At 39.3% G+C, this 144,179-nt stretch overlaps 4 protein-coding genes across 14 annotated transcripts; 1 reads left to right on the forward strand and 3 right to left on the reverse strand.

Moving 5' to 3' along the window:
• Nucleotides 1–10,980: 10,980 nt before the first annotated feature.
• On the reverse strand, nt 10,981–48,890 carry UTP18 (UTP18 small subunit processome component). 2 transcript variants are annotated; one of them, XM_068531473.1, is made up of 14 exons: nt 48,477–48,889; nt 46,728–46,840; nt 44,143–44,241; nt 42,010–42,077; nt 37,716–37,804; nt 36,275–36,400; nt 35,632–35,806; nt 30,590–30,690; nt 30,212–30,302; nt 27,362–27,485; nt 18,602–18,776; nt 13,717–13,859; nt 12,346–12,384; nt 10,981–11,136 (listed from the first exon to the last, which is right to left on the reverse strand). In XM_068531473.1, the coding sequence occupies exons 1-13, from the start codon at nt 48,807–48,809 to the stop codon at nt 12,360–12,362; spliced, it is 1,662 nt and encodes a 553-aa protein (XP_068387574.1). In that variant the 5' UTR covers nt 48,810–48,889; the 3' UTR covers nt 10,981–11,136; nt 12,346–12,359. The 2 variants fall into 2 exon arrangements, with proteins under 2 accessions (XP_068387574.1, XP_068387575.1); XM_068531474.1 differs by lacking the exon at nt 12,346–12,384 and having other exon boundaries at nt 48,477–48,890.
• A 347-nt stretch (nt 48,891–49,237) lies between these two features.
• On the forward strand, nt 49,238–115,745 carry MBTD1 (mbt domain containing 1). 9 transcript variants are annotated; one of them, XM_068531344.1, is made up of 17 exons: nt 49,238–49,327; nt 50,239–50,302; nt 77,380–77,581; nt 81,987–82,126; nt 83,400–83,514; nt 84,087–84,172; nt 94,460–94,577; nt 96,971–97,105; nt 97,383–97,471; nt 97,681–97,915; nt 98,523–98,578; nt 98,915–99,019; nt 103,162–103,309; nt 104,297–104,379; nt 104,784–105,018; nt 105,513–105,590; nt 114,611–115,745. In XM_068531344.1, exons 3-17 carry the CDS (start codon nt 77,428–77,430, stop codon nt 114,727–114,729), a joined length of 1,896 nt encoding a protein of 631 aa, XP_068387445.1. In that variant the 5' UTR covers nt 49,238–49,327; nt 50,239–50,302; nt 77,380–77,427; the 3' UTR covers nt 114,730–115,745. The 9 variants fall into 9 exon arrangements, with proteins under 9 accessions (XP_068387445.1, XP_068387446.1, XP_068387444.1 ...); XM_068531343.1 differs by lacking the exon at nt 49,238–49,327 and adding an exon at nt 49,390–49,615; XM_068531345.1 differs by lacking the exon at nt 50,239–50,302 and having other exon boundaries at nt 49,282–49,327.
• Nucleotides 115,746–121,118: 5,373 nt separating this feature from the next.
• On the reverse strand, nt 121,119–124,684 carry LOC137754372 (nucleoside diphosphate kinase B). The gene is made up of 5 exons (XM_068529982.1): nt 124,576–124,684; nt 124,165–124,294; nt 123,098–123,199; nt 122,198–122,310; nt 121,119–121,374 (listed from the first exon to the last, which is right to left on the reverse strand). The coding sequence occupies exons 2-5, from the start codon at nt 124,288–124,290 to the stop codon at nt 121,257–121,259; spliced, it is 459 nt and encodes a 152-aa protein (XP_068386083.1). The 5' UTR covers nt 124,291–124,294; nt 124,576–124,684; the 3' UTR covers nt 121,119–121,256.
• A 3,915-nt stretch (nt 124,685–128,599) lies between these two features.
• NME1 (NME/NM23 nucleoside diphosphate kinase 1) lies at nt 128,600–141,842 on the reverse strand. 2 transcript variants are annotated; one of them, XM_068529983.1, is made up of 5 exons: nt 141,738–141,842; nt 133,686–133,815; nt 130,561–130,662; nt 129,397–129,509; nt 128,600–128,906 (listed from the first exon to the last, which is right to left on the reverse strand). In XM_068529983.1, the coding sequence occupies exons 2-5, from the start codon at nt 133,809–133,811 to the stop codon at nt 128,789–128,791; spliced, it is 459 nt and encodes a 152-aa protein (XP_068386084.1). In that variant the 5' UTR covers nt 133,812–133,815; nt 141,738–141,842; the 3' UTR covers nt 128,600–128,788. The 2 variants fall into 2 exon arrangements, with proteins under 2 accessions (XP_068386084.1, XP_068386085.1); XM_068529984.1 differs by lacking the exon at nt 141,738–141,842 and adding an exon at nt 139,457–139,520.
• Nucleotides 141,843–144,179: the final 2,337 nt, after the last annotated feature.

Genomic DNA, 144,179 nt, shown 5'->3' on the forward strand with positions numbered 1-144,179 from the left:
ACACAGGGGTGATGGGAGTATAAACTGATAAGTGTTTTGTAAAGCAATTTAGCCATATCTATCCATATTTCAAATTCTGGTCCCATGTGCTTTACAGGGTCAGAAGAAAACGAAATAACAAATGTGACTACAGATGGATAAGTGTGAAAGACTATAGAAACACAAGGTAAAGACAAACTCAGGCTGATCAAGCACCTCATAAATGTCAGGGAGAGTGCTATATTAAGTCCTTTATACATATCATCTCACTGAACCCTTTATAATCTCTGTCAGATAATTATCATTTCAGATGTGGCAACAAAGGCTCAGAGAGGTTTAGTAACCTACCCAGAGTTATCTAGCCAACAAGTAAAAGAGCTTTCACTTCAGAAATTACTACTCCAGAGGTAAGAGAATAGGGAAGCACTAGCATCTACCCTGACAATTCGTTGGACATCAAAGAAGAATGAAACCCAGTGCTTTCATTGAACAAAGTGGAATATTCTTGCTGATATATAAAAGCAAGAAGCCCAGAGGCCTTGGATGAGAAATAATCTTTTGTAGAAAGAGTAACAGTGTAAAAACACATTAGTATCTTTTCAGCAATATCATATTACAATACTTGTTATAAGAATTAAATGATTCTGGGCTTCCCTGGTGGCGCAGTGGTTGGGAGTCCGCCTGCCAATGCAGGGGACACGGGTTCGAGCCCTGGTCTGGGAAGATCCCACATGCCGCGGAGCAACTAAGCCCATGCGCCACAACTACTGAGCCTGTGCTCTAGAGGCCGCGAGCCACAACTACTGAGCCCATGTGCCACAACTACTGAAGCACGCGCACCTAGAGCCCGTGCTCCCGACAGAGAAGCCACCGCAACGAGGAGCCTGCACACTGCAACGAAGAGTAGCCCCAGTTCACCGCAACTAGAGAAAGCCCGCGCGCAGCAACAAGGACCCAACGCAGCCAAAAATAAAAATAAATAAAATAAAATAAATTTATTTTTAAAAACAAATGTTTTTAAAAAGAAAGAATTAAATGATTCTGCAGTTTTCAAATGCATAAACATATGATAGGTCTTATTTCAAGTTGGAGGGACTCGAAGTAATTCCACTCAGTAGACATCTAGGTGAACACCCAGCTGAAGGCTCAGTGCTCACACCGCATGGATGAACCCACCAGCCTCACAGCCTCTGAGTGCCCTTCCTGGTCCCTCCGGAGAGAGACCTGCATCCCAGAGCCTCTGAGCGACAGGCAGAAGTTTGGCCCTTGGGTTTCCAGAGAAAGCACCAGGCAGAATTTTGATAAGAGGAGGAGCAGCAGGAAGGAGAGAGAATTCACAGACATGAAAGTCAGGCAGGTCCCCAAGGGAAATACCACTCATTCCAGAGGCCACTCTGAGAACAGAAGGAGCCCTGGACTCAGAGTCAGGACACCTGGGGTCCTGACTGTCATTTACTGGATTTGTGACCTCAGACCAAGTCATTTAACATTTCTGAAACTCAGCCTTCCCAGGGGCATAAAAGGGTTAATAATAACTGCCCTGCCTACCTCCCCAGGCTGATGAGACAATAATAACAGCTGGCATTTACTGAATGCTTGCCATATGCCAGGCAACAGGCCACACGTTTTATATGCTGCAGTACTTCTTAATTCTCCATCAAGCCTCTGGAGTGGCCTCTATTATTGACCCTCTTTTACAGGTGAAGAAACTGAGACTTGGAGAGTGTAAATAATTTGCCCAAGTTAGGGCTGACAGTCTAAAGCAAGTAGATTGACTCTGGGTTCTATGCTCTTAACTGTGATGCTGTACTGCCCCCTGGAGTACATACAGCATAACTAAAAGGACCCTGTGTCCTTACAACTGTACAACAGGAAGACACACAGTAGGTACCAAATGCCATCTATAATGCAATGTCTCCCCAAGCAAAGCAGAAGGGATGCTTCAAGGACACCTCCAAGTGAAGACTGAGGAATGTAGGGAGATTCAGGAATATGTCCTTCAAACCCTCAAGACAAGACAGACTTGGAAATAGCAGGAGGGGGCGTTGTATCCTCTCCTACCCCACCCCCTTCCCTGTGAGACAGCCAGAGGTGCTCCCTGCACAAAAGAGAGGTCCTGGGAGTTTCCAAGGTTGCACAGGACAGTCTGCTTTTTGCAGAGGAGACAAGAGGAGCCTTCTGAGAGCACAGACTCAAGGTCTTCCGGTGAAAAGAGACAGCGAGCCCCGATGAGCATCCCCAAGGAGAGTGAAGAGCATGGGGTACTGTAGTAGAAACAGCATTAAAGTACAAGTCAGGACACTTGGGTTGGAGTATCAAAACTTGGATCCTAAGTCTAGCTCCAACATTGACAAGTTGTGTGCCCTTGGATAAATCACTCCACTGTCAAGACCAGATGACCTCTAAGGTCCCTACCAAACTTGATTCCTACAGCCCTATCTTCTCTGCTCTGCCTGGGCCATGGGGCCCTTGGATGGAGGAAGGGACTCATTACTTATGAAGTTCTTTTTATGGGCAATGTACTGTCAGAGTCTTTTAAAAATAGTAATAGCATTGGGCTTCCCTGGTGGCGCAGTGGTTGAGAGTCCGCCTGCCAATGCAGGGGACATGGGTTCGAGCCCTGGTCTGGGAAGATCCCACATGCCGCGGAGCAACTGGGCCCGTGAGCCACAACTACTGAGCCTGCGCGTCTGGAGCCTGTGCTCCGCAACAAGAGAGGCCGCGATAGTGAGAGGCCCGCGCACCGCGATGAAGAGTGGCCCCCGCTTGCCGCAACTAGAGAAAGCCCTCACACAGAAACGAAGACCCAACACAGCCAAAAATAAATAAATAAATAAATAAAAATTAAAAAAAAAAAAAATAGTAATAGCATTAATATGACATATATCAAGAATTTACTCCGTGCTTGACCCAGTGCTAAACTGCCTTATGTTATGATAAGAAAAGTTATCCAAAACTTGGAAATAAGACAAAATGATTTCACCATCCCTTTATTAGGGCATTGTCTAAGAAAAAAGAGAAGCTGTAGCATTCTCTCTCCCCAAACTGAGAGGAGGAATGAGGTGGATGGGCAGATCCATCAAAGAGGAGAGAAAGGTCCACTGGAGACCCAGGATCTTCAGGGAGAACCCAGGGTTCCAAATAAAGAGAAGCAGTCAGAGAATGCACAGGGAGTCTTCCCAATAGGATGAGAGATTCCATACAGCATGGTAGAGGCCAAGGCCTTAGGGAGAAATGGGGTGCGGTGACATGGTAGGACCGGGCTAACTCCTACTCACTCTTCCAAACTCAATTTAAACCTGGCTTCCTCAGGGAGCCTTCCAGGACCCTTCGGACCAGGTCGAGCTTCCCTGCTCCATGATCCCAAAGCACTCTGCCCTTCCCTTCCAGTTAACACTTGTTGAACTTGCAATTACCTGTCTAATGTGTGATTTTCCCTTCGTGAGAGGAAGGCCTGTATCTGTCCATGACTGCTGGGAATCCAGCATGAACGACATAGTACCTGACATACACAGGAGCTCACCTGATATTCAGTGCGTGGATGGATGAATGGATGATCTGAAAATTCAGGTGAAGGCAACAGGAAGAGGGAGCAAGAGTCTGAGGTAGAACAGAGGCATATAAATATAACAGTATTTCATCTTCTGAGAATTTGATTTCCTTTCACAAGTCCATACATGCTTTCTGAAGGGAGGCAGGACCTACAAAGAGGGAATTCTGTCACATTCAGCTGTCTGTGAGATAATGCATTTGCCCACTGCTGGCTGACTCAAAGTTTCACAGTTTATTTTCAACTCATTACCTATTTTTAAAACTATTGACTTGAGCTTTGCCTCTGGCTATCGGCAGTTCATCTCTCCTTATGCCTCAGCATTCTCTTTTAAGCTCATTTTTACAACTTAACCTCCAAAATAGTCCCAATTCCAAGTATACTGACCTGCTGTCTGTATAAACCATCAAAATACCTCAGAAGTTTCATTTCTATATTCATGTTATACCTCCAAGATGGCTTCTCACATCAGAAAGTGGCACAAAAATCCTTGGTAAAACCTTGCATCTTGATTTGAGATGCAGAAAATGTGCTTTTAGTCATTATCGGTCCATATTTACCCCTTGTTCTCTCTGTAATCAAGTCAGATTTTCTTGAACTCATAAAATTACATATCTAATATATGAAGCAAGCACTGAACTAGATGCTGGAGATACAGAGATTAATAAAATACTAGCAGGACAGAAATATATTAACAAATGCATGTCAAGGACGGGTTGAGGGGAGGAGGAAGACTGCTTTCCCTGAGGGACTAGTATTAACTTCTCTTATGGACAATGTGGATCATAGAACTTTGTTGATTTTTTTCTTAATGGAATCAGAATGATAGCATAGGCAAAGTAAGATAATAATAGGTATCGTTTTCCCTCATTAGGTTATGAACAATAATATCCAGTGGTGAAATTTTATCACTGTTTAGCTGTCAAAGAGAAAGAAGGGAAGAGGAATGCTCATCCCCGTCAGTGGAAATGTCATTGGCATAGCCTTTCTGGAGAGCAGTTTTTATCAAACTTTTACATCAAAAATTTTAAAGTCTTTATCTAGCAATTCTATTTCCAGGTATCTCCCCTGGAGAAATACATATGTGTACAAAGAGCCTTTATAAGACAGTTCATTGCAGCATTGTTTAGTTTACAATAGTAAAAGACAGAAAACTACCCATATGTTCCTCAGTCAGAGATACAATGCAGTAGTTACAAAGGAGGTAAATCCATATGCACTGCCACATCGGCTGGGTAAGTGAAAATAAGTGCAAATAGTGAGTTGGAGAATACTGCAACTTGGGCCCATTGTTGTTAAAAAAATAAAACAAAAAATTTAAAAACATGCATGCATGTATCTGCGGCGAGCACTGTTGGTTTTCTCCCAACAGTCATTCCCTCTTCCCCTCCCTCCTTGCAAACAGAATGCCCAGAATTTTTTCAAGCAACAGGCAGATAGCAATGTGCTATCTGGGGCAACAGGTCTCACTGCCAGCCCCTGGGATGAAGCATTATTGGTTTTATAGAAAAATCGGTCCTCTTAGACAGTGATTGGTCTAGAGGTGGGCTTGTGACCCTATTCTGCCAAGGAACCGTGAGGGAAAGTCTGCAGGGAGACTTCTATCAAAGACTTTCTCCTTTGATCAAAAAGAAAAGCCCTTGGCGCGGATGTGGAGAAAAGGGCACCCTTGTACACTGTTGGTGGGAATGTAAATTGGTGTTGCCTCTATGGAAAACAGTATGGAGGAGCCTCAAAAAATGGAAAATAGAACTAACATGTATGATCCAGCAATATCACTTCTGGGAACATATCCAAAGGTAACAAAAACACTGACTCAAAAAGATATCTGTGTGTTTACGGCAGCATTATTTACAATAGCCAAGACATGGAAACAACCTACGTGTCCACTAATGGGTGAATGGATAAAGAAGTTGTGGTATACACATATATATATATACACACAAATACACACACACACACACACACATATACACATACAAGAGAATGTTGTTCCACCATAATAAAATGAGGAAATCCTACCACTTGCAATAAAATGGACCTTGAAGGCATTATGCTAAGTCAAATAAGTCAGACGAAGACAAATATTATATGATCTCACTTATATAGGGAATCTAAAAATAATAATAAACAAACTCACAGTAAAAGAGATCAGACTGTGGTTACCAGAAGTGGGGGTGGGAGGAGAGAGGGAATTGGAGGAAGGTGGGCAAAAGATACAAACTTCCAGTTGTAAGATCCATAAGTACTAGGGTGTACTGTACATAATGTACAACACGATGACTATAGTGAACACTGCTGTGTGTGGCATATAGGAAAGATGTTAAGAGAGTAAATCCCTCTGCCACCTCCATCTATGTTATCTACTATTAATGGAATTTTGTGCAAATCCCTTTGGGTATATTGATAAACAAATTAATATGCAAGTCATTTGGGGGGGGATCTATATACTAGCTACAAGTTTTCTATGCAGTAAACATGGTTTTTATATAAATTGTAAATTTATCCAACTAATTTGTTGAAATAATTCCAATGAATTGGAACTGCTAGGACTAAGGATATCCAAAATTTATAGTTTGAGTCCAAACTAGATTCCCCCCTACTATATAGATGGGACCTCATCAATCTTGCCCCATGTTTATGTGGGTCTGTTTCCTAAAGCTGTACAAATGTTAGATTTTTAATCTTTGGTAATATGATATTACAAAGAAATTGCTTTTCTTCTTATTGTTCAGCTCAGTCATCTTCATATATACTTAATCCTTACTAGTCACTTGTATTATTTCATTTTCTTCTGTTTTTTGTTTTTTCATTTCCCTTGGTACATCAGTGTCTTTGTTACTGGTTTCTAAGAACTCAGTTATGACTGAGGATGGTAACCATTTGTCATGCAATGCAAATGAAATACCATATTTTATTGCCATCAACTTACTATGGTGATTTGTATTTTGGTTGTATATTAAAATATAATCATGTTGTGTTTTATAAAAAAAGAGTAAACCCCAAGAGTTCTCATCACAAAAATTTTTTTCCTTTATTCTTTTCTTCTTTCTTTTCTTTTTATTGTACTATGTGAGATGAATGTTAGCTGAACCTATCATGGTGATCATTTCACAATATATGTAAGTTAAACCATCATGGCTGTATGCCTTAAATATAGAGTGACGTATGTCAATTACTTTTCAATAAAACTGGAAAAAAGAAAAAGAAAAGCCCTGCCAGGGAAGAGACTATTTTCTCCCTGTTCCCTTCCTTCCAGCTTGGAATGCTCTTGGGTTGTGCGAGGATGTGAGACTTCAGGTACAGCAGCAATTTTGCAGCCATGAGAAACAGGCAGAGAGAACCACAGACACACTGACCAAAGATAGGGCATTGCTGAGCCACCAAATGGATTCTGAAGCCAGCCTGCCACCTCTAGAGTTCATAAACATTAAATGTCCTTATGATTTAAGCCACTATTTGTCAGGTTTTCTTGCATCTGAACATATAATTGACTCAATACCCGCCCCCCAAAAAACTACTAGCAAAATATACATCAAACTGTTAATAGAGGTTCCGTTGGATAGGAAGGGAAAGAGGACTTTCACTTTTTCTTGAAATATATTTTTCCCAAAAAATATATATGAGTATTGCTTAGGTCAAAAATTGAAAAAAAAATACAGTTCAACTTTAGTAACCACATATGGCCTACATATTTGGGTTCTAATTTCCCCCATCTTATTCATTTTCCCAGGCTCTGATTCACTTATATTTTCCCTCTTTACTGTGTTTTGGAAAGCCACTTCAAATCTTCTGTTGAGAGACTGTATTAAAAAAAAAAATGCAACAAAGGGTATAGGTACTATAATAGAAGTCCATCTCAGTCTTGTTAGATGTGCAGAGTTTGAAAGGCAGAAAAAGTAAAGGCAATGAGGAAGCATCAGCAAGAACAAAGGCACGTAGGAGAAAAACAGCTAAGTTTATTCAGGGAAATCTCAAGTAGCTCAAGATTTCTGAAGTGGTGAGAGCTGGAGAGAGGGAAAGAGGCTGAAATAAAGGGTCTTTCTAGGAGCATAGGAGTTTGAATGTCAGCTTGAACCTGACTGTGGTCATGATGATTCTAATGATGGCAGCTAACATTCACTGAGACCACGTTCTGGACCAGGTGCTGTTCTGAATCTAATAACTAGTCCTAAAAAGCAAGTCAACTTTTATGCCCTTTCCGTAGATGGGGAAACTAAACAGTTTGGGAGAGAAGAGCTGTTGAAGGATTTTAAGCAAGAGTAGCATGTTGAGATTCATATTTTTAAAATACATCTCTATACATACTTAAATATTTAGAGATGAAATGATACATCTTGGCTTTGCTTCAAAATAACCAGAGTTTGTGGGTGGGGATATAGATAAAATTCCCAGGAGCTGATCATTGTTGAAGCTGGGTGATGCATAGAAGAGGGTGTATTATACTAATCTCTCTTCTTTTGTATACATTTGAAGTTTTCCATAATAAACGTTTTAAAAAAATCTCTGGCTGCAATGTGGAGATCCAACTGAAAGTGTGAAGTTAGGGTATTAACAGGTGAGAGCTGATGAGAGTTGGTGAAGTGGCAGTAGGATACAAAAAATAAAAGACATTTTGAGAGAAACTAGTCTTTGTGGTGGGGGAAGGAGTAGCGAAAAACCTCAGGTTTAAAGTCAGTCTTAGGTACGTAGCTTAAGTGACGCAGTTAATGCAGCAGCTGTTAACATAATAGGGAATACAAAAACAGGTCTGGGAAACAGTGAAAGGAAGGGTGTGGAAATGTGTTCAGCTTTGGATATGTCAAATTTGGTATGGCAGTGTGTTGGGCATCTAAATCAGTGGCCCTTTCATAGAAAATCCTTGAGTATGTACCTTCAATTCAATCAAATCTATTTATTTATAAATTACCTAAATGATCTATAGTATATGTTATGTAACAAAGATACTTTTTGCATGACATGGAAGTTCTAGCATTTCCTACCCACAACCTAATGGGCTGTATTTCATACTGTTAAGAGTATGGACACACTACCCTTTGAGGACCGCTGATGGTTTTAGGACTGGAATGTTCAACCTCTCTGAACCTCAATTTACTTCCATGTTTATAGAAAATACTACTTTCCTTACAGAGGAACAATGAAAATGTCATGAGATATACATATATACCGATGTGAGCACAAGTATGGTGCCAGGGGCTGCAAAATGCTGTTTACACTTCATTCTTCCTTCTCCCCACACCTCTTGCCCCAGTCTCCATTTCCTCCAGATTAGAACAGAATAGCCAATGCTTTTTGCTTCTTGTGTGAGGAATCTGGAGATGCATTTAAGTGGACTCCCGAGTAGCTTGAGAGCTGATTACAGGTGTGAGCAAGCACTTCATTTCATAGGCATTTGCTTGCTTCCATCCCATCCCCAAGGTGAAGTGCAGAAATGCTGGTCACAAACCCCCCAGCTGGTCACTTCACTCTGCACAGGCTTAGAAAGGGTTATATACCCTCACCAGAAACACACCACACTTAACATCTAGTAAAGCAAGAGACTTCTCACAACTGAAGAAATTTTTCAAGAGGCTAATAATTCTTCAGTTCATTGAATATTAGCAGGGATTGGGCGAGAGATGAGTTGAATACACTAAAGGTCAATTCATTACTCCAAATAAATCCCATGTGGCTCTAGATGACAAAATATCATCTCACAGCTTGAGAGTCCCCCCTAAAACAGATATAAGCCACATTCATGCTATCTTAGCAACTGCCAATAGAGAAGTGGGTAAATAAGTTCATGACTGTGGCTCTTATCTCCCTGAAGAGTTACCTTGGCACTGGTTACAAGAAGGATTTGAGCTTGACTCAAATCCTCTAATCCCCATCAAGAGAGTAAAAAAATTAGAACTGGGAATTCTTTATTATGCCCCTAGTAGAGTATAAATATGACCTAGAGATGTTAACAAAGTAGAATTAAAATTTAAACTCTGGGGGCTTCCCTGGTGGCGCAGTGGTTGAGAATCCGCCTGCCAAAGCAGGAGACATGGGTTCAAGGCCTGGTCCGGGAAGATCCCACATGCTGCGGAGCAACTAAGCCTGTGCGCCACAACTACTGAGTCTGCGCTCTAGAGCCCGCAAACCACAACTACTGAGCCCACGTGCCACAACTACTGAAGCCCGTGCTCCGCAACAAGACAAGCCACCGCAAGGAAGAGTAGCCCCCACTCGCCACAACTAGAGAAAGCCTGCGCACAGCAACGAATACCCAATGCAGCCAAAAATAAATAAATAAAATAAAATAAATTTAAACTCTGCTTCCATTATTTTTTTCTAGAACGATAAATTCCTGTAAGTCTTTCACACTCTGAAAACCATATGCAAAATAAGCACACATAACGCTTAGCGTCCATTTCTGAAACAATGATTGAGCTGAAGCTAAAGGTAAGGTGATGACAAAAAGCTACAAAAGCCTTGCCTTCAATTACTCACATAATTTAATGCTGCCCTCTAGCAACTCGAAAGAGAAATAATATTAATAAGCCTACTGGATCTAGGACTCTGAAATTTTTAGCCTTAGTATTATTTACGACAGAAGATGCTGAAAAAGGAGGCCACGTAGGAAGGGTCTCCACAATTGTACAGCAATAGCCCATCTTAATAGAAAATGTTCTTTTAGAAAGATGCTGGGATATGTTAACACAATCCAGCAGGCTGCTCGAGGTCATCACCCGTAGACCTGGAAGGACCTTGAAGACACTGAAGATACCCTGCACTGGCCTGTTGTTTGTACAGTTAAGTGGGATCTATTACTTCTCTGGGCAGAGCCAGAACCATTTTTTGTCATTGGATTAACTTCCTTTTCTAACCTGCCATTTCTTTTCCACATTTTAGAAAGGAGGTGGGGTGAAATACATAATATAATGTCAGTTTTTCCTAAGAAACATAGGGACTTAAGCAAGGCTATATTATGATTAAAGAATTAATCAACTGACAAACTTGGAACCTCAATTAAACTTTTAAGTTGGCATCATGAACATTTCCAGGAAGGGGAGTGGCTAGTAATTAGTAGGACAAGCATACCAGGTTTTCATATGCCCCCCTCCCCACAAAGTAACAGTGACAATCATTTGAAGTACTAAGCCCAGAAAAGTCTTTTTGCTTCCACAACTACCTTTCTAGGAAAACCTGAAGGTTCAAAATTTATACCATTAGATCCCATGGTTCTCATAAATGTGGATTGACCTCCATGGCTCATCAGAACCTCTGTTAGCTGATACCCAGAAACACAGAGAGATCTATGCTGGGAAAGGGGGAAATACTAATCAGGGTTAACTGTGAAACAGGAGACTAACTGCCTGTATTATTTTTGGCTACAGACAGGTGTTTCCAATCTCTCATGTTGGGTTTTAAAATGCACCCAAATTAGCATGTGTGTAGGTGGAGAGGGAAGAACCACATACACTTAGTTACAAACAAGAGTTACTATGGGTTTATTAAAACATTTCTGGTAACTTAAATAAGCACAGCTGGCTCAATTTATCATTATCCTTATATTATCACTCATTCTGGAAAGTTTCTGAGAAGATTTATCAGGACGGGTTTCTCTTGTGGCTCAACTGGATCTGAGGAAAGAACAGAAGAAATTATATACTTGATTTACAGTCACTGGTCACCAACAAACAACATGCACTGGCAGTGCTGTTCTGGCAGGCAAGGCAGCTGGACTGCTTTCTCCTCCTGGCTAACGTTTTGCTCAAAATTCCGCCACCTTCAAAAATTCTTTCCCCTAATTAAGTCTATATGTACTCCCAGAGTCTCTCCTCAACATTTATGAATCTCAGAGAAGACCAAATTAGTCAATTGTGATGAACAGGCCGGTTGCAGCTCCACCTCAGAACCACCACCATATCTCAGGTGAAAAATCAAGCCATGGGAAGAGAAGCATGTCCTACTGTTTTAAATACCAAGCAGCAATTAGAGGAAGGCACAAATCTTGTACCTGGAAGTCAAAAGGTACAAACATCCAGTTATAAGATAAATAAGTACTACGGATGGGATGTACAACATGATAAATATAACGAACACCACAGTGTGTTATACAGGAAAGTGGTTAAGAGAGTAAACCCTAGGACTTCTCACCACACAGAAAAACGTTTTTCTCTGTTTCTTTAATTTTTATCTAGACGAGATGACAGATGTTCACTAAACTTATTGTGGTCATCATTTCATGACGTATGTGAGTCAAATCATTATGCTGTACACTTGAAACTTATACAGTGCTGTATGCCAAATATATCTCAATGAAACTGGAAGAAAAAGAAATACATATATGGCGTATATGTGTACATATATGCATATGCCAAATATATATACTATATATGGCAGCAAAACTAATGACCAACCATTAACTAGCTACAAGGCAAGCCACTTATAATCTCTCAAGAAACATACAAAATAAAAGGCTTTGAGCTTACGGAAGCTATAATTATATGTGGAGATACTTATGTCTCTCAGTTAAGTCTCTTCTCCTTTGTGGATTAAATTATTCAGTAATTATAATTTTGATGACCATTATGGACACAATATTAAAGATCTGCCCTCAGAAGAACAGAGCCAGACTGTTGTGATTTGGGATAAAAAATTCCCAAGGAAGGTTCAAGTCCAACTAGGCTCTTCCTGATCTATATCCATCCCACTCCCTTAACTGAAGACAGAGCAACCCAGAGGCAAAGAAACAAAAATCAGTTAATATGGTCCCTCTGCCAATTGACAGCAATGGGTGTAACCTTAAAACTTTGTAGGATGAAAAAAAAAGTGAAAGATTTTCTTACTTCAAATAATCTCTTTAAAAGTCTGAGTAATGATGCAACCTGAAAAAGTAAAAGACAAATCATCAAAACAATTTTGTGATTACCCAGGATATTGTCAATCAGATCACAGAATGGCACTTAGGAAGACTTCAGGTGCGGAAATGTAATCACAATCACTCTCAATAGGCAGCTAGGTTACTCCTCAAGCTGACATTCTGAAGTATCCTAATGCTAATACCTCAGATTTTAGATAAAAGCCATCAGCTTGCTCCAAAGCATTACATCAGGGTCTATGAAATACCTGATCAGCCACATCCAACAGAAATGCTGTCAGTCCAACCCACATGCTAGAAACAGTCTCACTAGAGACCAATGCTCTGGTGAAAACTCTAATGGGCTTTGGGGCTTAAGAAAAGAAAAAAATCAGTTATAATAGACCAAAGCTTTGGAAGAGAATTCCTAAGTGCAGTAAGAATCTGCATCCTTTTATAAAATCCAAACTGAAAGAACCACTCCAAAAATGACCTGAAATGATAATGATGGAATTATCAATTTTCCCAGTACCACCCAACCATTTTCCTTTCAAAGTAAGTAAAACTATAAGCCATATTATTGTTTGCTATGTTCTCTTTTCAAAACCAACTTGTAGTCCTCCTCTTCTTCACCCCAGATTTCAGTTTCTTTGAAAGCAGGCCTTCCCTGAAGCATACAAACATAAACACAGGGTTCTATGCAACATTCACTGCCAACACATGGGAGCAAGGAAAGGCGGCTATTTTTAAGTCACAAGTTTTCCCCCAGAGCTACCTTGTCACCTGTATCTTCTAGCAACAATGTAATTAGGTTTTATTTGTTCTTGCTTTATACCCAAGTAGGTTGAGCATAGAAAAGAACCTGGACAGAGCACAGACTTTTGGTATCTTTGTAGTTAACATCCTTATTTACAGCTTACAGCTGCAGGAAAAGAAATACCTCTTAAAAAAAAAAAAATCACTTAAATCTAGTGGAATAAATAGAGCATTGTCAAGTCAACAAAGGCTAATCTAAACATAAGGCACCAAGAAAGTGGCAGTATTATTAAAGTGGCAACTTTTCCTCAATTTGACATTTTCAAAATATAGCTTCCCCCTCTCCTCCAAAAATTCCCCAAGTAAATTTTCTGCTAGAAAAATCTTATGGTAGAAAAATGCACATTTTTTTTTAGATATGACGATGGGAGTCGACTATAAACACTCTATAATTTATCAGTTAATAATTCATAATTATAATTAATAAATTACAGATCTAATAAATTATACATAATTATAGACTTGAGAATGTAACAACTTTATCTTCACATTTTCAAAAGAAGCTGAGACTTCTTTCTGACTTCTAAACATAAATAATACCTACCTATACAGCAGGGCCTTGCCCTTTTCATTCCCCAAGGCAAAATAACCACTTCTGGGAGAAAAATCCATAGTATGAACAAGAGAAATATTCTTCTTTTTAACAACTGGGAAGTTTGAAAATACTGTACAGGAAGGAAGGTGGACCTGCAGGAAATAATAAAAAGCTTTAAACTACAACAACTGGGAGCTCATCTTTCTTAAATTTTGGTCTTCATTCTGTCATTTTGCTGGAACAAAAAGTTCATTTTGATTGTAGCACACATCAAGTACAGTTCTCTTAATACGGCAAAGTGTTCCAAAATTAAAATTTGATTCTCAATGAGGTATTAACTGAGAAGGAAGGGAAGGAAGAGAAGAAAGTGCTTTCTTGATGCTGCATTAAAATGCAGCATCTAGCATGGTGCCTGGGAGGGTCAAATGAATAAGTGAATGAATAAAGTGAAAAGTCAACAGTAGAGCCCATTAATGCTCTAACTTAATAACCACAGTAAAGGATACTAAAATTTAATCACAAGGAACAGTTACTTCAAACATTATGAAGAGTTTGAATCCAAGACAAAGTCATATCAAATCTTCCAATATCATAAAACTCCCTTTTTTTCACTTTTATTTCTCAATTTTGTGGTATATTCTTTGTCTTTTGCAATCTCTCCTTGAGGAGGGCTAAACCATGAAAACCTAGTTCATCAAGTGAAACTGTGTTCTGATTGAGAAAGAGCCGAAAGCTCACCTCAAGGCCAGGTCTCTTTCTCCAGGAAAGTCTACTTGGGGGAAAACAGGCCCAAATCCAAGCTAGGCAAGACAAGTCCTTGTCCAATTTGTGGATAAATAAAACCTAAGCACAGAAGCCGTTACCTTCAGCAGACCAGGATTTTAACAAACTCTCATTTTCACACATTCTCTAGCTCTTCCAAGAAATACACCACCTTCATACTCACATACAGAATTATCATTCAGCTATTAATCATGGTAGTCTATCATCCTTCACACTTTTAGATGAGACTTTAAACCACCCAATCAAGGTGATTTTCATAGACAAGTACCAGGTAAAACCCACTGTTAGATACACCTGTCTATTACACTGGTTTCAGTCAGTCACTAGGCCCTACTCCCCCGATAAATGCCTATTGACCATTTTTTGTCAAGAAAGTAAAGTTTACAGTGAATCTCCAAGCCATTTTCAATTATTTTCAACTTCTCTGGGAAGCAGGCTCTGTCTGCACAGCCTGGAATCAATGCAGAGGCATTAGAAGTGGTCTTGACCCATTAAAGCTAAGAAGTTCACAAAAATTGGGGCACAAGACACAAAGCAATTTTTTAAAGTTCATTTTTACCAGAAGGTAGCTGTGTATTTTTCTAGCTAAATAAACAGAACAATTCTGTTACCAAAATTATCAGAAATACTGCAGTAAATACAAACACGAAGTTTATGATGTAAATGGAGTCTCTTTAGATGTGGTGCCTTGTGCAACAAATAACCTACACAACCGTACACAGCGGCCATGGCTTCACACGACAAGCTGATGTGTTCTTCCTGATGGAGGATAAATACCAACTTATGGACAATTTAATTTTAAATTTTATCTCCCCTACTGACTTGGATATCAGGGGCAAAAAACATGTTTATGCCCTCCTAAAAGACTCAACTGTAACTATTCCCCAGCGTTTTTAGTACATCTTCCCTCAGACCAATGACCCCCACCTGGTTAGAACTAAGCTGTGCTCTAACCTCTCTTTATGACCCCTGTATTAAAAGCTGTAATTGAACTAATAAGAAAAAGTCCCATAAAAACCCAACTTCTTTAATTCAGGAAGTTCCCTTTATCTCCAACATAATTTCTGTATTACACTTAAGGGTGCAGATACCAAAATTCAACAAATAAAAGGTCTCTCATCCTTAATTTAATGGATAAGGAGTTCCACAACTTCTACAACATCCAAGATTGTAGATGTAATAACAATTTAACTTCTGAGTCTCTTACTGGTGCAATGGCTTAGATTTATATTCACTGCTTTGTGCTGGAATAACAGAACTGTTTGGATCATTATAAGAGATTGCATTTAATGACACTACCAATGTTTCATCACTGAGGCATTCTGAAGCTATGCCTGGCTTCTTTCCATTAGATATTATGGTTGACTACCATTTAAAAAATGGGAGTTGGCTGTTACTAATGAACTCCTTGTGTGATTTTGCCACAATAAAACACCATAAATGCTGCCATGATCACTGAAGCAAACTAGGCAGAACCAACTACTAGGCATCTTGCAGAATACATTATGTCAACAGAGATAGATCCCATGGTTTTCTAAAACAACTTACTACCATTAAAATGATAAAAGGTTAATATGTACTAGTCCACCACTACCATTACAGAAGCGGAGATTTTAAAGCTGACTTGAATTAGGATCCTCTCATTTATCAAATGATTCATTCAAGAGGCAATAAAACGCAATGCTATATTTTCCAAACACTTTTTCCAGCAGAACTCTTTCTTCCCTCAAAGAAAATCTTATGCAGAATGCCAATACATACCACGAGTAATACTGAAGTTGCTCTATATAATACAGGGAGGAGCTTAGCCTCCTACTTGCCCTACTTACCATCTGAAGTCCTATACACATTCTAGGGCTCTGAGGAATTTAGTTAGAAAACCATTAAAATGTTAGAAAGAATATGGAATCTAGCATCACAGTTCACTGCCCTTTACTAGCTGTTGACTTTGGGTGAGCCAATCCTCTGAGGACTGTTATTTGGCTCAAAATATTTTTGTAGAATTCTTTATAAATCTTTGTAAACTATACACTATTAAACAAAGCTGATGAAGTGTGCAAGGTTTATTTGCTGAGTAAGCAAGATAAAAATAAGAATCTCTGTAAAGTGCTTATGGTACACACATAACAATAGCACAGTGTAATGCGGCCATTCAAAGTTCTATGCCATCTGTATACCTGGCCCACAGCAAGTAACTGTTGAATGAATGAAGAAATTGGTTCTGCCTGAAGGGTAGGAAACTTCACACAGATGGAGTGACATTTAAGCTGAACTCTGAGGTTGGGCAGAAAAGAGTCAACACTGGCCTGAGGCTGCTATCCTTAGAAAGGCCCGCTTGCAAGTGGCTCTTAGATGGTATCTGGGAACTTGACTGGCATACAGGTCCCTACACACATGGGAAACTTTCCCTAAATGATAAGGACAGCTCACTGTGCCTAAATGATTTGTCTAATGTGGTTTATGCTGAACACTTGCCTTTACTTCTGGGAGCCTTGACTTTGGGTACCTCCTGGGCAGAGGGTACCTAACATCATCAACCCCCAATAAAAACCTTGGGCACTGAGTCTCTAATGAGCTTCTCTGGCAGAAAACACTTAACACATGTTGTCACAACTTGCTGTTGGAGGAATTAAATGTGTCCTATGTGACTTGCACTGGGAGAGGACTTGTATTAAACGTGCCCTATGTGTCTTGCACTGGGAGAGGACTTGTATTAAACGTGTCCTATGTGACCTGCACTGGGAGAGGACTTGTATTAAATGTGTCCTATGTAACTTGCACTAGCAGACGACTCTTGGAAGCCTGTGCCTGTTTCTTCCAGGCTTCACCCCATGCACCTTTTCCTTTTGCTGATTTTGCTTTGCACCCTTTCCCTGTAATTATTCTTAGCCATGAGTATGACCATATTCTGAGTCCTATGAGTCCTTTTATTTACTATTCTATTCACCAAACCTGGCGGAAGTCCTGGGGACCCCTGGCACAGAGCTATCTTCACAAGTAACTATCCAGCTATTTAAATTGCAATCATTTTACACAATTTATTTTCAAAACTTAAGAACTGCCTCCACTCCCTTATGACACCAGGCCTTAAAAATGTAGATGAAGAAAGAAAACTAGGGATTTCCCCGGTGGCGCAGTGGTTAAGAATCCGCCTGCTGGGCTTCCCTGGTGGCGCAGTGGTTGAGAGTCTGCCTGCCAATGCAGGGGACGTGGGTTCGAGTCCTGGTCTGGGAAGATCCCACATGCCGCAGAGCAACTAGGCCCGTGAGCCACAATTACTGAGCCTGCGCGTCTGGAGCCTGTGCTCCGCAACAAGAGAGGCCGCGATAATGAGAGGCCCGCGCACCGCGATGAAGAGTGGCCCCCACTTGCCGCAACTAGAGAAAGCCCTCGCACAGAAACGAAGACCCAACACAGCCATAAATAAATAAATAAACAAACAAACAAACAAACCCAAAGTTTTTTTTAAAAAAAAGAATCCGCCAGCCAATGCAGGGGACACGGGTTCGAACCCTGGTCCGGGAAGGTCCCACATGCCATGGAGCAACTAAGCCCGTGCGCCACAACGTCTGAGGCTGTGCTCTAGAGCTCACGAGCCACAACTACTGAGCCTGTGTGCCATAACTACTGAAGCCCGCACACCTAGAGTCTGTGCTCCACAACAAGAGACGCCACCTCAATGAAAAGCCTGCGCACCGCAACTAGAGAAAGACCGTGCACAGCAACGAGGACCCAACACAGCCAGAAATAAATGAATGAATAAATAAATTAATTAATTTTAAAAAAAAAACTACAGAGGAATGAAGTGTTTGCTTTAAACATATTCCTTCATGTATATGCTGAAAGAAACTTCTGAAAATGAAGACTACCACTTAAGAAACGCTAGGAACGGACAGCATGGCTTTCCCAAAAGAACTGACATAATACAAATCTGGTGGCTACTGTTAGTCATTTCTATAATCACACCCCAAAGCTACAATATAAGGAATTTCTACATCAAAAGAGGCTACTCTTTTTAAAATAATCCAACACTTTCCTATTATCTTTCCATGTTTTCAACTTTAAATTTTAAAATTATCAATGCTAAAAGGAAAGGGTAAAGAAATATTACCAATCTGACTGCTTCTTTCATTTTTTCTGAAGCAATTGCCAAGATTTCTGTAGTAGGATTGAAGGTCAGAGAAGTAACACCTGTAACCAAGTTCATTATAGCTTTTATTGGCTTTGGGTTTGCTTCTTGGAGACAAGAATCTTGATTGTATATGTTTACCACTCCACAATTAGAACTGCAAAGAGAAGAAGGAATACAACAGATTAAAAACAAGCAAAAGAGTTTTCACAACCTAAGTGAATAAAGATTTAACCCCCCAAACTGATATTTACAGGAATCGTATTGTGTTACACAGGGACCATGGGCTGGAGAGTTCATCCCAAGGCAAAAGCTAGACACAGTCTATCAGTTCTACTGTAGTCTTACTGAACTCTCCTTAACTCCGGCAGCTTTTTAATTACTAGCCTAGCTAGAAAATCCTACACAGCGTGAAATCTTCATTATTCATTCCTTCAATAAATATTTACTGAATTTCAACTCTATGCCAGGCACTGTTTAAGTGCCTGGGATGCAAAGGTGAACAAAAGAGACTAAGACTGCCACTCTCATGGTATTGATGGCCAACCTAACATCCTAATATGCGAATGAGAGCTGTCCTTCCCCTATTTAAATAGGTCTCCTCCTTTCCTTTTTTATTCTATTCTATTTATGAGAACTTCCAAAACAGTGCTGAACAACAGCTGTAACAGCAAGCATATTAATCTTTTGCTCTACCAGGAATATCTACAGTCAAGAGTTATGGAAATGATCATCCACTCCAAGTTTACTGAAACATTTACCAGCGATGAATTATACCCAATATTCATAAAAAGTAAATCTTAATGGCTTTAACAGAATCATCCACAGACAAGAACTTTCAGTAAACTTCTTTGCCCTCAGTGTTCAGACAACCTAATGTTATGGGCATCATTTATAAGGAATAAGAATAAGGTACTTGTAATTCATAGATACTTAATTCAAACTTAATTAGCAAATGCAACATCAACCTGAAAGATGCAAGAAATTAAGCCGCAAACAAGGGCGACACACATGTATTCCACTAAGTGTTCTCTCATTCCTATACTCAAACATTCTCACTTAAACTTACTGCCTACAGTGAACCAGGCACAGAGCATAAACAAGACAAATTCAGCTCACATACAAGATTCCATAGCTTGAAATTATAGCCAACACACAAATAGTATGTTAGATTTAGTGCTTTAAAGTCTTCAAACTGCTTACATATACGGTTTCATATACACTAAGAACGCCTTAATTTAAGGACAGCTAACTCTATATAGTCCATATTAACTACTCAGGAGAAACAATATATATCCTGGGTTTATATAATTTTGTTATGGACTGAACATCTGTGTCCCACTAAAATTCTTATGTTGAAATCTTAGTCCGAAATGTAATGGTATTAGGAGATGAGCCTTTGGGAGGTAATTAGGTCATGAATGGGATTAGGGACTTTATAAAAGTGAGCCCAGAGGCTCTCTCACTCTCTTTTCACCCTGTGAGGTCACAGCAAGAAGCCAGCCTATTGCAACCTGGGAAGAAGGCCCTCACCAAAGACCCAAGCATGCTGGCAACCTGATTTCAGACTTCCAGTCTCCAGAAATATAAGAAATAAGTTTCTGTTGATTATAAGGCACCAGTCTTCGGCACTTTGTTACAACAACCTAAGACAAAATTTATATTTTCCTTATTTATATTTTTGACTTGGATCAAAATATCTATTTACTGTACTTATTTTATACTAAATCTCTTTTCTTGCTGAAAACTAATTTATGCCTAAATCCATCTTAATTAAAGACGAAAAGTTATAATCCACATAGCTCTCTTCTAAATATCAATTTTAGATCAAATCTTATCATCATGAACATCAGAGTACCCTTAAATATAGCCTATGTTGCTTAGATGTGTGGAGCAAAAATGGTACGAGTTAATCATTTTGATACATGGAAACTTACAGTGGTATTTGTGCTAAAATATATTGATAAATGATTCTAATATGCTACTGAGAGTGGTTATTTATTGAATGATATCTATGTAACCAGCAATAGGCAAACCGTCACGGGAACACAGAGTATCAGAAGGAGTTTAACCCCAGAAAAAATACGCCTGCAAAAAATACCCAGAAATACAGGAGAACGTAAGCTGAGCTCTTTACGTGATCTAGACCCTCAAAGAAGGGAAACATCAACATGAGGTGAAGTTGCTCCAGTGAGCTTTGTGGAAAAGGTAGGTAAGACGTGAGATGGAGAAGGGAGATAGTAGGTTAAAAAAACAAAGAACAACAACAACTAAAACCGGGTATCCTAAGTGGAAGAACAGGACCAAAGGGAGAAAGGAGCTCACCCTGAACTCCAAACTAAAGCAACAGACATGACTGTTATCTTTCCACCCTCAACCACAGCTGACTGGACTAGAAGCAGGTTCTTGAATCAAGAAGCCAATCCATTAGCAGATCAGCAACCACGAAGTGTCCTGGTACACAAAAATCTTCCCCAACAGGAATGATGGCAATTAACCACATCAACCTACCTCTAGTGTCTCTCTCATCTCATTTCCCCCCATGGACCATCAGGGTCTTTAATTCCACTCACTTCTAACTGCTTGTGGAACAGCCCCGTGACACGCCTATCTCTGGCACGCCTCCCTCCTCCACCCTCATCCTATGGACAACTCCACTCTTCTGGCTGTCTTGGCCTGGAGCCTGATAATGTCACTGCTTCTCTCCCATCCCAATTTTCTAAGCAGTTATGACATATGTTACAAGCATTGTTTACCAATCTCCCTAGTCCCATTCCCACCCTTACTACTTAATGCCTGGATTATTGCAATGACCTCAAGGCTCATCTACCTGCACCTCTATTCCCCTTCTAAAGGCTGTCATGCAAATTATCTACTCAAACTCTAAAATGCAAATATCATCATGATTCTCCTCTGCTTAAAAACCCTTAACGGTTTCTCTTTCCACTTAATATAATGTCCATATTCTTCGACACAGCATAAAAGACCTTTCTACAAGTTATCCCGACTGCTTACCTTTGTAGCCTAACCCCCCTTAAGAGTCATCCCATCCAGACTTCTCTCAGAACACAAACCTGAATTTTCTCATCCTTTCCACTATCTGCAATGCCTTTCTCTGAACCCCACCTGGCCTTCAAAATGGCCAGCTAAAGTGCCAATATCCCCCAAAACCTTTTCCAGACAGACGTTCAACAATAACAGCCTTCACCATTCCTAACATTCTTAAAACACTGTATCTCAACTGCAGCCCTTAAGACGTCTCGCCTTGTAAATAGAGATACATGTATGCGTGTCTTCACACAAGATCATAAACTATGAGAAGGTGGTGATGCATAGTTCCATCTCACAATCCCCAGCTCAATGCTCAATAAACGTTTTTATGAATGAGGAAACTGAAGCAAAAACGTATCCTTGAATAAAACAGGTTTTCCTTGCATTATAAAGCATACATGTCCTGAACAATCTCTAGATGAAGCAAAATGAAACCCATTTTATATGTTCCACGAGAGCACTATAACTAAAGAACTATTAATTCCAGGCCCTAAATCATAACAAATTTCATACTTTTCTATAGCCCTGAATTAGTTAGTATTCTTTTAAAATAAAATAAAAAATACTTGGGGGGGGGACAGTGTGGAAAGAACACAGAACTGGAAACTAGACAACATGAGTTCCAGATCCAGCTCTGCCAGTAACTAGTCTGATGAGTAACAACACTTAAATTACCTAACTCTTAGACCTCAGTTTCCTTATCAATAAAATGACTGGATTAGGACTGGCACTACTCAGTATACCTTTCTGTGATTACGGAAATACTCTATAGCTGTGCTGCTCAATATGATAGCCACTAGACACATGTGGCTACTGAATACATAAAATGTGGCCAGTGTCATCAAGGAACTAGATTTTTTAAAATTTTAATTAATTTAAAATTAAATAGCGCATGTGGCTAGAAGTTACTGTGATGGACGTGCAGAATTAGACCAAGACACCAGCAAGAAATTAAAAACATATACAAACAAATGGAAAGATAACAGAAAAGGGACAATCATCATCAGAATAAACTAATACTGAAAATATCTTAGATACAAAGATGAAAGAGAAACTTTTTGTTAGCTTTAAGTTACAGAAGACTAGTTTCCACATTCTCCCCATCCAGGTAGATTACTGAAATCACAAAAATCCTGCAGCAAAGTTTTAAGCTAAGGGTTTAAAACCCAGATTTAAGTAGGAAAAATAGCAATCCAAGGTATATTTAGACATTTTAAGAGATAAAAGATACAGCTATATAAAAGCTGAAGCACAGAATGTTTGAAGCTGATTTTCCAAAGGGATTATATAGATGGCACAAAAGGATTCATTCTCAAGACAAACTGGACTAAACGTTCTTTATTTCTTGTAAGACTCCTTAATTTGCAAAACTCCTAGTGACTGTACCATTTTATATTTAAACACATCAACGCACAGAGATGTACCTTTAAAAAGGTAGTAGAACTCAACCATAAAAAACAATGTTGCCATTTGCAACAACATGGATGGACTTGGAGGACATTAAGCTAAGTGAAGTAAGTCAGAGAGAGACAAATACTGTATGACACTTATATGTGGAATCTAAAAAATACAACAAACTCGTAAATTTAACAAAAAAGAAACAGACACAGATATAGAGAACAAACTAGTGGTTACCAGTGGGGTGAGGGAAGCGGCTAGGAGCAATATAGGGGTAGGGGTTTAAGAGGTACAAACTATTATGTATAAAATAAGCTACAAGGATATATTGTACAACACAGGAAATATAGCCGATATTCTAATAACTATAAATGGAGTATAAACTTTAAAACTGTGAATCACTATACTGTACATCTGTAACTTACATAATATTGCACATCAACTATACTTCAATAAAATAAAACAATCCAGACAAAACTATAATTCAAAAAGATACATGCACCCCTATGCTATGAGCAGCTCTATATACAATAAGCAAGACACAGAAGCAACCTAAATGTCCGTCGACAGATGAATGGATACGGATGTGGTATATATTTATATTCAATGAAATATTACAGCCATAAAAAAGAATAAAATAATGCCATTTGCAGCTACATGGATGGGCCCAGAGATTATCATATTAAGTAAAGTATGTCAGAAAGAGAAAGACAAATACCGTATTATATCACTTATATATGTGGAATCTAAAATATGACACAGATGGACATATCTACAAAACAGAAACAGACTCGCAGACATAGAGAACAGACCTGTGGCTGGGGGGGTGGGGAGGGGTGGGAGTGTGGGACTAGCAGAGGCAAACTATTAGATACAGGATGGATAAACAACAAGGTCCTTCCTACTGCATAGCAAAGGGAGCTACAGTCAATATCCTTGGATAAACCATAATGGGAAAGAATATGAAAAAGAATATATATGTATAACTGAGTCAGTTTACTGTACAGCAGAAATTAACACACCACTGTAGACCAACTGTATTTCAATAAAATTTTTAAAAAGAAAACAAACAAAAAAAATTTTTAAAGGTTAAAAGCTCAGGCTTTGGAGCCAGACTATTTGTAATCTTGGGTCTGCCACTTACTATCTGACCCTAACCAAGTTACTTAACTCACAGTGCCTCAGCTTCCCCACCTGTAAAGCAGGGATCATAGTACCAATATCATGGAGTAGGAAATGAGAATTAAGTTAGATTATATATGAAAAAATATCTATACATATATTTACATACACACATACATACATACGTAGCTTATATATATATATATATATATATATACACACACAATACACATATACAGCTATATATAAAAACAGTGCTTGGCAGATACTAAGTGCTGAAAAAATTTGCTATTAATATTATAAATCTTTTTATTGTAATTATTATTCAGAGCACAGTTTGAAACTATTTAGATGGAAACCAGTAAAAAGACAATCTTAATTTGTGTATTTTTAAGAAGGTAATGAAGACTAAAGTCAACAAGTATCTAACCACCTGATAGAACTTTGATTAGAAAATATAAAAACAGGTATTTTTATGGCTTTAACCAACAGTTCTCAAAATACAAAGAGCCCAAAGTGGTTTATAGGTTGCACACCCCCAGTCAAGGCAGGAGCCCAAGCCAGTGATGTTCCATGACTGCAGCACAAGACGCTCCTAACTTCTTCACTGTAAAGCAGAGAAAATAAAGCAACAGCAACAAGATAAAGGGGATTCTCCAAGTCACCTTATGGGGCCACCTGTATTTAGTGAGCTATCTTCTGAAGTCTGTATTCAAAGAGCTGTCACATGCAAAGGAGAGAATATGCCAGGTCTCAACTCCTTCCCATTCTTTAATATACAGTGCTTTGTAATACATAGCCAGCGTTCAAATATTTCTTTTTTTTTTTACTGACTGGCTTCTAGACTAGATAGGAAGTCACAAAACACACTACTGCATACACAGAAGATGCAGCAAAGGTACAACTTAACTAAGATTCTACCCAGCAGGGTGAGAAGGGCACTGCACCTGGAAAAGTAAGACTGCAGGCTTCAAGATCCCTCCTTATCAATGATTTCAGTTGTGTCTTACAGAACGCTTCAGAGCATCAGCCCCCCCCCCCACCTATCAGGAAGGGTTAGTCCCTAATGATTTCCCAAGTATGTCCTAACACTGATGTTGTACAAATTAATGTGAAAGCTTTCTAAAAATATGCAGCAATCCTTATATTAACCAAAGCCATAAAAAAAGATACTGTAAACTAAAAGACCTCTCTATTTACAACATTCTTAGTTTCCCTATTTCCCTATCAGAGCAAAGCTGTAAATCAAAAGCATCCACTTTATGCCAGGACACTGAGAAGAGTTAATAGACACTATCAGATGAATTTTGAGATCAAGGGAGGAGTTAATTCCCAGCAGCAAAGGCCAGGATAGAGAAATTTCACACCAGTACATGGAGAGGGGAAAGAGAGGGAGGTGGGAGGAAGGGAAGGAGCAGTCAGCCAACCAGTCAAGTGAGTTCAGTTTCTCCTACCTCTGCCCTGATTCCACCACCAACTCTTCCCCGACTGTCTGATAACATGGGAAATTCCTCTAACAAGGGTTAAGGCCTTTCTTTCCAGGTTTAACAATAAAAACCTAATAATGGTCTTTGACCAAGCACATCAGAATTCAATTACACTGAAAAGCAATTAAAATCAAATAAGTTTAAACGACTAATATTAGATTCTTTCCTCTTTGGGCCCTTCAAAGGGGATTAATAAAAAGTGATACAAAAAAGAGAGGCAAGGACTAGAAAAAGATTAACTTCACAGATTTGAGTGAAGGTTATGTTTGTGCAGTTATTCTTGTCCCACATGAAGGCAAACGCAGGTCTGCTTAAAATTATTTATAATTAATTTAAATACCAGTCTTCATTCTAAAGGAGCTTTAGTCTCAGAAGACCTGCTAATCATGAACTGCTGCCATAGTGCACAGTGCTCTAGCAATGCTGGGCTCAGGCTACCCTACTGCCTATGGCAGACCCACGTGATGTCAGCCTGGCCTCCAAGCTCCACAGCCTGGTTCCACTTTCCTTTCTTCCCAGGACCCAAGGTAGCTGCTGACCAATTTCCAAATGGTGGTAGGGATATTTATAAGCAGTTTCCCCAATTTTAACCTTTGAAGGAGGTAGTGAAGTGAAGAAAAAGTGGTGAGTATGCTATGACAGCAAGACCCACTGGACCTCCCACCAAGGGAGAATTTGAAATCTCTTTATGGATCAATTGTGTTTAGTCTAAGAAAGTCATAAAGATTGACTTCTGGAAGTTCTAAAATTACAGGTGCTGATTAGTGATTTGGTACGTAAAATCGTTTAGAATTACAGGTAAGTATCCAATACCCCCTCCTCCCACCCTGCATCTTTAAAATCAAGTAGGACAATAAAGCCATCTTTTCCCCAGTGTAATAACCATTTTTTTCAGCAATGACACGATAACATGTTCTAGATAATATTTTCAAAGTCTCTATAATACTAACAACAGTGTTCCCAAAAAACATGTTTTTGGTTTATACCACCTAGCTAGCTAAAGGCAAAAATGCTTTAAGTATCTTTAAGACTTAAATCAAACAAATATTTCAAACGTAAGAAAACATACCATAACATAATAAGGTAGTCCAGTATTTTCTTTGCTAAAGAGCTGAAAAACTGCCATTAATATTATTAAACACAAATATTAACAAATATTATTAAGACAATAAAATGTAAGACCTGGGTTTATCAATTTCATATTACTAGTTTATAAACAGAACTACTAGGCACCATCTAGTATATTCAATTCTTTTTTTTTTTTTCTTTTTATAAATTTATTTATTTTATTTTTGGCTATGTTGGGTCTTCGTTGCTGCGCATGGGCTTTCTCTGGTTGCGGCGCATGGGCTTTCTCTGGTTGCGGCAAGCGGGAGCTACTCTTTGTTGCAGTGTGCGGGCTTCTCCTTGCGGTGTCTTCTCTTGTTGAGGAGCAGGGGCTCTAGGCACACGGGCTTCAGTAGTTGTGGCTCGTGGGCTCTAGAGCACAGGCTCAGTAGTTGTGGTGCACGGGCTTAGTTGCTCCACGGCATGTGGATCTTCCCGGACCAGGGCTCGAACCCGTGTCCCCTGCATTGGCAGGCGGATTCTTAACCACTGCGCCACCAGGGAAGCCCCTCAATTCTTTAATATTTTCTCATTAGCAAAAGGTGATTAAAGGTTATCAGAACCTCAGTTTACTTACCCACAAGCCACATACTGTCCATTCCTAGATGTGGCAATGCTTAATCCATATAAACTGCCTTCATCAACAAATCTGTTAAGGCACTTCCTAGAGTTCACATCCCAAACATAAACGTCTCCATCCCCTGAATGAAACAGCCAAAAAATGGGTTTGGTTAATTTTGTTTTAAACTTGAAAGGCAAGTGAACTGACCATTCTTAGTCCCTCTTTAATAGTACAAGATACTACAAATAAAGACCTACTATATACTATAATTGCCCTAAGTCTAGAAAACTGGCCTAAAAATGTTTCTTCTATACATTTCCATATATAGAAAACTACATCCTCATTAGTCATTAATAAACAATATCTTTAGGTTTAGAGTGAAAATCACAAACTCCTGGCTTGAGTTGAACTTTAGAAAAAGTTTCTGCATTTCACTCAGATAAATTATTGGCGCAAAATTTGAAAAAACAAAAAACCCACCAGCAAAGGTTTTCCAACATCTATCAAGAGGTATCAGAGGACCTAACATGTAAGGCTAGGTGATTTAGATATCAAACTGATGATGAAGTTGACAACAGAGGAGGAAATGAAGAATGAACTGATCCAGACCAAAAGGAATTTATAATTTAACTAAGGAAGTATGGATAATTTATTGTGAGTAATAAGCACAAATAGTTTAGAGAAGGGAGAATGTGTGAAAGATAAAGGATATTAAATCTGATGAGAACACAAATATTTTCATGATAGAAATGGCCATCTAATTGCCAAAATCAGTCCTCCTTCTTTTTTCTCTCTCCTATACACGCAATATTGATGATCACCCTCTTCCTCACACCCGTTATAGACGTGTATAATGACCCTATACACATCTCAAAGGTGGCTCCTCACTCATGTATTTCATCTCTTTCTTTTCTGTGGATATTGCTCTAACGGTCACCCTTCTATACTATTATCCTTCCAATGAGAATTCAGTATCTCACTGTTTCAACTATTTCATTAAGAAACAAAACTTCCCAGGCTGGCATAAGGGTTTAGGTTAGGTAGAAGTAAAATATGTATTTAGAAAAAATTTAATAGGCTCAAAGTTTTAAAACTTTATGTCTGTCTGTAGGGTAATGGTACAATAAAGGAAGGGCTTTAAAGATCAGCCTAGCTAGCAACAGACTAAAGTGGGAATGGAAGGGATCAAGGGCAGGAAGACCATCTAGAAAGCAAGTGTATTACATGGTCATAAGTTGATGTTGACTTAAGAAGCAAAAATTAATCCAAGAAAAACAAAAAGAAAAAACTGGCTCAGCTGAAAAGATAAAAGGTAAATTCTTTCTTCAACACTCCTTCTATCAAAATATTCTTTATATATATAAAACAATAAATAAGAACAATATGATGCCAATCACACAAATCACTCCTTACAGAAGAAGGAAAGGAGGAAGGGGAGGGGGGAGAACACCAATCAAAATATAGGTAACCCCTAACTTACCAAGGCTCAACTTCTGATTACTCCTTCTCTGATTTTGGGACCTTTCTTCTTATGGTAAATTAGACCTCCACGGTACTAACCTAATTTGTAAATATTTAACATCTATATCCAATTCATATAACCAAATCTCAGTACCTGTGCTGACCCTTCAACTCTTCTCCCCAACTCTGACTCTCCCAGGATCCAAAGGCCATTTCATTAGGAACATTATTTCTCTGAACCAATATTTATTCCTTACCCCTCATAAAACCTAGCATATTAATTAATAGGGACTATATATGCTGCTGACATTCTTATATTATTGGATTAAAAACATACAAATGTAAGTAACTCAACCTTGTGAAAGTTTGATTCTGGGCCAAAACCAAAACAAAAATTAAAGTTAATGCTAAACTTAATCCTTTTTTTAAAAAAAGTTTTTGAATAGATTGAAGAATACTACTCACTGGCAGAACCACTCTAATGCCTCCCACTACCAAACAGCATGAGCTACGCTGAGCTTGTGATGGTCCCTAAGATCCTTTAGGAAAAGGAGTAAGAGTCACAGGACAGTCAGAAAGGCCAGCAGAAAAGCACAAGATTAGAGACTGTCAGGAATGATAAAGGGTTGGTCGGTAGTACTACAGAAATGTCAGATGAGATCAGAATTGTTTTCAGTCAATAATGAATAAAATTCCAAACATTATCCAAGTCAAAAGAGGCTAAAAGAAAAGAAGTGATAATTCTAAGTAACTTTCAAAAAGAAAGTAAGAAAGTCTCAGAATAAATCATCTTTTAAAATGCATTTTCTGGGGACTTCCCTGGTGGCGCAGTGGTTAAGAATCCGCCTGCCAACGCAGGAGACATGGGTTCGATCCCTGGTCCGGGAGGATCCCACATGCCGCAGAGCAACTAAGCCCGTGCACCAAAAACTACTGAGCCTGTGCTCTAGAGCCCGCGAGCCACAACTACTGAGCTCGCATGCCACAACTACTGAAGCCCACGCACCTAGAGCCCGTGCTCTGCAACAAGAGAAGCCACTGCAATGAGAAGCCCACGCACCACAATGAAGAGCAGACCCCGCTCGCCGCAACTAGAGAAAGCCCACACGGCAACGAAGACCCAACATAGTCAAAAATTAATTAATTAATTAATTAATTAAATAAAATGCATTTTCTTCCCATATTTTCCCCAAACAGTGCATGTTAAGTGGTTAACCCTTCACCATTACTAGTTAGTAAATGAGAAGGCAAACAGCAATGAAAAATGAATTGTAAAAATAAAAATGATTTTCTTACTAATACAAAAAAGTCTAAAATCAAACTCAGTTTTGCTTAAAGTTGATATTTAAACACATCCAAAGCTTCAAAGAAGCTTTGGATCATCTTGTCATTAACTTAACTTACCTGAAGATGCATATACTTTCTTACTATCTGAAGAGAATGTGGATGCTGCAATCCTTCCATTAATTTTCATACTACCAATTAGCTCTTTAGTCTGGAAGAACAATAAATATTATTTATCAAATTGTTAGGCGCTGCAAAGAAGAATCACAATGTGCAGAATAAAAGCAACCTAGTTCTCTATTTTGTAGCACCTACTCAACTTTGTTTTTCCCTACCCTCAAAAAAAAATTCTTTCCACTGCCCACAACTTCTCCCCAAGTCTCAATATGTTCCTCTACTTGAGATGCAGATTTAAGGACACCATGAGTTATGGTTCAAGACCATCCCTACACTAATGTCTTATCCTAGAAGAACAAGCAACAGCTAATAATGGTTCACCTTCATTGACAGCAAGTGAAAATATCCAGCAACACCATTTATAAGCAAAAAGGACCCATCTGGGGAGACTTCGAAGCTCCTCACTATCTTCTCCTTCAAACCTAAGAAAGGAGATGAATCAATAAGGATTAATGGTTTGCAGTAAAGCTTTCACTGACAATTGAGAGTTTCTTACTTTTTAAGTGCCTTAAATAAAACGTGGGCTCAGACTCGGAATAAGTCTGACCCCATGCATCATTGAGTATGACTGAAATATAAGGTCACTACAAAATGCTCAGCAAACTTCTGTTCTTTGTCTGGGTTAACATTCACCATTCTAATTACAGGCCTGAGAGCCAGCTCTCCAACCAGTAAAGTTATCGACTAATTTTCCGAATGTAAACAGTAATACCTGTAAGTAACTAAAAGGATAAATTATACTTCTCTGTCAAAACGTTCATCACCAGAAGGAAAATACATTGCCACAGACACGGCTAAAACGCAGTAACATGCAGAAGCTAGTTGCCAGCCACCTACTAAACAGCCCATGATGAATGGGAGTCTAATTCTTAACTTTGTGGATCAAAAAGAAAAAACAAACCAAAACCATGTGTCAGTAGTGTATCCAAGAGTTGATTAGCTTCCCAAGACTCATGTAACCAAATCACATGAGCTAAGTATATAGACCAGATGTCAATTTACTTATTTAAAATGGGACATGTTCCTTTCCCATGCTTAAAAGGCTCATACTGACTATGCAGGAGACCCTTCTGATATTAAATTGCTTATAGAGCCAACTTACCCATTAACAAGTTGCCTAATAGAAAGGATACATAAGAATAACTAGCTACGCTTCCAGGGTGACAGAGCAGAAGAGAATTTTCACTATCCACTCATTTGTACGTATTGGACTTTTGTACCATGTGAACATATCGCTAAGTTAGAATATTAATCAGAAAAAAGAATTTAGAAAAATCCAGTGAAGAGTTCTTGTTCCCCCCACCAGGAAAATGATAGTTGAAGGTCCCACAGACCATCTCTGTGCTAGTAACAGTCTTTGTCTAGATGGTTCACAATACTACAAAACTGGGCCTCCCACTCTAGCCCCACCCACCAAGAGACTACATCCTAGCTTCCTTGACTGGAATCAATCCAGACACATATTTCCAGTCACTAGGGTTACTTCTGCTAGGGATGACCATCTTCTTCACAATGACTCTAGTCCTACTAAGGATAATATTCATCCCAAATTTTGGGCAAACATTATATACTGACTACAGCATACGGAAAGAAACAGCTCCAAACATAGGGAAAATATCATTACATGATGAAGCAGAGAAGGGAGGTTAGTTCTGGAAACCCCTCCAGACCCAATCCTAAGAGCACAGTGGGAATGCAAGACAGAACTCAAAGTGTTCACCTCGGAGCCTACAGCTGGGCAGAACTCAAAGTGCTCACCTTGGAGCCTACAGCTGGGCACCACCACAGTCCTGGAGGACTGCAGACTGCACAGGTGTCACAAGGGCAACAGTAAACAAACTTCCCTCATACTGTGTGGGACCAGTGTGAACACAGACCCAGGATGGCAGCAACAGAGGCAAAATGCCAGAGGACTCTTTACACAGTCCACTGCTCTCTGCCTGCAGTGAAAGACCTTATGTTTTTGGCCTGAGTAAGCCTGTTGTTTGGGGGTAATTCAGGAAAGGGGGTTGTCTTCAAGAAGGAAATACTAGACTTCCAACAAATAAGGACAAACAGTTACTTTATCAATTAATTGGAAAAATAAGAAAGATCACCATATTTTTATCCAAACCTTACAGTGTACTGTACACCAGTTATATGTATATAGCATTTTACTTTTGACTTCACAAAAGAATAGTGATAATAAGTGCTAATATCAATATTATAATTGCTTTTTATAAAAGCTAGACCTTTCAAAACAGAAGCCAGACAAAATTTATAACATGGCCTTGAGATAAAAGATATAGAGCTTTAAAGATGTCAGGTATAAATGTTTCTATAGATTAGGGAATGAGATTTTTCTTTTTTTTTTTTTTTTTTGGCCACCCCACACAGCATGTGGGATCTTAGTTCCCAGACCATGGATTGAACCCACACCCCCTGCATTGGAAGCACGGAGTCTTAACCACTGGACCGCCAGGAAGTCCCAGGAATGAGATTTTTAGGTCAACTGCTGAGCAACTTATAGGTAAGAAAAAGAATGGCCAATTTAATTAGAATAGAGCCAAATTCCATAGGATGGGAAGTGAACTGACTGTGATCAGACAGATTATATGCTGTTCTTAACAATGACAGCAGTTACCAATGACTGAGCATTTACCAAGTGGCAGGTGGTGCTTAGTTACAATCTTCTAAAAAGTTCTTTTAATATTTTAGAACCCTTGAGTTTACAGAAAGAGAAAACTAAGGCTCAGCAATGACCATATGCCTATAAATCAAAATGGCTGCCTGACAAACTAATTTGATTCCCAAATGGTCAAATTCTTTGTGTTTTCCTAGAACAAGACAGCTCCCTTAAGAACTGCCCTTCTAGGACTTCCCTGGTGGTCCTGTGGTAAAGAATCCACCTTGCAATGCAGGGGACAGGGGTTAGATTCCTGGTCAGGGAACTAAGATCCCACATGCCTCGGGGCAACTAAGCCCACGCGCCGCAACTACTGAGCTCACGCGCCTCAACTAGAGAGCCTGAATCTGCAAACTACAGAGCCCACGCGCTCTGGAGCCCATGCACCACGCACCACAACTAGAGAGAGAAACCCCGCACACCACGACTAGAGAGAAGCCTGCACGCCGCAAGAGAAGATCCCACATGCCTCAACGAAGATCCCGTGTGCCGCAACTAAGACCCGATGCAGCCAAAAATAAAATTAAATAAATAAATCTTAAAAAAAAAAAAATAAAAGAACTGTCCTTCTAGGGACTTCCCTGGTGGTCCAGTGGTTAAGACTCGGTGCTCCCAATGCAGGCAGCCCGGGTTCGATCCCTGGTCAGGGAACTAGATTCCGCGTGCCACAAATAAGAGTCCGCATGCCACGACTAAAAGATTCCCGCATGCCGCAATGAAGATGTCGCAGGTGGCAACAAAGATCCCGCATGCCACAACTAAGACCCGGCACAGATGGATAGATATAGATATAAGAACTGTCCTTCTAAATGATGCAACTGAAACTGCTTCTGGACTTTGAAATAGTAATCTGTGGTTCTTAACTTTTCTGTGTGCCAGTCTGAAGTGTATGATACCCTTCTCAAAACAACGGTTGTTTGAAACTTTTGTAACTGAAGGAAATGCTAAATTTCAGTTAGAGATTAGTGAAAATAAAGATGGAATGTTTTTCCTATCCAGCTTCACAGACCCCTGAATTTTGAGAATCCATAGACCCCACTTTACAAGCCCTGACAGGTTAGTGGAAGGAACCCTCAAAGCGGAATTCTTCAGAATGCATCAATTCTGAATTCTTCATTTTTCAGACTTGCATTTGCAAGAACCAAGAGCTCACATACACGTAAGGCTTGCACATCCTAACTTGTCAGCAATTTTCCCCCTTGTTCTACTGTCCTTAATTAATTTCGAGTTATTAATACTGTTTTATAATCACGAGACTGAGAATTATATTCAATAACATAACACCACAAGAAGAAATACATTTGATTTACCATTACTATTCTAATTATCATTACTACCAAGTTACGCTTATTGAGGAAAGAGAAGGAAAAATATTAAAAAGCAAAGATAAATACCATGTCTTAGAAGAATCCGGTGATCAGAGACACAGCCCTCCACACCAGCAGATCCACAGTACACATCACTAACTACTGGATCTCAGCCACCCCTGGTTTGCTTTTCCCAAGAGGATGCACGGCAAGGAAGGACCAGAGCACATTCCTTTTGATTAGTGGAATGACATTTAAGAATAAAAACTACTACATGTTGCTTTCTGTTTCAATATGGGGACACAGTTTAAGGTTTTCCAACTCAAAGGCAAGTCCATGGACCAGCAGCATCAGCAGCATCTGAGAACTTGTTAGAAATGCAGAATCAGGCCCACCTCAGAACAACAGAATCAGAGTCTGCATTTTAACAAGATCCCCAGGTGATTCATATGCACATTAATGTTTGAGAAGCACTGATTTAAAGCATAAATAGATAAATTAAAAACCCCCTTGGAAAGGATCACTGAAAGTGTCAGGAACACAGGAAAGACAAGACTGGAAACACTGAAAGTAAACATCATAAATGTTTCTAAAGTTGGCCTTACTCACTTTTAACCACTAGCAGAAAAAAGGCTGTACAGAGCAATCTGTAACCTTTACAGCCCCACAGATGTGCAATTTAACAGGGAAACTGCCAGCAAGCTGTAGCATATGACAACAACACCTCTCAAGATTTATGTTAACCCAACCAACTTCATTACAAGGACTTTAGTTCCCAAAGTATTCATGAAGGTGTCACTATATTTTTGAGGTATGGGAGTAGGAGAATGCAGAAGAATAGATAAGGCAGAGGAAAGATAAATTTTCATCTAATAAAAAAGATGTATTTTTCAAGTAGTTCATTCTTCAAAATACATTACGAATTCCAAAAGCAGTGCTTTATTTCCTTTAAATGTAAACCAAAATTGTATTATAACAAACAGCAGAAGAACTGGAGGGCATCCAAATTTCAGATCAGAGAAGTGAAATAATTTGTCCAAGGAAATAGAACCCAGGTCTTTTAGCTCCCAGGCTCATGTTCTTTCTGCTGCAGCAACTGCTAATTTTACAGCCAAGTATTTGCAACTGCTTTTCTGGTCTAGGGGAATATATATTTGCAAATTATGATCTTCTTCCCATAGGTACTCAGTAAAAAGTCAGTCCACTTTTTTCATTCAAACATGTTATCTCAACAACACGACACTTTCCAAATACTAAAACCAAAGAAACCCTTATTTTTAATAATACTATGGGGAGGAAAAAAAGCGGTTGTAAATACTGTTAAACAAACTCAACTATGGGCTGGGGGGGAGGGGGGTGCATGTCAGCTATATGTTCATTAGAAACCTTACCTCTTACTTGATGCACAGGAATTAGCTTTCCAGCCAGCATATCATAGACATAAAGAACCTTGCTGTGAGTACTCGTGGCTAAAACCTTTTCTCCATTAGCACTAAAACAAGCTTTAAAGATTGGAAACTTTTCCAAATAGATGCTCTGAATTTTAGGATTTGTTTTTCCATCAACCTGTAAGGAAGTACAAAATATTCCTTTTGATTATTTCCACAGACCATGTATGCTGATTGTAAACATTTTTCACTACAAGTCTTTTTTTTTAAAATTTATTTATTTTATTTATTTTTGGCTGCGGTGGGTCTTCGTTGCTGCACACAGGCTTTCTCTAGTTGCAGCGAGCGGAGGCTACTCTTCATTGCAGTGCACGGGCTTCTCATTGTGGTGGCTTCTCTTGTTGCGGAGCACGGGCTCTAGGCACATGGGTTTCAGTAGTTGTGGCACGTGGGCTCAGTAGTTGTGGCTCACGGGCTCTAGAGCACAGGCTCAGTAGTTGTGGCGCATGGGCTTAGCTGCTCTGCGGTGGCATGTAGGATCTTCCGGGACCAGGGATCAAACCTGTGTCCCCTGCATTGGCAGGCGGATTCTTAACCGCTGTGCCACCAGGGAAGTCCCTACAAGTCTTCATTTAAAAATGCATACCTGAAATAGCGATACAGCATTATCTAGTCCAGCGACCATCACAACCTGTGCACGAGGATGGAACTGCACAGACGAGATCCGAGCAGTAGTAGGACGTTCAGCATTAGCATGCTGGCAGTGCTTCATCTACAGAAAAATAAAGCTGGAATTTTATCAATTCGAATGGGTTAACATTATTTTCTTTAAAGCATGAAGACATTATAAAGTAGTTTACAATGCAGAAGAAAGCGCATTGGAAGAGTAACCAGAAGACCACAGCTCTGCTACCAACTAGTATTCTAGTACAGTGCTTTACCATACAAGAATCCATTTTTCGGGGGCCTCCTCTACACTAAAAATGCAATTACATAAAAAACACAGTATCATATGTCTTCTTTGTAACCCCTGAAGATAAATTTTTGTGGTGACTACATTTTCAATGGAGGTGAATTCACCCTATGAGGAGCTAAATGAATTATCTGCACAGGGTTGGGAGAGACAGAATCACTCTGTCCAGTAATTTACCATAATAAGGTCCCCTCTCCCCATCTAAATTCACATGCTACCATTTTATAATGGGGAAAATTATGTCAAAGAGAGAACTGTTCATTTGACATATATTTAACTGAAGCAAGTGCTGGGTAGGCACTTGGTTACCACAATGAACAAGTGAGACACAGTGATGAGTTAGACAGTAACTAGAGTAAGCCACTTCAGATAGGATGGCAAGGAAAGACATTTCTAGGGCATCATGTGAGCAGAAAGGTGCCACTTTAGGTAAGATGGCGAGGAAAGACATTTCTAGGGCGTCATGTGAGCAGAAAAGAATGAGTTGGCCACTGGCAGTGCTTAAAGAACACATGGAGGGATGAGCAAGAGCAAAGGTTCAGGGGCAAGAAAGAACTTGGGCATGTGCAAGAAACAGAAAGAAGGCCTGTGTGGCCTGAGTAAGGAATAAGAGGAAAAGGCATCAGATGAAGTTGAAGACATAGGCAAAAGCCAGATCCTGTGAAGGGCAGGGTAGACTATGGTAAGGAATTCAGATGTTTTCAAAGAGCAATGAAAAGTGACAGGACGTGATATTTTATTTTTAAAAGATCCCTCAGGCTACTATAGGAAGAACGGCTTAGGAAGAAGGAAAGTGGTAGTGGAGAGTCTAGCCACAAAGCTGTTGCTTTGCACTGGGCGAGAGATGAGAGCAGCATGAACAAGGCTGGTGCCAACAGAAGGAACAAGAAATGCAAAAGGAGGAATCAAATAACATTCCTAAAAAATTCCTGGGAACATAATTTAATCTTGTTTTTGCAAAACGTAAAAAACCTAACACAAATATTTACCAAGGCAAAATGACAGCAAGCACATTTAATCCCACAGATAACAGGAATCCATACATTTGTAACTGGGAAGTATATTGGATTTCAGAGGTAATTAGTTGGATTGACCCAATTTTACTGATTCTCACCTTTAAGATTCCTTTAGGAAGAGAGGTTGATGTGGATATGAAATTCCCAGTCCTTTGCAACAAATCATCTTCATCCTCTTCACTTTCATCTAAGTCAAACAAATCCATAGGCTGATCTTTAGAATCAATGAGATGGCCATTACCTATCCCAAACATCTATATTTCAAACTTCAACTCCCCTCCCAGTCTCCCAACCTCAATCATTTTATTTAAGCTGCAAATGGTAAAAGTAAAACAGCAAAATAAATTTGAAGGAGAGAAAGAAGATGACAAGACCTCAATGTATATGGTTAAAATCAAAGCCTGACTCTGGAACGAAAGACACATTCACTACAGTGACTAAAACAACATGAAATGAAATAAAGATGAAACGGAGTCAGCATTTAATTTAAAAAGAGAAACTCGTAACAGTGGCAAGATGGGCAAAAGGATGAACAGCAGATCTAGCTTAACAACTCACAGGAAAAAGAACTAGAACTTGTAGCTGACTGAAAGAACAATGCCAGCAAACTGTGTATCAGAACTTCCAAGAGAGGTAATAGGGCTGCTTTTCCCCTGGAGATGACTGACGATTCTAGTAAAGAAAGCTGAGAAGCTAAGCAGAGTGTTTAATAAAACACCTGTAGGGTTAAGAGAGCAAAAACTAGCACCAAAAGCCCTCTAAGGTTCCTAAGGGGTCTGGTAAACCACCAGGCTCTGGATTGTTGCCACAAAAGGCTATACATAAAATTAAAGGTAAAATCAAAGAATTACGAGAAAATCTCCCAGGAACTGAAACCCGGCTTTGAATCCTCACACTCTCTGACTAGAATAAGATGTTCTAGGATTGCTAGTGCCCATTGCCCAACCACCTACCCAAAAACAAATACATAAATTCTCTGGAGAGAGATACCATTGTCCTAGACCTCTAGTTAATCAATACTATTTCTCATATACAATGCCCACCACTCAACGACATATAACCAGGTAAATAATGACAAGGTAAGATAACTTAACTGAAAACCTAAAGAAAAACAAACAATCCTCACAGGAGATCTAGATAATGAAGTTATCAGACATAAAATTTTTAAATATTACATTTAAAACTCATAGAAAAAGAGATCAGGTCTGTGGTCACCAGAGATGGAGGGTAACGTGAGGGGAATTGGATGAAGACAGTCAAAAGGTACAAACTTCCAGTTATAAGATAAATAAGTACTAGGGATATAATGTACGACATGATAAATATAACTCTGCTGTATGTTATATATGAAAGGTGTTGACAGTAAATCCTAAGACTTCTCACCACAAGGAAAAATACTTATTTTCTACTTCTTTAATTTTTTATCTATATGAGATGATGGACGTTCACTGAACTTACTGTGGTCATCATTTCATGGCATATGTAAGTCAAATCATTATACTGTGCACCTTAAACTTATACAGTGCTGTATGTCAATTATATCTCAGTAAAACTGGAAGGAAAAATAATAATAATAAAAAAAAATTTTTAATTTATGTTTAATGTATTAGAAATAATGAAAGGCAAGACTCAGAATTAAGCCAGAGAACTAGACTATTAAAAAAAAAAGAACCAAACGGAAATTCTAGAACTGAAAAACAGTAATTAAAACTAACACCCCAGTGGATGGTTTTCACAGGATATCAAAATTACGTGAAGAGAGAATTAGTGGTCTGGAAAAAGATCAGAAAAAAATATCCAGACTAAAGTACAGAAAGCAAAAAGACAGAAAATACAGAAAAGAACACAGTCTACAGCCATACCACCCTGAATGCACCTAATCTCATCAGAAAAGAACACAGAATGTTTTAAAAAAAAATTTTAACATACATGTAATTGGTATCCCAGAAGGAAAGAAAGAATGGAACAAAAACAATATGTGAAGAGAAAACAGGCAAGAATTTCCAAAACTTAGAAAAGACAGGTAGCCAGGTTCAACAGCACCTATGAAGACCAAGCAGAATACAAAGCAAGCTAAAAAAACTGGAAAACTGCGGCAGGGGGCGGAGGGGCGGGGGTGGTGGTGAATAAATTGACAAAACAGCAACAATAAAACTCCGTAATATTAAGGAATTACTATTGATTTCTGAAGGTGTATGATAATAGCATTATAGCTATGTTTAAAGGAGGGAGTACTTCTCTTTTAAAGATACTCAATCTAGGGACTTCCCTGGTGGTCCAGTGGTTAAGACTCCGTGCTTCCACTGTAGGGGGCACAGGTTCAATCCCTGGTCAGGGAACCTGCATGCCAGTGGGCCGGCGGGGGGAAAAAAAAAAAAAGATAATCTAGTATTTACAGATAAAAACAAACAATCTGTTGGAGGTAACTGTGAAGCTGGGTTGTAGTCACCACTCTGCCAATAGGTATACCTTGGACAAGTCACTTCTATCTTTTTGAACTTTACTCCCATCATCTGTACAATTAAGGTATTAGACTTGGATATCCCAGATAGTAACAGACTGGCTGACTGTTGACCTAATTCATTTCCTTTTTCTCCTGGGCACAAAGACAAACTATATTTCCTGGTATTGCATGCAGTTAGTGTGGCCTCATGACTGAGTGGCCAATAAAATGTAGGTGAAAGTATCACGTACCACTTCCAGGACAGGCCAATTAAAAACTTCCCTTGGTGAGCCTTCTCTCTCTTCTCCTATAAGTCAACTGGTGGCCAATATCTTAGGCAACATTGGAAGACCCAGCCTGAAGATGGCAGAACCTCTATAAACTTGGGTCCCTTAAGTAGAGCATCACCTTCTCACCACCTCAATTGCACTCATGGGAAAAAAAAAAAATTCTACTGGATTAAGCCACTGGGATCTGGGAGATTTTCTGCTTCAGTGTCAGCATAAACCTAATCTATAATTACATGGATCTAAACTGCTGTAGTTCTATGAATGCAATATTCTAAAATGGATAATAAAATTATATTTCATCCAGGAAGGTAAACTGATGACTGAGGTTTATAATTATGCCATGTAAAAAAAAGTGACAGGATGGGACTTCCCTGGTGGTCCAGTGGTTAAGACTCCACACTCCCAATGCAGTGGGCATGGGTTCAATCCCTGGCCTGGGAACTAGGATCCCACATGCTGCGTGGGGTGGCCAAAAAAAAAAAAAAAAAAAAAAAAAAAAAAGTGACAGGACAAGATGATTAACATATTAAAATAAAAAACCTAGAAATATATTTCTCAAATAACAGAAGAGTTTTATATGAATGAGAGATAAGATCATATCTCTTCAAAAGGTAGGACTACAGAGTATAGGGAGGCTAAATTTCAATAGTTAAAAAAATTACAATTAGTTCTTAAAGAAAAAAGGAAGAAATAGTCTAATAAGGAGCACAACATTATTTGAAATATTTAAGCAGAGGCTAAATTATCATCTAACCGATGTTGTAGAGAAGTTTCTTGCAGCAGATAAAGTCGGGCTACATCACTAAGAGTCCTTCAACCTCTAAAAGTATCTGGTTGGAAACCAGAAGGTAAGTTTCTACTTAATAACAGATTGAGTTTTCTAACAGAATTATATAAAGCTGGCTCCTTGTAAGGGCTCCCTATACGTGGATACCATGAAGACTGACATGGGTAGGGAGAAGGGAGGGAGAGGTGATGATGATAATCGAACAGAGGTTCATCAGATACCAAAGATGCTAAGAAAGGAGCCCCTGTATTACAATGGGAGGATATACTCTAAAGTTCCTCAAGGATTTCAAAAGTCAATTCCAAGTCTAAAATTTATAACTCCAAGAACTCAAATCAGATCTTGGCCAAACCATCCATATAATATCTAAACTCAAAGATCTAAACAGCAGAAAACAGTTTTGGTACAAGTCAAACTTAAAATCTGGAGTTGAAAAATAGGTTTTTAGAAAGTGAATAATCATCTGGGCCTAACCTGACATGTGCTCCTTAGAAAGACATTCCATTTCCTAGTGGATAGCTAGATCAGCTGCTCATGTCTTTGGAAGGGGCTCTGAATGAAGAAATAACACTACTACTTATTTTTTACTTAATCTATGCCATAATGTAACATAGTTCTGTTGAGGAAAAACATCATAAAATTCATCCATTATTGTCTCTACAAGTAAAGAATATGCTACTAAATACGTCTACACTATTGTAAAAGAGCTTCCTTCAGAGAAATGGTAGACTTCAAAACCAAACATTAAAAAAAAACAAAAAAAGACATATTTCAAACACCAGGTTTTAACAAGCCTCGTGAGAAACCTCAAATAATAACAGAACAGAAATAGGAATCTATTTACCAACTTAAACAGAGGTGTCAACACTCACCATCTGAAGATGTTTTCCGCTTATTGGTCTCTGCCCAGGCAGGTACTCCCCCCATGGCATGCTGGAATCTAAGCAAAAATGTAAAAAATAAAATTTTGTAGTGACCACTGTATTTATATAGAGCTTAATACATTTAAAGAATATAGGTCAGAGCATGAATAGAATCTCTTCCAAAGAAGTTATCATCTTTCAGAACAGAAGGGCTACTCACACAGGATAGTCCTAAATTGGTAACTTTCATGAACTTCTAATCACCTGGATACATATTTGTTGTTACTTATTTACATCTAGTTACATAGTTGTCTTAGTTGCACATATCAACACACCAGATCTGGTGACTAAGTAAAGAAATAGAAATCTCTTTGTGGTTATAAATCAATGCTATAGTACACAGAGTACACAAAAGAATACTAGAACATGTCTGTAAGAAAACGACCAGATTGGTAAAATAAACAAAACTTCATCATATATCCTTTGAATAAAATGGGAGCATTTCATCCTGGAAAAATTAAGCTTCAGGAGAAGCATGACAGTTATATTCTGAAGGGCTGGTATTTGGAAGCCTGAAAAGAATCATTCTGTTTAATGCAGAATCATAGACAAGTCCACCAAACTAAGCCCACTAGCCATAACTAACTAGAAAACTGGACAAAATATGTGAAGCTATTTTCAGAAATTGGACAACAGGCAACATAGGACTATGATCTCTAAGAGAAGGAAAGTAACAAGGTGAGCAATGCCATTACTGGGATTTTCCCCTCAAGGCATTTTTATAAGACCCTGACACAGAGACAAGGAGAAAAAGATCAGACTTGAAAGAGGCTGAAACAACAGGAATTTGAGGGGCAGTCAACTGTAGAAGAGGAAGAGAAAGAGCTCCAGAAATCTGCACAGGGGTCCACAGACACTTCTTCTGAATACTAAACTGCATGCTCGTAGGATGAAACTCCATGAGGTCAAGCAAAGACCTTTGTAAGGGGGCTGTAAGTTGCACAGAACCAAAGCTCAGACATTTGAGTTCAACCAGTCAGAGGAAGGGTCCTTACTGAACACTCAGGGCATTCAGGAGAGATCCCAGGAAGGTCATACCTTAATAATGGGGCTAAACCAGCCTATAATAAATGCTACTGTAGAAGAAAGCTAAAAACAAATCCTGAAAGGATCAAAGTGATTTCCAAGTCAATTAACTGCCTGCCAAGACAAAGTTCAACACACATTAAAAGCAAAAAACAAAATCCAGACACTGAACAACAGTCACACTGCCCAGAATCCAATCAAAATTACTAGATATACAGAGAAGCAGAAAAACATGAACCATAACCAGAAGAAAAAGCAGTCAACAGAAACAGAAATGACAGACCTGACAGAATTAGCACACAAGGACTTTAAAATAGCTAATATACATAAAAAGGAACAAAATTGTGCCATTTGCAGAGATGTGGATGGACCTAGAGACTGTCATACAGAGTGAAGTTAAGTCAGAAAAAGAAAAACAAATACCGTATGCTAACACATATATATGGAATCTAAAAAAAGAAAAAAGGTTCTGAAGAACGTAGGGGCAAGACAGGAATAAAGACACAGACATAGAGAATGGACTTGAGGACACGGGGAGGGGGAAGGGTAAGCTGGCACAAAGTGAGAGAGTGGCATGGACATATATACACTACCAAATGTAAAACAGATAGTTAGTGGGAAGCAGCCATATAGCACAGGGAGATCAGCTCGGTGCTTTGCGTCCACCTAGAGGGGTGGGATAGGGAGGGTGGGAGGGAGATGCAAGAGGGAGGAGATGTGGGGATATATGTATATGTATAGCTGATTCACTTTGTTATACAGCAGAAACTAACACACCATTATAAAGCATTTATACTGCAATAAAGATGTTAAAAAAAAAACCAATAACATCATTGATTATATTTAAATGGCGGGATTACAAGTTTTTTCCAAAATTTTTTGTACTTGTATTCCTTCTCAGGCCCCCATACTAAAACTTAATCATGTCTTCCAAGAACAATGCTCTTCCAATTCAAAATGGAAATCTGACTACCAAAGAAGCCAAAGACTGAGCAAATCAAAATAAAATACTGGTTATAAATACATCTTGGCAAACCTATGAAAAAGGACACTTACTCTTCCTTAAGTCTCTTTTGAAGCTGATCTTTTGAAAGTTTATTTTCACTGGCATTTTTCATCATATCTTTCCGAAAACGATTGTTCATCATGTCAACCCTATAAAAAAAACAGAAAACAGCATGCTTTCAACAACTTAAAGAATCAACATAAATAGTTGCTGCCTTTAGTATTTTGAGCAAACAATATAGGTCAAGATTTATAAGATGTGGAACATCTCCAATGTACATTCTCCATTCTTCCCGAAACAAAAAGGAATCTCCAATATTTCGGATCATCTAGTTTACCCTTTGAAGAGCTATTTCAAATTCATAATTACTTACTAGACACAGCTTATGCCATTCACCAAAATAAATTCCAGGTAAATCAGAGTTAAATACAAAAAAAAAAAAAAAAAAAACCAAAACCCAAACCTTAAAATACTATGAAGGAAAAATATAGGCAAATATTTCTCTCTCTGAAGAACTTTTTACTAAAAACAACAGCAAAAAAAAAAAGGAAAAGAGTCAAAGACTTCACTACATAAACATTAAAATATTCTGTGCATCAGACAACATTAAAACAAACTTAAAGGCAAACAAAAAGCTAGAAAATAATGTGCAATAAATTTGACATATAAAGGTTTGAAATTCTCAATATGTAAGGAGCTGATATACTAAAATCATTAATAAACAGTCTCATCTGCCATTTGCAACAACATGGATGACCCTGAAGGACGTCAAGCTAAGTGAAATAAAACAGACATCAAAGAAAAATACTGCATAATCTCACTTATATGTGGAATCTGAAAAAAGTAGAATACGTAGAAGCGAAGAGCAGAATGATGGTTACCAGGGGTGAGAAGGCAGAGGAAAAAGGGAGATGTTGGTCAAAGGGTACAAAGCTGCAATTACACAGCATGACTGCAGTTAATGACAGTATTGTACACTGGAAATTAGCTAAGGGAGTAGATTTCAGGTGCTCTCACCACAAATAAAAATGGTAACCATCTGAAGAAATGGAAATGCTAATTAGTTCACTTGACTGTAGTAATAACTTCACCATGTATATATATATAGCAAATTATCATGTTGTACACCTTATGTACAATTTTTATTTTAAAAATAAAAAAACAAAATGAAAGAGTCGGGCTTCCCTGGTGGCGCAGTGGTTGAGAATCTGCCTGCCAACGCAGGGGACACGGGTTCGAGCCCTGGTCTGGGAAGATCCCACATGCCGTGGAGCAACTAAGCCCGTGCGCCACAACTGCTGAGCCTGCGCGTCTGGAGCCTGTGCTCCGCAACAAGAGAGGCCGCGATAGTGAGAGGCCCGCGCACCGCGATGAAGAGTGGCCCCCGCTTGCCGCAACTAGAGAAAGCCCTCGCACAGAAACGAAGACCCAACACAGCCAAAAAAAATAAATAAAAATTAAAAAAAAATGAAAGAGTCTCCAGTAGACAAATACGCAAAGACATAATAGAGACTACTTTTAAGAAAAACCAATGACTAATAAAAAAATGTTTTCTCAACACAAGTTAGATATTTCCTACCCTAAATTGTCACCCTAAACTGACAATGTCTGAAAAAAGAGAAATCATTGCTTTTATTTTTTTTTAATATTTTTTTGATGGGGACCATTTTTAAAGTCTTTATTGAATTTGTTACAATATTGCTTCTGTTTTATGTTGTGGGTTTTTGGCCGCGAGGCATGTGGGATCTTAGCTCCCCCACCAGGGATCGAACCCGCACCGCCTGCACTGGAAGGCAAAGTCTTAACCACTGGACCGCCAGGGAAGTCCAGAGAAATCATTGCTTTTAAAATGGAGTGAAACGGACACCTTTCAATGAAAAGGTAAATTGGCAGAACCTCAGGGTCAGCCTGGCAGTATTTATCAAGAACCTTAAAAATGTCTGCTCTTTGATTAAGTTAGTCTACCTCAAAGAATCTTTCTTAAATAATTTTAAGTAGAAAAAGATTTATGCGTAAAGATGCTCATCTCAACATCAATCTATTAAAAGGAAAACTATCCAATGATAGCTACGTAAATTACGGTTAAATCATATAATGGACTATAATACATCCATTTTAAAATGTTTATAAAGGTTTTTTTTTTAATTGGGGAGAAATATTTGCAATACAATATATTCTCATCTTAAAGTACATATTGTACATGATGGTTAACTTTTTTTGGTCTTTTCTCAATTTCAGGCATTGTGTTAAGAGCTCTACATACACTATTTAATCTCAAGAGCCTTCTGATATAGTTACTATTATCTCCATTTTACACATGAGAAAAGGTAGGTTCCAAACTTGCCAATGGTCAGTTAGGAACTGGCCAAACTAGGAGGCAAACTCAGGTCTGACCCCAAACACTGTGCTCTTTTAGCTTTTCTATACAGCACAGAAGAAAGAGGGAGAGATGTATGCCAACATGTTAACAGTGGTTCTCCCTCGCTGATGGGATTATGAATGATCTTTGCTATACTTTCCAGTATTTTTCAAGTCTTCACGTAATCACATATTCAGAAAGAGAACTTTCTTAAAACCTGCAAAGTAACTTTTGAAGAATCCAGAGGGACTCCAGAATAAAAATTAGGCAACCTACATCTCCTCATCTTCATCTTCTTCATCCAACCAAACTGGCTTCTTTTGAAGTGGAAAATTATCTTTTGCTTCATTCTCCACTTCAGAGTCACCTGAGTCTTCTTGTACTTGAACCTAGAAAAGACAAAATGCCCACAAGCACTGAGTCTTTCATGCCCCATGGTGGCAGACTTTGCAGAATGGTGGCTTGTAGAATGCTTTGTTTTTATGGCCCTCTGATCAAATTATGGGACAGGATGCTACCACAGCAAATGCTGGAGATCGAACAGAAAATGAGGAGAATAGAGAATGGCACCACCCGCTGGACACGTGAGGTAAGATGGAACAGTCAAAGAGTCAACTTGCTGAAAGGAAAAGACCAAGTAAGACAAGTAAAAAAGGTAAGTTGACAGATGAATAAAGGAGCAGGGAAAATCACAGAACTACAGAAATCACAGGACCAAAGGCAGACACCAAAGATAAAATAACATGACTGAATATCATAATTAAGTCACATTTCATATTCATAAACATACTTCTCCACTTTTCTTAACTGTTCTTGACCCCCTATCTCAAGAAACTTTATACTATCCAAACAAATCTAAATCTAGACCACAGAATTTCACCTGAAGTGAGCTTGAGCTTTCCCAAAACCACATGATAGAAATGTCCAAATGATTTCTACTTGCTCTATTATTGGCCTATGATCCTTCAAAGCCCAACAAACCCCACCTCACTTAAACTGTTTCTTTTCCCGAATGGGAAACTGTCACACAGTTCAGCATTTTTCCAGTAGTATTTCTCTATCTCCCAACTAGATTCTGCAACCTCTCCCATAAGCACCCAAAGGAGATTCTGGCAATCAACTGATACTTGCTAGGTCTGCATTCGTTTATCAAACTGAGTAATTCTCAGTAAGGCTTTGTTTGACTACCCTATGTAAAATTTCACAGGCCCGCTCGACACACGCTTATCTCCCTTTCTTGAACGCCTTTATTTTTTTTTTTTTCCTTCAGCACTTCACTGACATAACTTGAATTTTATCTTCTGCCTCTGCCACTAAGTATCCAAGCTCCAAGGAGGCAGGGATTTTTGTTAGTTTTCGTCCACTGCTGTTTCTCCTCCAGTGCCTAGAAACTGCCTGGGATTCCCTATATTGGAAGAAAAGACAGGTATAGAATTAAAAAAAAAAAAAAAAGCAAAAAGCATGCAAAAAAATTATAATCAATCAATCATGCAGGGTTTTCACTGCCAGGAAAAGTATCTGGCGCCAAACTGGCTCACAAATACTACTTTTAATAGACGAATACACTGTCACTCTCAAAAGGTGGCTTATCAACCACTCGATGTGTTTGTTAAAACAGACTACCAGGCCTGTGCCCACGAATTCTGATTTCACAAACGAAGTGGAACCCCTGAATCACAGCAAAGTATTGAGGCAGGCGACTGAATGACCAAGAGAGAAAAAACAGAGTCTGGGGAGAAGACAGTGGAACTGAGCCACTGCAACTAATCGAAAGATGCTCACAACTAGTTAGCTAAACGAATATGTGTTGAGCGCCTGCTGCATACCAGGCGCAGCAGCTCCCTCGGGGGCGGAGAAAGGCGCGGTCTCCGCCCTCCCGGGGCTTTCAGTCTGGCACCCCTCGGCGCCTGCATTCCCGGTTCCCTCCCACCTGAACGCTCCCCTGCGCCACAGGTCGCCCAGGCTCCGCCCCCGGAGGCACACCGCCCATCGAGCGCCCAGCCCGCACGCCGCGGCCTCCCTCACCCGCGGGCCCCGCAGACGCCGCAGCAGCGCGTCCTCGTCGTCCTCGACGTCGCCGAAGATCAGCTCCTCCAGGCACCGCTCCACGGCCGGCTTGTCCTCCTCCAACGTCTGGCGGTTCCGCTGCCGGAGCCGTCTCTCCTCCTCCGCCGCGACTACGGCGGCCGCCGCGCGCGGCCGGGCCGGCGATTTCCGCTGAGATGAAGGAGCAGCCTTTCGGAACGGCCCGCCCGGCCCCGCTCCGGCTCTATCGTCCGGCCTCATTCGGGTTTTCCGGTCTGGTCTCGCTCCGGCTCTCCGGTCCGGTCTCGCTCGGCTCCTCCGTTCCGGCGGCATCGCTCGGTTTGAGAAGGAACGCAGGCGCTCACGTGGATTCTCACTGCGCGTGCGCCAAGGCCCCTCGCTTTCCGCAGTGGCTGAGGCCGCAGGGGGCCGGAAGGAGACTGCACCGCCCTGTGAGCACGTGACCAGCACTGTTTTTTTTCTCTCTCTCTCTCTCTCTCTCTCTCTCTCTCTCTCCCCACCCCCCCACCCCGTGTAACGCCCATCCCCTCACGAGCCCCTCCCCGTGTGGAGTTCCTCCGAGAGAACCAATCTTCCGGGTGGAGGGGGAAGCGGGGTGACTGGAGTGGAAATTTTTTTCCAACACAACTTCGCAGCTGCAATTGATTGAAAGGAGCGCAAGAAAGCCAGGGTATAAACTGAGATGACAGGCTAAAACTGCTACTCTTCTTCCTAACTTTTTAACCACTCGACTTACACGAGCCCAATCGCCTTTTCCACCCCTTCGTCTTGGTACGGCCCTTGGAGTACGGAGCCTGCAGAGGGTCCCACGCTGGAAGACAGAGCGGAGGGTATGTAGGGAAGTGGGCCAATCGGGGCGCGGGTCACGGCGCAGGCGCGCTGGGGAGGGAGGGCTATGCTAATGTTGTTGATATCCTGGGGCCACCCGAGTTAAAGGGGGGAAATCCGGGGGCTGCCGCCGCCGCCGCCACCGGTCTGGGCCCAGTCGGGGCTCCCCCTGTAGTCGCCGTAGTCCCGGGGAGAGGCGCCTGCCCCCAGCTCGGGAGGGGGCGCCGCGGGCCCGGGGAGCACGGACAACCCCTATCCATGAGGCCCTGATGGAAAACACAAAGGATCTGGTGAGAGCCGAGCGCGGCAGCTGCTTTGTGTGCCAGGTGGGGGGGACGCCGGCAGCCCCCCGACCCCAGGAACCCCTGCAGCCCCCTGACCCCGCTCCCAGGCCTGCTTCTCCATCCCACGCCCCCTCCACCTCCGGAGCCCCCCTCCCCCTACCGGCCGTTAAACGATTCGGGGATTCCCCTCCCCCAACCCCCGGACTCATCAGGGTTCTCTCTATTCTCTTTACTTTTTGGAAGAAAAATTTTAGAAGAAAGTTCTCTTCGTTCCGGCCCCCCGTCCCCCTTCAGCTCTGGCTGGGGGAGAGAGAAAGGCTGGATTTGAGACTTCCTTTTTTGACCTCCCAAGAATCGGGGAGTGGAGTCCTCACTTCTCCCAAGGGGGCAGAGTTTTAGTGCTTTGCAGGGGAAGGCGCCTCTCCGCTGTGGGGCAGGTGCCACGAGGCGTTTCGCACGTGGAGGTGGAAAAATTGAAAGGGGGCGGGGTGGGCACGTGTGGGATGGGAGAGGTGGGAGTGGTGTTTGGGAAGCAGCCGCCTAGGCCGCCTATTTAAAAGGGTTCTAAGTCGGTGGGGTTTTATGACCGTTGCGTTCTCTTTTGTGAAATAAGAATCCTAACATTTCAGAGTCGGAAGAGACATTAGAGGTCACCCAAAGCAGCCGTCCCCTGTGCAGCCTCTCTGACAAGTGGTAGGTAGCCTGGCCTCTGCCTAAACCCCTGCAAACACTGAGCGCTCGCTGCTGCCATGGAAAGCCCTCGCCGTTCAGTTCTGTTTGTTGTTTGCCTACCCTTATTAGACTCTTTAGACTCATTCATGTTCTTATTAAGTGGATTCCCTTTCTACTTCTCAAATTTTCTCTCACATTCTCCTCACCCACCCACTGCTCATTGGCCTATATTTTGTGTGCCAGGAAAGAACAGCAGGGAAGTGGGGGAAGGAGGGCTTGAGAGAGAGTGAGGGCCGGCTGAAAACTTTGCTGGGTCAGTTCAAATGTGCTGGCTTCTGTGTCTGAGAATGGTTGATATTTTTCTACAGGAAGTTTGGGAAATGGGATCTGGGGATTTCATGGCTGTTTTCTCTCACTAGTGAATCTTTTTAAAGTTAGAAATTTCAGCATCCTATCTCAAAGCACATTTCTTGTTGCCTAAATCACTTTCCCTAAGGGATGCCTAAATTGCTTCTTGGACATAGTACCAAAGCTGATAGAAGCATCTCCTGGTAGAGGGATGATCAGAAGAACTGCACTCCCCACCACCTCCTCCTTTTGACCTATGTTTTTCTTTCAAGCTGGGCTTCCTGCTTGGGGCCCCTCCTTCACAATACTTTCTCTTTTTCTTTTCCAATTTTTAATGAGATATGAAATTTTTGCAACACTTTAATATTTGCCTAGAGTTTGCAATATTTTTCATGCTTCTTATATTAGTATGCATCAGGAGTTATCACTTGGTGGTTTAGATAGTTCAGTTCTACTATTGTCACTTAGCATTTTTCTAATATTCTCCTTCATTTGGTGAGCTATGCTGCTTCCAAGAGAAGTTTTATTGGCATAGGAATCTTGGGGGCACATGTTTTCCTCTTTCTAATATGGTGAAGTGGGAGTCAAGACATAACAGATAAAATGTAGAAGTAACGAATCTGGTATAAAAGCCAGAGAGTAAATTTTACTTTAAACTCCCAGTCGCCTGTTTAAAATGTTAGAGCACAGAAATTGTTTTCTCTCCCCCTTTTGTGACTTGGAGACTGTTGCTCTGCTCTAATGTGCTTACACTGTATTTTTTTTCATTTCTTTACCTCTACACCGATGAGTGTTTAGAAGGAAAATAGCTGTCTTTTTTTGCACCACCTCCTTCTCTGAATAACAAGTAGCTTCTACTTATGTAGAATCCCATACTCCACGCTTCTGGGTGCCTTGCAAATTATGGCAAAAACTGTCTTGAATAAGTATCTGTTGATAAGTATCTTATGTTGAACCATGTTTTTTAACTGTCCAGTTTTTAATTTTGTACACACTTTGACATATGATATTTTCTCTAAATCTAGTCACTGAAAGTTAACATGGGAATGAATACTAGATAACTGATAAAAGTTAATGGAGCTGCATAATTCTGTCTTGAAAGTTTTTATTAATGTGAAATTCCCAAGTTCCTGTTCACTTTAAACATGAACTGTCATGACTTAAGCTGACTAACTTTGGAGACGTTTGCATTCTAAACATACTAGACAGGAATGACTGGTTTTATTTTTAAAGAAGACACTACTGTATATTTTTATGGCTGGTTATATGTTGATTTAATTAGTGTCTAAACCTTTTCTTAGATGTTCAGAGGCTTCAAACCCTCAGCTTCATCAGAAATTAAAACTATTTAAATTGTTTTTAACATAGTAGTCAAAGGAAGGTTAAACTATAGCTTAGAAGTGAAAACAACCTATTAATGTTATAAATACTAAACCACTGGATTACTGAAAGCCATGAGTTCTCAGTGATTTGAGTGACCACATCCTAAAATTAGACAAGTCACTATTCTTTTGGTTGCTCCTTGTTTCTCAATTTTTCATCTTTAAAATGTTTGCTAAGTAAGATTTAACTTTTTCACATTTATAATGTTAAGGTAAGCCAATTATCATTAGTTTCAGAGTTTCAGATCCAAAAGAAAGATAAAAACATCAGGATGGTAAAAGAGGAAGGAGTTAACAATAGTTAAACTAAGATATGCCTCCTAACACTAGTATTCTTAACTGTCCAGGGCTACTTTTAATTTTGTACAAAAATTGCAGATTGTTTGATTTAGTCATTTATTTTAAATAAACCTTTGTTTTTTTAGGATTTTTTTCCCACAAATTTAAAGTTTCTCTTCTTACTTTACTGCAACCCACAAGGAAGGGTGGAAAGAAAATAATTCCCACTTGAATAAACCCTAAATTTATGGGGATGAAGTGATACAGTATGAGGGACACTGGCAGATTAGGTTAGCATTTCAATTCTGCCACTGAGTAACTTCATATGCCTTGTTGGACAAGATTCTGTGCCTCAGTTTTCTCATCCTTAGAGTGGAAAGGTTGGTCTAGAATTAACATTATCCAATAGAACTTTCTGCAGTGATGGAACTGTCCTATATCTGTGCCATCTGTATGGTGGCCACTAGCCACATGTGGCTGTTGAGCACTTAAAAGGTAACTAGTGTGGCCAAGGAACCCAATTTTCAATCTGATTTAATCAGGTGTAAATATAAATAGCCACATGTCTGCCACACTGGACATACAGATAGTAGAACAGTGTTTTCCAAGCTTAGCTGATCACCACAATCACCTCTTGGGGATCTTATAAAAATACAAAACCTCTCTCTTGTGGGTTATCATTCAGTAGGTCTGTGGTGGAGCCTTCTTCAGAAAGGTTTTTATCAGATTGGTTAGAGCAATACTGCATGAGAAGATTTCTGAGCTCCCTTCTAGTTCTCACTTTAGTATTGATAACTTAAAATGTAATGTAGTAGAAATGAGCTACGGACAAAGTTGGCAAACTGGCCAGGCTCTGCCTCTGCCACCTCCTGACCTGTGATCTTAACGCAAGTTGCCTAATCTCTTCAGGCTTCATTTTCCTCATCTCAAATAAGGGCCAGGGATCAGCCGTGCCTTACTCCCAAGGTTTCCGTAAACCTCCAGTCAGACGTGATGACCACTGTATAAGAAAATGTGAGCTGCTATAAATGATAAAATGTTAAGATATCTATCCAGAATCCCTTTTTCTTATTTCCCTTTTCACTGTATTATCTAATGCCTACTTATATTGTAGAACTAGTTGTATACAATACGCATTAATTAATTTAGTAATTTCTTCATCCTTATTTTTTTTTGTACCTGCTGTTTTTTTTTAATTAATTATTTATTTATTTATTTATGGCTGTGTTGGGTCTTCGTTTCTGTGCGAGGGCTTTCTCTAGTGCGGCAAGTGGGGACCACTCCTCATTGCGGTGTGCGGGCCTCTCACTATCGCGGCCTCTCTTGTTGCGGAGCACAGGCTCCAGACGTGCAGGCTCAGTAATTGTGGCTCACGGGCCCAGCTGCTCCGCGGCATGTGGGATCTTCCCAGACCAGGGCTCGAACCCGTGTCCCCTGCACTGGCAGGCAGACTCTCAACCACTGCGCCACCAGAGAAGCCCCCAATTTTGTAATTTCTTGTTGTCTCAACTATTTGGCCGTAGTTTATAGTCTAGTTTTAGGACACGCATATTAAGTTTAACACTTTTTTGTATTTCTGGTGCTTAGCATAATGATTTGTATATATTGCTCAGTAGATGTTGGATAATACCATCTATTACTTTACTATTAGTCTTCAAAACTTTAATTAGCTAGTTTCAGATTATTTTATACACCAGAGAAATAACCCCCTTGTGTGCACATGTGTGTTTAACTCTATTTCAATTGTTCCATTATTAATACCCTATAGTGTTTATTGTTACTGATTGTGCATCTTTTGAGCAACCAGCTCCAAATATATTTTTAAAAGATAAACACCAAGAGAATGTCATCATTTTACATCAGTATTTTTAGGTATATCAAATCAAGATGATGCTGAATAACCTATTTAACTTATTTTTGCTACATTAACATTATAAATGCTCTTGTTTGATTACTTAAATTACATTTACACTTCAGCCCAGCCTTAGTATGAATTCAGTTATTTGGAGTAGAATTGATAGCTGATAATGAACGATCTTAAAGACCCTCTAGGTTACTGCATTTCAGACTTAATTTTGACAAGGTCATCTTATTTTTAATTAGCTTTTCAGATTCATACTTAAGGATTCATAACTTTCTTCTGAAGAACTGAAAGCGCATTCATGTGAATTATTTTATTTTTCAAACATCCTTCCTGTGTGGTAAGTGGTGTTTTCCTTATTTAGAAGAAAGGGAAACTGAGACCCAAATAATTGTTACATCCAAAGTCCTAAGTAATAGAACCAGAACTTGAACCCAAAGAGATAGAAATTTGTATTTTTTATATATCAAAGATAGCTTCCTTTTGCTCACTGTTGCTTTAAATCTTAGAGTATTGTTATGTAGAACATTGTCCTCTCCTGTCCTTCTCTGGGTACTTTTCACTTTCTCTAGGTGGGATACTCAGGGTATTATTGCTTTCAGTTTAGATGACTGTATCATTGACATGGACTTACTCTTTCACGTTGAACTTGTGGGAAACAAATATCCAACAATCCCAAATCCTTACCATTTATTTTTCTCCTAATAGTAAGCTTAGAAAGCACGAAGGCCCTTCTGTTTAGCCCAGTGAATTGTATCTTGATAGTGATATGAGGAAGAAACCAGCGAGAGCTAAGTAGCTCTTACTGAGTCCAGTCATCATAGAGTATCTGTTAATTCTTATTTTGAACTTTGTCAGTTCACACATACAACTTTCAAACTTAAGGTTCTAGAAAACTTACATTCCATGACTAAATATAAAACTTTGATAATTATATGGGTCACTGTACCCTGTTAGTGCGGATAATGGAGAATTGGTTAACTTTTGATTAGTTTATTCATGTTGAAATTATGCTATTAGTACTTGGTTGCATATTTATATGTGCTTGCATTTAGAATCTCAAATATTTTCTGTAAAATTTCTCCTGGAGAGGTTTACACTTTTATTGCAACCTGTGGGTGATTATACAAATAAGTTAATGGTTATACTTTTTAATTCCTTTGTAGATTTTATAAGGAGGAAGGTTCATCAGGGTTACAGTCACGGTAGGAAAATGAAGTTCTACTGCAATTTATGACTTCTTCCTACATTTTGTCACTCTAAAAACCTCTTTTTCGTTTTATTTTTCATTATAGAAGTGTTACATATTTGCTGTTTAAAAGAAAAATGAAAAATACAGAAAAGTTAAAATTATCCTCCCATCCCATTCTCACACTGTTAACAGTTTAGCTATTCCTTCCAGGATCTTTCTAAATGCATACATAAACAAACAGATATATCAATCTGTGCATATACCAGCATATATTGTTTCTTTTAATAAAAAATGAGTCATATTATTCGTATTTGGCAATTTACTTTTTTTCACTCAGTATTGTACCTGTAGTAAATCACCCCCCTACTGATGGTTAGATTGCCTTCAGTTTTTCACTATTACATTATTGCTGCAAGAAATATCCTTCCACATGGATTCTTGTGTCCTATGAGTATTTCTGAAGGACAGATTCCTAAAAGTGGAATTCCCTGGTCAAAGGCATGCTCATTTTTTTTTAAGTTTTCATAAGTAATACAAATTGCCTTCCAAAAAGATGGCATACATTTGCCTTCCTACCAAGTGTATATGAGTGCTTTTTCTCCCATACATAAATTTGCCAATGCCAGATATCATCAGTCTCTCAATTTTTACCAATTATTGAATTTTTTAGAGGTAGTTTATACTTTATAAAAATTAACTTTTATTTTTATAAAACTAATGCATGCACTTGATAGTATCATGTAAACAATAATAAAAGTGTACCCCCAAAAAGGATCCCTTGCAGCAATCTTTTTTTTCTCTTCCCAGTTCAGCTTTCATGAGACAATCTTTTTTTTCTCTTCCCAGTTCAGCTTTTTTTTTTTCTTTGGCCATGCCTCACGGCATGTGAGATCTTAGTTCCCCGACCAGGGATCAAATCCATGCCCCCTGCAGCGGAAGCATGGAGTCTTAACCACTGGACTGCTAGGGAAGTCCTAAGACAACTACTTTTAATTCTTTTATCTTTTTGATCTAATATCCATCTCCATAAATCTAAATATTAGACTTCCATTACCTGATGTATGAATTTTAGGTATTATATTTTGACTTCCTCTGTGCTAGTTGAGGAGTCACCATATATGCCCTAATATTAGGCAAGGTTTCACCACCTGCAGTCATCCCATCACCTTATATTCAAAGCCTTGAGTAGTCACCTAACATGATTTTTCAGTTTTATTTTAAAGAGCAGTGTGTTCAGAATGGCACATTACCTGAAACAGTTTTATTTGATATTTGTTTTCTGTGCTTACAGAAGTTAGCTGATAGAACCATAATTAAGAAAGAAAGAGAAAGGAGGTTAAAATTGAACATAGATTTAAGATTATTCCCTTGATTCATATTGCTAGTGTTCATTTTAGCTGTATGACCTTGGGCAAATTACTTAATCCATTTGAACCTCTACTTCCTCATCTGTAAAAAGGGAGTAATATTTGTAAGGATTCAATGCATTGCTACATATTAAGTGCTTAGAATGTCCCTAGCACATATTAAGCATCCTATAAGTTGTATGACTTATATTAGTTGTATTACTAATCTTAACAGGCTTTTTACAAATAAGTAGCAAAAGTATTTCATAAGATCACTGCGGAATTTACAAATAAACTCCTGTAGAGAAAATGTGTTTCTAAACTGAATTAGATGAAAATGAACAAGACTTACTCTGGAAAACTGTCAAGTGATACAAAAAGTGAATCTAATGTGTGACAGGTGAAGTGTTTCAGAAAATGGCAAAAGCAGTATTTCTAAGATAATATATTCTAATATACTACTTAAACGTGTATGTATAGGCTTCTAAGTCTGGAGAACAGTGGCAGAAGCCTGATGCAATTTTCCCACCCACCTACCTATAAACCAATAAAAAAGCATGTATAAATCACACACCACCCCTGCCTTCAGCATTAAGAAACAGATTACCACAACCTTCAAATTACTTATAAGCAGAGAAATCAGATTCCAAGAGCTCCTCCTGCCCATGTGAAGAGTGGGAAAGGGAAGTCTTAACAGGTTTGTTGAAAGAGTTTAGGGACATGGAAGGCTTAGATGAAGCACAAAAATACCACTTCCAAAAGAGAGAAATTCATCACTTAAGTTCCAAAATACTGAACACAGGTTTGAAATCTGATAGTTCACAGTTCCAGCCACAGAGAAGAGCTTGAAGGCAAGCAATACCAGAATTGGTAAGCTGAAATTACCAGTGCTTCATAGGGAAGGAGTGAAGACATGGAGACTTGAAGTCATGGATAAAGAGAAAGAAGGAAGAGGAAAAAATAATCTTTCAGAAAAAGAAAGAGGATGTTCTTTAACTAGAAACTCTGACCATGAAATGAATAGAAATAGAAAAGAATGGGTCACATCCATACAGAACTTCTCTGAGAAGAAACAGTGTGAATCAAAGCATATCAGCTGATGAATATCTCTCCTTCTCCCCAAAAAAAGAAAAGAGTGAGGCAGAAGAAAATTGACACAATAATACTCAAAATGAAATAAAACATCTTCAAACCATATTTGGTGATAAGGGTAAAAACCTTCACTCAGGGCTTCCCTGGTGGTGCAGTGGTTGAGAGTCTGCCTGCCAATGCAGGGGACACGGGTTCGAGCCCTGGTTCTGGGAAGATCCCACATGCCGCGGAGCAACTAGGCCCGTGAGCCGCAACTACTGAGCCTGCGCGTCTGGAGCCTGTGCTCCGCAACAAGACAGGCCACGATAGTGAGAGGCCCGCGCACCGCGATGAAGAGTGGCCCCCGCTTGTCGCGACTAGAGAAAGCCCTCGCACAGAAACGAAGACCCAACACAGACAAAATTAAATAAATAAATAAATAAATTTATTAAAAAAAAAAAAAAAACCTTCACTCAGAAATATAACACAGAACAGAAAGGGACAAAAAACAGGATGAAGTAAAGTCAGATTAGATTAAACCGAGAAAGTAGAGGGAAAAAAATCATATCAGAAATGAAGACTAAGTTACAAGTTTCCCAACAAACAATAGAGTCAAATGCAAATGTGATAAAAGACAGAGAAGAATAACAAGAAAACCAAGAGAATGAAAATGACCGTTTTAGTGAAAGGTGGGTCCAAAAAGTCTCACATGTAATTGATGTCTCTCAAGAAGGCAGAGGAATAAAAGCATAACATTTAAACGCATAATCAAGAAAACTTTCTGGAAATAAAAGATCTGAATCTTGAATTTTGAATATATGAAAAGTTCATACCAGAAGATAAACTCCAAGATATATTCCAGTAAAGCTATACAACTTTAAAGATTTTCAGAAAAATTCTCAGGGCCTCCAGGGTAAAAAGATGAAGTGACTTACAAGGGCCAGAGAATTAGAATGGTATTGGGTTTCTCAAAAGCAACATACACAGCAAGAAATAGTGGCGCATCGCCAATTAAAAATATTTTCAAATTGCCTTAGAAAAGCAAAACCCACTTTATAACGTAAAAAAGGCCCTTAAAACAGTAATAGTAAAAGAATGAACAAAGATATACCTGGCAAACAATAAGAAAACAGGATCGGCAATGCTGATAACAAAGTAGAAGTCAAACCAAAAAGCATTGAAAAAGACAAAAGAGGACAGTTCATAATGCTACAACCACAATTCACAACAAAGATACAGTAGTTATATGTATGAACCAAATAACAGCAACCATCTGTGTAAATCAGAAGCTATAAAAAATGCAAGTAGTGAAAAGCACTAAAAATTGGAGACTTTAATACTCTTAGCACAAGATAGGTGTTGTAGACAAAAAATAAGGTTATAAAAGATCTAAACCACATAATAAGGCAGATCATCAGGTATATCCATTACTACATCCTAGTAGAGACTATATTTCAAACACAGAATATTCATAAAAATTGTTGCTAAATTAGGAAAACATCAGTAGGTTCCATTCAAGAAAACAAAAGCAAAACCAAAAAGCAAAAGGGCACTTCCATCTTGAAATTTAGAAACCTTCTATTATTTGTTAGAAAGCCTTGTGCAAAAAAGTTCATAGCAGTTTTATTCATAGTATTCAAGTCTGGGTGGAGAATGGATAGACTAATATATTGATAAAGTTCAGTATCACTCAGCAGTAAGAAACGTTGAACCATCATACATGCAATAACGTGCATAAATCTCAAAATGTCCATATAGTTTTATTCCATTTATGTAAAATATTAAATATATGCAAAATTAAGCAATTGTGCTAAAACTGGGAGGAGGAGAAAAACTGACTGTGAAAGGACATGAGGGAGCTTTGTAGAGTGATAGAAAAGTTCAGCATCTTGATTGAACTTGAAAAGTTTAGCATCTTTGATACACATTCAAAATTATGCCTCAATTAAAAAAAATTAACTCGTGGATAGATGGGGAATGCAAACAAATTACAGAGTTTCTAAAAAGTAATAATAATGGGGCTTCCCTGGTGGCGCAGTGGTTACGAATCCGCCTGTCAATGCAGGGGACATGGGTTTGAGCCCTGGTCCAGGAAGATCCCACATGCCACGGAGCAACTAAGCCCGTGCGCCACAACTACTGAGCCCGAGTGCTGCAACTACTAAAGCCTGAGCACCTAGAGCCCATGCTCCACAACAAGAGAAGCCACTGCAATGAAAAGCCCGCGCATTGCAACGAAGAGTAGCCCCTGCTCGCTGCAACTAGAGAAAGCCGCACACGGCAACAAAGAACCAAAGCAACCAAAAGTAAATAAATAAATAAATTTATAAATAATAATAATGAAAATGCTACATACATACCAGAATCTGTGGAATACATTTAAAGCAGTGAGCAGAGGAAAATTCGTACTCTTAAATTATCAGCTGTTAAAGGAAAATTCAAAAGTAAATTCTAAAAGATTTTATTGGCTTTATCAGCAATTGATACATTGGGCAACATCCAGTCTAGCAGATAGAAAGGAACTCTGAAGAGCTGCAGAAGGCCAAGAGATTTTGATAGACCAAAGTGAGCAGGAGGAACAAAGAAGTTACACTGGGCATTTGCTGATTGGTTAAAATGGGGTTACTGGCCTTAATGGAGCAAAAGGAAGTCTTGGAGCTGGGTCAAGTAACTTGTGCTGATAGGTTGACTTAGGCTTATCTTTTCTGGAAGAGCTGGGTGTAGAAACCTAACCACTAAATTTTGGCTTTCTGACTTGGGTCTTAGCGTGAGCAACTCCACCTTGGGCCTAATCTGCTTACTTTAGCATAGTAAAAATAGAAGACTGAAAATATATAATTCCCAACTCAGAAACAAAAAAGAGCAAAGCAAAACACACAAAAAAAGGGAATAATAGATAAAAGTAGAAATTAATGAATTAAAGAACAGAAAAACTATACATAAAATTGATGAGTCAATCCTGGACCTTTGTGGGGAAATTCACAAAGTACGTAAACCACTAGCTAGTTTAATCAAGGGGGAAAGGAGAATGCACAAACATACAAAATAAGAAATAACAAGAAGGAAATAACTTGATACAGAAGAAATTGAGAAAATCGTACACAACTATTTTGCACACACTATGCAAATAAATTTGTAAACCTATATGAAATGGATTATTAGGAAAATACAGTTTGAGAAAATTGACCTCACTAGAGAGTTTCTTAAAAACTTAGATAAATTTCTCGATATCTTTTATGGAAATTATCAAGGAGCTATCCCACAAAACACCAGGCCTGAGTGATTTCACAAGGGAATCTGCAAAACCTTTAGATAGCATGTAATCCCAATGCTACACAAATCATTTCAGACCATAGAAAATGAAGGAAGACTTTCTAATTATTTTTATGAAGCAAGACTAATACCGATTTCTGAACCTGATAAAGATGGTGCAAAAAAATGAAAATTAGACATTTATGAATATCAGTGCAAAATCCTAAATATTGTGCAATCTCTTAACACTATATTCAAATACATTGTGATGAAGTGAGCTTTATAGTAGGAGTACAAGAATGATTCAGTATTTGGAACTCTGTTGATATAATTTACCATATTAATAGCTCTAAGGAGAACAGTCATATTCTCTTTTTAGATGTTGGGAAAGTCTGTGACAAATTCAACACCTATTCCTAATAAAAACTTTTAAGAAAACAGGAATGGATAGATCCTTCCTTAACATGATTTTCGTAAATACACGTGCACACTCACATACATACATACATACATCAAAACATCTTAATCCTAAAACTAGCATCTTAATAGGGAAACACTGAGATCAGAAAGAAAGGGTGCCCATTGTCTCCACTATTTAACATTGTACTGGAAGTATGAACCAATACAGTTAGGAAAAAGAAAATTATAAGCTTAGTGGGAAAGAAAAGTTTCTTGGCAAGTGACATGATAGTGTATCTGGAAAGCCCTAGAAAATCAATGATAAAACTTTAAAAATAATTTAGCAAGATTGCAGGATATAAAATAATAAATCTTAGTTTACTCAGTCAATTCAACAATATAACAAAAGGGAAAATTGCATTTACATTAGCCACGAAAAATAAATAAAATACTTAAATTCATAAGGATTTCCTTTTAACAAGAATTGTTCAAAAGCCTATATGATGCAAACTATAAAACGTTTCTTGTTCTCAGTTAAGACATCTCAACATGATGAAGATTCCAAAGTTAGTAAATCTAATGAGACCCTAATAAAAATACCCAACAATTTTTTGGTATAGAGCTAAGCTAGTTAATACTGAAGTTCATTTGGAAAAATAAAATATGCAAGAATATCAAAACATTAAAGGGAAAATATTGGGGGAGGGTGTCTAGGCCTACCAGATTTCAAAATATACTAGGAAGGCTCTATAATTTAAAAAGGAAGCTATTGGCACATGAATAGACAGGCCAATAAAATAGTATAACGTTTAGATATGGACACAACTACATATGGAAATCTAAAACATAAAGTGGTATTTCAAAGCACTGTGACAAAAGGGACATTTTGGTAAAAAGCGTTGGTACAACTAGATAGTTGGGAAAAGATAATATTAGGGCCATTGTTTATACCATACATAAGAATAAACTCTAAATGGATCAGAAATGTAAATATCAAAAAACGATACAAATAACAAAATGTGGGTGAATTTTTCTATACCATGATATAAGGGAAATTTTTCTGTGACTCAAGGTACAATGAAAGAAAATACTGATAAATTTTACTACATTAAAAAAATTTTCTTTTATTGTATATCAAAAAACTCCATAAAATCAAAATTTGCCATATATAACAGAGGTAAATTTAGGGTAAATTCCTAAATACAAAGAGTTTTGAAAAAACATTTAAAAGATTAAAAACACTAAAGAGAAAAGGGCAAGAGATAAGAACAGACAAGTCCACACACATATACAGAAAGGTACAAAAATGGCTTAGTGTAGAACTATACTGGTTTTTAATACCAATCCCCACTAAAAAGGATGAGAGCTCCTTGGAGAAAAGGTTGATTTTGGAGCTGGAGCAGTGTAGGTTTAAAATGATCCTACAATGTCTTGATATTCCAGAAAGTAAGGTATTGCCCAAAAATTGATGTGGGCAGGTCAAAATGACATGGGAGTCAGTTCAAGGGGATCCTAGTAGCCAAATCTGGGATAATTTGAACCCCCAAATAATTAAAGACAGTAATGAATTATGAACTACGGGGGCGGGGCGGGGAAATAGGAGTTAGTGAACTCATACCGATAATGAGTAGGTAGGTAGATATATAAAGGGGATGATGAGAGTTTCCTGCTGACTGGTAAGAGAGTACTAGCACTAGAAAATCATTTTGCAGGCATCATAATAATGTTTGGTTCTGCAGGAGTTATTGGATGCCTAATTTAGGGATGAGCGGGGTGGAATTTCAATGAGCAACTGTATTTGTTTGTTTTAAATGTGTCCCCAAGATTGCTTATTAGTTGCAAGGAGAAATATGGTAAGTATACTGGAGAAACTGGACAACACCTTGGCAGGGTGATCAAAATGAACATCACCACTGAGGGGCAGATATGTATCTTGTGCCTCTGGATGTAGTACTCTTGAGAAGGATATATCACTTACGTAGTATTATGGGGATATATAACCTGAAAATGAGGAAACTTCAGATGAACCCCAAATGAAAAGCATCCCATTAAAAAGAGGAGAGGAGGCCTACATTCTCCAAAAACAATCTTCTAGATTAAAGGAAACAAATACAACATGTGATGCTGGACTGGAGGGAAGAAATTCTATAAAGGACATTGGGTCCATTGAAATATGGATGGTAAATTAGGGCAAAGTATTAATGTTAAATTCCCTGAAACTAATAACTGTGCTATAGTGATGAGAGAATGTTTATATTCTCAGGAAATGCACACTGAAGTAGTTTGGAATAAAAAGACATGTATGGGACTTCCCTGGCGGTCCAGTGGTTAAGACTCCACACTTCCACTGCAGGGGGCATGGGTTTGATCCCTGGTTAGGGAATTAGGATCCTGCATGCTGCTGCCAAAACAAACAAAAAAAATTGTATGCAACTCACTCTCAAATGGTTCAGAAAAACATCTATATATTTTGAGAGAAGAATAAAACAAATGGAGCGATTTTTTAGTAATTGGTGAATCTGAGTAGAATACACAGGATTTCTTTGTACTATTTTTCCAACTTTTCTGTAAATTTGGAGTTATTTCCAAGTAAAAAGTTTTTTTTAAAAAAAAAGGGAAAAAAGACTACACTGACATACCGTTTTCATCCAGCATATTATATGGCAAAAAATAAAAAATAGAAACTTCCCAGTATTGCTGGAGCAAATACAAAATGGTAAAATTTCCGTGGAGGGGAATTTGGCAATATCTAACAAAATTACATATACATTCACCATTCTACCCAGCAGTCACACTTCTGAGAATATACCCTGAAGTTATACCTCAAGCAATTTATATACATATATGTGTATATGTATATATACATGTATATATGTTCATTGCAGCAATATTTGTTATTGCAAAACATTGAAAACTATTGTGTCCAAATGAAATTGATTGAATAAACATGCGCACAGTGGAGAACTGTGCAGCTTAAAAAGGAATGAGGAAGATGTCTGTGCCCTGAAACGAAGTGTTTTCCAGGATGTATTTCTAAATTAAAGGACAGAGGAATTTAGTGTGTGGCCTTTTGTGTAAGAAAGAAGAGGAAATAAGGAAGCATAAATATACCTGTTTACCTTTTTAAAACATACACACATAAGAAAGATGAACCAGAAAGCAATAAAGTTGGTTACCCACCTACAGGAGACAGTGGTGAGGTAAGGGAAGGAAATATTTCTCCAAGTTCTACCTTTTTGTATAGCTCTTTATATTTGAAAGCAGGGTGATTTTTTTGATAGTCCCAAAAAATGAAATTAACTCAATAGGAATGTCAAGGGAGACTAAAACCAAAAGCAAACCAAAACTGACTTATTTCAAACTGACAATTGAAGGAGGGAGAAATAGCTAATCCAAGTAACTCTAAAACTCAGTACTCTGTTCCTCAGTTTGAGGAGAAGGGACTACAAAGAAATTCTGAACTCAAAAGTTCATTTTTATTTTATTTTATTTTTTAAATTTTATTTATTTATTTATGGCTGTGTTGGGTCTTCGTTTCTGTGCGAGGGCTTTCTCTAGTTGTGGCAAGTGGGGGCCACTCTTCATCGCAGTGCGCGGGCCTCTCACTATCGCAGCCTCTCTGGCTGCGGAGCACAGGCTCCAGACGCGCAGGCTCAGCAATTGTGGCTCACGGGCCTAGTCGCTCCGCGGCATGTGGGATCTTCCCAGACCAGGGCTCGAACCCGTGTCCTCTGCATTGGCAGGCAGATTCTCAACCACTGCGCCACCAGGGAAGCCCAAAAGTTCATTTTTGTAGCAGTATGGATGTTATGCTCTGAAACTATTTAAATATATGAAAGGATGGAGCAAATGAATAAATGTTAATTTTGTTGGAAGCCAGGGTTTTCAATAGAAGAAGGGAGAGACAAATATGGATGTGGGAAGGTAAGGAAAAGCCCTGTGGGGATGGATTCTAATTGGAGGTGTAAGTGTGAACTCATGATTTTGAAAATACATTGTATATACATAAGACATATGTCACATACATGTGTACATATATATTCCAACTCACGTGCACTGAAGGGCTCCAGAAGCAAGGAGATAGCCCAGTAGCAATGAACACATGGATCACCTAGATCTTTATTTCTAACATTCCTAGTAAAAGAAACCAAGGCTCTTTGGAGAAATGGTTGATTCCAGAGCTGAGACAGGAAAGTGAGATAAGCCTAGAATGTCTTGTTATGCCAGAAAGCAAAAAATCATTCAAAAATGATAGGGGCATGTCAGAATGACACAGGAGTCAGCTTGAATGGGTTCCCACTGGCTGAATCTGTCATGATTTGAGCCCCCAAATAACAAAGGACAATAAAGAATTACAAACCATTGAAACGTTGGAATCCAAGAGTTAATACCCATAAGAGAAAAAAGACGGATCTTCCTGACAGAAGAATGCAACTGATGAATATGGAAGGAATTCTGGGATTGGAAAATCATAGTAAAAGATTGGGCAAGAATCATTGGATGCTAAATCTGGAGTGAAATTTTGATGAGCAGTATATTTCCATGGTCTTGAAATGTCTTCCATAGGTTGCTTATTAAAAGAGGGAAAACAGTAAAACTCCAGTGGAGAACCAGATCCCACAGCTAGACCAAGTCTTATCATCACCAATAAGGGGCAGATGAACATCATATAATCTGGGTTTACTACCCTGAGTAGCATGAGTTATGTAGTATTTCAACTGGGAATATACAGTGTGAATCTAATGATGAGAAAACTACAAACCCCAAAAGGGGACATTTTTAGAGGAGAGGAAATCTATGTGAAAGAACTCCAAACAATTTGTGTAGATAGTCCACCCTCAAAGAGGGGGTGCTTAATGGCCTCTTGCTGATGTGCTTTCACCTATGCTGTTTTCTCTGCTTAAAAAAAATCCTTCCTCCTCTTGCCCATCAGAAATCTTCTTTCTCAGCCTTTAAACCAATATCATTTGTGTGTGTGTGTGTGTGTGTGAGATACTGAGTTGACCTGACCCCCTATTTTTCTCTCTTGGAAATTTTCATTCCATTCATCCACATAATTGTGTTTGGAGCTGCTCTGTTCTTTTATGCCCCTGACCCTCTGGTTGAATACCCCTAGGCATGCACTTAACCCAGGTGAAGACAGCATACCCATTATTTGGGATTTTTTAAACTAGGAACTCTGCTCTTAGAACTGTAAGATGGCAAATTTAAGAAATGAATGATAAAGAGATCATAATACCAGGGAAAAAAGCTAAAGGCTTTGACTAAGATTTTGTCTGAGGAATACGGAGGGATCCTCAAATATTCAGGGACAATAATGAGAGAATAAAATGGTTTCTGCTTACCCTCTACCAAATTCAGTTTGTTCATCAAATTAGGAACCACAGTTTAATTAGGTTTCTGTCACTTATAACCAAAAACAAGAAGCCTCAGTTTAAATCAGGGTTTCTCAACAGTGGCACTAAACAACGTTTTGGACTCTCCTGTCATGTTAATGCAAAGGAATGTGACTCTTTTCCTCCAGTCCTCTTCAGGGATATTGCCAAATATCTACCAGGGGGCTAATATCCACTGCCCCCAGTTGAGAGACAACAAATATTTGAGTCCTGCAGTGCTGATCTCTGAGAATATTGTGAACAAGACAGAAATACTTACAGTTCAGAGAAGATAGGCGGAAAATTAAGTGCACTCAAAAATCTTAAAATAATTCAAATTCATAATAAATTCTCTGAAAGAAACAAACAGGATACTGAAATGAGAAATAATGGGGTGAAGAGTGCTACTTCATTTAATTAATTTGTTTGAGTGCTACTTTATTTTTTTTAATAAATTTATATTTTTAAGAAAAGAGGGGGTGCTTAATTCCCCACTCCTTGAGCGTGGGCTTCAAATAGTTACTTTCTTCCAAAGAGTACGGTATGGAGGGGGGTGAAGAGTAATTTTGTAGTAGAAAAAACTGCCAAATAATTCTTCAGGCAAGTGGGACTTCCCTGGTGGTGCAGTGGTTAAGAATCAGTCTGCCGATGCAGGAGGCGCAGGTTCAATCCCTGGCCCGGGAAGATCCAACATGCCGTGGAGCAACTAAGCCCATGCACCACAACTACTGAGCCCGAGTGCTGCAACTACTAAAGCCTGAGCACCTAGAGCCCATGCTCCACAACAAGAGAAGCCACTGCAATGAGAAGCCCGTGCACTGCAACGAAGAGTAGACCCCGCTCGCCGCAACTAGAGAAGGCCCACGTGCAGCGATGAAGACCCAACACAGCCATAAATAAATAAATAAATAAATTTATTAAAAAAGAATTCTTCTGGCAAGTAATCAAGGTCAACATCAACAGGGATAAGTTATGTTGACAGGATGTATCCCCAGATCTAATCATGAGGATATGAGACAAATTCAATAGAAGCGACATTCAACAAAATACCTGACTAGTACTCCTCAATAGTCAAGGTCACCAGAAACCAGGAAAATCTGAGAAATTTTCACAGCCCAGAGGAGCTTAAGTAAACCTAACAACTAAATGTAGTGTGGGATTTTGGAACAGAAGAAGAACATAGGGTAAAAATGAAGGAAATTTGAATATAGTATATATAGACTTAGTTAAATGACAGTTATATCAGTTTTAGTTCATTAATAAATGTACAATACTAATGTAAGATATTAATAGGGGAAACTGGGGTATAATATGGGAAATCTGTGCTGTATTTTCAAGTTTTCTGTAAATCTATTGGAACTATACATTATAAATCATTTGTAAGTAAAGATGAAAATTTTGCAAAAATAGCCATCTATTGTTACCATTCTTAAGGGAGGACATAATCTTATAATAAAGTGTAGTCATTTAGTCATTTAAGTTTAATAAATTAAGCTTTATGGAAAAAATTTATAACTCAGGCAATAAATATAAGTTGACATTTGCCCTTTTTATCTCCATCCTCCAAACTTTTTATTCAAGTTGATCAAAAAACTCACTTCTTGTTATTTTTAATCTCATGGGGAAATGAGGAATCACCATATCTTTATACCTATCCACTTCATAAGTTAAATCATTAGTGTTTATATGATTATGTTTACTGCTGCTCAGCCCAGTCACTGGATTGAACCCGGGCCACGGCAGTGAAAGCCCAGAATGCTAACCACTAGGCCACCAGGGAACTTCCTTTGTTCCTTTTTGATATAACTTCTTTTCGTGGAGTTAACAATTGTCTCATTTTTTTTCGTTTAATCATTTAACACTATTAAAAGTGTCTATCGCCTTTTTCCTAAATCCTCCAACAAACTGTCAAACACAAAGTTTTATTTTTATCCTGGAGCTGCCATCATCCATCCTCCTCCAGTATAGTCTGGTTATTTTGTAGGCCTCCTGTACAGCTGTCATCTGAGGACATCTCTTTTATCATTGTCTTGGGAATTCCCTTTACCTCTGTCCTCTGTTGGATCCTTCTCTTTCTTCGTTACTTTGATATTATAATGAAGCACATCTCCTGAGTAAAAGTGAACATGGGATCTAAGTTTTTTGAGACTTGTCATATCTGAAAATATCTTTATCCAGCCATTATACTTGGCTGATAGATTGACAGGATATAGATTTTTTTTAACAACTTCCTTGAAGTAAAATTGACACGAGATTAAAACTAGCCATCTTCAAAGTGTGCAATTTAATACGTTTTGACAAATAATAACACTCATGAAACCATCACCACAGTCAAGATACAGAAGGTGTCCATAATCCCCAAAAGTTTCTTCATGATCCTTTATAACCTCTTTCCCACCCCTGGCCCATCCCTTCCCCAGGTAACTTACTGATGTGTTTTCTGTCACTATACATTAGTTTGCATTTTCTAAAGTTTTATATAAATGGAATCATACAGGTTGTGTTCTTTTTTTTTTTTTTTTTTTGGTATGGTTTTCGCTCAGCATAATTATTGTGAGATTATCGCTGTTGTGTGTGTCAAAAATTAATTCCTTTTTATTGCCAAGTAGCAAAATGGAATCATTGTATGGATGTACCACAATTTATTCATTTACTTTTTGATGGACATTTGGGTATTTCCAGTTTTGAGCTATTATGATCATTCATATATATGTCTTTGTATGGACTTAAGCTTTCATTTTTCTTAGATAAATACCCAGGAGTGGAATGGATCGTAGGTGGTGTATATTTAGCACGTCTTATTTAACACTGTATTTAAAACTGCGTGTTCTCCAAAGTGCTTGTACCATTTTACACTCCTATCTTCGGTATATGAGAGTTCCATTTGCTGCACAGACCATAGAGGGTTGTGGGTTGTTTGGCCATTCTAATAGATGCATAAGAACATCTTGTGATTTTAATTTGTATTTTCCTAATGACCAATGATGTTGAACATGTATTCATGTCCTTATTTGCCGTCCATGTAGCTTCTTTGTGAATTCTCTTTAGATCTTTGCCTGTTTGTTTGTTTTTTTAATTACGTTGTTTAAGTTACTGAGTTTTGACGGTTCTTTATATGTCCTGGATACAAATCCTTTATCAAGTATATGATTTGCAAATATCGTTTTCCAGTCTGTGGCTTGTTTTATTCTCTTAATAGTGTCTTTCAAAGACCAGAAGTTTTAAATTTTGATTAAGTTTAGTTATCAATTTTTCCTTTAATGGGTCATACTTTTGATGTCATATCCAAAAACTTTTTATACCTAACCTAACATCTTGAATTTTTTTTCCAATTTTTTTTCCGGAAGTTTTTAGTTTTACCTCTTACTTTTAGGTCTGTGATCCATTTTGTTTTTGTTTTTGGCCACGCCGTGTGGCTTGTGGGATCTTAGTTCCCCGACCAGGGATTGAACCCAGGCCACAGCAGTGAAATCGCCAAGTCCTAACCACTGGACCACCAGGGAATTCCCTGTGATCCATTTTGAGTTACTTTTTGTTTATGATATAATGTATAGATCACTGTCTTTTTTTTTTTTTTTTTTTTTGCATATGGTTATCTGCTTGTTCCAGCACCTTTTGTTGAGAAGACTATATTTTCTCCACTGAATTGCCTTTTCACACTTGTGAAAAAAATCAATTGACCATATATGTATGGCTCTATTTCTTTTGATCTGTTTGTCGGTCTTTTATGTCAAAATTCCACTGCCTTGATTAGAGTAGCTTCAGCATACGTCTTGGAGTCAGGAAGCTTAAGTCTTTCAACTTTGTTCTTCTCAAATTTGTTTTGGCTATTCTAGGCCCTTGCAGTTCCATATGAATTTTAGATTCAGCTTGTCAGTTTCTACCCCAAAATCTTCTGTGTCTTGATTACGTTGTGTTTTTTGGGGTTTGTTTGGCCACTCCATGTAACATGTAGAATCTTAGTTCCCCAGCCAGGGATCGAACCCCTGCCCCCTGAAGTGGAAGCACAGATTCTTAACCACTGGACCACCAGGGAAGTCCCTTGATTAGAATTGTGTTGGATCTATGAATCAACTTGGGAAGAATTGGCATTTTAACAATATTTATTCTTCTAATCCGTGAACGCAGTACATCTTTCCATTTATTTAGATCTTTCTTTAACTCTTTCAGGAACATTTAGTAGTTTTCATGGTATTGGTCTTGCACATCTTTTGCCAGATTTATCCCCAATTATTTCATATTTTTTGATGCTATTGTAAGTGATATTTTTTTTATTTCCAGAAATTGAACTCCAAATATTTCAATTTCTGGAGTTTTGTTGCTAGTATATAGAAATACAGCTGATTTTTCTGTACTGATATTTTGTCCTGCATCCTTGCTAAACACTTATTAGCCCAACACTTACTGTATATTCCATCAGATTTTCTACAATCGTGATGTCTGGGAATAAAGATTAGTTAAATTTACTTCTTTACAATCTGGATTCTTTTATTTCTTTATTTCTGTGCTTCTTTTTTCTTATTGCACTGGCTAGAATTTCTAGTACAATATTGAATTAAAATGGTAAAAGCAAATATATATACTCCCAGTCTTAATGGGAAAACATCCAGATTTTCATCATTAAATTTCTTTTTTTTTTTTTGGCTGCGCCACACAGCATACAGGATCCTAGTTCCCTGACCAGGGATCGAACCCGTGCCCCCTGCAGTGGAAGCATGGAGTCTTAACCACTGGACCGCCAGGGAAGTCCCCATTAAATTTCATGCTAAGTTTAGGTTTTTCCTGAATGTTCTTTATCGGATGAGGAAGTTCTCTTCTATTCCTAGTTTGCTGAGGGGTTTTTTTAAATCAGGAATAGGTCTCAGATTCTGTCAAATGCTTTTTCTGTATCTCTTGAGATAATCATATGACTTCTGTTTTTTAGTCTATTAATATGGTGAATTTATTGATTTTCAAATGTTGAATTAGCTTTGCCTTCCTGGGATAAACCCACTTGGCCATCCTATATTCTTTTTATATAGTGTTTGATTCAGTCTGCTAAAATTTAGTTTAAAATATTTGCATCCTATATTCATGAGTAATATTGCTCTGTAGTTTTCTTGTAATAGCTTTGTCTGGTTTTGGGATCAGAGTAATGCTGGCCTAATAGAATGAGTTGGAAACTATTTCATCCTCTTCAGTTTCCTGGAAGAGTTGGTGTAGAATCAGTAGTATTTCTTACGTAGAATTCTCCAGTGAAGCCATTTGGGCTGGAGTTTTCTTTGTGTAAAGGTTTGTAACTACACATTTAGTTTCTTTACCTATTCAGGTTATTATAGTTATTTACCTGTTCAGGTAATATGTTTATATGTGAGATTTGGTTTTGTGTCTTTCAAAGAATTTGTCCATTTCCTCTAAGTTGTCAAATTTATTAACATAAAGTTGTTGGTAATATTCTTACTCTCCTCTTAATATCTGCAGAATCTGTAGTGATGCTGCCTCTCATCCATGATACTGGAAATTTTGTCTTTTCTCTTTTTTGCTTATCTCTAATCAGTCTTATTGATCTTCTCAAAGAACTGGCTATTGCTTTCTTTTTTTTCTTCTTCTTTTTGTTTGTTTGTTTGTTTTTTAGTTAGTTGATTTTCACTTGGAGCTTCTAGTATAGCTTTTCTGATAAGAATTTTTTTCCTTTAGAAGTTTGAAGGCATTACTTTTGTTAATCTTGTCATTGAGAAACCCACTGATATCCTAATTCCCTTCTCTTTTTGTGTGATATAGTGTTTTTCTTGAAGCTTTTAGTATGGCAAAGTTCTGTAATTTTTATAAGGATGTACCTTGGTATAGTTTGGGGTTTTTTTAAGTCATTAAGCTGGGCTTACGTGGTCCCTTCAGTATAGGAACTCTGTCTTTTGATCCTGGAATTCTTGTTGTTGTATTTTCTTCTTTGTTCCTATCTGTTTTCTTTCTTCAGTATCTCTATTCTTTGGATTTTGTATCTTCTGTATTTAACTTTTATCTTTTCTCTTTTATTATCTACCTATTTGTCTCATGTATACACATACACACATGCTTTTTGAAAGATTTCCTTGATTTTACTATCCATGTATTAATTTATTGTTTTGCCTCTTCTGTTTTTTAAATTCCAAGATCTGTCTTGTTCACTGATAGCATCCTATTATTATATTTCTCTGAAGAATTATTTTTTTTTGAAGTTTTCTTTTGCTCCCTGCATTACTTCTATTGCCTGTAGATTCTTTTTTTCTGCAGATTTGTTTTGGTCTTTCACATTTTTTTAATTAATTAATTTTTTTAATTTTCAAAATAATTAATTAACTAATTAATTTGGCTGCGCTGGGTCTTCATTGCGGCACATGGGCTCTTCATTGAGGTGCGCAGGCTCAATAGTTGCAGCACAAGTGCTTAGTTGCGGTATGTGGGATCTTAGTTCCCTGACCAGGGATTGACCAGGGCTCGAACCCAGGCACCCTGCCTTGGGAGCGAGGAGTCTTAACCACTGGACCACCAGGGAAGTTCCTGGTCTTTCACATTTTTAAGAGGCCTTTCACAAATGACTGGTAATCCTTGCCTGTTTATTCATATTTAATGGTTAGTTACTAAGCAGCTGATGGGACTAAATGTGCCTAAATTGGGCTTGTTGACTAGTGAGATTCACTGTTGTGATTGGTGACTTTTGAAATCTTCTCTCTGGTCTCTTGCACTTTTACTGTGATCTGTTTAGATGTGGATATCTTTCTGTTGTGCTTAACATATATTGTAGTGCTTAACATACATTGTAGTTCTATCTGTGAATTCATGTTTTTGTTATTTCTTCAAAATTTTCAGCCAGTATCTCATTCAGCTTTACCTTTTTCCATTCTCCATAGTCTCTCCTTTGAGAATTTTTTTTTATATATATAAATTTATTTATTTATTATTTATTTTTGGCTGTGTTGGGGCTTTGTTGCTGCATGCGGGCTTTCTCCAGTTGCAGCGAGCAAGGGCTACTCTTCGTTGCCGTGTGTGGGCTTCTCATTGCGGTGGCTTCTCTTGTTGCGGAGCACGGGCTCTAGGCATGAGGGCTTCAGTAGTTGTGGCACGCAGGCTCAGTAGTTGTGGCTCGCGGGCTCTAGAGCACAGGCTCAGTAGTTGTGGCGCACAGGCTTAGTTGCTCTGCAGCATGTGGGATCTTCCCGGATCAGGGCTCGAACCCGTGTCCCCTGCATTGGCAGGCGGATTCTTAACCACTGCACCACCAGGGAAGTCCATCTCCTTTGAGAATTCTTATTGACATTTATTATTAGATCTTTACATTCAGTGCTCTTTTAACCTCTTAGTTTCCATGTTTCTGTTCTTCTTTGCTGTTTTGGGTTCTTTCTTAATGTTTATCTTCCATTTCCCCAATTATTTTTTAGGCATGTCTAATACATTTAGGGTTTTTTTGTGTTTTTTTTTTTTAAATTACAGCAGTTGTATTTTTCATTTACAGAAATTACATTTGGTTCTTTCTGATTGCTTTGTATTCTCTGTTCATTTTTCAATAACATTTTTTATTTCTTCTTAGTTCTTGTATGGTTATTTTATATTCTGTCTCTGGCAATTCCAGTGCCTAACTATTTGGGATATCTAATCTATTTCTGCTGACACTTGCGGTGGACCACTTATTGTGTGTTTGATATTTGATTGTGTACTGATATTTGATAAAAATCTGTGGAAATGCTGAAAGGCCCGAATTGTAGGTGATTATTTCTGAAATGATTTAGGATTGCTTTTGCTCGGTGTCAGGGGGCACTGGTATCCTAGAACCACTTTAATTTCTTGACATGGGAATTTTCTGACCATCTAGGGTAGGATAAGTTATAACCTCAGGTCTTTGGTTGCAAAATCCCAGAGAAGCCTCTCCACCCAGAGCATGGACAAAAAGGCTCCTTTGTAGGTCCCTGAGCTGTGCAGCTTGTGGGATCTCAATTGCCCAACCAGGGATTGAACCTGGGCCACCACAGTGAAAGCCTGGAATCCTAACACTTAGGCCACCAGGGAACTCCCTACATGTACTCAGTTTTTTTCCCACCCATTTTACAACTTATATTGAAGTTGCAGCCCCCTCAGGGGTTTTGGTCTGATATAGAGAGCATTTCTCTAGAACATTAGTCCTTAAAGATGCTTCGGAAAACACTGCATACTATATATACCTCTTAAATTATTGTAATGTTCACAAGCATCTTAAGGGCTCGAAGAGGGCTTTGAAGTAAGGAAAATTTCCCAAATGTATTTGACCATAATACTTTTTTAAAAATGTTAACAGCCTATACTTATTGAAACCAAAATGTTTGTAATCATTGGGTCCCTGAAATTTTAAGTATATTCTCTAACAAGTTGAGTCAGAATAAGATATTCTGTGTTGACACTTCAGGGTCAGTAAATATGTTAGCTGCTAACCAAGCTGACTATAAAGTGGACGACAAACTTATATGAAAACTCTGGATGTTAAAGATCATCTCTGTATGGAGTTAAGGTGTATGAATTTATTAGAATTTAGAATTCTAGCCAGTGTTTACTAAATGTATATTCCAGGCATTGTGATAAGTATTTCATAGTGTCTTTATGTTGCCCTCAGGAAAAAAATATATCAAACTTTAACCTAGCCTTCAAGGGCCCTGGTGATCTGGCCGCTGCATCCTCCTCCAGCCTCATCTCCCACACCTCTCGCACTGGACACCAGCCACATTGGCTTTCAATGCACCAAGTATGTTCCAGCCCAAAAGCCTTTGTCTTGCCCTTTCCTTCCAGCACCAGATATTCAAGTGGCTGCCTTTTTTGTCCTCAGGGTCTTTCCTCACCACTGAATCTCAGTTGACTACACTTGCCTTGTTACTCTATTATCACATGATCTTGCTTGGATTTCTCCCACCAGTAGACTATAACCTTATGAGAACCATTGATCGCTCTTAACCTGTCTTACTGTGAGACACACAAATGCTCAATAAATTGTTGTTCAATGTTGAATGAATAAGAGAAAGAAACTCATCACTTGCCCAAGTTCACGGCTAATAAATGACAAAGCTGAGTCTCAAACCTGGGTCTGTCAGAATTCTGTGTTGCTAGTACCATACTTTATCTAAACAAGGATTATCCTATTCCCTGCCACCTTACCAGTTCAAAATATTGTTAGACTTTTCCTTTTGAATTGCCTTCAGAGTCTTTATTCTTTTGAAATCTCCTGGTGGTAGCAGATTTTGATTCTTTGAAGATACATGTAATTTATAGAAATAACTAAAAGCTATTCAGAACCAAATCTGCTAAATAATCAGGCTGGGGAAACCAATAGTAGGGGAGGGATGAATATTCTAAAGTGACCTCAGTTGGCTTTTCTTTTTTAAATTGGGTCTAAAAGAGAGTTCTGAAAGAAGAATAGTAAAAAAAAAAAGTTAGAAGTTGTGGCAATATTAGTAGAACATTTGTAGAGCCTCCCAAGGGGACTTCTTAGAAGACGGTATTCATTTGAGTATATAATATTTCCATGTGTGGATTAAGAAACTAGTTTTATTGCTTTCATAGTTACACCGGATACAGGTGAAAATCAGTTCCCCATCTCAAAGCAAACTTTTAATACAAGCATATCTGAAAATGACAGTTTATTCAATAAAACTAAGATATGCATTTGGATGGTTTTATCTTGTCAAACTTTGGACAACAGATTTCAGCTTTGTTATTGGTCATGTTAAGATGTTAAACTAGCCAGAGAAGAAATTGTGCATAAGGTGGAAGATGATACCAAAAAAATTATAACTGAAGCAAAAGAATAAGATAGGTACCAAACTCTAAAGATTTTTTGGTTGATAGTTTTCACTCTACTTGTAACTCACTGTATGTTTAGTGATGGTTTGATTTTTTTCATTTCAAATATTCCATTTCTTTTTTTCTCTTTGTTTTTTCCTGCTTTCTTTTAACTTTCTTCTCACTGAACTTGAAGTTTTGGAATTGATTTCAGGAAAAGTTGGAGTGGTGGTAGGTATTAGTTTGGGGGTTTTTTGGTGGCTTGAGTGAGGGAACATTTTTGGAGGAACATATGAGTAGCATTTGCTGAACCTGATATATAGTATCTTTGTGCTTTTTCTTTTGAAAAGGAAATAGTGTTTAGCTGGAGATGATTGGGTTTTTTTCTAATTATGTATGTTAAAAAAATGAAATAGTGTTACATGTAGAAATGCTGTCTTCTATAATTTTTGAAATAGGTATTTGTTATGTGTATTTCACCACAGTTGTTTTCAAAAAAGAAATCATCTGATCTAATCACATTTTATAGAGAAGTGATATATCTAGTTTATGGCAAAACTTGAATTACATGATGATCTTCCGATTCCCATTTAGTGTTTTTTCCATCATTATTGTTACTCCTTTTAGCTAACATGGTAGCTAATAGATTTATGCCTCATGGAAGTGGAGGGCTCCACTTGACACAAACATTTAGCTTTTCATTATAAAATAAAATTATCAATTCTCAGGGCTAGATTTTCATTTTTCAAATCTCATTTATCACAATTTGAACTAAGGTCTTTTAGGTAGTGTACATGAGTGCTGTGTCATGTGTTACTGATTTCTTCTACTTTTAAGACTGAACATTCTTCACGATCCGAACGGAAAAGAAGAGACTCTTTCGGGATGTTTGACGGTTATGATAGCTGCAGTGAGGACACGAGTAGCAGCTCCAGCTCTGAGGAGAGTGAAGAGGAAGTTGCTCCTTTACCTTCTAATCTGCCAATTATCAAAAACAATGGCCAAGTGTACACATACCCAGATGGTAAATCTGGCATGGGTGAGTATGGAGTATATACTTCAGCTCAGGTGAACAGCCTTCACCTGTTACACACCTTTATATTTGAGGGTATGTTTTGATTCCATTTCTCCTATCATTTCCCTTAGAATTTTTAAAGAACAGTTTGAAGAAACACAGTCTGAAACTTATAGTTCTAGATAAGATCATTGGGTTTGTGTTAGATCTCTTTATTTTGCATACCTACCACCTGCTGGTAGAAAACAAGTAGAAAAAAATGAAAACAAAAGGCAGCTGAGAAACTTAATGGGACTTAAATTCCATAATTAAATAATAAATCCCTATGTAATTGGAAGTGTGTAAGATAATAGACTTACAGAGTTGAAAGAGACTTTCAAGGTTAAGTCTCCCTTCTCTTTAACAATTCCTTATAAGTTTTCTGTTTTAACACTTTGGCGATAGGGTATCTCTAAATACCAGAATATCCTTTATATTGAACCAAAATTATCCTTGCTCTAACTTTTGTCTTTTGGTCTTAATTTTGATTTTTAAAGGTACACAGAATGATTCTAATCCCTGTTACAAAGACATCTCTTCTCATCACACTACAACACTTATTTCTAGTGTGTCTCTAGGACACACTAAGTAAACCTAATTGTTTCAGTCATTTCTCATAGCAGCAGTAATTTAATTCATCAGTATCCTGCTCACTTTCTTCTGGGAATACTTCAGATTATGTGGTAGTAGGGTGACGACTTGTCCTGATTTGCCTGAGACTGTCCTGGTTTTAGGATTAAATGTCCCACATCCTGGAAAAGGACCTCAGGCAAATAGTTGGTCACCCTGTGTGATTAGGACAGAAGGTAGTTCAGCTTTTATCTCCTTTTTTTAGGACACTGTGTTTCCATTCAGGCCACCAAAATTGCTTTAACTTTTTTAAAACTAATACTGAATTTGCAAATAACTGAAACCACATGAACTAGACCAATTTAAATCAGTCTTGCGCTTTTGCTGTTGATTTTTTAAACCCAAGGTGTTAAGACTTTAAAACTCTCCATGTAACCTTTTTCTTACTAAATTTTGGTCTTAGAAATATTTTATTCCTAATTCTTTCATCTAATGTTGAATGCAGTGTCATCTGATCGTCATTTGCAGATTTGATAATAATGCCCTGTAAGTCATATTCTAGTCTTTTTTTTTTTTTTTAATTAGTTTCCTTTGGCCTTTAATGACATTGGTGCTTTTTTTCTTTTTTTTTTTGCCTGTGTTGGGTCTTTGCTGCTGCGCGTGGGCTTTTCTCTAGTTGCGGCGAGCAGGGGCTACTCTTCGTTGTGGTGCGTGGGCTTCTCATTGGGTGGCTTCTCTTGTTGTGGAGCACGGGCTCTAGGCACGGGGGCTTCAGTAGTTGTGGCACTCGGGCTCAGTAGTTGTGGTTCGCGGGCTCTAGAGCACAGGCTCAGTAGTTGTGGCGCACGGGTTTAGTTGCTCCGCGGCAAGTGGGATCTTCCCGGACCAGGGCTTGAACCCGTGTCCCCTGCATTGACAGGTGGATTCTTAACCACTGCACCACCAGGGAAGCCCTATATTCTAGTCTTTTGATTAAAACGTTGAGCATCTAAGGGCCTGGTACAGAGTCCTGCAGATCATATCAAAGAACTTAACTTCACTTATCATGACTCACTAGGTGTGGTCATCCAACCAGTTAAAACCTACCTAGGTGTTTTCTACTTCAGCTTGAATTTCTCAATCCTTACTGACAAAGCTACATGAGAGATTTTATCAAATGTGTTAACTCCTGTTAATATACATCTTGTCGTGGTTTAGTTATGATATACCAGTCTGGTAATCTTATCACAAAAGGGAGCTTTATATGTGCCAGACTCTGTTTTACAGATACAAATAGGAACAATATAGAATAAACTCCCTGGTGGAGCTTACATCCTGGTCATGGGAATTCTAGTTTGACATGTTCAGTTCTTGGCAAAGATATACTGTCCCCTTGGGATCGCTTTTTTTTTTTTACCTAGATGATCCACAAACCTTTTAAATAATCTGTTCTAGAATTTTTACAACAGAAAATCATTCAGGCTTTTTTTCCCTTAGACACCCTTTGTTTATCTCTTATCCTCAGCTTCTTACGTTTTTTTCATGATTTCTCATAATTTGTTATGAGAACTTACTGGTTAAACTGTAAGTTCCTCCAGTTATAACTGGTTAGATGGAGATTTGAACCCACTCTAGCAGTTGTTTGCTATGTTATCTTTTTTCCCCCAACTTTACTGAGGAATAATTGACAAATATAATTGTATATGTTTAAATGTATAAATGTCTATAAATGTGGTGATTTGATATACATGGATACGGTGGAATGATTACCAAGATCAAGATAATTAACACATCTGTCACCTCACAAAGTTAACTGAGTGTGTGTGTGTGTGTGTGTGCGTGCGGTGTGAGCACAAGATCCACTCTCAGCAACTTCCAAGTATACAGTACAGTAGTGTTATTAACTATAGTCACCATGCTGCACATTAGATCCTCACAACTTACTCTTTTTATAACTGAAAATTTGTACCCCTGGCAACCACCATTCTATGAAATGGGCTTTTTTTAAGATTCCACATATAAGTGATACCGTACACTATTTGTCTTTCTCTTTCTGGCTTATTTCACTTAGCATAATACCCTCCAGTTTCGTCCATGTTGTCAGAAATGACAATATTTCCTTCTTTTTATGGCTGAATAATACTCAATTATAATGAATAATATTCCAATTTAATGAATAATATTCCATATATATGGATACCATATCTGTGTATCTATCTATCTATCTATATATATATACCACATTTTTTTTTTTTATCCACTCATCCATCAAAAGACATTTAGTGTGTTTCCATAACTTGGCTATTGTGAATAATGCTACAATGAACATGGGGGGGGCAGATATCTCTTTGAGATACTGAGTTGCAGTCAACTAATTTTTGATAAGGGCAACAAGAACACACAATGGGGAAAGGACAGTCTTTTCAGTAAATGGTGTTGAGAAATTTGATATCCACATGCAAAAGAAAAACTGGACCCCTATCTTATACCACTCACAAAAATTAACTTGAAAATGGATTAAAGACTTAAATGTAAGACCTGAAACTGTAAAACTCCTAGAAGAAAACATAAGAAAGAAGCTCCTTGACGTTGGTCCTAGCAGTGATTTCTTGGATAAGACACCAAAAGCACAGGCAACAAAAGCTAAAATAAGCAGTGAGGTTACATTAAACTAAAGAGGTTCTGCTCAGCAAAGGAAACAGTAAATTGAAAAGGTAACCTACAGAGTGGGAGAGAATATTTGTAAACCATATATTTGATAAGGGGTTAATATCCAAAATATATAAAGGACTCATACAACTCAATAGCCAAAAAAGCAAATAATCCAATTTAAAAATGGACGAAGGACCTGAATAGACATCTTTCCAAAGAAGACATGCAAATGGCCAATAGATACATGAAAATGTGCTCAACATCACTAATCATCAGGGAAATGAAGATCAAAACCACAATGAGATATCACCTCATACCTGTTAGGATGGCTAGTATCAAAAAGACAAGAGATAACAAATGTTGAGGAGGATGTGGAGAGAGGGAAGTCTTATAAACTCTTGGTGGTAATGTAAATTGGTAAAGCCATTATTGAAAACAGTATGGTGATTCCTCAAAAATTTAAAAATAGAACTATTGTGTAATTCAGCAATCCCACAACCTATGTATCTTTTTTGAGCTTCACTTCTTATTACCCTGTTCTTCTAATTCTGCCTTTCAAATTATTGTCCATTATGCTAATTTACAAAAGAGACCCAATAGTGGTTAGAGTTTTGTTGCCCTCTATTATCAGTTAATAATAGTGCACGTACCTCAAGCTTTGAACCTATGCTGTTTCTCTCATCTCCTGAATATAACTTGAGAGAATCCTCATATTGCCTTTAGCATTTTTCTGAGTTGGCCATTTTTATGTTTCAGTCTTTACAGTATTTTAAAGACCTGTGGTGCACTTTGTATTAATCTTCAGTTGTGTTGCACTTTTTTTTATCTTTTGTTTATAATCCTTTCAAACATCAGAGCTTATAATGTCTGGCACAAGGTGAGCACTAAGGAAATGTTAGTTGAATCTAACTTATATTTGTTTGTGTGTCTTTTGACCCTTTTTAAAGCCTTTTCAGACCTTAAGCTATTGTCAGACCTTCTGGAGCCTGTAGCTGTGGTATCATTCCAGTCTTTCCCCTAGCTTTTGTTAGGTTTTTATATCATTTATGTAACAGATAGAAGAAATTTTCTATCTGCTTTAAAGAAATTTTTAAAATTAAAACCTTTAGATAATTGAATAAATTATTAAACTGTTAGATGAAAGTTGGTTTTATTATATGATCATAACACCATTGTTCTTGTTAACTAGCTACCTGTGAAATGTGTGGGATGGTTGGTGTGCGAGATGCTTTTTACTCTAAAACAAAGCGTTTCTGCAGTGTTTCATGTTCAAGAAGTTACTCGTCAAACTCCAAGAAGGCAAGCATTTTGGCCAGACTTCAGGTAACGGTACAGAAACCTTCTTATTCTTTATATCTGTTATTTCTATGGCTTTCACTGTTTATCTGTCATTTGATTGTGATTCGCTGCACTCCACCTTTGCCCAATTGGCCAGTTATCATTTTATACCCCACATTTTTAAGAAGTATGTTCATTCTATAAAATTGAGTAGCTGTTATAAATAGAGAAGGCATACTATCCAAAATAAACTATGAATTGTTTGTGTCTTTTTTCTAAATAAGTATAAATGTAATAAACATCTTTTTATATACATGAATTGAAGCCATTTTTCCCCCTGGTTTTCTTTGGAGTTAACATCAAAGTAGAAACTTTCAGTGCTGGGAGGGGGAGTGATTTACCCTTTGGTTTTATTTTTCCATCATCTTTGGTTTGTATTTTTGATTGCAACCCATTTGATACCTTGACCAAGTGTATTTGGTTAATCCAACTAACTTTTTGGAAAAATTCGTAATACAAAAAGAAAATCATCTTTCTGTAAATGTACGTCAGTGCCTACAAAATGACTGGAGATTTGACCATTTGACTAAGTTATTACTATTGTAGCATATAAACAACTTTTTAAAGGCATCACATAACTGATTTTTGTAATATATTTTATTTGAATGATCACATTTTTCATATTCTTCTTTACCTTATTGTGATCATTGCATAGCACTGAAAGGATTATTTAAATTCCCCAGATTAAGGAAATACATCACTTAGATGTATTTCTATATTTCAGATAGACAGTACCTAAAGATCCTGAGCAATGGTCTGTACCCAAATGGATGGCAGTTTGTCACACTGAATTTGGCCCATGATCATTTTGTCATTGATCTTTTGCGTTAGCGCTAAAGGTATAAACCTCAGTCACTTGCTCTTTAAACATTAAATTATCTTTTCTTATATGAATAGCAATGCTTGGCAACCTGCATGAGTGAATAACCACTGGTTTTATCTAGTACAAGAAGGAATGAATTATCCACCACAGCCTATATTTTAACATCTTATGGGATATAATTTTTTATTAACATATTAATTTGCATATTGCTATTTTAGTCTGTGCCAGCTCTGCTACCCATATTAGGTATCTACATTGTAGCAGAACTCCAGAAAACATTTCTCATGTTAAAATTCCTTGTATGTTTCCTCTGCTTTAATAATTTTCTAAACCCTCGATGTTTACTTAAGCAGAATGAGTAGTATGCAATCAAGTTAGTTTTCAGATTTGGGGGTGGGGGGATGAGAAAGAATCCTATTTACTTAACTCTTCTTGTTTTAGGGTAAGCCTCCAACAAAGAAAGCAAAAGTTCTTCAGAAACAACCTTTAGTTGCTAAACTAGCTGCATATGCTCAGTATCAAGCTACCTTGCAAAATCAAGCAAAGACTAAATCAGGTAATATGGGTGAATGTAGTGGAGGTGAAATATTTGGTACTGATTCATCTAGTTTTAATTAATAACATTTTAATTTTGGATTCTGTTAACTAAGGTATTTCTCTACTGTATTTGCACATTGTGACACTGGGCTTCCTGATAGAGGTTTTGGTTTCAGTAAATTATTCTAGAATAGAATAGTGTTCACAAGTTATGGTGCTATTAGGTGGTGGATACTGGATAGAAATCTCATTGAAGTGCACGGATAACAGCTGCGTGGGAATAAAGCACAAGAGCAGCCAGAACAGCATTTGTTATCCTGAAGGTATCTGCTCTCCGCTGTTCTTTGTTTCTTATAACTGGAGAGCTCTTGCCTCACTTCCCAAGAAGCATATGTTGTGTATAGAAGAGTTAAACTGCTATTTGTTTGCAAATATGATATATGCTAAAGTTCATGTTTATTTAGAGAAGTTCTGTCTTTATAGAAAAAAACTTTCTTTAGAGGTGATAAATTTGTGTCATTTCACATTTTAAAATAATAGCCTTCTTACAAATTTTAGAACTGTAATATATCTAAATTTATTTTATTTCAGTAGCAGTCTCCATGGAAGGTTTCAGCTGGGGTAACTACATCAATAGCAATAGCTTTATAGCAGCTCCAGTTACCTGCTTTAAACATGTGAGTATGGAATTTCTCAGTTTATATTGAAATGCTTAGTCATTGTTTAAATCTGAAGGCACAATAGCATTTAAGCATCTTATCCTTAGAAGGTCTTTATTTTATACGTTGTAATGGAAATGTTTCTTTTTTTATTAATTATAGTACTATGAATAATTACATAACTTCTCTAAGTTTTATAAGTAAAAGGTTCCTATAAAGACATTGCAAGTTGAAATTGTTTTAAATGGGGAAAGGCACTAGTCTCGTCCAATTTTCATATTAAGTTGAACCATATAAAATTGCTGGTTTTGTGTATCAAAAATAGTTGTATATTGGCAGTCATATGGTTCAACCTCATAGAAACCATCCATCGTATATGTTACCTAAATTTTTGTGATTTGACCTAATAATTGAGAAAAGGAAAGATCTTCTAGTTTTGTTTTGTCTCAAATGTAAAACCACAAAAACAAAGAAGGAACTATTAGTAATACAGTATCGTGGGCTGAAATGATCTTTTGCGAGATGTTCTTTTTAACAAGTAGTGTCACAGAACATCTGAAGTAATTGAGTTATGTTTAAAATGTATCTAATGATAAATTCTTTCCTTTTGATTTCATTCCTTTTGATTCAGTTATCTGTGATTAATTCTCTTCAATACTTTTTTTAACCTCACTGTAAGTTTAATTTATATTTAAAGATTCTATCTGCTACTGATCATGTATAAGAAGGAAAGAGAATTTAGAAAGTTAATGAATGAAATTTTGCGTACACTTAACATATTGTTAACTTAGAGCTTTACTGTTAAATAATAGCATGTGAACAAAACTGAGCTTGAGTTCTTGCTGTGGAAATCCAAATGAATTTTAATTCATTCATGTCCAATAAAGGATGTTGATCAAGGCCAAACATATTAATTCAGTGGTAGAAATATGAATTAAAGCCAAATTCATTCATTTGCTAAGTTTTCTTTCTTAAAAGTACAGGTGTTAAGCCCTTAGTCGGTGGCATGCTGACCATCTGAAACAGCCTAAGTGGAATCTTAGATACTTTACCTTAGTATACAGTAGCTGATATATTTTATTGTAGTGTTGATAGTAGTGTCACATTTATGAGATATATTAAATACATGGCAACAGCAGCTTTCATGAGAACTACAAAGCAAGTCTTTAACTCTCCTCTCTTGAGATAGTTCTTTTTGGTACTAGGAAGATAAGAATTAGATTAAGTTCTCAGTTATAATAACTCTTTCATCCCAGATTCCTGGAACATTTGTCTGTTGTCTCCTTCTGAGTATCCTTTATCTCTTTTCCTATCTTTATTTTAATATTTTGTTTTTTTAGGTTTTAGTATCATAAACCATGTTCACCTATTTTATATAAGTAGTCAGGATATTTTTAAAAGTAACATTTCAAAGTCCCAAAAGTATAATATTTTATTTCATGTCCGTATCTTTGAATAGTAATACTATGTTAAAGTTCTTTGCAAGAAAATCTCTATTATAATGAAATTGATTTTTTTCGACTTTGCTTTTTTAAGATTAAAATGTTCTATCATATAGAATAGAGCAGCTAGCCTTAGCTGTATGATTAGTAATGATACTGTGGGACCTCCTGTTTCTCATTCAGAAGCAAGGTATCTGTCACCCAGTGCCTTCCTGCTCCACTCATCTTCCTTTACTGCCTTCTCCTTACCAAATAGGAAACATTTTATACTGGTAATGTCTTAGTATATTTTAGTACAAAATGAGTTTGCTTTGTTGCCTTAACCAGCATTTTTATTTGAAGTCATTTGGTTTAGGAGGTCAGACTTTGTGCTGTACTTGATTTTTGTCCTTTAGAGTTGACTCTTCATGGTTTTCCCCCTTAGATAGTTTTTGGGGTCTCCAAGGAGAATTACTGGCTTTAGCTTTAGAAAACCTATTGCCAAGAGCAGCTGCAAGCACAACGTCCTGCCTTGAATCATCAGTCTTCTAATCTTCTAACACTTGATGCCTGCTTTAACACTGATTCATCTGTGGGGCCTCTTCCTCCACACTCTACACCTGCATTGTCTCCAACTTGAGCGCTGGTTGGGAGCCTTTCCCTGCTCCTAGGGGATTCTTTTTTCAAACATAATTTTTTAACACATTCAATCTGTGGGAATTCCCTAGCAGTCCAGTGGTTAGGACTCAACGCTTTCACTGCTGGGACCCAGGTTCCATCCCTGATTGGGGAACTTAGATTGCGTGGCACCAAAAAAAAAAAAAAATTCAATGTGTACATGTAAACAGAGCTGTTCTGGTTGAACCAGGATTTGGGGGTGGGGGTGGTGTCACAGCTTTGACTGCCTTGCTTCTTTAAGGTAACTCAACCTCTTCTGCAGTAGGGACCCCAGGTAAATATATTTTCCAGCACTTAAAAATGATAGTGATTAGTTCTTAAACCATAGAATTTCAGTAGAATTCCTCTTTTCCATGGTCTGTCTTTAAATTTCTGGGAAGTTTCTGCAAAGTATATCATAGGACAATATTCTCTTTGAATATTGCTGTAATTGTGCATAATGGTTTATACTGAATCACTCAATTACAACAGTGTTTGACATTTTTTATAATTATCAATGTAAATGGAGCCCAGTTGTCATTAAATATATCTACTTAGAAACCTGTATATTATGATTGCTATATATCTGATGCAACTTTCATTTCATCTAGGTGGTAGTTTTCAGACCTTTTTTTTTAAAGCATTACAAATCCGCCTTTCCCTATTAAACATAGCTAGCATAAGGGGAAGTTATACTGATTGGTCTGGCAAGAGTAGGGTGGTATGGCTAGAGCCTTGGCCCCTGACCCTTGGCTTTCCCTTCTTTGGCAGTCTCTGAGGTTGGAAACCACTGAATTAGGTTAATACCATTTTTTAAAAATTTTTTATTGGAGTATAGTTTATTTACAATCTTGTGTTGGTTTCAGGTGTTAGGTAATATCATTTTTAATTAATCCTAAATCATATGGTCACAAAGCTGTAAGTTATCTTAAAAATCATCTAGCTCATCTACTCCATCTCTTATTATAAATGAAGAAACTCTTGCTACATTTTTCAGTAGCTGGATTGAAATTTTCAACTTTGGGCTCTAACCTGCTTTTTCTCATGCAGTTTTTCTTATTTGTTCGGTTTTTAACATAGTTTTGAATTAAGCCCCTATAGGAAAACCCTCCTGTGCTCCCCCTTTACCTACACAACTCTACCACACAGTGCTGCTGATACCAGATGTGTGGGTTTCCGCACATCAAACATTTCTCTGACACCAGCTTGGGTGTCCTACAGTTTAGTTCAATTCTGACACTGTCTGTCTGGAGTTAGCATCAGATCCCACACTTACGGACTCAGTCCCACAAGACTGCCCCCACTTCAGACACCAGTTGCAAATCCCACATTGTCACCTCTACTTCTGACAGATAGCTGTAAATCAGAGTTCCCATGCCCCTTCCTTGGGTTTGATAATTTGCTAGAATCGCTCACAGAATTCAGGGAAACACTTAGGTTTACTGTTTCATTATTAAGGATATAATAAAAGAGATAATAGTCAGATGAAGAGATGTGTAGGGCAAGGTATATGAGAAGGGGCACAGAGTTTCCATGCCCTCCGAGGTGCACCACTCTCCTAGCACCCTTACTTATCCACCAACCCAGAAGCTCTCCAAATCCTGTGTATTGGGATTTTTATGGAGGCTTCATCACATAGGCATAATGGGTCATTAACTCAGTCTCTAACCCCTCTCCCTTTCCTGGAGGATGGGTGATGGAGCTGAAAGTTCCAAGCTTCTAATCATAGTTTTGGGTTTTTTTAATAAATTTATTTATTTTATTTATTTTTATTTTTGGCTGCATTGTGTCTTTGTTGCTGTGCGCAGGCTTTCTCTAGTTGTGGCGAGTGGGGGCTACTCTTGGTTGCGGTGCGCGGGCTTCTCACTGCAGTGGCTTCTCTTGTTGCGGAGCACGGGCTCTAGGCGTGCGGGCTTCAGTAGTTGTGGCTCGCGGGCTCTAGAGCGCAGGCTCAGTAGTTGTGGCGCACGGGCTTAGTTGCTCCGAGGCATGTGGGATCTTCCCAGACCAGGGCTTGAACCCGTGTCCCTTGCATTGGCAGGCGGATTCTTAACCACTGTGCCACCAAGGAAGCCCTCTAATCATAGTTTGATCTATGTGGTGACCAGCTCCCATCCTGAAGCTATCTAGGGGCCCACAAAGAGTTGCCTCATTAGAACAAAAGACACTCTTATCACCCAAGAAATTCCAAAGGATTTAGGAGGTCTGTGTCTTGGAATTAGGGTCAAAGATCAAATATTAAAACAAAAGATACCTCTAGTACTCTTATCACTTAGAAAATTACAAAGGCTGTTAAGACCTCTGTGCCAGGAGCAGGGCCAGAGACTAATACCTACATTTTTTTATTTCACAGCTTCTAAAAGCAGCTTTTAGCCTTATCTTTACTAACTGTGGAACAATCTCCAAAATACTACTGCAGTATCACATGCCAGTTAGGTTCTCTGTGTTAATGAAATTCACAGACTGTTTTCTCCTATTGACAATTTATGTTTGAACCCAAGAGAGTTGTTCTGTGTATGCAGAACATTTAGCTTTAAAGCATTCTTAATTTTTTTAATATTATAGTCTTTTAAATAGAAGCACTCCTGTTCCCCATTATTTGCCTTATAAAATCAAGTACAGAGAGTTCCATGGTGGGCTAGTGATTAGAATTCCGGGCTTTCACTGCCTTGGCCCGGGTTCAATCCCTGGTCAGAGAACTGAGATCCCACAAGCCACATGGCGTGGCCAAAAAAAAAAATCAAGTAGAATATGTCTTTCCTAAGCATTACAGCACAGGCCAAAATGTGCTAATATCAAATGTACATGAATCATAAAAAGCTAAAATCATATTCCTTTAGTTATGTATTTACAGACTTCAGATTTCTTTTGTTTGGTACCTGGCTATATACTCTGGTGTCTTGTTGATGCTGTCATTGCCAAAACCAGAAATGTAATCATTCTACTTTTTTCTCCCTTGAAAATAGTTGTAGTTAGGTATTTTTTAAAAAGGTCCTTTGCACACATGCGTGCCATAACTTTAAAGCTGAGTTTACTGTTTCATCCTTCCTCCACAGATACCACCTTGTATTGCTTACATGATGTTTTCTAATCCTCTCTTTGATACCAGACTTGTATGCCAGCTGTTTTGAAGGGGATAAGGTTATCCATATTTCTTTGCAACACGTATTACAATTATATTTTTGTATTTTAAGGACAAAAACAAAAGCCTTTTTGTTTGCGTATGTGCGGTAACAGTAACTTATAGTAAAGCTCATGATTTATTTCTCAGGTCTGTATTTATTACTAAAATAATCTCTTTCAAATAAAATTATTCTTTGTTTTTTTCCCTAGCCTTAACCATGCATACGTAACCCCATTGAAAATTGAAAATAAATGTGATTTCACATCCATTTTAACTAAAGTTGGAATCTTCAGTATGTCATCCTAGATTGCAAAACTTCTTTCTAATGGAAATAAAACTTAAATTAGTTTCTGGTACTTGTTAGTACTCCATCCAGTTTAGCTATTATGAGTGTTGCCACAAAATAGATTCTCTTCAGGAAAGCAGTGGACTCTGATATAATAAAAATCACCTGTTTTAAGGAAGACCTAAATAATCTAGATTATTTTCATTTGATACGTTTTTTTTTTAAGTTATGGGCTGTTTTATGCCTTTCAAATTAGTAACCACTGCTTCCTGTCTCTTTTTACATACACTAGCATTCCCTCATTCTTAATCTTACTTTCACCCCAAGCATCCCATTTTACTTTTGAACTTTCCTTGTACTCCCTATCCCCCTGCTAGCACCACTCCAAAAAGTATTGGGATGGCCAAAAAGTTCCTTCGGTTTTTAAGTAAAAATAAGAAGACACATTTTTCATTTTCACCAAGAACTTTATTGAACAACGTATTCACTGTTTTGTTCCACTACCTTCTGCCATTTTTTCAGGCAACTTCATAATTCCATCTTCCCAAAGCTTTATCTTTTTGAGCAAAGAACTGTTCCAGGTACCTTTTAGTCTTCCAGGGAATTGAAATTTTTTCCATTAAGAGAATTTTGTAAAGACCGAAGTAAGTAGAAATCCAAAGGTGCAATGTCTGGTGAATACAGCGGATGAATCAGAACTTCCCAGCCAAGCTGTAACAGTTTTTGCCTGGTCATCAAAGAAACACGTGGTCTTGCATTATCCTGATGGAAGATTATGCATTTTCTGTTGACTAATTCCAGACGCTTTGCCGATGCAAAGTGCTGCTTCCAGTTGGTCTAATTGGGAGCAGTACTTGTTGGAATTAACCTTTTGGCTTTCCGGAAGGAGCTCATAATAGAGGACTCCCTTCCAATCCCACCATGTACACGGCATCACCTTCTCTGGATGAAGACCGGCCTTTGGTGTGGTTGGTGGTGGTTCATTTCGCTTGCCCCACAATCTCTTCCATTCCACATTGTTGTACAGTATCCACTTTTCATCACCCGTCACAATTTGTTTTAAAAATGTAACGTTTTCATTACATTTCAGTAGAGAATCCCATGCGGAAATACGGTTAAGAAGGTTTTTTCCACTTAACTTACGTGGAACCCAAACACCAAAGCGATGAACATAACCAAGCTGGTACAAATGATTTTCAACGCTTGATTTGGATATTTTGAGTATGTTGACTATCTCCCGCGTGGCATAGCGTTGATTGTTCTCAATTAATGTCTCAGTTTGATCGCTGTCAACTTCAACTGGTCGACCCGACCGTGGAGCATCATCCAGCAAGAAATCTCCAGCACAAAACTTCGCAAACCACTGACACGTTCCATCAGTCACAGCACCTTCTCCATACACTGCACAAATCTTTTTTTGCGTTTTAGTTGCGTTTTTACCTTTCTTGAAATAAGCATGATACGCTGAAAATTTTGCTTTTTTTCTTCCATCTTCAGTATTAAAATGGCTACACAAAAATTCACCAGTTTTGATAAGTTTTTTTTTTTAAGTGCACACTGATACAACAGCTGTCACAATACAGTCTAACAAAATTGTTTCAAATGAAGTTAAAGACAGCTAAGGGCTACTGGAGCCATCTTATGGAAAAACTGAATGAACTTTTTGGCCAACCCAATAGATTCTGTTATCAAATCAAAAGGTGAGTGGACTTTCTGGGGAAAGAGGGAACAATTTTTTTTTCTGTTTCTACTTCCTATCAGTTCTAGCAAATAATACTTAGGAGTTGTAATTTCTTTCTAGTTAATTTCCTATAATGTTTTCTCCCCTTTTTGGCCAAATAATAGTCTGTCTTTCTCTACTAGGTTCATTTTAGTCATCATAATGCCTATTAGTCAAAGTATTTTAATGGTGGCTTTTTGTATATTTGCCATATCATTATTAGGATCAATAATAGTTACCTACGTGCAACTTGAAGGCTAACTTCTGCCCACTTAAATTCTTTGTCACTGCTGAAGATTGTGATTATCAAAAGTTGTAGGTTGTCAGCTCTATGGAGGGAAATCTGTATTTCTCCCATAAAACATCACCTGTACAGTGTGTCAGCCCTCCGAGAGTCTAAATACTAGCCATCTGAGCTGTTGGACTATCTGGGAATATTCTTAAAGCACAGAAAAGTAAGAATGCCACCCAATTACTTTCTTACAGATAGACAGTCAGGTGGAGGTTATCATACATTTGTGTTGGGGAGCCCTCAACATTTGGATTTGGCCATGTCCTGCAGGACCTGATGACAGCGTACCTTGCAGGGAAGGAGAGTCGCTCCCATAGCCCTCACGAGTGGCCCTGGAGCAGGAAGTGGTGAAGCAGATCTTCCTGGTTTGGGAGGAGCCTGAGGTGGACCTCTCGTCCTGAGTCTGGAAGGTAAATTTGTTGTTACCTGTAAATTATGGTTCTGCTAGTTCATGCTATGCCAATCCAGACTTTCAGAGGTATCCCTCCTGCCAGCAAGAGAAGACAGATGACTTGGATGAAGATGGCTCTCAAGCCCTGGGTCATTTAGTCTTCCACACTTAAGAATATTCATTTTAAACAAAAGGGCAGATATATCTATGAAATGACTTTATTATTTCAACACATTGAGCACATGTTATGCGATGACTATGGTGCTCTTTTTTGTTTTCGTTTTTGTTTCTTCATTTTTTTTCTTAGAGTGAACCATATGGATTGGTTTAAGAGGGCCTAGCAGAACCACAACCTTACAGGCAAGAACAAATGTCACTTTCTGCTACTTTCTCCTATACCAATCCAGACTGTAGGGAGCAAAACATAACATCCCCCACTAAAGTGAGCATTAACTTTATTTTCTAAGTGAGCATATTGACACATTCTCTTTAGTAAAATGTGACCAGAAGTTATTTTCTCCAAACAATTGTTAAGACTTAAAAAAAAAAAGTCAGTATGACATAGTCACATCTAGCTCAAAGGGGAGTCAGTCCTGTATGCCAAATTCATTTAGCAGTGTGCCCACCTAACACACAACTTGTCAGCATAACCACGCGTCTTCCTTCTCAGTGAAAAATAAAGCCCATTCCACAAGATTTGGCAGCCAAACAAAGAGGAATGGATATCCGACCTTAATTTAATGCATACATTTCACTGCATCTGTCTGCTCTAACTGGTTCATCCTCACAGAAATTAACACGTGGTCTTTGTGTTAATATATGGTAGCTTAATCTGTTACCTATCTTCTTTCCAGCCTCTCCTTTTCTAATCATATCTGCTGGCAATAGGGATGGCCCTACAGTCTAGAATGATATAGGGGGAGATAGCAGAACCTGAAGAGTCCATTCTTTCAATTTAAAAAAAGCAAAAAGAGGTAGTCATAATCGATGTATTATTTTTTTGCACAGCTCAGGAAGATAGTTATGTGTATCCTTCCAGAATTACAAATAGTTGAGATAGGCCACTGTCTCCAAGTGATAGAAGTATATTCACTGCTTGCTACTTTAAAAAATAGCCATAAGTTGATTCTGTGTTTGGTTTCTAGACTTACCCTAGTTCAGTGTTGTTTGACATTTTCTTCTTCTCCTTCAGAAATTCCTTAAACTATTGAGAGCATAAGGGTTGAGTACTGTTTCAAGCTAATCCTGTTGGGTTAGCATCCACCCAAGTATGAGCAGCCTTGCATGGAAGACATTTGCCCAGTGTTCAGATGGACTAGTTTGTGTGACTCTTGGATATCTTTGTTTAGTCATCTTTTAGCTTTGAAGCTATTTTGTCTTTTCCTGATTTGTTCATATTATCAGGTCTTTTATAACCATACCTAATCCTTTTTTCTGTGATCAAGGTTCTAAATTGTATTTAACGAGGAACTGATTATCAAGGACCGCAGAAACTGTTTGGTATTATCAGCATTTAAATTCCTATATTCATTTATTTGGTTTAGTTAACCATTGCTAAATTCCAAATAATTGTAAACTGCCTCAAATTTAAGGATTAAAATATAATGGAAATTGTAATTTGGAAACATTAAATTTTGGAAAATCCCTTCATGGTATTCATTTAATAGGTTTTCTGAGTCCCCATCTTAACCATTTGTGTGGAGGCTATTTGTTACCAGATCTAACACTGGAAGTTTTCTCTTTGTTTATGTTAATTCCTGCGTGAGAAATTTTGAAATAATAAATTATTTAACAATTTACCATGGTACGATTCTCCAAAAACTCTTCAACTCCACCTTTTTAATAACTTTATCTGGTGCTTTTGCCACAGGTCAGTTGTAGCAGACTATATTTCTATTCTATGAATTTAACTGAAGTTGAAAATATAGATAACTAAGTTTTGTTTATGTTACTGAAACCACATTGCTGATTGGAAGTATCCTTCTTTCTGCTCTTTGACCAGATCTTTTAAAATTAGAGGTTAAGGTAAAGTACATTCATTCAGTTCATATTAAAAATAATGAATTTCTTAAATCAGCTTTTTCCTTTGAAACCTACTATCAAGTTTGTAATTTGGATTTTACAAAAATTGCTGCTCAAGTCTTGTTTTAGGGCAGTATTGAATTTTGAACTCGACATGGATCTATTCTAATATATGTGAATTCTCTTCATCTTGAGCTTGTCCCTGACATCGGCTTTTTCCAAGTAGAATTCTGTGACACAGGGAATAACCATTATATTTTTAGAGAAAAATGAATGAATTAAACGGTATTTTTAGTTTAATGTTTCCATGATTGATAGTAGTGCTTAATTTTGAATGATGTGTTTTAGGCTTTATTTAATAAGATGATAATTTAATAATTTTTATATGACAGGCACCTATGGGGACCTGCTGGGGTGATATCTCAGAAAATGTGAGAGTAGAAGTTCCCAATACAGACTGCAGCCTACCTACCAAAGTCTTCTGGATTGCTGGGATTGTAAAATTAGCAGGTGAAAAGCATGTGTAATAATTTACTTTAAAAATGTCAGTTATATTTTTAACTTATAAGAAAGCATATTTGTAAATTTTCAAGTATTGCCAAATAAGTATGATGTAGGGTAGAGGTTAGCAAATTTTTTTCTGTAAAAGACCAGACAGTAAATATTTTCAGCTTTGTGAGCAATGCAGTCTCTGTCATAACCATTTAACTCTACCATCATAGCATAGAGGCAGCCGAAGCAGTACATAAATGAATAGGCATGACTGTGTTCCAGTAAAACTTTATTTATTGTTACGTGTCATAAAATATTATTTTACCTCTGATTTTTTTTTCAGCTATTTAAAAATGTAAAAACCATTCTTAGATGGCAAACTAAAAAACATCAGGCAGTAGGCCAGATCTGTGGGCCATATATAGTTTACCAACCCCTGATAGAGGGAGATGCTTTGGAAAGTAACAAAAAAGTCGAAGTACTAAAAAAAAGTGATATGGTCCATAATATGAGAAGTAAACTAGTGATGAAAATTTCATCTGTTTTGCGTACTACCTTTTTCTTCATTCCCACCTCTTCCAAGTACCCCAGCCCTTATTACATTGTTGCTCATGAAGTAAAATGCATTAGGTGTCTGCTGTGTTAGACACCGTGGGCAGGTGACATGCAGGTGTATAAGATTTGGTTTTTTCAGCGAGCTCACATCTGCTAAATATTGAATACATTTTAACACAAGGTGCTTAGTGAGTGGTGTAGTAGGACACTGTAGTACTTTAGAGGGGGAGCAACCACTCAGATGATAAAAGTTGTCCTGAGATTACTGGACGAGGTATCTTACTCCTCCTACTCTTTCTAGGCTTATGTCCAGCCATTCTCCCCCAGACACCCTGCGTATTGCTCCCTATGTACTGCTGATAGACTTAATTTACCTAAAAATGATCTCAATTCCATTTTTCTGTCTTTAATGGCTTCTTTGTCCTTAAAGGATCAGGATGGTCAGCATTTACAGCTATTGATGAGTTTCACCATACACCACTGGCCAGATTTTTTCTTGTTCCCCAACATAAATGATCTGTTCTGGTGAGATTAGTTTTCCTCCTCTCTCATACAGCATGTTCTGTGTCACCTCCATGCCTTTACTCACTCTCACTCTCTCACTTACCGTATTTAACCCAGTTCAGTTCCCACCTTTTCCTTGAAACATTTCCCCAGCTATATAAGCATTCTCTAAATGCTTGTATTATTCTCTACACCTTAATTGAAAACAGCAGTATATATTTTTTTTGCTTGATGTTTAAATCCGTTGCATTTAAATGGCTCTAAAGATCAATGTATTTAATATCCAAGAATTATTTCTATCTTCCATCTGGTTTTACATTTCTGTTTTATCTAATTGCAACTTATGTCTCATTTTAAGCCCCTTTAATGACATTTTAGAAATGAGCCTGATATTGATCATGAACCCAGAATCAGCAACAGTTAGCAGAGTCATGAGTTGTTCTGTGAATTATTGAATTTTAAAACTAAAAGTTTACTGCTATAAGTTTTCATCATAAATATTAACACATGAAAATGCTGACTGAACTTAGCTCCCAGCCTGAAATACAAGTTTATTGGGTCTTTTTTATTCCACTCAAGGCCTTAAATTAAACCTTAATCTATTATCAATACAAGGTTTATTAAATTATAAACAATATATATCATATACTATTTGTTCTTTTCAGGAAATAATTCTTCCGATTTGTTTAAGTACATATAGATTTTAAGTGATTTCACATACTTTTATTTGTGTTTATTGAACTTTTTTACCTCGCATTTTCAAATCTTATTTCCAAATAAACAAGACAGAAAAGTTTAGGCTCTTAAAGGAGCCACATCCAAATTATCCAAAAATAATTTGGTCACCTGATCACTTGGATAAAGCAGTTTCTTTGAAATATACTTTAACTGGATTTCTGTGACTTAACAAGGTTATACTAACTTACCACAGTCTTCTTTATTTCCAAAATTACACATTCTAATAGAACTTTCCCACCCCTCTTTTCACTGAGAATTTCTTTTCTAGAATTTAAGAAACTATGGGTCAAGTTGAAATATATTCAGAGGAGTAGGCCATGCTCTGAAAACAGTTAAACTAATTACATTGTTCAGATAGTTCTCAAAGTTTCATCTATACCATTAGTGACAGCAGCCTCTGGGAACTTGTTATAAATGCAGATTCTCAGGCTCACCCAAGATCTACTAAATCTGGATCTCTGGGGAGTGGGGCCCAGCTATCTGTCTGTTCACAAGCCCTGCACATGAATCTGTTTCAGATGCTCACTGACATTTGACAGCCACTACCAGCAGCTATATCCTGTTTTATTTCATTTGGTTTTCTTATTATGTGGCAATTGCTTTGTTGGTTTCAGGCTACAATGCCCTTTTAAGATATGAAGGATTTGAAAATGACTCTGGTCTGGACTTCTGGTGCAATATATGTGGTTCTGATATCCATCCAGTTGGTTGGTGTGCAGCCAGTGGAAAACCTCTTGTCCCTCCTAGAAGTGAGTAGCTTCTTTGCCCTTACTGTAGCGTAAGTATTTGCACTTTAATGCAGTTTTATACTTAGTAATGTTAAAGTGACATAGAAATTAAAATAATATTTTTTTGTTTCAAGTAACTTATTTGCTAGCAAGACATGCTTATTTTCCCTATTTTTGTTACTCTTCTTGAGAACTTTAATTGCAGGGAAATTTGTTACTATTTTTTTTTTTTAACAAACAGCTTATGAAGCAATTCTATTCTTTGCTAAAGTGTAACTGGTTATTTCTTTTGTTTTAGCTATTCAGCATAAGTATACAAACTGGAAAGCTTTTCTAGTGAAACGACTTACTGGTGCCAAAACACTTCCTCCCGATTTCTCACAAAAGGTAAAGGCACGATCTTAGAAAGGACTGAAGTGGCAAATGAGAACTCTAAAAAATGGAGTAACTTCGAAGTTTTTTAAGGAATTGTTTCAATTAGTGAGTCAGATGACCTATGTTAACTATCGAGTGCACTCGGTATTTTTATAGTACAATACTAAAATTATTTGTAGACCTTTGTCATGAATTCCCAACAGTTCTGATTTTGTTTCAAGGTTTCAGAGAGCATGCAGTATCCTTTCAAACCTTGCATGAGAGTAGAAGTGGTTGACAAGAGGCATTTGTGTCGAACACGAGTGGCAGTGGTGGAAAGTGTAATTGGAGGAAGATTAAGACTAGTGTATGAAGAGAGTGAAGATAGAACAGATGACTTCTGGTGCCATATGCACAGCCCATTAATCCATCATATCGGTTGGTCTCGAAGCATAGGCCATCGATTCAAAAGATCTGGTAAGCACCTGTCACAAGAACTCCTGTTGAAAATATCATTGAGGCTAAATTGTACTACTTGGTTATTTTTCTCTGCAGAATAGCATAGATCAAAACTAGTTGCCGGGGCTGCTTATTCTACCTTAATTAGGAAAGTTTCGCACCAGGATATTAATGTCCTAACAATTCCTTTATATTCCTTCCACTTGTGCTCAAGTAAAAAATAATGCACTTTTGGTCACAACTACATTTGTTTTCTTACACTTTTTTATCCAGCCTGTTTGAAAGAACTAAAGATAACCTTTCCCTTTCCATTCAATTTTAGTTGAAATAGTGAAATTAAATGTGGTTAGACTTAATACTAAACACATTAAAACGTACTTTCTAAAGTTGTAATTCCCTAACTAGGGAATTTCCAGCATTCTGATTGGCTGAATGTATTTAACAGCACATGTACTCTAAAGAGAGAAAGACTTTTAAAGAATATTATTCGCCATAAATGTAGAAGGCATGTATTTTTGCCATGTTTTAGAGTATACATACCTTGTGAGTTTGAAACCTTCAAAGAAACGTGGTTTTTGGTCTTCTCACAAATGCTGACAGATTAGTATGTAACTTTTCCTTGTAGATATTACAAAGAAACAGGATGGACATTTTGATACACCACCACATTTATTTGCTAAGGTAAGAAGTTTTTATAAGAACCCTCATTTGTAAATTAGGTTTGAAAGAGGGTTGTGGGTTTTTTCCTAATATTATGGAAATCATAATTACATATGTTCACCTAAAAGGATTAAGACCTTGTAATCCATATATGTCACAACTGTTGATTATAATCATTCTTCAGTTCTATTTGCCTGAATTCTCTCTATTCCCTAATGGAAGTTTGAGTTATAATATTAGGTAGGTAGGAGAAGACACTTGGTATTTTCATCTGGTAAACTATTTCAACTTGGTATTATTTTAATTATTAACTGATAACACTTGTGACAGTAGATGTACTTTCATGTAATTCTTCAGGTAAAAGAAGTAGACCAGAGTGGGGAATGGTTCAAAGAAGGAATGAAATTGGAAGCTATAGACCCATTAAATCTTTCCACAATATGTGTTGCGACCATTAGAAAGGTAAGAAAATAGGTTTTAAAATATAGAAATGCAGTTATAGGAACTAGGTTTAAGGTAATAGGAGAAGGAGGCCCCTAACATTCATTTTGACATAAAATGTGTGCATCTGCATCTTCACTGGGGAGAACGTTACTAGTAATTTCAAAATAAATTTGAATTCTCTTAGGAGCTTTTCTTTTTATATATCTTCTTGTCAAGATTGTTATCTTGAGTCTGCTACCTTTATTTTATGGAAGTATATCCTTAAGTTAGAGGAGGAATATTTATTTAACTTACTTCCTGGTCAAAGCTTGTCCAGCACAGAATTTGTAACAAGGCCAAGTTTATCTTCAGTTTCCTACGTTTCCTTTGTGTGCTTTTTTTTTTCCGTTTTAGTAGTACTTTACTTCTTCTTTTCTCTTTTTTCTTCTCTTCTGAAACTGTTTGTTTTTGTTTTTGTTTTTTTTCTGAAACTGTTTTTATAAAAAGATGTAGAAGAGTGATTCTCAATTCTCAGGCATCAGAATCTCGTGGGGAACCAAAAAAAAATACCATTGACTAGGCCTCTTCCCCGACCCCGCACCCCCATTCTGATTTAATCAGTCTGGTTTGGGGCCCTAGCATTGGTTGTTGTTTTTTTTTTTAAGTCCCCAGGTGATTCTCAGGTACAACCAAGGTTAAGAACCATTGATCCAGAGTCTGCTTACATAAAGGTGTAACTAAATTGTGATTTGCATTTCAACACAGTTTTAAGCCTTAAGCCAGAAGAATTAAAAACAGTTGTGATAAAAAAAAAAAACACAGTTGTGGTGGCTGCCATGTCCCAAACACCTGTGTTCAGGTCACACAGCTAGACCAGACAGGCTCCAAACCCTTGTTCTTCTTCTTCACCTGACTAGTGATCCAAACCACCTGGTACTATTTAAAGCATAGATTTCCATGACCTACTCCAGACCTACTCAATCAGAATCACAAGAATTATTGCCCAGATATCTGTATTTGTTTAAAAAAGAAAGAAAATAAAAAGTTCTCTCGGTAATTCTGAAAATCAGCCAGGTTTGGGAACCAGCGCCATTGTGCCATACTCTATGTGAAAGGAAAATAAGTGTCCAGCGAGTAGAATACCCAGCTTCACTCAGAAAATACTTTATGAATTCTTGCCATGCTAGGTTTGGTTTGGACTTTAAGAAGCTTACAGTCTTGTAGAACAAGATAAGATGTATGAAAATAAGTTTAACATACAAGATCAACTATGATCTAAGAAAGGTACAAGTACTGTTGGAATTCAAATAAAGAAGAGGTCAGAGGAATCAGGGAAAGCTTTATGGAAGAGAGGACATTTGAAAACTTTGTCTTGAAGGATGGGAAAAACTCTGCCAAGCAGAGATGCAGGAGGAAATTGTGCCATGGAAAGTGAATATGCACAAAAGCATCAAGAGTGGAAAGTACAGGCCACATTTAGGAAATGGAGAGTGGTTCACACACAGTACACATCAAACAAGTTGCTTTGAATATTCTGGACCAGGCTTTTTGTTTATAAGGAACAGAAACCCGCTCAAGTGGGCTCTAGGAAAGTTACTCTAAGGTTGCAGTGGGCACGCTTACAGACATGCAGGGACACAGGGATGCGACCTGGGAAGGCATAAGCTTAGTGTCATCCTCCACCTCTCGGGGGCCTCTTTAGTCCACCTGTGCTCTGTCTGCACCACTCTTCTTTCACTCTTTCTCTGTTGGTGTCCTGCTCACTCAGTCTGCACGTGGTAGCCCCTGTCCCTGTCTGTATCACAACCTTTCAGTGCCAGCTCCGACCGATGGCTTGACTACTATCTCTGTGTCTGTTAATTCTAATTACTGAGAGAGAATCTAAACAACTGAGCCCGGCCTTTGGCCTGGTCCTCTGAAGGTTGAATACTAACCCCTGATCCAGTCAGCTGTATTTAGAAAGGGAGAAATCCCATGTGAGTGGAGGTAGTCCTTTCCAGAGGTCTTAGAGCTGTTAAGGTTGAAGAGAAAGTTAGTGTACATATCCAATATAGTAGAAATAACTAGGAGAAAGGAACCTGCAGGCAAAGAGATGATGTGGAATTAGATTATGCAGTCTTTAATGCTTGGTCAGGCTGTTTGAGTTTTCTTTATGAACAGGATAAGTTGGTAAAGGTTTCTGGAATGAACAGAGGTCATACCAAAGGAAAGTCTAACTGTGTAAGAGGGGAGATGTCCATAGAGGAAGGCTGAAAGCAATGATGTCAAACAACAGAATGGAGAGAGAGTTAGTTAATGGCAAGGATAAAGGGACTGAATGTTTAGGGAGAGCTGTGGGGACCCAGTGATTGATTGCCTTTGAAAGGAGCAGGAGAAGGAAGTTGTTGGTTTGATGCCCGGTACTAACTCTCAGAGAATATGTTCAGCATGCAGGTAAAATGCAGTACTGAGACACTGGGAGGGTGACAAACTCATGATAAAACTTGAGAAATTGTTGGCATAAAAGTCAACCATTGAAGAAGAGTGGATGCCATCATGAAAACAAAAGGGCTAAAATCAGAAACAAGAGTTGGAAGTGAAAGGGTGGCCACCAAGATAATGTGAACGAATGAACACAGAGGTGAGAAGATGGACCAGTAGACTGTATGTAATGAGAGTATGGGAATAAATGTTGCAAAAAATTGAGTAGTCAACTGGTATGGGATATTGCAAGGGAGGCTGAAGTGTTGGAAAAAAGGCACTGGATTTGACAAACTAGGAGGTCATCGGTGAGTTTAGCAGTTTAGTAGGGTCAGGACAGAAGTCAGAGTTCAAGGAGTTACATAGTATATAACTTGAATTGAGTCTCTGGGTGAAGAGTATATAGGAATTCATTGTACTATTCTTGTATCTTTTCTGTAAGTGTGAACTGTTTCAAAATAAAATATTTTTAATGTAATGGGAATTGGGAGACATTAGAGTATAAGAGATGGTGTTTTAGGAGCAAGGTACCAGTGACAATGGGTCAAGATGGAGAAGTTTGTCTTGAGGGGCAAAGAAAGGACTACTACTTACAACAATTTGAGGTGCAAAGGATGGACTGTGAGGCCCCTCACGTAGTTTCTGTGATAGAGGAGCACGATCATCCAGAGCATGAGAGGTAAAGCTGGAGCTTGAGGAAGGTGGAAAAGGTTTAGAAAGACTTCTCTATGTGATAAATCAGAAGGAAATAAAGTTATTACTGAGTAAGATTTAAAGCTTAGCTGAGACTAGATAGTTAAATCGTAAAAGAGCACTCAGCCCACTTTCATCACGCCACAGCAGCAGACAGCCTTGGCCATTGGCAGAGGTACTGTTTTCCCTAGACCTCTGAAATCACTTCTATGTAACCATGCTGTTATTTCTGGAACACACTAGAACTTCCACAGATTTTTTTCATTATAATTTCAGTTATTTAAGATAATTAAATAAAGAAACATTTTTCACTTTTAAGAGATCTTTATGTAATAGATTTTCCTTTCTTTTAGAATGTCACTTAAAGGATCATTTTTAAAATAGTGGTACCTAATTTTTTTTTTTTACATCTTTATTGGAGTATAATTGCTTTACAATGTTGTGTTTCTGCTGTACAACAAAGTGAATCAGCTATATGTATACATATATCCCCATATCCCCTCCCTCTTGAGCCTCCCTCCTACCCTCCCTATCCCACCCCTCTAGGTGGTCGCAAAGCATCGAGCTGATCTCGCTGTGCTTCCCACTAGCCATCCATTTTACATTTGGTAGTGTATATATGTCACTGCTACTCTCTCACTTCGTCCCAGCTTCCCCTTCCCCCCACCTCCATGTCCTGAAGTCCGTTCTCTACGCCTGCATCTTTATTCCTGCCCTGCCACTAGGTTCATCAGTACCATTTTTTTCCATATGTGTGCGTTAGCATCCGGTATTTGTTTTCCTCTCTCTGACTTACTTCATTATGTATGACAGACTCTAGGTCCATCCGCCTCACTACAAATAACTCAGTTTTGTTCCTTTTTATGGCTGAGTAATATTCCATTGTATATATGTGCCACAACTTCTTTATCCATTCATCTGTCAGTGGACATTTAGGTTGCTTCCATGTCCTGGCTATTGTAAATAGTGCTGCAGTGAACATTGTGGTTACCTAATTTTAAATACTTGGAATTCTGTTAATTTAAAAGGTGCTGGCTGATGGATTCCTGATGATTGGGATCGATGGCTCAGAAGCAGCAGATGGATCTGACTGGTTCTGTTATCATGCAACCTCCCCTTCTATTTTCCCTGTTGGTTTCTGTGAAATTAACATGATTGAACTTACTCCACCCAGAGGTACTTCTTCCTAATATATACACTGGATTTTCATCCTTGCTTTCCTTTTACATGGTACCTGTTTACAACATTTACCACAGCCCTAGATTTCTTGCTGTATGAAAATATAGTATGTGTGTATATGTATATATAAACATGCATACATAACAAGAGCTGGGGGGTGCTCTGAAAACATAAGTAACTGTATCCTAGGTAGCTTTAATAAATTACATTGGTGTAGAATTTTCCCTAAGCATCTGTACATTTTATAATAAGAATTGGTATTCTCAAGCCCTGTTGAGATGTTGATGTAGGCTCAAAGAGCTACTGCATACGTGAACTTTTTAAAAGAATAGATACTTCAGCCTTTGAGAGAAAGCAAGTTTTCATCTTTAGATTACCATATGAGGGGATTCCCTGGCGGTCCAGTGGTTAGGACTCGGGGCTTTCACTGCCGAGGCCCTGGTTCGATCCCTGGTGGGGGAAGTAAGATCCCACAAGCCAAGTGGTGTGGCCAAAAAAAATTAAAAGATAAAAGTGATTACCATGTGACTTTTTAAAAGATTACATACCCTTAAATAGCTCATATGGCTTAACCAGGGACTTTCCTAATTTCAATATCTGAGCCTTGGATTTTTCTCTTAAGGAGAAAAGCCAAAACAGAAGACTATAGAAATAGTATTTGCCCAGCCAGTGTTCTTTCTTACAAAGAAAGAAAAATATTACTGAAAAAATATTACATATTAGACTGTTCTAAGCCTAGGATTGGAAAGGAAAAGTCTGTAGTTCTTATACACAGAGGAGAGGAGAGTTACTTTGGCATTAGAATAAACGGGCGCACCTGTTTCTGCCTAGAAAAAGAAGAAAATCCGTATAACAGGGAGGAACTATTGTACTGTACAGCATTAGCACTTGAGATTGTAGTGTGCTCTGAATTACTTTATGTCTACATTTTAATATTACACTAATTTTAGGCGAACTCCTAGTTAAACCAGTTGTGTTTTTCAGGTTACACAAAACTTCCTTTTAAATGGTTTGACTACCTCAGGGAAACTGGCTCCATTGCAGCACCAGTAAAACTATTTAATAAGGTAAATTTAAAAGATAGCATAATACTTAAGTGGATTTTTTTTGATGCTTCCAAATGCAAATCATTGTTGATCTAAATGTCTTTGCCTTATGTTAGAATTTCTTAGTGGAGATTAATATAAACAAATATATATTAATAAAACAATGTATGTATTTCCTTTACATAGGCATTGAAGCTTGTTTCCAAACTTTGTTTCATTTTTAATCTGAGTAAAATAGGAATGAATACATTTCCTAACTAGTTCTTATATGCTTCACCTTCATATGTTTCAGTAATTAATTATTTGGGATTTTTTTGGTCTAAATTGTTAATTGGTTATGTTACTTCTCTTTTGTCTTTCTTAGTGTTAGTAGAGTTATACATTCTTCTTTTTACCAGTGTTAATATTTTGCTTCTCCATGTTAGGATGTTCCAAATCACGGATTTCGTGTAGGAATGAAATTAGAAGCAGTAGATCTCATGGAGCCACGATTAATATGTGTAGCCACAGTAACTCGAATTATTCATCGTCTCTTGAGGATACATTTTGATGGATGGGAAGAAGAATATGATCAGTGGGTAGACTGTGAGTCCCCTGACCTCTATCCTGTAGGGTGGTGTCAATTAACTGGATATCAACTACAGCCTCCAGCATCACAGTGTAAGTTGGTATACAGAAAAGGTGTCCTTTTGTAAAAATCAGCAATTCTCCGAGGACTATCTCACATAAATCATCTTGTGAGCTCACAGGACAAGAATATACCTATGTCTGATTGGTTGCCAGGTAAGATCTTAAGACTCAACAACAATATCACAGAATCAGACCATGTGTACCATGGCAGTGTGAACTCAATAGTCAGTTGCTTAATGACTATAGAAACACAACATTAAGAGCACTCACCAAATTAAGCTAGACTTCCTTTAATGAGTTTAAAGTTACAGGCTAAAATTTATTGATATATAATAAGTGCTTATTGAATAAATAATGGAATCTGTCTGGTATTGAGCTTCATGGTTTTGCAGGAACAAGTACCCTTATTTTCAAAGCATCATGTACTTGTATAAACGTCATGGTTTTGGTGAAGATAGTTCATCTAAGTTGTATCTAGAGTTGTAAGCAATTATTTGGTATCAATTTTCTCTTTTATTTTCCAGCATCAAGAGAAAGCCAATCAGGTTCATCAAAACAGAAGAAAAAGGCTAAGTCCCAGCAATACAAAGGACATAAGAAAAGTGGGTCACCACGTGGTGTTTATATACATTTCCTAACTTGTCAGCCAACTGGGGTCTTGGTATTGTTGCACAGAAATGGTATCCCTTGTGAGAGCTGATAACTGTGCATTCTGTGTTATGCTTAAAGGTGCAGTATGCCATAAAAGGCAAACCTTTTCAATAATGAGAAGCACTTATCTTTGATTGACAGGAAAAATTATTACCATAATATTTGATATATGGTAAAGAATAGTCTGTGAATGATTCTTGAAGTAATATGTAAACCTTCTGAAAATTAATCCTTTTTTTTAAAATTTTTTATTAAAAAAACTGTAAAAGCAGATGCTTGATGCTTACAATAGACTTGGAGACTAATAAACCCATCCTTCTTATAAACCAAAACTCTCTTTCTAGAATGATACTTGTAAGAAATTCAAGTTAAAAAAAAAAAAATTCAAGTTGATAGCTAACACAATCAGGCTTAAGAAAATCTTTTTCAATATGCTGTCTATATTATATTTTACCTTACAATGAATGATTACTGACATTAATAGCCAAAATAATATAAAAATATATCGATAGCTCTGATTCTTTTAAAATCTCCCTCCCCCACCCCATAGAAAACTACAGATTTTTCTCTTCATGAAACCTGTCATGGACTATTTCATTCTGAGATAAGATTATTTTTACTTGAAGATTTTTTTGAAAGTAAAAAGTATCTTAGAGGATTAAAACTAGAACAGATTTTTCCAACTGACTTGCCATATGTTCAAGTAAGTGCTAATCTGTCTCATTGACAACCAAGAGACTGAAACAGCGTGAAGAATCAAATATACCTTCACACGTTTGATTATAGTTGATGTTTATTGTTTTTTCAGTGGGGACTTCTAGCAGCCACTGCAGTGGTGCTTTAGTTTCCTCCCCACATGAAACCCAAGTCAGCTTCACAATAGAGATAACCATCAGGCCTGTCTCTTACCCTCTCTTTTATATTATGGACATAAGCCTCCCACAGACCAAGAATTATTTTGCTGACTGGCTGCTTACCATGTTTGATACTCACCTAAAAGAACTCTAGAGAACATTGCCAGACCAGGTAGATCAAAGTGATTTCCCACTCATCTGGAACTGATTAGCAAGAAGTCACGTAGTAACTTCATGTCAGTGGACTAACCATAGCAGACGTGATCACTAAGCTTTCTCTAAGACAGGCTGCTTTGGCTTGTCTTTTCACTTTTTATTTATTATTATTATGAGGTTTCAGAATTTTCTTTGCAATGTGTCGAATTTAAGTATGCTTTTTATTAGTCAGTGACTTTATGACATATATCTTTTAGGACGAATTTCTGAGCATCATATACACAGTTCACATACCTCCTCAGTGTGACACTTACATGATTTGTTTATGGTTTATGGGGCTTAATTATTTTGAATTAATGGGCTAGGGACATGGGAAGAAATGTGAAATTAATGAATTGATGATATCACTATCCCAGTTTTTAGTGACATTTAACATTATCAGATTTCTGGATTAGCTGAAGAAATGAATTTAGCTAAAAATGTAATTTGTTCTTTAACATTTTGATAACTCAATATTATGACATCATCTCTAATGCCTTTATTTTTTTTTATTTATTTATTTTATTTATTTTTGGCCGCATCGGGTCTTCATTGCTATGCGCGGGCTTTCTCTAGTTGCGATGAGCAGGGGACTACTCTTCGTTGCGGTGCACGGGCTTCTCACTGCGGCGGCTTCTCTTGTTGTGGATCACAGGCTCTAGGCACGCAGGCTTCAGTAGTTGTGGCACGCGGGCTCAGTAGTTGTGGCTTGTGGGCTCTAGAGCGCAGGCTCAGTAGTTGTGGTGCACGGGCTTACTTGCTACGCGGCATGTGGGATCTTCCCGGACCGGGGATCGAACCCATGGCCCCTGCATTGGCAGGTGGATTCTTTTTTTTTTTTTTTTTAATTTATTTATTTATTTTTGGCTGTGTTGGGTCTTCGCTTCCGTGCGAGGGCTTTCTCCAGTTGCGGCAAGCGGGGGCCACTCTTCATCGCGGTGCGCAGGCCTCTCACCGTCGCGGCCTCTCTTGCTGTGGAGCACAGGCTCCAGACGCGCAGGCTCAGCAATCGTGGCTCACGGGCCCAGGTGCTCCGCGGCATGCGGGATCCTCCCAGACCAGAGCCCGAACCCGTGTGCCCTGCATTGGCAGGCAGACTCTCAACCACTGCGCCACCAGGGAAGCCCTGGCAGGTGGATTCTTAACCACTGCGCCACCAGGCAAGTCCCTCTAATGCCTTTAAGTTGTCCTTTGGGCATAGAAAAGAAAAGAACTAGGGACTCACAGTCCCTTATTAGAAATCCTAGAGACCAAATGTGTTTTGGAATTTAGAATTTTTTGGATTTTAGAAAAGAAGTACAGAGTGTGTAGCATATATTATGTAACTCCCCTTGCAGACTCTGCAGCATTTTTTGAAGCAAAATATGTATAAATAGTTACATTTAATGGGCCAAATAAAGATTATAAATAGTATCACCAGGTGAGGTCTGATTTTGTTGCCAAAGTTTTGCCAAAAAAAACTTTGAATTTTGGAATTGAGGATAAGGAATTGTAGTGCTTTGTGAATGAAGAAGCAGTCTTCATTGTAAGGACACTGTTCCTTTTATTTTTTTCACATTACTCAGCAAATAATTTATTAGAAATTTTTCCACAAAACTTTACTTACCAAAATAAGAAAGAAGTTGGGGTCCAGGAACCTAAGTCATCCATTGCATGCAGATTTATATCAGTCAGATAGGCCACAAAACCTTTTATTTGTTTTTGTCTACAGATTATTATATTCTGGCTCTGTTGTTTCATCTTATGGCTCTTTGGTCTTTTTGTACCTAAAATCATCCATCAGTGTGTTCATTGGTAGGGCTTATTTTTTACAGAACTAGACAGTTGATTGGCTTTCTCTAGTTGCGGCGAGCAGGGGACTACTCTTCGTTGTGGTGCGCGGGTTCTAGCCTATTTTTTAATTAGCTGTGTTCATGCTGCAAAGGGATAACTATTAACTAGTGCTTCTGAAAAATAAGGGTGATGTTCTGTCGAGGGAATCATATAGACTGTTGTGTGCGCATGATCTGTCCAATCTGAAAAGCCTTCTTTTCCTCAAGGCTTAGTAATTCTAGAGCAGGAAAACCAGCACTAATTTCTGTACCATCTTCAGGGGCTATTGTAAGTAGTAGAGAGTTGGAGATTCTCCTTGCACTTTTACCTCCAAGTGTGTAGTACATTAGACTTTTTCGTCTAAATGAATGCTGCAAGTGATTTTGGTTTGGCAGTTGAGAGTTGAATGTGTACTCATAGGAGCTTGGTTTCCAGATCATTTTACATAAGAATACTGTCTAACTTAGATTTGTCTTTTAGTTCTGATTTTGCAAAGGATAATTTCTGATTGCTCTTGCCTGAGTCATTTGTAAACTCTGGAAGAAAACAGATATAATTTATAGTCACAAAGATATGTAAGTATCCTTCAGCTTTCAATCAAATTAATGCAGTATGCTTGGTTGTTCAGTATTTGCAAAGCTTATTTTTTTGTTGTTGGTAAAAGCATTGTGTAAGTCTTTGAAAGCTTATGTGTGCTTATGAAACCGTAACCAAAGGGTGTTTCAAAAGAAATTAGATTGCTGAAGAACTTGCAGGCAACAAACATTTAAATTTTAGAACTGCTTTTCAGAATAAGAATTATAATTGTTTTCTAAAAGAGTGAATTATAAACCAAAAGTTAGGGGAGCACATTTCATATCAGTAAAATCCTGCCACTCGTATAATTCATTAATTAAACTGTTTGATTTCTCCCTGAAGGACAGTGTTTGTTTGGGCTTATATGGGCAGTGAAATGCCTACAAGTAGGGTTTTAAAACCCTCTCTGCTGGGCTTCCCTGGTGGTGCAGTGGTTGAGAACCTGCCTGCTAATGATGCCGCGGAGCAACTAGGCCCGTGAGCCACAATCACTGAGCCTGCATGTCTGGAGCCTGTGCTCCGCAACAAGAGAGGCCGCGATAATGCGAGGCCCGCACACCGCGATGAAGAGTGGCCCCCACTTGCCGCAACTAGAGAAAGCCCTCGCACAGAAACGAAGACCCAATACAGCAATAAATAAATAAATAAATGAATAAATGAATAAACAAACAAACAAACAAACCCAAAGTTTAAAAAAAAAAAAAGACTTAAGAGAGATAATGGACTGAAAACTACCTTCAAAAAAAAAGTATAAAGCTCTCTTCAGGTAACATCATTTAAAAAAAAAAAAAAAACCCCCTCTGCCATTGGATTGTCAGTCCCCCTCAAACTAAAATTTTTTGGAAGGTAATTAGTCAGCTATTCTCCACACTCGATGCTCTCTGTAGTTCATTTTGCTTTGTTTTAAATTGATTAGAGAGTCAGGAACCAGGATTACCAGACTCTGAGAGACTAGAAATAATCTCCCCCATCATCCACTCCCCAACACGCGCGCGCGCGCGCACACACACACACACACACACACACACACACACACACACACACACACACACACACACACACACACACACACCTTGTTTTCAGAACTACAAACCTTGCATAGTTGGTTCTCTTTTCAGAGTGTCCTATGCAGCACAACCTTTCCTAGTTATGATGCAGTTTTCTTACCACACGTGTAAGTAAAAGCTTACTTTAGTTTAACTTGATATTTAGAGAGGAAGATGCCATTTGGGAAGAAGCCTGTCAGTTTGTCGAGCCTGCCCATGACAGGTGGGGTACGGAGGAGCTTCTCTGGTGGCGAAGAGTTGACTCCTCCTCCATATCGAACCCTTCCAGCACAGACTGCCCCGGAGGCCTTCCCACCTCCCCGCACTAGCCGAGAGTTCAATCCCAGCCTCAAAACAGGTAATTGGTCACATCAGCACCTCAGGTACCGCAGAGGGTCAAAGTCTGGGTTAGGGTGGTGGGAGACAGAAGCATGGTCTGGCATGACAGATGCTGACATTAAATTTTTCTTTTTCTTTCAACTAAAAAATTCATTTTCATTAGTCTTTGGTAGTCACTTCACTAAAATGAGTAATCAGGGAAGGATTTTTATTTTGTTACAAGCCACTTCTGAGCTTCAAATTCGGGTAAAGCTGTGATTTCAGTTTATGGAATTGTGAGACAACTTGTACTGTTTCATGGTTTCGTTAAAATGGTTGAACATTTTGCATTGCAGAATTCTACGTGACTTGACCTGAGGGAGAAATATGCCATAAGGGAGCAATCTGATTAATCAGATCCAAAAATGAGGCTTTGTTCATAGCATTCCATAGCGTCTCATTCAGTAGACAGGATGTGTTTTGTATTCCTGTGTGATTTTGGTTCTGGTAGTAACATTTACCACAATCTTAGTTGAATAACATGGATTTGGAAATATAATACCTGTATAATTTTGGTATTGAATTAGAGTGAAATTTATTTCTATAATTTCATGTTTATATATGTACAGTGATTAAGTAAGTAAATGACATTTAATTTGAATTGAATTGGTTAGGCTAAGCTGGTAGAGTATAAGGAAGACTGCCCTTTGTAATTGCTAAGAACAAACATGTTACCGTAGAATGTCAGAGGCTTCACTTGCATATGGTGAATCTTAGACATGAGTACAGATCAAATAGCCCCAAAGCTGAAGTTGTATCTACCTTGGCATATGTTATGCCATATCCTAACTATTGCTTTTAAACAATTGTTTACCTAATTTGCAGTCTTTAAAATGCCTTTTATATGTTGAAAACCATGATGGTTCTTAGCTCCTAGCTCTATTTTCTTCTCATTCCTCTGTTTGCTAATATTTTTGCACATGAAGTTGTCATCAGCCGTTTTTTTCCCATTTTAAAATGTGTTCTTTAGCTTTTGCCTTCTTAAAGAGTGTATTAGGTGATCTTGATCCTTCCTAGTCTGTTTCTCTGAAGATCACTCATATCTTTATATCTAGAGAAAATTACTATACCTCTTTTGTATAAGAAATGGATTAGGACTGAAAATACAAGTTTATCTGCTCTTTTATGGAAATACCTTCAAATGTCTAAAGAGCCTTTCAACTTCTTTTCTTGTCTTTGTAACTTTTTTCTTTTTGTACTTGTTATTATGAAAGTTTTCTGTAACCTAAGTAATTAACTATAGATATTGTGAGCTCTGAATATGCTTGAACTTTTATTGCATTTTAGATGTATTTTCTTTAAACATTAGACTGATTTTGAAGGCGTGTGTCACGTTTTGTGAGAGAACTTGACTTTTAGGATTGGCAAAACCCAGGAACTTGGAGTAGGCATACAGGATGGAACCTACAAGGCCTCCTAAGTGACTTCCCTTTCCACTAGTGTCTATTGTGTGTGTCTTCTGAGCTAGGGGCACATCTTGTGGGATTTAGTGTGATTTTACTATGGTGAAACTATGTAGGGACTATGTTGCTGTCTTAACTCTCTGAAAGCTACGGTTTGTTTAGCTATTGAGGGAATTTATTATTTATGGACTTCTAACTAGGAGAATGTGATTTCTGTTAGATTGTCTTCTGAAATGTTAGTGATTTAAGTCAGCAAAGTACTTCTTTTTAAAAACAGAGCCAAGAAAATGCATTTGTGTAGAAAGTGACATCAGCCACAGGATCTATTTTATTTCATCCATCATTCATTGAGAATAAGGCCTGTAAAGGAGAAATGATTAGTGTGAAGATACCAGACAGGCTTTATTTTAGGTTCCTTGAAAACACTGAAACTTTGCATTAGAACATTACACATCTGAGTGACTGTTTCACCTTTATCTTGAGTTACTTTTTTTTAAGAACATTGTTTCCATATTTTAACATGAGTAGAAGCATAATCCAGAACTTTGTTGTTAATAATAAGTGCAAATGGTTTCAGGATGTGCTTTAGAATTTCAATTTACTTTTCTTACATTTAAAAAAAAACAAAAAGCATCTGTTTGAATGGAACATGTTTGGTCTTGAAGCACCGTAATTCTTTTCTCATTCATTTAGCCATCTGATCATCATATAACAAGATATTGTTTTAATCAACCTTTTATTGTGGGTACTGCACCTTTAATGAAATTTGGGGTTTTTTTCCTTTTCCATGTGTTTATTTTCATGGTATTGTTCAAATGTCCTTAACAATGCATGTTGGTTTGATTTGAAGGATAACTGTTATAGGTTTGATATCCTCTATAAAAGCATGTTTATCATATTAACTAATTTTTTTAAAGGATTTTTTAAAGAAAGCAAGCACAGTCATGTTTGCTTTACCTTTCAGCAGTCTGATTGGTATGTGTTTTGCTATTATTGTAGGCATAGGGTATTCACTTTTCAGTCTTTGGGCTATTAAATTTTTTAACACCATTACCAAAACAAGTACCAAAGTAAAATAAAATGAATTAGCGTTATTTCAAAAGATTATTCTTTTTTTTTTTTTTTTTAATTTTATTTATTTTTGGCTGTGTTGGGTCTTCGTTGCTGCACGCGGGCTTCTCATTGCAGTGGCTTCTCTTGTAGCGGAGCATAGGCTCTAGTCACGCGGGCTCAGTAGTTGTGGCTCACAGGCTCTAGAGCACAGGCTCAGTAGTTGTGGCGCATGGGCTTAGTTGCTCCGCGGCATGTGGGATCTTCCCGGACCTGGGCTCGAACCCGTGTCCCAGGCATTGGCAGGCGGATTCTTAACCACTGCGCCACCAGGGAAGCCCCAAAAGATTATTCTTTAAATTACTAAATAAGATGTCAAAGACCATTATTTTTGAAACTAATCTTTTGTAACTAAAATCAAGACACGAAGTATTTTTCTATCACTATTTGACTTTAAAAGTAGCCATTTTAATATTGTTCCACATGGTGTTACTGTTTCATGAAACTTAGTTGGCTTACTACTCATCTAAATACTCTTTGAGTCCTAATTCTTCTCATAAATTGACCTTTTTCCCCCTGTATAAGCAGTTCCCAATTTACATTCCATATATATCTTCATCCTCTCACTCCAATTGTTATGAAAAGAGCCATTAAAAAAAGAAACAAAAAAATTTCACCTTTCCTTTGGAGACAGTCCCTGAAGAAGAACCCTCCTGTCACTAAAAATTATGACTAGCATGACTTCAGTGGCTACCAAGAAACCTAAACCCCACTGAAAATACTGGAAACTGAAAAACAGTTGTCCATAAAAATAAAGACCTATTGGAACATGACCTGTTCATAAATTGAGGACTGCCTATACTGTTGTTTGTTTTAATTAAAAAAGAAGTCTTCAGATAAGAACTCAGACAGGTAGTACTACTGTTACGTGATCCCATTGGTAATGTTAGCTGTTTTTGTTTTTGTTTTCTTTTTTGGCCGCACTGCACAGCTTGCAGGATCTTAGTTCCCCGATCTGGGATTGAACCCGTGCCCTCGGCATTGAAAGTGCAGAGTCCTAACCACTGGACCACCAGGGAATTCCCAAAGTTAGCTGTTTTTTATACCAAGGATTTTCACGTTGCTGATGTCAATCAATTTTTATTTTACCTAAAATGATTACTTAAGTTTTTCTTGATTTTAGTTTTAATACAGGTGTTTAATATTATCAGATTTATATCTTTTTTATGAAGGGAGTCTTTAGATACTCCTTGGAGATAATAACATATTAAAGTCATTTGTTGTGTTACTTATTATTCAGCACTATCCAAGAAATATGCCGTTTATGTAGACATTGACATAAAAGTGAGTACTTAATCATGAGAAAAATTCTAATCATTCTAGTCAAATTAGTGATCAGTATTACCTTCAACATTTCATTGACAGTGTCCATTTTTGCAGTGTCCAATTTGCAGTATTGTTCCATTTTGGAACTCTTCTTAACTACGAATATACTTTGAAAATTAAAATTAATCAAATGCTCTTCCTTCGGGGGGGTTAGTTTTAAGAGTTATTGAAGACATGAAGAAGTCCTATTAACTGTGAAGCTGGTGGAACATGAAGCAATCTGAATATTCTAGAAAGACTTAATAACATCTTGTACATTTATTTCTTGCAGTGACTACATTGCAGCTGAAGGAGGAGTTGATGGATGGAGAGGATTATAATTTCCTCCAAGGAGCATCTGATCAGGAAAGCAATGGCTCTGCCAACTTCTACATCAAACAAGAGCCCTGAGGTTGCTCAGAAACTGAGGGTGGGAGGGAAAGAATTTTACACAGGACTGATTTATAATCAATCCAGCTGTACAGCGGGGCTATTCTACTGGGACATTTTGCTAAACATAGAAAATTTCAGTTCCAGATTTTTCAAGTGGGTAGGGAAACTATTTTAGCTGTGGGGGGAAATTTTTCAATTTATAAAGATGGACAATTTTTGTGTTGTATTTGAAGCTTTTGAAAGAATTTTGTAATATTTTCCAAGTTTGGATTTATGTGCATTGTTAACAAGAACTGAAATTCTAACTTTTTTGGTAAGATTAAAGTTTAGGTAGCAGGATTGAAGGAAATGATTTAAGAAGGATATAGTTGTAAATGCAAATGAACTGTCATTACAAGTGAACCTTTTTGGTACCTGTTGGGAGATTTTGGGATTTTGGAAGTTAGGCCAGTCACATCTCCAGCTTCCTCTGCTGCAGAATATGCAACTGAACATCCCCCCCATCCCCGCCCCATGGAGAGCGCATCACCACATAGATCACGGAAGGGTAATTAATTCTGCTTGTTGGCATTTTATTGCAGCCCATTTTAAATATTTGTACAGAAATGTTTTTCATTCTGTGAAAATTTCTTTGGAGTTCTGTATGAAACTGGAAGAACTCTGGATACTTTTATATGTTCTCTTTTAATTAGAAAATGAGTAAAATTATCCTAACACTAAAGTGTTAAACTGGAATGGTTGACAAGATATACAAGATCTCAGTCTACATGTTGAGGGGTTGGGGAAAATGCAATATTGTCCTAAGTTTATTTTATTTTCCTTACTAAAAAATACCCCACAAAAGGGATTCTCATCAGTTCTCTGCCATTTCTCTCCATCTGTGAGATAATACTTGGTATAACCACACCCCAAAACACATGTTCTGTATTACCAGGAGAATCAAATTAACAGTTGTTTAAAGCCAAGATAAGTTTAGATTTCAAAATCATTCCAGCTCTGCTTTTAACTATCCTGGATTTGTTAGAAAACTAATTTGAAAGAGAATTTAATTTTCTTAAAATTCCATATATATATATATATAATTAGTATGAATTGTCTTTAACTCTATTCAGAATTAATTTTAACAATAATAACGGATTTGGACCATTTTGAACATTCCCTATTTTAAAATTCACATGGCTTCCTTTGAAAAAAGGATATAAGGGTAAATTGGTGAAAGGTTTGCTCTCTGCATTTTTTGACTTTCTGAGTTGTGACTGAATGAGAGAGCTTTAGCATTTACCAGTGAGGTTCATAAACTAAACTCTCAGGAATTACTTGCATCTGTTCTAGAAGTGCTTCTGGGTCTTAGCCTGGCCTCTTCAGAGTGGTAATATTGACCATCTCCTCTGGAATATAGGTAGGGCTAATTAGAAATTAATCAAAATGATTAACCTCTACAGTCCTTCAGCCTATGGAATGCTTTAAAAAATGTTAATGGAAAGCCCCAGGAGACCATTTTAGGTAAGATTTTTTGTTTGAATTTTAAAATGCATAGAACATTAAAAACCAGCAATTTATTTTCTAAAATATTGCTCTACTTTTGGGAATAATAGCATTGGTAATATGCACAGGTTTACCTCATTCTATGCAAGAGGGGTTAATATCATAAGGTTTTGTAGTTGCTACTGGAAGTAAAATTTGTTACTTTATAGTGTAAGAATGTATGGAATCGCATGTCAACATTTCTTAATACTGACTCTTTAGGGGCATAAATGCAGATCATATCAACGCCAAGTTGATTCTCATGTGTCAGATATATGTGAATTCAGCTGTTAAATTACTGGATATTTATCTTAAACAACATTACTGAGAGGGACCTACTGTAAATGTGACATCCTCACACTTCCCAAATCTTTAACTTTTAAGAATCTTCCTATAAACTTAAAGCCTGGAAGACTTCCAAAAAGCAAGGGTTACAACAATCTTTATTCTCAGGCTTAGTGAATTAAACCCAGGACTCCGATTCCATGATATGGACACAAGAAGCCAGTTGTATCGTGTGCTCTAACAGTACCCTGGGCTTAGGGGCTCTATAGGTAACTGAATAAACCAGGAGGGATTTGATTTGGAGCCTGGTAATTAGTTCTGTGAAATGCTCATTTGTAGCCAGGTTTTATAAGCTTCCAGTTCTACAGCAAAGCCAGGCTCTTGAGTGTTTTCAGATTTCCCACCTATTTATAAAGTGTTTCGTGTCTTAATCCCATGACCAACGTTAAATGTTGGTAAGGACTTCCTACCGAATAAACACAATCTGAAGCCCTCTTCATTGTTCAGACTCTAACTCTCTGCGGCCGATGAACAGAAAATGAGTTGATGCAGAGGAGATTTATGTCTTAGCCACAACTCCAAGTGTACAACTCAGTAGCCCCATTCTCTTCTACGGTTCAAATGTACTGCTGACCTTGGGTTTCTTTTGTTTTTTTCCTGTTAGGATTATTTGGGGATTTTTGGTAGTTTAAACTCTTTAACCTTTTCCTTGCTGTGTATGAGGAAAGCTAAAGCTGTTATCAACTTCTTATTCTACGGATACTAACACGGGTTTTCAGTGTTTGTTTGTTTTTATTATTATTAATTTTGTGTGATGTGAATACCCTCTCCCATCAATATTTGTATTATGGTGCTATATATTTGGTAATGATCCTTTACTATTGGGAAGGGATTTTAAAAATACTGTGATTAAACTGGGTTTCTTCCTTTGATTTTCATATTTTAAATAAAGCCACAGTCATTTATACAAAAGAAAAGTATCTGTCCCTGGGCAAATCTTTTGAGGACAGAGGTCAAAGTAAACTGCATAAGGTTTTTACATCATTTCTGTATGTATTTGATAAATAGATCAATATCTGTACAAATTTAATCTTTTATTTTCTTGGTAACTTGTGATCATTGAGAAAGTGTTTGAAACTTTCTCGTAAAGTGTATATAATGGCGTGAAAAATTCCTTTGGAGAAATTTATGTTCCTTTCATTTTTACCAAATTGCAAATTTTCAGCATGGATGTGAAAAGCATTAAAATTATAACTTTGTGTACAAGATGAAAATAATTCACTAAATTTGCCCTTTTTTACACAAAATAAAACGATAAAGTTAAGTTGTATATGAGCAATTCTTTAATATGCTTTGGTATTTGAGGGATTTCCTTTTTTATTCAAAATATTGAGTGCCGCCTTTTTCTTATTTATTTATTTTTTTGGCCGCGCCACGCAGCATGCAGGATCCTAGTTCCCCAACCAGGGATTGAACCTGCACCCCCTTCAGTGGAAGCATGGAGTCTTAACCATTGGACGGCCAGGGAAGTCCCTTGAGTGCCTTCTATAAGCAGTCGAAGGCCCCTGGGAAAGTCAGATCAGTTCCTCCCTCACAGAACCTGTACTCTCATAAGGTAAGCCAGCACAAGTGAGGAAGAATTTACTGCTGGCTGACGAGAGGAAGAGAATATGGGTGGATATATATATATATATGGGACTATATATGCCATAGTTGCATTTGAGCCAGGATCTCACTTGGCGGGAATAGGCAAAAACCACAGGAGGGGTGAGTGCGGACCCCTTGTGGGGAAATTAAATCACTTTAGTCAGAACATGGTGTTTCAGGGTTGGCATGATTGCTAGGAGACTTTTTTTTTTTTCCAGCTCCATTAACCTCAGCAACAAGGTTCATAGGATGTAAATCAATTATCCCAGCTTGCTCTTGCTGTTTACATTAAGAGGGAACGCAGACACCCTCCTTTATCAACAGTTGACTCTGTGGGAAATTATCCAACTTTTACTGCATAAGCAGTTTGTAGAGAATTTTATGGATGTTAGATAGCAATGAGATGGATCGGGTATCTTTAGGAGTTAATTTCATCACTTTAGAAAAATATAACACATTCCAAGAAAAACAGAACCTAATTTCTGCCCTGCTTCCTACCTTAAATGGCTTGAAAACAGTTGCCCTAGTAAATTGGAATTCCCAGGTTGGCCTCAATTACTATCCCGAGCTTTGACATATACATTCTTCCTTAAACCATTATGCGCCTCTTGGGAAACTAGTTTCCTAAAGTGCTTTATGCCCAGGTTTTAAGAGGAACAAATGTTTCCCCAAAACAAGTAACTTTAGCACTGTGTTGTTTATCCAGCCTTGTGAGACGGGGAAAACGGCAACTATTTCCTTTCTGCACTCTTACTGAGGCTAGGTTAACATCCCTTTTTGGCCTGTTAAGAATTCCAAGCCTCGGGCTTCCCTGGTGGCGCAGTGGTTGAGAATCTGCCTGCCAATGCAGGGGACACGGGTTCGAGCCCTGGTCTGGGAAGATCCCACATGCCGCGGAACAGCTGGGCCCGTGAGCCACAATTACTGAGCCTGCGCGTCTGGAGCCTGTGCTCTGCAACAAGAGAGGCCGCGATAGTGAGAGGCCCACGCATTGCGATGAAGAGTGGCCCCCTCTTGCCACAACTAGAGAAAGCCCTTGCACAGAAACGAAGACCCAACACAGCCATAAATTAATTAATTAATTAATTTTAAAAAACTGTTTATCCTCAAGCAACCGCTCTCTTTAAAAATAAAAAAGAATTCCAAGCCTCACAGGCAGGCCAAAGCAGGGCTTGCCTATTAACAACAAATAATTATATAAAAAGTAATGCATTTTTAAAAATGCATTTATTATATGTTTAAAATACAGTTTTACGAAAACATAAAATGTTCTGAATTAGTTGTCCACTTTCACACACCCAACTGGTATATAGGATTAGGTCCAAAACCCAACCTAACTCCAGAGGCAGTGCTTTTGTCCTCACCATAGCCTACCCTTCCTCATTCAGTTCTACCAAATTAAGTCCTAACATTCATATCCTTCCTCTCAGCTCTCACCACTCCAAATTTGACTTCATCACCCTCCAAACTCATGACTTTATCATGTCACTTGGAAAACTATATGAAGGTAGTAAAGCACAGTGGCCAAGAGCAGAGTCTAAAGCCAGCTGCTTGCATTGGAACTTGACTCCTTCACTTGTTAAGCTCTGTAACTTGACTCAGTTTCCTATTATAAAATAGGATACTAGTACCAACTTCCTAAGAGTTGTGAACATTTAATGAATTCATGTATGTGAAGTTCTTAGAACATCCCTGGCACAGAGTAAGCCTATACATAATAACTGCTGCTGCTGATTACAGGTACCTTAGCCACTGTGCATGTGGATCCGGGGTGGGCACCTCCACACTAAAATGCAGACCCCAGGCCTGCCCCAGGATCTAATTTCAATAAACTGCCACTTAATGTAGTGAAAGCATGTAGCATATATAAACATGAGATTCATTTGAAACTAAAAAATAATTTAGAAAATGTTAAATTTCTTGTCAATCGTTGACTTGAAATTAGAATCCTGACACTTTGTACCAAGCTGTTGATGTGTCATTGTCTTATAGTATAGCAATGTGCATAAAAAAACGTAATGTTGAGGGCGTTCCCTGGTGGCCTAGTGGTTAGGATTCTGGGCTTTCACTGCTGTGGCCCGGGTTCAATCCCTGGTGGGGGAACTGAGATCCTGCAAAGCCATGTGGCCAAAAAAAAAAAAAAAAAAAAAAACGTAATGTTGAGTCGTTTATATGGAAGTGGCATGAAAAGCTTTCACCAGTTTCCTAAGAAAACAGGTATTCATAAATGCACATATTTCTATAATCTCGTTTTTAAGGCAGACTCCAGGTGACAGTTATAATTTATATTGATAGGTGCTCTTTGGCATCATTTTACAACTGTACCAATCCAGCAAAATTAACAGGCAATATGGATTTTGTAACCACTTACTACTAGCCCAGGAAATAGGCATGATAAATACCGCATCCCAGGGTAGAGAATAAGAAGGGAGGTAGGGTTGCAGGGAATATTTGTGTACCAGCTATGGGCCAGGCACTAGGTTAACTGCTTTACATGCATTGTTTCATTTAATCCTGCATTGCCATGGTATCATCCTCACCTTACAGGTGTCCTTAGGCTTCCATTTCCTCATACGTAACTTGCCCAATTTGCAATCAACAAGAATGTAAATCTGGACAACTTGACTAGTCTATGTTTCATTCTACCAAGTTTCAACAAATTCTTTGTACAGAAATGTGCATTTCTACATCAGCTAAAGTGGTTGGGATCTTTATTATGTTCATTATTTCCTTATTAGTTTCCTCAGATACGCAACCAGTGCCACACTTGTCCTCTTCAGCCTCACTGCTTTCCCTCCTAGAGTCTGGAAGTATACCAGGTGCTGAGAAGGATTAAATCATTTTTCCATAACAAGCAGGATTAATTTGTTCTGGATAACACTACGATAGCCAGGGAACCAAGTCACGTCTTCCAGCTTAGTAACCAGTAATCAATCACCAGAGGCTGCACACCGTTTTCAAAGGCTTTATTGGCAGATATACTTTAGGAAAGAAACATCCATCCTACTGCTTCCAAGTTAGTGGAGTGAAGAGCTGTGCCCAGGGACACATCAGGTGGTGCCAGAGGGGACTGATGCTCTGTCCACCTCTTATTCATATATCCAGTCAAAAGCACAAGACTTGTACTCAACCAGTTCTTCAGGCTTAAACCACAGGCTGATTTCTTTCTCAGCACTTTTTACTGAATCACTGCCATGAATGATGTTCCTAAGAAGGAGAACAATTTCTAGTTACCACATTTTAAAGTACAAAAGTCTGTTTAATGGATAAAGCAAAGGACAGTCACTGAAGACCTTTTCAGCCAGTTGCTCCTTGAAGCAGCTGACCACCCCCAAGTATCTCCTCTTAAAAGCAACTATAAAACTACAGAAGTACTTAATCCAAAAGCATCACTTGGTTCAACTTTATGCTTCTAAATTTTCAAAACAGTGCTTGTACCCAAGATTGCCACAAAACATTACTTCTCAAATTTTGAAAAATAACAGGAATACCCAGACCAAAACCCAAACTAGATGTGACGTATTCATTATCACGGCCATTTCTGCTGTATTTTCTTACAACACTAATTTGCAAAGTCCAATCAAAACATTCACGCTTATTGACAATCCCTTTATTCCATTTGAGTCTCATAACTATAAAAATTTTTGTAGAGATTCTGATGAGTGAGCGAACCAAAAAGGCTAAAAGTGACACACCCTTGGATACAAAGGGCAGAGCCAAGGCTAGACCCCTTCCTTGCCCCACTCTCCATACTTCTGCTATCACGAAGGACCTACCACAGGCAGCTCCCTTGTGCAATGCCTTGGCTAAAATTTTAAGTAGCCTAGAGAAGTAACCATTTAAGAAAGCGTTCAAAGCAATTATACTTCAATAAAGATGTTAAAAAAAAAAGAAAGCGTTCATCCAGTGATAATTACCACCTAATTTAAACGTTCAAATTTTTCTAAAATTGGAATATGCCAAAAATGTTTGTTTTAAACCCAAGTTAAGTGGCTTTGAGGAAAAGTCGTTAGTGTCCCTTGGAGCTTACCTGCCAACTTGAATGCAGAAGTCGCCACGAATGGTGCCCGGCTTAGAGTCCGCTGGGTTGGTCTCCCCAAGCATCACTCTCCCTGTCTTCACTACATTCAGGCCCTCCCAGACCTTGACAGTAGGGAAAAGGAATTTCATCAGTTCTGCCATTCAGGACCATTAAAAACAAACATTTACCCCTACCTAACAGCACATATCAGTAAGACCAATCAGTGACATGATTATCAGCCAACCCCAGTAGTAGTAGGGGTCAATATAAAATACTCCATCCCAAGTGTATTGCTAGGATACAGAGAAAAAGTCTGCCCAACTTGGGGGCTTCCCACTCTGGCTGAGACACAGATTAACAAGACTGAAGAATCCTTATGCAGCCACAAACTCTAAAAAAATAGTGGTGAAAGGGTAAAGAAAAGTGACCAGACTGGAACAGGATCAGTGGGAAGGGCATCGCAGAAGACTGTTAGAGCAAGACATGGCAAAGACTGACATGAAAAGGGAAAATGTATTCCAGGGAAAAGCAGAAAGAAGAAAAGGTCACCCTCAGGGAACAGGAAGTAGGGCTTCTTTCCCAACAATTTTATTAACTCCCTATTATACCCTCTACCTCTATTCACTTCATTTCCAATTGGACATTAATGCCACAGGAAGAAATAGACCAGTTCATTTCTAGCACAGGATCACAGAGAACTCTTTAAGTTCTGATTCTCGCTTCCTTTTTCCTCCCAAGTTCCCAGTTGCTCTGTAAACTAACTCACTCCAGCAGGCTGCCTTTGTAAAACAAGGAATTTGGAGTATCTGCGGAAGATGTCTAAAAAGGAACATGAAGACACTGAGCAAACCCAGTTACCTATAAGCCGTTACTTTCCTTGGTTCCCTCTCCTCCACCACAAGCACGTACCATGGCCACAATCGGCCCTGAGTTCATGTACTTCACCAGCCCTGGGAAGAATGGGCGGTCTTTCAGGTCAATGTAGTGCTGCTTCAGGAGTTCCTCAGAGGCCTGGCATTGAAGAGGAGGTACCAATTAGGAAGTAAACTAGAAAGGCTCAAATACGGCTCTATCCCATCCTCAGAACCCGCCCGCCCCCCCGCCAGTAACATGGTAGGTTCTCTAAAAGTCTGGGTGTGTATTTTAGCTCACATTCATAACGTGTGTATTTAAAAAAAAAAAAAAAAACCATCCAAACCATGAAACTGATGCTATCTTAGCGGAAAGATTGTTCTGATCATGAAGACACCCTCATGTCAATGACCTGACGGATGTTATAATCCTTAGAAAGAGGTGGTTAGGGAGTTAAGTGTTGGCTGCAATCAAAGGAAATATGCCAGACAGAGGTCATATCAAACCCTCTGGCCCATTCCCAATGCCCTTTTAAACATTTCAGACGTTAACTGAGAAAGCTTGGTTTAAATTTCAGTTCTTAGGTACTTATCCCCTAAGGTCCAGATCTGTACCCCAAATTTAATGTGGAAGATAAAGTTACTGCCCTATGCCAAAGGGAGCCTGCAGAGAAAGGGCAGAGTAAGGCACACCCCACCTAAGACCTCAATCATCTCAGAGTTGCAAGCTGAAGCACAAAAGGATTCCAGCCTCCATCCTGTGCCTGGGTGGACCTGCGTGGGCCCGGGGCGCAGACCTCCTCCACTCCCTGTTGCCCCCCTGAGGCCCACTGCCCGTCGCAGCCGCGGGAAGGAAGCAGCCCCGGAGCCTGAGTCACGTCACCTCCGCTTAACCTTCCAAGGGCGTCTGTCCCCCCCGGGCCTCGGGGAAGGGTCAAGCGGGCCCGTGGCGCCCTGGGTTGGAGGGGGGGGGGGGGTTGGATGCCCAAAGCAATGGGGTATTCGCGGGTCCGAAATCAGCCAAGGGGGACTCCGACTAGGAAAAGACACGCGGATCGGCGCTGCGGGGAAGGAAAACCACCCGCGACCTCGCCGCCGCGGAGGTAGGGGAGCAGGGCGCGTCACCTGAAGGAACTTCATGGCCACAAGGCGGAATCCCTTCTGCTCGAAGCGCTTGATGATCTCGCCCATCAGGCCGCGCTGCACGCCGTCGGGCTTGATGGCGATGAAGGTGCGCTCCGCGTGGGCCATGGTCCTGCGGGCGGCAGGTGCGGTCAGGGCGTCGCGGCCGCGTTCACACAGGCCGCGAGGGGGCCCGGACCCCGGCCCGGAGGCCACGTGGCTCCCGCGCCCGCCCGCCGCTACCGCGGGGACACGTGGCCTGCGGGACGCCTCAGCCCTGCCCGCGCCGGGCCGCCGCCCCTCAGCCGTCCCCGGGTGCCCGCGGAGGACACTCGGCAGGGGTCCCGGGGGAGCGCCCGGCCTGCGGGACCGAGGGGGCCCGAGGGCGGGGAGGGATCTGGGCCGCCGGCTTACCGGTAAGCAGGCGGTCGCGGGCGGCGATGCGGGCTTGAGCCGAGATCCGAGCCGAGAGCTGAGCGACCACCGCCGCAGGGAGCCCGCGGAGGCGGGGCCGGCGGCGGCCACACCCCCGACGGCCCAGCGCCCAACCCGCGAGGCCGGACGCTTCCGGACGACTCTGTCCACGCCCCGGGTTTGCAGAATGAGGCAGCGAGGGCTCCAGGGGCAGGAAGTGATTTCTACCCCACCTGGATGTGCCAGAAGTAGAACTGCGCGCGTTCAGTCCAACTCCTGTCTTCAGTACCTCCTCACACGCGCGCACGCGCGCACGCAAACCTCTCCTGGTCGTGAGTCAGTACCCCGGCCAGTACCATCTGCTTTTCCCCATTCACCGAGCACCCAGAGCTGCTTTCTCTCCTCCCCGTCTAGCACAAGTCCTTATCCTACCTGTGAAATCCAGTTTCCCCTTCCCTTCGCTCTGCTTGAGCCCTGCTTCAAGCCCTCCACCTCCCTCCCTCCCAGGCCGAACTGGCGGCCTCCCAATGCGCGTCAACCTCACTTCTCCCCGCAAGGAGCCTCCCTCAGCACCCTCCTCAAACACCATCTGACCCTCGGCCCTGCTTTGATGACTCCCCCTGCCTGGAGGATGGCATCCAAGGCTAATTTAGCAAAATACCCCATGCCCTGCTCCCTCCTGCCTGTCTCCCCACCCACCTTCCCAGCCCAATTAAGCTGCCCTGTTCCCACCCTGAGATGATGATCTCTGCCCCCAGCATCATTGTGTGGCCAGTTCAGCCTGAGACACACCCTTGACAAAATTCTAGATTCTCTCATAGAAATCAGGCCTGTCATACATTTGCAGACAATCCCTATCTCTTCTCTGCCTGACAAACCACTAGCCACCCTTTGGTGGTGCCCAGCTTCCCTGGAGGAGCCAGCAAGCCCCTCCTCTCAGTAACTGTACACTCACCCCCACCCCCACCCCTCCAGCAGTGCTTACAGCCTGAGATGGGCACAGACCCAGTGTCTCTCTCCTCAGGGCGGTGAACTGACTACGGGAATCATGTGTCATCACCCTAGTGGTCCTGGCATTGCACTGATAACCTGTGTTAGATGCTGTGACAGTCCAGGCCTCTATTACACCTTGCTGGCTTTCCAAACTTCTAGTTGCAGAGCATTAAACCACAGTACACTAGCAGCCTTCATTCTGGAGCAAGGACACCCAGTGTTCCCTTGGGCCTCAATCTGCAGTACACTTTTATTTGGGCTTCCTTTTCAGGGTTAGCAAATGTCAATTGTGGGAAAGAGTGGGAATTTCACTGGATATTTCTCCGCAGAGCTGTTTGCCCCTTGGTCTGGTCACTACCTTGCGGTACAGCCAACGGCAGCCCTCTGCCTTTCACCTCTCCTTTCCTTCCTGGGAAGACTGTTCTTAACTGGGGAAGGTATAAATGAAGAGGGAAGGGGGCAGGGCACAATCCTTAAAGAATGACACAGCCCTTGAGAAAAACTGGATACAACAAGAACTGGTTAGAACCGACTAGGCCCAAGATGGTGGAAGATTCAACTTCCAGTAGAACTTGCGCCTCATTGTACGCTCACTGTACTACATCAGCCTGCTAAATGACACAGCCACTGGCACCATGACAGTTCCAAGGCCAACCATAAAGGCCAAAGAGTGGGCGGTGGCCCAAATCCTGGAAACCCCTGAGCCTTCTCCAAGGTAGTTAGAATATTCCTCCCACTCGTTAGCCTATGGAATTACCCAGCCCATGAAAACTAACCACCTCTGCACCTCCGGCCTGCTCTGCCTTCTGACACAGACTGCATTCTGTCTATGGAATTGTAACCGAGCAGGACCCTGTGGGGCCTTCTGGGGCAGACCCTTCCCCCATATCCTCTGCTCTAGCTCCTCTCTAAAGTACCCAGATAATAGTACCTGATGCACATTTCCTGAGTTGTTTTACAGATGTGAAAACCCCCACCAAATGGAAGATATTAACTATTTGATGACCATGAACACATAGCCCCCAGGCCTCCTGGAGCCTAAGGACTGATTATGTTAACCCCTGGGACACCACCCTGTTACTTCACCATCAACCAACTAGAGAACTGTGCACAAGCTGATCACATACCCTGTGACACACACACCCCCTCCCACCCCCTCTCCCCACCCCCTTCCCCCCACCCCCCTCCCCCACCCCCCACACCCACCAACCTGGCCTTTAAAAATGCTTTGCTGAAACCCTTTGGGGAGTTGGGGGTTTCAGGGGCATGAGCCACCCGTCTCCTTGCATGGCCCTGCAATAAGCCTTTCTCTGCTCCAAACTCCAACATTTAGGAATTGTCCGGCCTCACTGTGCATCAGGCACACGAACACAAGTTCAGTAACAGAATGTGTATCTCTCTCAGTCAACCTCTTTCACTTCACTATGGCTTGCTCTTGAATTCTTTCCTGCGCAAAGCCAAGTGCCCTCACCTAGCAGCCTGTCCCAGGAACTCGCCCAAGACCTGGGACATGACCATTCTCTCGCACCCCATTTTCCTGCAACATCTTTACAAAGGAAGAGGAAGAAGGTGGTCTTCTCCCCTCCCCACTTTTCCTTTGATTATAAAAACATAGCCCACTTAGTTCTCAGGGAAGAGCCCTCTTGCCTGCCCACTTGTATCCTTCCCAAGTGTCCTATATTAATAAATATACTTCTTAACCTATCACTCTGTCTCTTGCTGAATTCCTTCTGTGCCAAGACATAAAGAACCTGAGCTTCATTAAGTCCTGAGATGAGCTGTGCAGTTTCATGACCCTCCTGCCTCGCTACACACATATTCATTCCCCCAAAGTCCTGGTACTCTATTTCACTCCCCATTCTTTGTATGAAACAGAAATGCATCTATTCCTCAGCTGCCCGAACAAAAGGTGGCCCCCCATGGGAGAAATCCTTTCACAATGTATACTTATAGCAAATCATCATGTTGTACATTTTAAATATCTTACAATTTTATTTGTCAATTACATCTCATTAAAACTGGGTGGAAAACATCTAAGCAGGTACGTACGGTACATAGAAGTGGTGATGGTGGTAAGGCTCTGATCCTTGAGATGGTCCAGAGATTCAGTTCCCTCCAACCAATCCAAGATGGTTACCACCCCTATATCCGCCTTCCAGCAAGTTGGGAAGGGAAGTATGATTATCCCTTCCTTTTCAGGGTACAACCTTGAATTTACCACCTTCACTTTTTTGTGTCTCTTTGGCCAGAACTTAGTCCTGTGGCTGTATCTAGCTGCAAGCTAATACAATCAAGCTAATTAACATAACAATGGCTTCCTACAGTTACCATTTCCTTTCCTTCTTTCTATCTACCTTTCTTTCTCTCTCTTCCTTCCTTCCTTCCCTCCCTCCCTTCCCCTCCCTCTCTCTCTCTCTCTTTCTTGTGATGAGAACACAGATCTACCCTCTTAGCAAATTTCAAATATATAGTACAGTATTGTTAACTATAGTCACAGTGATCTACATCAGATCTCCAGTTTGAACTTTTAAGTAAATGATAAGTAAATTTCCATCTTGTCTCTATTAAAGCAACCAAATCAATATCCTAACAAATCAAAACTACTTACAAGATATCTTCTGCTTCTTTTGAGGTCATCCCAGAAATCCAGGCCCACTATCCACATAGCTTTTTTGCTTTGGAGTAGTTACAACTTCTCACACTCCCCCAACCACTGAATCCCTGAGAGCTTCTCAAGAGCAGGAAGGGTATCTTTTATTTCCAGGGAATCTTCTATGCATAGGACAGTCTTGGCAACCTAGCAGATCCCTGACAGATAGCTGTTGACTGGCTCAATGCCAAGAGTGGGTGGAATGCAGGGGGAAGAGAGGGACAGGCAAAGAATGTGTGTGTATGTGTGATCTCTCAGGCCAATATAATTTATATAGTATTTACACTCTCTATTAGCTTAGGTTAGCCAGAATATATGAAAAAGAAAAAAGAATACAAAGCAATACAACAATACAAAGTACCTTACTCAATGACTCCTTCCTTGAGATGAAACATTTTAATCTGATGATAGACAGCACATAACACTGTACAGGGAGCATCCACAGCTCCAAGAGCTTCCCTCCAGATGAAAAGCAAGTTCTCAGAAATAACTAGATTTGCAATGACCTGGCCCCTGCCCATGAGAGGGAGGGGAACTGGGGTGGGACAAGCACTGTGGTCTGCTTCCATGTCACTCGTAGATCCAGTTCTGAGCACAGCTCTTGTAATTCACCAGTTCCTCAGGGTGAAACCACAAGGCAATCTCCTTCTCTGCACTCTCCACAGAATCACTGCCATGGATAATGTTCCTGGATGGGAAAAGAGATGGCCACATTACCAAGGTCAGAAGGATTAAACTGCCCAGAAGCTCCCCTCATTTCCATTGCCAGAAAGCCTACAGCCACCAGAGCAGAAAAATCCAAAGCTCCATGTACATTATTCCATGTCAAAAGAAAAAACCCATGACTGCCATTAATGTAAGGATAAAGAATGCCCTCTCCACATCCAGCCCTCCTAGCAACACTGATGCAAGCAGTGGGAGCCTCAGGGAGGACTCTGGCCAGCAAAGCGCATTGTACCAGGTTATACTCTCACAACAAAGGCACAACCATAGTGATGTTGATGACCAAAGGCAGAGGGCCTGCAAAGCCAAACACCAATTAAGAAGGAGGAAAACAATAAACTCTGATTACAAATTGCTCTGTATATGGTATCATGTCTACCCTCAGCTTCAGAAACCCAAATTCTTGTGGCACCTAACTTGGATTTTAGAAGAGAGTAAAATGCACCGACTCTCACCTGCCAACTTGGATGCAGAAGTCCCCACGGATGGTCCCAGGCTTGGAGTCCGCAGGGTTGGTCTCCCCAAGCATCACTCGGCCTGTCTTCACAATATTCAGCCCCTCCCAGACCTCCAAGGACAAAAGAAGATAAGGTCAAGGAAGAAAACCAGTCTCAGCAGAAAATCTGAAAACTATTTATTCCAAAAAAAAAAGAAAAAGAAAAAGCCCCCCCCCCTTAAAATGACATTCATTCATTGAACAAATATTTATGGGGCATCTAAGTGTTCCAGCACTGGGAATATTGGTCTCCCTGCCCTCCTCTTGCCTTTCTACAATCCATTCTTGACACAGAGTGGCCTTTCTAAAAACCAAGTGTAGAAACCTCCCACAGCTTCCCAGCACTCAGGAAGTACAGGGCCGAGACAGCCCTACATAATCTGGCCTCTGCCTGTGCCTATGAATCAATCTCATCCAACCTTCCCTTTCACCCACCAGGCTTCAGTTACTCCAAGCGTCTTTCTGTACCTCAAAAAGTCCCCCACCCCAGGTCCTTTGCACATGCTATTTTCATGGTTGAGAATGCTCTTCACTGTGAATTTGTACATGGCCGGCTCCTTCTCATCCAGATCTCAGCTTGAAAATCACGTTTCTTGACCACCCAGTCTAAAGCGCTCACTTGTTATCACATAATCCTATTTCATTTCTGTGCATATCACTAATCATTAGCTGATATATATATGTTTTTTGGTTTCTTTACTATCTGCCCATCCTCGCTTTTCAGGATACGTAGGCAAGGAAAGCTATGAAAACAGTTACCTATTTTGTCTCATTCATGATTGTATCCCCAGTGTCTGAAAGAGCCTGGCACAAAGATGACAACCAATACATACTAAGAGAAGAATCACTGCAATAAACAAGACACAGTCTCCCTCACCTCCAGGAGCTTACAGTCAGGCATATCTCTCCTGATTTCTCCCAGATGTGAGTCTTCAGTTCAGCAAGCAAATGTATTTTGTCTTTGGTGAGCCAGAGAGCTGACTCATACCCTAAGTGTCCAATGCCCTAGCCTCAGAATCCTCTGCATCAATGAGGACCTGGCATTAGAAGCAAGAATCACAATATTCACTCTTCACTCCCAACTGAGTCATTCACATCAACATCCCACACATGTTACACTCACCATGGCAACCACTGGCCCTGAGTGCATGTATTTCACCAGGCCAGCAAAGAATGGACGGTCCTTCAGGTCAATATAGTGCTCCTTGAGAAGGTCTTCAGAAGCCTATCCCACAAGATAGAGAAGAGAATTGATCCCCAAACTATCTAAGAACCAGCAATTTAGTTATTTCCCACTTACCCATCCTGCTGTTTAAAATGTGAGCTCTCAGCTCACTTGTTCTATTATAACCCAATTCACTCTTGACTTTACCAAAGGGAAGAAGTGACAGGGACTAAAAGTGCTTCAGCTTTGTACCAATTTTCCCCCTACTGTCCTTGACTGATCAGCATAAAATTATGGAACATTAGAATTGAATCCAGCCATGGTATTTTACACAGGAAAACTGACAATACAATAAATTTCCACTTCCAAGCAAGCCTCAACTAAAATGTTACAGGGAGGTGGTCTCAGCATTGGATGAGAAGCAAACTGAACCAGGCCATTTCTCTTCATATTTATTCAGAGAATAAAGGCCCAGTGTGGTGACCATGCAATTACCACAGGTATTTGCAAACCATCCAAAAGTACATGACATCTAGCAATAAGTAATTTTACTGAAGAATGAATTAGAATCTTTCACATTGCAAGGCTGGTATCTGGGAACAAATCAAGTTAGGTAGAGCGCAAACGATCTGCTTAGCAATGCCAACTCGACTCAGCTGTGTTCCCTCTTCCCCACCATATACAAGCTTTTAAGGGTCTAATGAGGACCCTTAGCTTTCCCAGTTCTGTGGTACTGCATCATACAGCATACTGCACACTTCAGTGATACACACAAATGTGGGGATTTCCTGCTGAAAAGCACATCCTGAACATCCTATCATTCAGCCCCCAGTTGATTGTCACTTGCCAAACTAAAATTACACAACCATGTCATCACTCCGTGTCAGTGTTCACCCTGACCGATCCCTTTCAATCCAAATGGAAGACTTGTAGTGGTAGTCTCCTTAACACACTGATTACCTTCCCTTACCAGAACACTCTTTTAATTGTATTAATTGGTTCTGATTATCTTTACTCTGCAAAACATGTCACAGGGTTTTTTTTGGGGGGGGCAAGTGGGGAGGGGGCTCAAGTCTTCCCTCACCTTCCTCCACATTTAAATAACCCTGTAGGGGCTTCCCTGGTGGAGTAGTGGTTACGAGCCCGCCTGCCAATTCAGGGGACACGGGTTCGAGCCCCGGTCCAGGAAGATCCCACATGCTGCGGAGCAACTAAGCCCGTGCACCACAACTACTGAAGCCTGTGCGCCTACAGCCTGTGCTCCACAACAAGAGAAGCCACCGCAATGAGAAGCCCTCACACCGCAACGAAGAGTAGCCCCCGCTCGCGGCAACTAGAGAAAGCCCACGCACAGCAATGAAGACCCAATGCCACCAAAATAATTAATTAATTAATTAATTAAATCTATTTTTTAAAAAAAAGAAAAAAATTTTAAATAAATAAATAAATAACCGTGTAGGCTCATGGCAGCTATCCCTCCTCCCATTCTTCACCAAGTCCATGCCCGTGATAGGAAACTCAGTGTAAAGGACAAAATGTATGCACTTAGGGGTCAGAGAGACCTGGGTTAAAATCCCAGCTGCATCACTGACTGGATAACCACACGTTACTTAACTTCCCCAAGCCTCAGCTTCCTATCACTAACAACCACGGGAAAAGGAATAAGTACCTCTCTGGGTTGTCATGAGAGCTAGATGAAAAAACACATGTGCCCAGCACGTGGTAAATATCCGATCAGCGATACTTTGATTTCACTTTACCTTCAAAACTGATGAAACTAGTTGCAAGGCAGGAATAAAGAGGTAGACATAGAGAATGGACTTGATGACGTGGGGTGGGAGGTCGAAGCTGGGGCGAAGTGAGAGTAGCATTGACATGTATACAGTACCGAATGTAAAATAGTTGGCTGGTGGGAAGCAGCAGCATAGCACAGGGAGATAGGCTTAGTGCTTTGCGATGACCTAGGGTGGCACAGGGAGGATGGGAGGGAGGCTCAAGAGGGAGGGGATATGGGGACATGTGTATGCATATGGCTGATTCACTTTGTTGTGCAACAGAAACTAACACGGTATTGTGAAGCAATTATACTCCAATAAAGTTGTATTAAAAAAAAAAACCTAATTTAATATACAAACTCTCTGGAAAGCACTGCTTGTCCAATACCTGGCTCTAATCATTCTATCACACTCTCCCCTCAGCATTAACATCAGTCTTCTCCCTTTTATATTAACACAGTTTTTCTAAAACATCACACAGGAACTAAAATGCAAATCAAACTAAATTTAAAATTCCCTGGCGACCCAGTGGTTAGAACTTGGCGCTTTTACTGCCAGGACCCAGGTTCGATCCCTGGTCAGGGAACTAAGATCCCACAAGCTGCATGACCCCCTCCCCTCTTTTTTTTCTGATTCATTCATTAAAGTTGACTCTTAATAGGAAAAAAAGATGATCCCCTAATGTATTTGCTTTGAGAATTTAAATTCTTATTTCCCAGGTCTGTTTGAAGACGGGTTCTTGGTCAGTCAATCCTTTGCATTTTTTGAAATATTGTTTTGTAGGTATCTTGCAAGTGTGTCTGCCCTCTGCTGTTTCAGGTGGGCCGCCCCAAGGGCAAAATCACAACTTTCCCCTACATGCCCTGATGGCACCTAATATATGCTAGACAGTAGGCAGGTGTTAAACAATGATAGAAAGACTTCCTTGCTGAAAAACAACCTGCCTCAAACGGTGGGGACAGTGGGGAGGAGAGGGGGGGTGGTCTCTAAAATTATCTGCTCAGGAAGCTCATGAACAGGAGCTCAAACATGCCCAAGGCTTTGAGTCAGAAATCACAGTGCTGCAGTAATACGTGGAACCCTGCATTGCCAAGAGAAAAGGGAGGCTACTTCTGAAAGTCGCAAATAACTTTTTTGCTCCAAGACTCAGCGGAGCTGCCACTGAGGCGTTTCCGGGTTTTAGGACATTTGTGTTCACCCTAAATGGAGACGTCTAAAACAAGCTGAAGGGAGAAACAGAGAGGCTGACATATGACGTTCTCCTATTTCTATGAAATAATAGAAATAGCAAGAATGAAGTCCACTTACCTGCATGAATTTCATGGCAACAAGGCGGAATCCCTTCTGCTCAAAACGCTTGATGATCTCTCCCACAAGGCCACGCTGGACTCCATCAGGCTTGATGGCAATGAAGGTGCGCTCGCTATTGGCCATGGTCCTGGGGATAGACAGGTGGAGGGATGAAACAACACTGAATATCCTGCCTACATCATTATTGTTCTCAAGAGGATTACCTCCATAAAGCTGGTTTAAATCTGCAACTCCAGGACTCTCTAGTAAAACCTAATTCCTCCTCAGTCCCCTCATCTATGAACTAATACCCCAGAGTGGGGAAGGGTCCAAAAGCAGGGCCTATAATTTCTATTTCATTTGATTTAATAAGCTTCTATTAAGTCATGTCAAGAGGGCATGACCGCCAGTTCACCCTCGATCTGGACTCACGCAATCGGAGGCTCCTCACCCCTTTCCTGTCCCTGGAATATACACTCTGTACACTGTTCCCACAGTAGGAGCCGTTACAAGGACACAGCCTTGAGAGAGTAAGGTGTTGTTGAGACCATCTGGACTGAACATGTGACTGAACCCAGTTAAACTATATAAGTTTATATAAACTATATAAACTATATAAACTTTAAGATTCTGGTGGGTGGGTACAATGCAGCCAGCCAAGACAAGCCTCATATGTATGTTCCCTTACTTATTAAAACTGCTACCTTCCCACCTGGAGTGGTCTACCTCTTTGGTCTCTCCTGGTCCTCTCTGTACAGGGGCCAGTGTGTGGACTAAATTTGTGAGCCAGCCAGGAGACTGAAGAGATGTGCCTTGGGAAAGAGGCATCCCTGGGGGAAATTCCAAGCTGAACATCGACCTCTATGTGGGGAGGGTGGCCTCTATGTTTGATACTTGTGGACCACCACATGAAAACAAGGATGCCCCAAGAACACCGGCTGCTTTAGTGCATTTGTTAGAGAAACTACACAGAGCAGCAAAGAAGGGAAATGAATGGCTGCCACAGTGGGCTGGCCTCTACTGAGGGCAGGCCACTGGCCACAGATGCACAACTAGAGGCTGAAGCTCGAGTTAGACAGTTGGAAGAAGAGCTGAAGTTAGAGAAGAACGTGCAGGTGTCCACTGCTCTGCCAGCTTTGGGGCTGGCAGACAAGATGAGAGAGCAGGATTGTAAGTTGGAGATCTTAGCTTGTCATATGGCACAAGCTGCTGCAGATTAATGTCCAAGTGCTGTGACAAAGCTTGATTAGGACGCTAAGAGACAGAATCCCTGGGAAAGTGAGGAGCACAAAGGGGAGGCTGTTGTGGTGACTGACAATGAAACAGATGAAGCGCCCCATGCTGTCCAACGCCTAATACAAAGAAAAACTTAACAATTTTTTTTAAATTTTATTTTTATTTATTTATTTTTGGTTGCATTGGGTCTTAGTTGCTGCACACAGGCTTTCTCTAGTTACAGCGAGTGGGGGCTACTCTTTGTTGTGGTGCACGGGTTTCTCATTGCGGTGGCTTCTCTTGTTGCAGAGCACAGGCTCTAGGCAAGCGGGCTTCAGTAGTTGTGGCACACGGGCTCAGTAGTTGTGGCTCATGGGCTCTAGAGCGCAGGCTCAATAGTTGTGGCGCACAGGCTTAGTTGCTCCGCGGCATGTGGGATCTTCCTGGACCAGGGCTTGAACCTGTGTCCCCTGCATTGGCAGGCGGATTCTTAACCACTGCGCCACCAGGGAAGCCCCCAAGAAAAACTTTAAATAGTAATTACCCTAGACTTCTGATAATAGAGAAATACACCCCAAAACTCTTAAGAGAAAACTTGCATTCTTTCTCTGTTCCTTGAAGTTATAAATCTTACCATGTCTTTGAAATGTAAACACCACAGGAAATAACTAAAACACTGCCCACAGACCAAAGAAAAAGGGGGGGGGGCAGTGGTGAAAACACAGACTGCTATAGGAGCACCCCCACACAAAATCTAGTCCACAGTTTCCCTAAGATTATTCATCAAGGGCAAGTACAAATTATTTTTTTTTTTGGCCATGCTGCGCAGCTTGAGGGATCTTAGTTCCCCAACCAGGGATCAAACCCATTCCCCCTGCAGTGGAAGCGTGGAGTCCTAACTACTGGACCACCAGGGAATTCCCAAATTTTAAAAATCTTCTCCACAAATATTAGTAAAAGGCTTCAGCCATGTGAGTGGATACTTGATTCATGGCTAAAGTTCTAGAGAGAAAGCTATGGATTCTCTGTGTCTGTCAGTATGTTCGTATGTCTATGGATTTGTTATATATAGGTGATGTTTTTCTATCTCCAGAGAGTATTGTCAAAATTAATTTGTAAAAGAGCTCTATTTAGTTGGCCTAAAGAAAAATAAGCTTTGATATCAATAGTGTACTTATATAAAGCTGAAACAATTTTCTTTCATCTGCTCAAAGGACAAAGTTTTGTTGGACTATTGGTCTGTTCCTTATGGGACTGTAAGAGGTTTTTCTTTACCTTTTGAGTAACCCGCCCAGAAAAAAAGATTCTGTGGTTTTATCCAAATAATTTCTTGTGCTTCATGTTGTCTTTATCACATCTTCAATTACTTAAGAAAACTGAATCTTCTCTATTAAAAGAGCTAAGTTTTTTTTATAATTATGTAACTTTCTGTATTTGCCTTTGGAGTCTTTGTCACTTAAGTTAAATAGATAACTAAGTATTGTTTCACAGTGAGCTAGGATCCTATTTAATCTAGTGTTTTAAAACCTTTTGTTATTTTTGACAAGCTCCCCCAAAATCTAATTCTAAATAAAGTTATGCTGACCTAGAACTAACTTTGGGATTTTCCAGAGGGCCCCTGGAACATCTCAAAAGACGTATTCTCTTTCCTTATAAAATAGGTTAAACTAATTAGCCTATTTGATATATTAAATTATATGGGAAACACCGTCAAATAGGAAGTGATGTTAGGGACTTCCCTGGTGGCGCAGTGGTTGGGAGTCCGCCTGCCAATGCAGGGCACACGGGTTCGAGCCCTAGTCCGGGAGGATCCCACATGCTGCGGAGCGGCTGGGCCTGTGCACCACAACTACGGAGCCTGTGATCTAGAGCCCGTGAGCCACAACTGCTGAGCCCGCGTGCCACGACTGCTGAGGCCTGCGCACCTGGAGCCTGTGCTCTGCAACGGGAGGGGCCACCACAGTGAGAGACTCGCGCACCGCAGGGTAGGGTGGCCCCCGCTCGCCACAACTAGGGAGAGCCTGCGTGCAGCAATGAAGACCCAACGCAGCCAAAAAGAAATATAAATTAATTAATTAATTAATGTTAAAAAAAAAAAAAAAAGAAGTGATGTTAAACTTTCTTTGGGCTATATTTGTATGAAATTCCTAAAAATCTGATGTGTCCTGGTATGATGTTATTAGTTATAATTTTAAAATGTATGTCACAAAAACAATCAAATTCCCTTGTCAACTGTATTATAATGAACTCTCATCAGATCTTTAACCATGGCCATTTTAAAGTCTTTTTTCATTTACAGTCATTGTCGTACTCTGATGGTTTTGCAAAACTGTTCCTGCAAAAGTGCTTCATATTCAAGGACTTTTATGGAAAAACTTCAACAAACCTAGGTTTCTGATACCTAAGATCAATTTGCCTTCATGTGAGAGGGGCAGTAATGGACGTTTCAAGGACTTCCTCACGGCTACCTGCACAGCCTCACCACATGTCATGGGATGATAGCCCAAGACCTGCGCCTGTTCCCCTTCCCCACTTCAGTAAAACGGGCCCATTACATTGATGATATAATGTTCACACGTGAAGACTTGCCCCTGCTGCAGGACACTCTGCAGGCTTTGCTGGAACATCTGTGAGGGAGAGGATGGGCAGTGAATCCACAGAAAATTCAAGGCCCAGGCACCACAGTAAAGTTTCTGGCCGTCCTTCGTTTGGGTAAGATTCAAGTTGTCCCAGAAGTTGTCATTGATAATGTACAAGCCTACCCAACCCCTAAGAATGTGAAAGAGGTGCAAGCCTTCATAGGAATTTGGGGGTTTTGGAGGACTTTTATTCCCCATCTGGCACAGTGCCTCCATCCCTTATACTACCTGGTAATGAGAGGGCATACGTGGGACTGGGGATTAGAGCAGCAAGCCACCTTTCAGATGGCAAAAATATTAGTGAAGCAAATTAAAGTTCTGGGCATCTCCCAAGCTGGACTACCATTTGAGTTAGATGCGTCTGTGACTCCAGAAGACCTGGGTTGGGCACTGTGGGAGAGACAACAGAAAGAGAGTACCCCTAGGATTTTTGGTCCCTGGAAGGGGGCAGAAACCCAATACACCCCCGCAGAGTAACAGCTTCTAGCAGTGTACACAGCATTCCTCCGGGTACAGCCTCTCACAAAGGAAAAGCACATCATGGTAAGAACTTCCCTTCCTTTGAAGGGGTTGTTCAGAATATGTTCCATCTACCCACCTCTGCCATGGCTCAAACCCCCCACACTGACTAAACGACACGTCTATTTGCAGCAGAGGAGTACCCTACCACCGGCCCGCTGTCTAGAAATGTGGGTGCTCCTAGGCCCTGGAGAGAATGTAGATCCTCCAAATGTCCTGGCCCTGTTCCTGTGTCGGCCTGTAGAGAGGGAGTGCGGGAAATTCCCACTGATGCCTGGTATACACATGCCTGGAAAGAGGAACAAACTGCAGCCTCCAGTGGGTTGGTGAGCCCTGGCCATTAATGCTTTGCACTGACAGTTGGGCTGTTCTAAAGGGATTGACCCTATGGCTTAGACAATGGAAAGACAAGGGGTGAATGATCATAAATAAGCCTTGTGAGGTCTGGATATGTAAAAAGACATTTGGGTTCACCTGCAAGAGTCTGAGGCACTCCTCACTGTCTTCCACACCCTGGCTCATAAGGCACTGACATCCTCTGGCAATCAGGAAGCTGATGCCCTAGGCCAGAAATGAGTCCTAGCAACTGACCCTTGGGTGCATAGGCAGAGGGAACACTGAAGTGCCCAGGGGGATGACATATTGCCAAGGATGCTGGACTGCCTTTGAAATACAGTGACTCAGTTAATGCAGTAATAGCATGTCCTGTGTGTTCTAAACAACACCAAGGCAACTGCCAAAGGAGTCTGGGGCCACCCACCAGAGCTCCCAACTGATGTGAAATTGGCCAATTGATTATACTGGCCCCCTCCCTCCTAGTGAGGGTTCTAAATATGCTCTGGTTTGTGTGGACACTGCATCTGGCCCAACCTAAGCTGTCCCCTGTTGCCTCACAAACCAGGCTGCCACTATCAGGGGATTAGAGAAGCTAAGACCATGTATGGATACCTTTGTTGAATAGACAGTGATCGGGGGTTATATTTCAAAGGTCATGACTGGGCAAAAGAATATGACATCAAATGGAAGTTCCATCTCCCCTATAACCCACAGGCAGGAGGACTGGCAGAAAGGAAAAATGGAATAGTAAAGCAGCAAATTAAATTACTAAAACGTAAAACCACCTTGGCCAGGTGGACTAAAGTACTGTCCCAGATTTTGATACATTTGAATGATCAACCAGTAGAACCTACGGCCCCAAATACCAGACTGGGGACCCCTGACAAGACACCCAATGCCATACAAGTAAGGAAGTCTTGGGAAACAGCCACTACCCCAACTTTCTCTGTGGATCAATGTGCTGTGCTGCTGAGAACACCAAGCCCCATCATACCTGGAAAAGGAGTTATCTACTGGAATTTGCAATGGGATGTCTCACCGGGATGGGTGAATTCACACCTCTAGGTAAGGGAGACTTACTCAATCTCCACTGGGATCCTGCTGTCCTACTGCAAGCCAGACTGTTGAAATGTGCTACAGCTGGAATGAAACACGCACCTTTGAAAGAGGGGAGAAGGTGGGGTTTCTGGTCTGGCATATCCTGCCCCCAGTCCACCTCCTCACGCTTAACAGTGCTGCCTGCCCCGGCCAATATGTATGGTATGTACAACCGGGTCAAGTTCCTAAAGCCACCAACCTCCCTCTCCTCCAGGCCAGATGGGCACATTCCGTTTTCTACTGGTACAATCATTTAGCCACCATCTTTGTCCCCTCCATTGGCCTGGAGGACATTATAGCATACAGAGAAGCCCTTACTAACTTCACCCAGCAAGCCTTAAATGACAGCCTGCAAAGCCTTTCTTTACCAATCACTGAAATATCTTTCATGAGAAAAGCTGTCCTCCAAAACAGAAGAGCCTTGACATTATTACTGCCTCATAAGGGGACGCAGGAAATCAGTGGTTCAGATTATGGGGCTCTTCATAGAGAAAACTGTTACTTATTTTGGGAATCATCTTAATCCATGTTTTCTCTTGGATGTGCCTCTATACTGTTGCTGTGGCATCTGCCTCCACTGCAGTCAGACAGCTGCCAAATGAGCCACCGCCATGCTGGCAGAACCCCTTGCTGACCTGTCAAGCACACTTCTGACCCTGCAGAAGGAGAGGGGGTGAGACTGTAAGAGCCAGTCACAAGCGGTGGAGGACTGGAGGAGGTCATAACTATCAGCTGACCCTCCAGCTGAACCCAGAAACTGGAGGCTCCTCACCCCCACCCCTGTCCTTGGAATGTACACTCTGCCTACTATCCCCACAGTAGGGGCTGTTCGAAGGACACAGCCTTGAGAGAGTAAGGTGTTGTTGAGACCATCTGAACTGAACATGTGACTGTACCTAGTTAAGGCCTCTACATATACTTTTAAAATTCTGGTGGGCGAGAGCAGAGATCTATTTGTCTTGCAACCACCCAAGACAGGCCTCAAGCTCCGTTGCTCATTACACCTGTCACCTACCAATCTGGAGTGGTCTGCCTTTCTTCAGTCTCTCCTTTCCTTCTGTGTACAGGAGCCAGTTTTTGAACAAACATAAGCATCTACTGTGTACCCAATACTGTGGCAGAACTAAGGCAGGGGATGTAAAAAAAAAAAAAAAAAAAAAGACACTATCTCTCAATTATCCAGATGAGGGACACTACAGTGGTAATGTGAAAGTGATGTCTGGTACAGGGCAGTCTAAAATATGGTTTGGCCTACTGCCACAGTCATGGTATTAGAACTAGAAGGGGTTTTACAGATTATTTCATTACAATCCCCTTCTTTTACAAATGAGGAAACAGATCTAGAGCACCCGAATGAGGACCAAAATCCAGATTTCCCAACGCTATGCAACTTATGCTATATCATGAGATGTAATGAATATTCTGACTAACCAGTAAATGGTGGACTGCGGGAGAACTATTGCCATGAGTAATATCTGATATGCGACATCATGCTGGAAGGAAGCCTAGAAAGTATCTATTCCAGAGATCCTTTTACAGAGAAAAAGATCGGGCTCAGGACCTGCTCTGTCTCCATAAGATGAGAAAGGAGTCCCTTCACCTTGAAAGTCAATCCCTCTGTGGATAACAGCACCACCTCCTGGCTCCATCTTCCTGTACTTTAGCTTACCTCTTATTTCAGCACCTTAACAATATGTTTGAATTTTCTGTTTATCTGTCTCTCCACTGGCCTGCCGCCTGTATACACGGATGGATTACTTCTGTGTCTGTCCCTGGTACCTAGCCACAGGGCCTAGCACTCAATAAGAGCAAAGAAAATGTCTTAAATGATAATCACCCTACACCTCCAAGAAAAAGAGACAAAGCCCAAGAACTGGCGGAGAACTCCCAGTGGAAGCTGGAGACAAGCATGGATTCCCCAGGAGAAAATGGAGCTAAAGAGCGACAAACAGTCCCTGTAAGTATCCTCCACATCCACCTGACACACACCTGTCATTCATTCAGAGCCCAGCACTGCACTAGACAGAAACAAATAAGGCACAACCCCTACGGTCGCGGACTAATGGGAAAAGCAGCCACGGACAAAGGTGAGTCCACGTGGCGTGGGACGTGAGCTGACAGGTTTGCAACTGTCGACTGGCGCTTCCCTCCCACCCGATCACCCTGGCCACGTCTCAGAGCGGAACTCATCCGATCTCTTCACCTCCCCCTCCCCGGATCCCCTTCCTCTCCCTTTCCTCTCAGTACCCCGAACCCTTCTCACCAATCCAGCTACTTGGGCTTCAACTCCTTCTGCTGCCACCGGCACCGGAAACGCGACCCCGCCCCTCGTGGTTCCCGGCACCCGCCCGCGCGGAACGCTTCTGCCCAGATCGGCTGCGGGAGGGCGCATTTTGCAGAACACCACTCGCCTACGCTTCCTCCTGACAGTCGGGTGTCATTCTAGGGAGCAATTTCCAAAGTTCAACTTCCGGTACTGTTTTTTCCTGCTCCTCTGGTTGGCTACCGCCATCTTTTTTTTTTTTTCCTTAAGATTCTGTGACTGTCTTTTTTCTCGAGCAAATTGGCTTCCCGAGAGGTGGCGCTCACACTTTTCATTGAGTCTGAACGAGCGCCTGACCTAAAAGTAGACAGTCGCCCTCGTTTTACATTTACTCATTCTTTGCAGCCTGTCAAGCAGATTTTTTATCGAGTACCTTGTGTGGCAGGCATTGTTTCAGGGTCTGGGGTATAGCAGTAAACTTTGTTGGAGCTGGTTATGGGGTTGGGAATGGGGACAAACAATAAATAAATGAGCAAATTAATATGAAATATATCATAGTATGCAAATGCTGTTAAGAAAAAGCAGGGCAAGGGCGGAAGGAAGATTGAAGCAGTAAACTAAAGGTTAAAGGAGGTGGCAGTAGAATAGACCTGCATGAAGTGAGGGAGCAACTCTGGTGATTACCCAAGGGCCAGTATTATAGTGGGCGTTGAGCGCTAGAAACTGCGGTTGGAGAGCAGCAAGATTATGTTTTGGTGGGAAGCGATTGGAAGATTTTGAGTAGGGCATCATATCATCTGATACACATTTTTTTAAAAAATCATTCTGACTGCTGTAGGAGGAATGGATAGGGTAAGATACAAAGCAGAATCAGGAGCCTTTTCAACAAATGTGCGGGAGCAATGGGACATCCATAGGCAAAAGAAGAAGAAAAAAAACCTCTACCTAAACCTCCCACTTTAAATGAAAATTCACTCCAAATGGATCATAGTTTTGTAAGTGTAAAACTATGTGGACAAGAAAAAGAAAGAAAGAAAATGTTGCCTGCCGTGTCAGTAAACAAAGACTGTTGCCTGACATCAAGCCATCAGCCACTGTGGCCTCCCCAATGGTGCACACTGAAGGGAAATCAGGAGAAAAACAGGGTACTGGCCCTAGATAGTTAAGATGCGTATCAAAGGAATAATTTCAATGAGCGTATTTTTTTTTAATCCAATGCAGCTTTTTTGTGTGATTAGCAGTAATTTTTTAAAAAATTTTATTGATGTATAGTTGATTTACAATGTTGTGTTAATTTCTGCTGTACAGCAAAGTGATTCAGTTATAAATATTCTTTTTCATATTCTTTTCCATTATGGTTTATCACAGGATATTAAATATAGTCCTTTGTGCTATTACAATAGGACCTTGTTGTTTATCCATCCTATATATAATAGTTTGCATCTGCTAATTCCAAACTCCCAATCCTTCCCTCCTCCACCCTTCTCCCCCTTGGCAACCACAAGTCTGTTCTCTAAATTGATTACCAGTAATCTTTTGATGTTCCACTAACATGTTTCTTGTATGTTTTTTTCAGCAAAAACTATATATCCTGGCTTCTCCCTTACCTCTTTGGAACAGTTCCTCAGAGCTATCTGAGAGACTGTCTCCCAAGCTATAGTCATCAGTAGGGTCATCAAATAAAACTTACCTCACTACTTTTAGGCTGTGCGGGTTTTTTTAGTCAACACTGTAAAAAGTTTAGAAAAAAAAAATGGTAAAAAATCTTCAGGACCAAGGGCTAGGCAGAGTTTCTAGACTTGCCACCATAAGCACAATTCATACAAGGAAAATGTTGATAAACTGGATCTTATCAAAATGAAAACCTCTGGCTCTTCAGAACACCCCGAGAAGAGGATGAAAAAACAAGCTACAGGGTGGGAGAAAATATTTGCAAACCACATACACAACACAGCCCTTGTATCTAGACTATATAGAGAATTCTCACAACTGTTAAAAAAAAATCCAATTAGAGAATGAGCAAAAGACAAGATATTTCACTGAAGAGGATATGCAGATGGCAAATAAGCACATGAAAAGATATTCAGCGTCATAAGCCATTAGGGAAATGCAAATTAAAACCACAATGATATATCACTACACACCTTTGATAATGGCTAAAATAAAAAATAGTGACAACACCAAATGCTCTCGAGGAGGTGGAGAAACTGTATCCACTCATACATTGCTGGCAGGAATGTAAAATGGTACAGCCACTCTGGAAAAGTTTGGCAATTTCTTATAAAACTAAACATGTGCTTACCACATGACCCAGCAATTGCACTCTTGGGTGTTTATCCCAGAGAAAATGACTTATGTTCTGTTCACACAAAAACTTGTACACAAATATTTATAGTGTAAGTAGATAGGGTAGGGGGTCCCCAGAGAAAGGGAACTGACCTT

Source organism: Eschrichtius robustus, chromosome 20 (assembly GCF_028021215.1).
Source record: "Eschrichtius robustus isolate mEscRob2 chromosome 20, mEscRob2.pri, whole genome shotgun sequence".
Classification (NCBI taxonomy): Eukaryota; Metazoa; Chordata; class Mammalia; order Artiodactyla; family Eschrichtiidae; genus Eschrichtius; species Eschrichtius robustus.

Coding starts and splice junctions, on each gene's coding strand:
- UTP18 (XM_068531473.1), bottom strand. CDS start 48,809: ATGCCGCCGGAACGGAGGAGCCGAGCGAGACCGGACCGGAGAGCCGGA. Junction 30,303..30,589: donor TTCACTTGCTGTCAATGAAG/GTGAACCATTAT, acceptor TTGTTCTTCCAG/ACTAAAGAGCTAATTGGTAG. Junction 13,860..18,601: donor TGAAAGAAGCAGTCAGATTG/GTAATATTTCTT, acceptor TATTTCCTGCAG/GTCCACCTTCCTTCCTGTAC.
- MBTD1 (XM_068531338.1), top strand. CDS start 49,595: ATGGAAAACACAAAGGATCTG. Junction 99,020..103,161: donor GTGTTGCGACCATTAGAAAG/GTAAGAAAATAG, acceptor TTAATTTAAAAG/GTGCTGGCTGATGGATTCCT. Junction 105,591..114,610: donor ATACAAAGGACATAAGAAAA/GTGGGTCACCAC, acceptor TATTTCTTGCAG/TGACTACATTGCAGCTGAAG.
- LOC137754372 (XM_068529982.1), bottom strand. CDS start 124,290: ATGGCCCACGCGGAGCGCACCTTCATCGCCATCAAGCCCGACGGCGTG. Junction 123,200..124,164: donor TGGCCATGAAGTTCCTTCAG/GTGACGCGCCCT, acceptor CTTCAATGCCAG/GCCTCTGAGGAACTCCTGAA. Junction 122,311..123,097: donor CAGGGCCGATTGTGGCCATG/GTACGTGCTTGT, acceptor CCTACTGTCAAG/GTCTGGGAGGGCCTGAATGT.
- NME1 (XM_068529983.1), bottom strand. CDS start 133,811: ATGGCCAATAGCGAGCGCACCTTCATTGCCATCAAGCCTGATGGAGTC. Junction 130,663..133,685: donor TTGCCATGAAATTCATGCAG/GTAAGTGGACTT, acceptor CTTGTGGGATAG/GCTTCTGAAGACCTTCTCAA. Junction 128,907..129,396: donor TTCTGCATCCAAGTTGGCAG/GTGAGAGTCGGT, acceptor TTTCCCATCCAG/GAACATTATCCATGGCAGTG.